Source organism: Amborella trichopoda, chromosome 4, assembly GCF_054954075.1.
Source record: "Amborella trichopoda isolate Santa Cruz 75 chromosome 4, AtrichopodaSantaCruz75HAP2 v2.0, whole genome shotgun sequence".
NCBI lineage: Eukaryota > Viridiplantae > Streptophyta > Magnoliopsida > Amborellales > Amborellaceae > Amborella > Amborella trichopoda.
The window spans coordinates 166,310-294,527 of NC_142339.1; the positions used below are offsets into that span (position 1 = coordinate 166,310).

At 37.9% G+C, this 128,218-nt stretch overlaps 8 protein-coding genes and 2 long non-coding RNA genes across 16 annotated transcripts; 6 read left to right on the forward strand and 4 right to left on the reverse strand.

Moving 5' to 3' along the window:
* Window positions 1-578: 578 nt before the first annotated feature.
* Window positions 579-4,594, forward strand: LOC18439545 (chloroplast thylakoid lumen protein). 2 transcript variants are annotated; one of them, XM_006849709.4, is made up of 4 exons: window positions 579-1,774; window positions 3,843-3,982; window positions 4,080-4,152; window positions 4,241-4,594. In XM_006849709.4, the coding sequence occupies exons 1-4, from the start codon at window positions 1,309-1,311 to the stop codon at window positions 4,348-4,350; spliced, it is 789 nt and encodes a 262-aa protein (XP_006849772.3). In that variant the 5' UTR covers window positions 579-1,308; the 3' UTR covers window positions 4,351-4,594. The 2 variants fall into 2 exon arrangements, 1 of the variants encoding a protein (XP_006849772.3); XR_016053682.1 differs by having other exon boundaries at window positions 588-1,774; window positions 4,085-4,152.
* Window positions 4,595-5,646: 1,052 nt separating this feature from the next.
* Window positions 5,647-6,207, reverse strand: LOC105421057 (uncharacterized). Its single transcript, XR_966850.3, has 2 exons — window positions 6,003-6,207; window positions 5,647-5,841 (listed from the first exon to the last, which is right to left on the reverse strand). It is a non-coding gene; the product is annotated as an uncharacterized LOC105421057 (long non-coding RNA).
* A 5,831-nt stretch (window positions 6,208-12,038) lies between these two features.
* LOC148782167 (uncharacterized) lies at window positions 12,039-21,210 on the forward strand. Its single transcript, XR_016053683.1, has 3 exons — window positions 12,039-12,321; window positions 12,420-12,691; window positions 20,807-21,210. It is a non-coding gene; the product is annotated as an uncharacterized LOC148782167 (long non-coding RNA).
* Window positions 14,650-30,805, reverse strand: PPC4 (phosphoenolpyruvate carboxylase 4). Its single transcript, XM_006849708.4, has 19 exons — window positions 30,031-30,805; window positions 29,799-29,913; window positions 29,566-29,643; window positions 28,852-28,920; window positions 28,335-28,413; window positions 28,181-28,257; window positions 28,006-28,101; window positions 27,571-27,712; window positions 26,439-26,573; window positions 23,422-23,495; window positions 22,963-23,283; window positions 22,636-22,761; window positions 22,449-22,550; window positions 22,229-22,375; window positions 17,128-17,226; window positions 16,875-16,963; window positions 16,533-16,659; window positions 16,220-16,426; window positions 14,650-15,702 (listed from the first exon to the last, which is right to left on the reverse strand). Exons 1-19 carry the CDS (start codon window positions 30,375-30,377, stop codon window positions 14,875-14,877), a joined length of 3,258 nt encoding a protein of 1,085 aa, XP_006849771.1. The 5' UTR covers window positions 30,378-30,805; the 3' UTR covers window positions 14,650-14,874.
* A 1,849-nt stretch (window positions 30,806-32,654) lies between these two features.
* Window positions 32,655-37,424, forward strand: LOC18439543 (Cyclophilin-like peptidyl-prolyl cis-trans isomerase family protein). Of its 2 annotated transcripts, XR_016053684.1 has the most exons (3): window positions 32,655-34,268; window positions 34,361-34,776; window positions 37,077-37,424. XR_016053684.1 is itself a non-coding variant. In XM_006849707.4 (2 exons), exons 1-2 carry the CDS (start codon window positions 33,274-33,276, stop codon window positions 34,461-34,463), a joined length of 1,098 nt encoding a protein of 365 aa, XP_006849770.3. In that variant the 5' UTR covers window positions 32,655-33,273; the 3' UTR covers window positions 34,464-34,920. The 2 variants fall into 2 exon arrangements, 1 of the variants encoding a protein (XP_006849770.3); XM_006849707.4 differs by lacking the exon at window positions 37,077-37,424 and having other exon boundaries at window positions 34,361-34,920.
* Window positions 37,425-41,873: 4,449 nt separating this feature from the next.
* On the forward strand, window positions 41,874-63,579 carry LINC3 (little nuclei3). Its single transcript, XM_006849706.4, has 8 exons — window positions 41,874-42,602; window positions 54,803-55,012; window positions 57,077-57,330; window positions 57,511-57,781; window positions 58,573-58,656; window positions 58,845-60,979; window positions 61,100-61,379; window positions 63,024-63,579. The coding sequence occupies exons 1-8, from the start codon at window positions 42,210-42,212 to the stop codon at window positions 63,267-63,269; spliced, it is 3,873 nt and encodes a 1,290-aa protein (XP_006849769.2). The 5' UTR covers window positions 41,874-42,209; the 3' UTR covers window positions 63,270-63,579.
* A 1,038-nt stretch (window positions 63,580-64,617) lies between these two features.
* LOC18439541 (transcription regulator/ zinc ion binding protein) lies at window positions 64,618-77,316 on the forward strand. 2 transcript variants are annotated; one of them, XM_006849705.4, is made up of 4 exons: window positions 64,618-65,063; window positions 75,585-76,226; window positions 76,434-76,532; window positions 76,789-77,316. In XM_006849705.4, exons 1-4 carry the CDS (start codon window positions 64,752-64,754, stop codon window positions 77,074-77,076), a joined length of 1,341 nt encoding a protein of 446 aa, XP_006849768.2. In that variant the 5' UTR covers window positions 64,618-64,751; the 3' UTR covers window positions 77,077-77,316. The 2 variants fall into 2 exon arrangements, with proteins under 2 accessions (XP_006849768.2, XP_088720289.1); XM_088864163.1 differs by lacking the exon at window positions 64,618-65,063 and adding an exon at window positions 66,606-66,820.
* Window positions 77,317-78,461: 1,145 nt separating this feature from the next.
* On the forward strand, window positions 78,462-81,265 carry LOC18439540 (RNI-like superfamily protein). Its single transcript, XM_006849704.4, has one exon. It carries the CDS (start codon window positions 79,413-79,415, stop codon window positions 81,015-81,017), a length of 1,605 nt encoding a protein of 534 aa, XP_006849767.4. The 5' UTR covers window positions 78,462-79,412; the 3' UTR covers window positions 81,018-81,265.
* Window positions 81,266-85,096: 3,831 nt separating this feature from the next.
* Window positions 85,097-87,541, reverse strand: LOC18439539 (pollen receptor-like kinase 3). Of its 2 annotated transcripts, none has more exons than XM_006849703.4 (2): window positions 86,227-87,541; window positions 85,097-86,072 (listed from the first exon to the last, which is right to left on the reverse strand). In XM_006849703.4, the coding sequence occupies exons 1-2, from the start codon at window positions 87,482-87,484 to the stop codon at window positions 85,396-85,398; spliced, it is 1,935 nt and encodes a 644-aa protein (XP_006849766.1). In that variant the 5' UTR covers window positions 87,485-87,541; the 3' UTR covers window positions 85,097-85,395. The 2 variants fall into 2 exon arrangements, with proteins under 2 accessions (XP_006849766.1, XP_088720291.1); XM_088864165.1 differs by having other exon boundaries at window positions 86,179-87,541.
* Window positions 87,542-89,113: 1,572 nt separating this feature from the next.
* LOC18439537 (histone acetyltransferase HAC1) lies at window positions 89,114-118,435 on the reverse strand. 3 transcript variants are annotated; one of them, XM_020670382.2, is made up of 18 exons: window positions 118,257-118,435; window positions 117,961-118,026; window positions 113,085-113,283; window positions 112,393-112,498; window positions 111,784-112,093; window positions 111,142-111,708; window positions 109,359-110,917; window positions 108,413-108,709; window positions 108,032-108,310; window positions 106,791-106,919; window positions 106,478-106,678; window positions 106,116-106,258; window positions 105,641-105,956; window positions 105,189-105,328; window positions 91,940-92,018; window positions 91,416-91,808; window positions 90,634-90,851; window positions 89,114-90,044 (listed from the first exon to the last, which is right to left on the reverse strand). In XM_020670382.2, the coding sequence occupies exons 3-18, from the start codon at window positions 113,279-113,281 to the stop codon at window positions 89,930-89,932; spliced, it is 5,049 nt and encodes a 1,682-aa protein (XP_020526041.1). In that variant the 5' UTR covers window positions 113,282-113,283; window positions 117,961-118,026; window positions 118,257-118,435; the 3' UTR covers window positions 89,114-89,929. The 3 variants fall into 3 exon arrangements, with proteins under 3 accessions (XP_020526041.1, XP_011625379.1, XP_088720290.1); XM_011627077.3 differs by having other exon boundaries at window positions 113,085-113,528; XM_088864164.1 differs by lacking the exon at window positions 106,478-106,678 and having other exon boundaries at window positions 113,085-113,528.
* Between the last annotated feature and the right edge of the window lie 9,783 nt (window positions 118,436-128,218).

Below are 128,218 nucleotides of genomic sequence, written 5' to 3' on the forward strand. Positions count from 1 at the left end.
TTAGGGATCTTGTCAAATTCTATCCCAAATGTGATCAAGTCTCTCTCTGATAGATCGTTGGTATCGCCAACTATAATCACTTCAAAGTCGGGAATAACTACATAAATACATGGTAACATGTTGAAAACACTATGAAACTGAAAAATAAAATAAAAATAAAGAACTTAAGAATCGATGGGGGGGCTTATGGCTCAGCGCCCCGAATAAGAGCTTGATCATAGCATTTTTCTGAATGAATGAATCCCCTGTTCTTTTGAAATGAATAACTGGCATTGATTTTAAATGAATTCAAGCTAAAGAAGCCCCTAAAAATCTAAGTTTAAAGCATTATAGGCTTGATAAATGAATGGCTTTTTTTATGAGATGGATTTGGGAGAAGCATTAAAGGGTTGATAAATGAATGCTTGTAGATGTAATTGTTCTAAATCATTTTTGGAGTTTTAAACTTTATAAATACATGAAGGTCGATATAAGAATTAATGACACTAAAATTATATTTTTGAATAGGCATGAAGATGCCTTACTTGGATTATTTAATATTGACACCTTATATGAAGTTCACCCTATGTAATAATATTTAGGAAAAAGTTTATATAAAGCCGAGGCTCTAAACAATCAAATTAGAGCCCATCTCAAAAATTTGACTAGAAGAGGCTGTTTTGATGCCCAAATATTCTCAAATTTTATCACCTTGACATCAAGACCCATGGACAGAAGAAAAAAAAAAGGATTTCAAGTTTTAGAAATAGTATATTTTGTAACGCATTTTTTTACCATCAATTTTCAAGATTTTCAAGTTTACATAGAATTTTTTAAGCTTGCACTTTTAGGGAAAAGTTTATATAGAGCTGAGGCTCTAAACAATCAAACTAGAGCCTGCTTTAAAAAATTTACTAAAAGATATTGTTTTAATGTCCAAATATCCTCAAAGTGATCATCTCAACATCAAGGTGCACTGACAGAAGAAAAAATGGATTTCAAGTTTTGAAAATAGTGTATTTTGTAATGCATTATTGGACAGTCAATTTTCAAGATTTTCAAGTTTTCATAGATTTGTCGATCTACACTATTTTTGAAGCTTTAAACTTTATAAATAAAAATAAAAATATATTTTAAAACTATCACAAAAATTTCCATTATTGAAACCACATTTCTCCTAATTTATTTGTTTAGAGCTTAGGGTCTATACAAACCGCATCCTTCCTATCACAATTGAAGCCGCACCCTAATAGTTAACATTGAGAGTGATAAAAATTGAGTGGAGTGTAGCTCTAGATGTCTTCCGAAGACTGAGGTCTTTTCCATGAGATGGGAATTGGGGGTGTGGAGTTGGATCATGCGGCAGCGAAGTGGGTCCATAATAACTGGGCTGAACGAGCTTGTCCTCGCCTTATCCCAATCGCCTTTTTGGAGGTGAGAGAGAGAACAGGGGAAAGTGCAGGAATAACAATGGCGTTGCTTCTCTCGCAATTTCTGCCAAATATAAATGCAACTTCTTCTTCTTCTCCAGAACGTGTAACCACCACGCTTCAAAGCACACCAACAAGAGGAAGAGGAGGAGGAGGATTGAATGTTGTTTGCAGCAACATGAACATAAGCAGGAGGTGGAGCATCATAGGATTGGGAGGAGGCCTCTTTCTCTCTCTGCCCCCAGTTTCCAAGTCTGTGATTCTTGAAGCGGAGGATGATGAAGAGCTTTTGGAGATGGTCAAAAGGGACAGGAAGAAGAGACTTGAGAGGCAAGGCGTCATTAATTCCTCCGCCAATGAAACTGGTCTCTCTCATACAATTACTTCCTTTTTCTTACTACTATCATATATATTATTATACCGGTCTCTACTCTTTTCATTCTGCATTTTATGCATAAGACTAGTGTTCGTAATATTGGCCGGTTCAAACGCAACCGAACCGTCTGGTTTGATCACATCTGGCCACTGGCGGGTTACTTTGGCCGGTTTTGGTGTTCTAATAATAGGGTGTTAAAAAAAAAACACAAAAGACAAGGGATTTGTTTGTAATGTATTTTTTAATGTTTTTATTCATTTCGGCAAAGATTGGAAAATGCAAAAAAGAAAAAAAAAAAAAAAAAAGTAAAAGAAAATAAAATAAAAAGAAAGAAATTTATTTGGAACGCATTTTTAATATTTTTTATCATTTTGGCATAAAGTGTTTTGCTTATAAATTCTCATGTTTCATTTAAAAAAAAAAAGTTCAAAAATATCCCCGGGGGACAAAATTGATTTATTAAAATCCATTATTTTCACTGAATTTTCAACTTCATTTGGATATGGATATGTTTTATTTAATTGTGCTTTAGATATATTTTACATGTTTTTTTAGATTTTTTTGTAATTTTTTAACAATTTTTTTTAGCGGCCGGTATTTGCTCGATTAGCTGGTTGAATTGCTAGTTTCCGAGGCCACGATTTGAGGCATCCTAGCACGACTCGCCCCAATGGATGTGGTGATTGTTGACCTTCTCCCCCTCTAGGAACATCCTCGGCTTGTGCTTTCAACCACTTGGTTCAGTATTTTATGGCTTTTCTCAAAATTGAAGACCTCTAATTGGCTCTAGAGCCCATCACAAACCAAGGAAAACACCACCTACCCCATAAATTTGACAGACACCATTCGATTCAATGAAGCTCTGATGAAAAAACCTGCAACATCCTCTTCAGTCAATGCCTGTTCCTACCGAACACTATGGCCACCTAAAGTTATCTGAATTGCTGGTGACATGAGTTATGTGCAATTTCAACCTACTCATTAGGACATAACATATTTTATCATTATTACCAAAAGAAGTGACATCCATCTTTGATCATGTATGATTAGAATTTTGAAGTTTGTAGAATTAGCTCAATGTGTTACAGGAAAAGATATGTACTTTTACATGCGCCAAAAGCAATTCTCTAATCACTGTATTGCTCAACGAGAACAGCTTACATGCATTTTTAAAGAATTATCTGAACGTACTCCAGGCAATCTTTGTTATTTGCTTGAATCACTTCTATAACGTTACTGGCTTCACAAAATATTCTAAATCAGCATTGCAAGTTACTCAGACCCGCCCTATGGGCGAGGTCAAAGAGGGCTGATTTCCACGGTAACTTGCCCCACCCTTATAAATGTAGTAGAAAGATATACAAATGTAGAAGATTTGGAAATACCATTGTATTTGTTAGAAATAAGTTTTTAGATGATCTTGGTAGTTTTTGATATGATTTGAGAACTTTATGATTTTTTAACTTTTTTTCTTAATTTTCTGCAATTATTCAAATTATAGATCTTGTCCATCTTTTTAGTCTTCTAATGCTTTCTATTACCTTTTTATTTTTTTATTTTTTTAACTTTTTTTTTTTTACCTATTCTTTTGATCATTTTTTGGTTGTACGTGTGTGGACTCGGATGAGTTCCTTGCCCGGCCAAGGGCAGAGTACCTTGGCTGAGATGAGTTTTCTGAACTTTGTTCTAAATGTTTGCTTCTAAAATATTAGTGATTGTGATGGAGAGCCCCATACCACTTAGGGTAAATAAATGGCACAAACCTTGCATGTACATGCATATAATGTTCATATACATGTTTTTGTGGATCTTTAATATTTGAAATACTATATCCTTCTGAGGGTTTCACCTGCTCTCACAATTTTTTCAAACAATGGACATGGTGAACTAATTCCAACAATGTCCCTGCTGGAATGAGGTTTCTCTGTTCGAATTGGGTTGGTGTCTAACAATAGGGGACAAAGAGAACCAGGTGTCGTTGTTTCCGTAGTTTATCATATTTAATATTATAGACAAAGTGATGAGGTTCTCGGCTTTTTTATGCATCCCTGTTGCAGCATATTTGCAGGATCTTGTGTACAAGCTAAGCAGAGTGGGAGAAGCCATAGACAAGAATGATTTGTTGACTGCTAGCTCTGTTCTTGGTCCAAGTCCAGATTCAGAGTGGGTCAAAAATATCAATATAGCCTTCATAAAGGTGTTCTTCAAACTCCTCTCATAATTTTTCCTCATTGTTTCTGATTATTGCGTTTGCCATCCAGCATTAATCACTCTAATGCATTATGCTTTCTCAGCTCAGCTCTAGTCCAGAGGAGAAGTCTGAGGTGGATGTATTTAATTCCTCCTTGGCATCCTTAATTTCATCAGGTGACCACTTGATTCCTTATCCATTCTTTCTCTTCCTACAATTTTCAAGATATCATTCTGGAACTTAAGGAAGTTATTTTGGCTGCAGTGTCCAAGAGAGACCTCGACTCGTCGAAGGGTGCTTTTGTGTCATCTGCCAGCGCTTTGGAGAAATGGACCTCCTTAACTGGATTGACAGGACAGTTGAAAGGCCTTTGAACTGCCATTTGAGATTTCACTCTCATTCTTTTTTTTGGGGGAAATAGTTTTGCTGTCTTATGTCATCCTTGGCTTCGTGAAATTGAAAGAATGCATGACATCAATGGCACCATGGATGCTATCCTCACTGGAATTCGTATATGGCATTACTGTGTACTAAATTTCGTGAAATTGAAAGAATGCCTGACATCACTGGCACCATGGCATTACTGTGTAATAAAGGGCTCGGAAAGTGTTTTCGTTATTCAACAGTTTTTTCTTTCTATATATAGCCTTTAATTAACAACGAAAATGGGACCATAGCATTATTGTAGAGATAAGTGCTATATATATTCTTGAAATATTAAAGCTTAGGTGTGCGCTATGTTGGGATGACCAAGGAATGATATAACCATAAGGGCAAGTCCCATTTTCTCTCCTAACCATCCATCGTGTCCACAGACGGTGATGATGATTATGGTTTTCCCTAGTTTCTTGTAATATACTTTTCCCATAAAAAAAGTGGGCATGTTCTTATTTCAAAGAAAAATAAAAATGATTGTCTACAAAGAGACTATTTATTTTTTGTACATAGTGGTCACAATCATTCTCACTAGTAAGATGTCAAATTGGATGGTTTGGGGTGAGTCAAGAAGTTCAAAAAAAAAAAAATTTGGAACTTTGTGTCTATTCAATGACACTCTTATAACCACCCATTTTGAAATTTAAAGAACAAGAATGATTGTGACTTCCATGTACAAAAGACAAATGATCTATTTGTAAACAATCCCAAAATAAAGAGCCTTTCCCTCTAAATATTATGCATAAAGGGAGTATGCTTATTAAAAATATCACCCAAGTATCGAGTTTCAATATCGTAGAATATGATACAAGACACTATTTGCAATGGTGATAGCTATCAAGCTGCACATCATGCTCTTTGATCGTGTTTATAATTTTAAGTTCATCCACGTGAGTCATATGTTTTAGGTTTTTGTGAACAAATCAAGCTGCAAATATCCCTGCATGCCTCATCGCTTTTTTCCCCGAAACTTCAAGAAAATTAGAATCCTTGAATTGATCAGTTTTTATCTTCTTCTTTTTTCTTTTCTTTTTTCAATTCTCAAAGAGCTCGATTCATGTCCGGCCATCATTTTTCATGTATGATTTCACATTTCTTGGGACTAAAGATGGTTGCTCTTTACAAGAGAGAAGATACAGAAGAAGGTTGGGAGGACAATGCAAGCGATGCATTCGTTGGGTATTACTGTCCCAAGATACTATATAATCTTGTCATACCTCGAGACATGGTCTCTCTTTCCTTTAAAACATATGGTTTATTATTTCATTAGCATAAGCACAGCACACACACTACATGGAAACTGAGTGATGAAGGACTGTAATATAAAATCCTTTAGATGATTGAAATGTGCCAAACTAATCCACTAAACACTGCATAGGGTCTTGCATGTTTGTTCGTCAGTTCTTTGCACCCGGCTTCCCACCTTTAGCCTGAAATGACAAACGAGATATGAGGAGTCCGAGCATTTCATGGAAAGGAGCACACTGTATTACTTTCAATAGTGTGTATGTGCATGAGAGAGAAAGAGTGGGAGGGAGGGAGCAAGAGAGAGAGAGAGAGATGGGGTGTGCATGCATTCGGTCCAGCTAACCTTCTTCTTAGGCTCTCGAGGCTTCTGTTCGGACTTCTTTGGGGCCGGCTTGGAGGGCTGGGCCTTTGCAGCAGTAACCTCAGAGGGTTTCTTAGGTTGACCAAACATAGTTGCTGCAGCAGCAGGTTTTTCGGCCTTCATCGATGCCATCCTCTCTTCTTCTTGGAACGGGCCAACCACCTAACAAGTTACTTGGTCCAGTCCTAGTTGGTGTGACTATACGCACTCATATTTATATGAGTGCATGCAAGTGACATTAGAATTTGAACATTAGGCATACAGCTAGCTTATTCGTGTTGATATTGGGAACCAAGAGAGAATACAAACATTTGAAGTGGGGGGCACTGGCACTTGCACCTGGATGGCATTAGATTCCCATTCAGCATTATTTTTCCCATTGATGCTATTAAGATAGATACTATTGATGAATAATCACCCATATGTGTGTTTCTACTTTCTACCCATTATTGAGGAACCATCCAACTTTACATTGTTCTCCTCCTGGTGCAAGAGAGAGAAAGGTTTCAAACAAAAAAAACTGAAATCCCAATAACCAAGCAAGAATCAATGCTCTCAGTGAACAAAAAAAACTGAAAAATCCCAATAATCAAGCAAGAATCGATGCTCCCAGTGTTTTCATATGCTCAAGTCTTCTCACTGGCAGATTTTGAGAGAAAAAAACGTGACATCAGTGGCCAACTTTTTGAACTACGTCAAATGGCATCCTATGCTTGGTGCTCAAATCACAACAAAAGCCATCTAAAATGAGTTCAAGCTGTATGTTTAGGATTGTAGGTTTACAAAGCATCAAATCCTGGAGGGAGGGCAGACCTGAAGTTTGAGTCCTACACTCACAAGCCAATGGCCTGTTTGGGTGGAGGATTAGTACTATAACTTTCATCCTAGTGTGCAGGTTTAGTACCACGAGGCACTTGTGCATGACGCTTTTAGGGCCTCACTTGTGTAGAAAATGCCGCAAAAGGTGCTATCTGATAATAGGCAAAGGAGCAAAGAACTTCTTTTTTCCGCTTATTGATAATAGTAAGATGAATATCCTTAATGGCGCCACACACAAACTCTGCACCAAGCATGAGATGTGGGTGACAATTATGCATAATGCCTATGATCGGTAGGATTGGGTGTATAAGAGTTGAGATATGGTTTTAGAAGATTGCATATGTTAAAATTTAGGACCCATTTGGATGTCCCGAGCCTTATCTTATTTGCCCTTAAGGCCAGGTGTGAATATAGGCACCCAATAATGGTTATGACCAGCTCCAGATTTCCCCCTTTTTGTTAAATTGTTTTTTTTATAAATTTAAATCATATAAAATTTGGACATTCACTTTTCTCATCAAGATGCACCTAATAGAAATATTAAAAAATAATTCTAAAAACAATTGACCAAAATACCTTTAAAATTTCAAGAGTATTTTGGTTTATTTTATTTTTGTGAATTAGTTTTTTGATATTTATATTAGATTCACCTATTTTTAATAATAGATGTTCCAAATTTCAAGTGATTTGAATTTGTAAAAAAAAAAATATTAAAATTCAAATACAGAATACAATCGTGGCCATTAGATCAAACTAGATTCATTGGAAGTTTATATATATATATATATATATATATATATATATATATATATATATATATATATATTGGAGTCTATCTAGTAAGGTGCTAAGTAGTGGTGTAGCATAAGATCTCAAAGATAGTAAGTCATTTATCATCGAGAAAGGTATTTTTCAAATACTCTATATGAATTTCTATACGAACAAATCATCATCGTCAGAGACTTTTTCCAACTATTTTGGGTCGACTACACGAATCCTAGTCCACCATTCTACTCTATCAAGGGCTATAACCTTAATGAGGTCAGAAAGTCCCCATATCTTTTCTTATTACTTTTAACCATATCGTTTTGGCCCTACCCCTTGCTCTTTTTAAGCTTTCTATTTGAACTAACTCGCACCTCCTAACAGATGTTATAATGGGTCTACGCTATACACGGTCTGCCCCACCTAAGTCTACTTTCTCTTATCTTATCATCTATTGAAGTCATACCTAAGTTCTCCAATATGTATTCATTTCAAATTATATCACGTATTGTCATGCCACTCATCCATCTCAACATCATCATCTTAGCTACACTCATCATATGGGTATGTTGTTTCTAGACCGCCTAATATTACACCCCATAGAGCAAAGCTGTTATTGCAATTATCTAATAGAACTTTCTCTTCAGCTTCATTTGTATATGTTGCGATCACATAAAACTATGTTTGCACATCTCCACTTCACCTACCCATCTCTAATTCTATGTGCGACAACTTCCTCAATTTCTCCATTTTTCTGACTTGCTGACCCAAGATATCGAAAGTGCGTTCTGTTTTAATTTCTTGGTCATCAGTCTTAACTATTTCCTTGCCTCTGCTCTTTTTCTCTTTTTTTTTTTTGGGTAGATTAGTGGGGAATCTAGGCCCCTACCCATTTTTAGAAATAATTAGCGATTTTCGAATGCGTCAATAGGAATCGAAACCTAGACCGGTAGTTGAGGCTCAAGTGGTACTACCACCATGACCTCAACCTCTACTCTTATTATTACTAACTTGCATTCCATATACTATGTCTTAGACTGGCTGATTTTAAAACCTTTATATTCTAAAACATCCGTCCAAAGTTCTAACTTTGTGTTGATGTCGTTTTAGGTCTCATTGATCAAACTATGTCGTCCGCGAACAACATACAACACTGGTACCTTATCGTGTAAATGCCTAATTAAGTTATCTATATAGCCACAATGCTAACCCCTGATGTAAACCTATCGCCTCTAAAAACTCACTAGTCTCTCTACTAGTTGCTCGTTCACTAGTGAATACTCCCTCATACATATCTCTCACTAAGTCGATATAATATCTAGAGACTCATTTCTTTTCTAACACCCACTAAATTAAATCTTGAGGTACTTCATCATAAGTTTTTTCTAGATCAATAAAGACCATGTGGAGGTATTTTCTCTTCGTCATAAACTTCCCAATCAATTGCTTAAGAAGGAAAATAGCCTCAATTGTTGACTTCCTTGGCATAAAATTGGATTGGTTTATTGATATACTCGTTTCATGCCATAGTTATTGCTCAATCACTCTCTCCAACATCTTCATAGTGTGACTCATAAGTTTGACCCCTCGATAGTTCGTACAAATCTATATATCTTTTTTGTTCTTGTAAATAAGTACCACAGTACTTTTCCTCCATTCATGAGCCGTTTTTTGTTCATATATATATATATATATATATAATGGTAATTATATATATATGAGTTATTTTTCACCATACTAATGGTAATTATAGAAAAGTCTACTCTCATATAGTAAATTGCCTTTAAAACAAGGGGAAAAGTTTCTATGATTTCCCTACAGCATAGAAGTTCTATCCTCCCCATACAGCCGCCCAATTTTGATCAAGAAAGTCCCTCACCGTTTAATCTTAGATCCGACATCTCAAAGTATTTTATTTTTAGTTTTTTTATACAAATTGTATGAATATGAAGTTTGGTATGTGACATCTTCTCATTGGGTCGCACCTATAAAAAATATTAAAAATAAATTTTTGATAAAATATAATGACCACAACACCCCTTAAAACTTTTAGGCGTATTTTGATTATTTTATTTTATTGAAAATAGTTTTTTTATATATTTTTCGCTAGTGCGAGTTTAATAGAGGAATGGACATCCAAAATTTGGTGTCAAAATAGTTTATAGAAAAAAAAATTAAAAATAAAATAGTGTAAAGATGTGACATTGTGATTGGGGCAATCTTAGCTCTCAATTCAGAATGGACGGTTGGATACGGGGGAAGATAGAACTTCTATGCTGTAGGGGAAGCATAGAAAGCTTGCCCTAAAACAATTACAATTACATGAATGTATTATTTATTATCAAATAAAACAAGGGAAAGGTTTCTATACTTCCCTTACATCGTAGAAGATCTATGCTTCCAGCCGTCCAGTTTTGATCAAGAGAGCCACTCACTGTTTGATCTTAGATCCGACGTTTCAAAGTATTTTATTTTTATTTATTTTTATACAAATTGTATGAATATGAATTTTGGACGTGCCATCTTCTCATTGAGGCACACCTATAAAAAATATTAAAAATAAATTTTCGATAAAATATAATAATCAAAATACCCCTTGAAACTTTCAGAGGTACTTTTGGTCATTTTATTTTATTGAAAATACTTTTTTAATATTTTTTTGCTAGTGCAAGTTTAATAGAGGATTGGACGTGCAAAATTTGATGTCAAATAGTTTATAGGAAAAAAAATTAAAAATAAAATATTGTAGAGATATGACATTGTGATTGGGACAATCATATCCTCGTACCCTTTATTTTTTGTTTTCATATCTCAACAGACTCAAAAATTCAAAATATATCTCATAACCCCTTGATTAACTTTACCTAATTTTAACTATTTTTTTAACCTTAACAAATATAAAAAAGATATGCTCATTCTAAATCCTTCATGATAAATTTCCCTCTTAAATTTTTCTCTCTAACATTCACCCTCTGTCTCTCGAATGGGGGAGAGAGAGATTGAAATATACAGGACAAGAGAGAGTGGGAAAATAGGTAGAGAGAGATTTATAGGAAAATCACGTGAAGAGAGAGAAATGATTGTGTTTAGAAATGATATATCTTCCTTATATTTGTTTGGAACAAAAAAAGAAAAATTTAAAATGAATAAAATTAGCTTAAGCATTAAAATATATAAAATTTAAAATTTTTACACCTCAAGACATGTTTTGAATTATTGAGACTCGTGATATATAAAACTAAAAAATGAGGAGTGTGGCCATAAGTTTTATAGAAGTATATGGGATGTAATTTTAAAATAAAAGACCTCTTCCCGTGGAGCCCGAGAGTCTCCCCCTCTCTCTCTCCACAGTGACGCCACTCAGACACACTCTCTCTACCCTTGTGAAGCGTCCAAAACTCTTTCTCTGTGTCTCTCCTTCCCAGCACAGAGCTGCAACAAGTAAAACATTTTGCTTTCCTTTCCAAATTAAAGACAAAAGAAAAGATAGAGAGAGAGCTCCATTAAACATTTGGATGCCTTTCTCAAGTAAAGAAACAAAAATAAGAGATAGAAAGAAGCAGGACTTCACTAGCAAGAGAGAGAGAGAAACAGGAAAAAGGCTTGTCTAAAAGGATGGCATGGCTGATTTCTCTCACATTTATCCTTGGGTTTCAATTCTACAAAGGAAGAAACTAAAAGAAGTTGCAGGACGATTGCATGGGTGATTGCTGGTTCTGAGCAATGGTGGTGGCCTGTGCTTGGCTTTAATGACTTAATGAGTGGTTGCTGGTTCTGAGCAATGGTGCTTTGCCTCAGCCATCTCTCTATACCCCCAAATCTCTCCGTGAGGCCCCCAAATCTCTCTCCATATATATCCCGTGAAGCCCCCAAATCTCTCTCTATATCCCATGAATCCCCAAGCCATCTCTCTACCCTACAATTACATTTTATGTTTTGTTTTAATGTGACAATGAAGAATATATTCATATAATTGTAATTTTTTTTTAGGGATGTTCAAAGTTTAGGAGTAGACTTTTCTAAAATCACTATTACTATGGTGAATTCTAGAATAACCCTCTATATATCAAATAAGAGATTGTGAATAAAGAGTTAGTAGGAACAAGTATACATTAAGTTACATTCCAAAGAGTACAAACAAACAGACCTATGTCAAAGGGGAGAGAAAAAAAAAAGAAGGGGAGGAAGGAATCAATTATTACCCCTCTCTTAAACCTATCTTCCACATCATTGGCTTTAAAATAGATATGTCAAGAAGATAATCCCTTAGATTCTGATGAACTAAGTAACATAAAATTGAGATAATCCTACTAAACAGTAGATTTAGTGAGACATCTGAATCAAACCAGAAATATCTGATTTGGATAACTGTGAACAAAGTTATTGCCTGACAAAGTTTCAGACTTCTAATTGCACCAAAAAAACTACTTCTGATGGGCTTATCATTTCCAAACTATGTCATAGAATGCCCCGCACATTGTCAACACCAGTCTTGAACAAGTCCCATCTTATGCACACCATGAAGCCATAATATTGCATTTAGCTCCCTTTGTAAGTTACCCAGGTGATGTAATGGAGTCCTTAAAGAAATTAAAGAAAGCAAAGACAAAAGTGTTCAGCACTTGGGTTTTTTCCATAGATTTACATATGTAAGCATCTCTTTGTGAAGACACTAGCGGATCCTACCCCCTAGCACTGAATGAGGGTAAATCGTTCGGTAAATTTCTTATGTTCTCATTTCTTGATTCTATGACTATTTCTTGAAATTATTGTTTTTGATTGTTGAGTCTCTACCTCCCCTACTGGCAATAGCAGAATCTGCAGTTTCCAGTTTGATCAAGATTGGTCTCCCACAAAGAGTGGAATGTATAATCATCATTTTTCTCGTCATAAAGGAGCTAAAAGTGGTGGAGGCTACATTTGTCCAAGGTGCAAAGCATGCATAATTGACTACCCAGATATGTGGGTTAAGACTCATGAAGCAAGGTCCTATCATCATCACCATTCAAAGAAAAGCCGACCAGACAAGGAGGTTACCAATGACTTGTTGTGGCTGCCAGTCAACCAGAAGATTCTCCCAAAACCAGGTAATTCATACATTATTGCTACCTAATAACACAACATTTGCATTCCATACCTCGATTTGATTAAACTATTTTTTAGATATTTAATATTTGCCTATTCGTCTATCGGTGCTGACTATAGAAGTGTTAATAACCACAGATGCAAATGCTAATCTTTGACAACTAAATGAAAACAATTTCTAGAAAATAATGGATATGCTCAAATGGAATTTATAGGTACTTTAGTTTTAGGTGCATGGAGGAATTGTTTATTCACCAAATAGTGCTTGTCTGTAGGACAGTGTTCCTTAATACGTCCCATAGCAATTTAATTTGACAGTGGAGAAAGTAGAGGCCTGCTATTTTGGGGTAAAGCGTTTTATTCAGTCAGTTTATATTAGCACACACTGTTACTACCTCTGACTTGGATCCGTATAAACACCTTTTTACCTAATCACACATATAATAGTGAGTGCGACTAATCACACATATAATAGTGAGTGCGACAGACTTGCCGGAACATGCAAACCAGCCCTTAGTTTCTTATGTCACTTCTATTAGGTTAACATCAGTTAGATAGTATATTGAAAACATGAATGAGCAAAATGTGCAGAGAATTCATCAAAGTCATAATGAGCCTAAAAGGCTTTTATACACAGTAACTTTGGGTAAAATGTTTGAAACTACGCAAGTAAAATATAACATTGTATACCAGAATTATAAAACAGTAAGTTATTTCTTTTTTATGTTCATAGTACTTTCTCGAGCATCAGTAAAAGTCAGTTCTCAAAATAAAAGAATTGATTTCTTCCCCTCTTCCAAATCTTTGAGGAACATGATTCAACCCACATTGCCCTGCTTCTCCCCTACAACTTTTCACATCCTCCACGTACCCCCTATGTTCCCTAGATTCCCCATGCCCCTATGCCAAATTTCTCATCTGCTGCTGTTGGTGCCTTTTGTGACCGCACATTTCAGCAAAACATTTTCATTTAATATACGTGTGCAATTTATTACTGTAGTTTCCAAAATTTCCTTGTTTCCATTTATTATTTTAGAAAAGGGAAGTAGTCCCTGTTTCCAATAATGTCATAGCTCAATTACCCATTTCCCTCAACTGTTTTTCAAACATTCATTCTCAAAACTATTCTATCCTTCTACAACCACAATTGATTTGAGTTTAGTTCAGTTTTGCCCCAGCTATCCTGTTTCAATTTTTTGGGCTTCAATGATCGTGCTTTATAGGCTTTCTTCAGATATGGACAGATTACTGATGTGTTTTTTGTCATCTTCCTTTTTAACATATTATTTTCCAAACTTTTACCAAGAGGAAGGAGTGCTACAAATATTTTTTCCTTCTTATTGCGGGTACTACTTTTTAACTGGTATTTTGGGTTCAATTTAGACCAACTGCCGCGTGCAATGAATGAACATTGATGGTCTAGAAAACTATTAAGAACCAATTTAATGAGGAGAATTGAAGTTATTACTTGAGTAAAAATCAATCAAATATTGAAAAGGATGTTAAATGTTGTATATCAATTAGTTGCGCCTATGGGTGTTGGAAAATCATCTTGGCTGATTTTAACAACTAAAAACTTAGGATTGTTCAGAATGAGTGAGAACCAGAGTGAGATTCCTCTTCTTCATCGAGAAACACTGCCCTGTATTTCATAGTTCCCAAAATTTTCATGACACAGAAATCCAGGAAGAACGGTCAAGGATGCTGGTCACCTCTAGAAAGCTTTCTTAGACAATAATATAAAGTCATCAATCAAGCCTTTGGCTTAAAGGTAAGACTCCCCGTTAGCAAATTGCAATGGGAAAGGTCTCGGCTATGAACCTCCTGAAAACCAAGCTCATCTAAGTCATTCACTTTAACCCAGGCAGCATATGACTTTTTTTAAGTTCTTTTGACAACTTTGGTATTTGAAACTTTATTTGGGAGTTGTTGGGCGTTATTAAGGAACCACAAGTAGAGGTTGCAAAGAAATATAGCTGTATATAATATACAGCATCTGACAAAGAAAAACACCGTCCTAATGATATTATATATATACAATAACAAATGATGGGGAGTATAAATGGCCATTATTGCCTTGAAATTCATCCCCATGCATTTAGCAAACTGCGCTCTTAAGAAGGGAGGAGGAACTAACTATGTTTTAGCACAGTCACTAGTTCAGGTAACTCTAGAGGCAAAGGATTCAACCAGTGTTCCTCATGCCAGCAGCTATTCCATTGATGGTGATGAGAAGTGCATCACGGAGCTTGTGGTTGTCATCATCCTGGCGTAAGCGGCGCAATATCTCGACCTGGATCATGTTGATAGGGTTAAGATAAGGGAGCCTGCTCTCGATCAAACGCCTCAGGCTCCTATTGTTCTCCGAGAGCCTTTCGTGCCCACTCACAATCAGCACATACTTCTCGGTCCTGCACAGCTCCACCCTCAGCTCCTCTCCAAGCTTCTGTCTAGATGGGGAGACCAGAACCTCCTCGTAGTGCTTGGATATGGGGACATCTGCCTTTGCCAGAACCATCTCTATCAGGTCGATGGTTGACTGGAAGAAGGGCCACTCCTTGTACATTGCCTGAAGCTCTTCTTTGTATCCTTTCTCACAAGCCCACCTTAGCCCTGTCCCAACCCCGAGCCAAGCAGGCAAAACGAGCCTGGTCTGTGTCCATGCAAAGACCCAAGGGATGGCTCGTAGTTGACCTATGCCTTTGCTGCCTTGACTCCTCCGAGTGGGCCTGCTGCCGATGTTGAGAAAACCCAGCTCGGATTGCGGAGTGGCTTCTTCAAAGTATTGGGGGAAGTCGTTATTCTCATAGACAGTGCTCCTGTAATGGTCACAGCTGATCCTTGATATCTCCTCCATCACATCTCTCCACTTGTGATCACGTGGTGGCTGAGGAGGCTGCAAAGTAGAGAGCAGCACGGCCGTGGTGTAAATCTCCAGCTGCCTCACCGCTGTCTGGGACAACCCAAATTTGGCCTGTACCATCTCTCCTTGCTCCGTTGACCGAAGCGTTCCCTAATCAGAATTTTATAACAAAATCCCCATTATTCTCTCATTACATAAACAGGAATTGATGTTAAAAACCCAGATTCTTATGATCACTGAATTTTTTTATTTTTTTCAAATAAAAAAGAATGAACAATGAAATAGAGAGAAGAACAGGTAACATGGGAAAGAAAAAGGTAAGAACGACATTCCCTAATGGAGATGACAAGGGGAAATCTACTAGGGGAAACATAACCGAAGGGAAAACTATCAATGAAGCCAAGCCTTCTCCAATTCATCAATGATAATTGCAGCGTAGTGAAAACAATCAGAAAGTTTGCAGGTTGGTTCATCATGTGCAGAAAAGCAGGGATGATGTCCTTGTTAGTTTGACGGAAAGAAAATAATGTACGGGCATATCTCTTTTATTTCCCCATACAGCGACCTGAAAACACAACTTTCCCAGCAAAGTGGCCCCTATGTTAAAATTTCTGAAAAAAGCTCATGCGTCGGACTTGAGGATGACTAGTATGTTCAATTTGATTACCATGACAGAACCAGGGGGCTGGGATTGTATAGCAAGATATGTGGGACCACCACCACGTCCAATACTTCCTCCACGTCCATGAAACAGTGTGACTTTGATGCCAAACTCATTGCAGGCAGCCACAACATCTTCCTGGGCTTTATACAGCTCCCAAGCTGCAGTAAAGCGACCTGCATCTTTTCCCGAGTCTGAGTATCCAACCATTACCTGCACACAGAAGCCACATTTTTTTTGGTTCTTTACAGTTTCTTGACCATTTATAGAGATCGTAGAGAATGTTGAACATAATCACCAACAACTTTTGTTGCTGTACCTCCTGGTGCCCATTGTGGCTTGTGATAATATGCTCCCGGTACCAGTCAATAGATAACAATTTCCGAATAACTGAGCCTGCTCCTCTCAAGTCTTTCACTGTTTCAAACAGAGGTACAACCCTCAACCTGCTTAACCATGAGGAAGCATTATGTCAAACCATTAATAGTCAAATGCTTAAACGATAATAATCATCATGGCAATGTCTATGGTATGTGTGCAGGAAACCTGTCTCCCAATTGCCATCAAAATGGAAAATGATTTGGCTTGCATATGCCTCTATGTGTGTGTGTGTGTGAGAGAGAGAGAGAGGGCAGGGGGAGGGAGAGAGAGAGATTCATACGTTCCCCCTGGACAGGGTCTCCCAAGCTCCCCACTTACAGCAAGACGTGCATCTTTTTGTAAGAGTTCCACTGCCAAAACATCACTAGCCTGCAATTCACAAGTGTCAGTCCCCCACGGTTGATGTCTCACGAAATATATGTTGCCAATAAGACAAGGGAGGTCATATTTTCTAGTCGCAACTTCTAATAAAAAGATCTTCTAGTTGCAACTTCTAATAACTGAGCTTGTGGTTGTGGCTCTGCCATACATACATTTGCAGCCATGGAAATTACATATGCTCCAAGAGACTCACTTCCCAGCTCGGCTGCTACACGAAAGGTGTCTAGGACCTCCCTCACATCAGCAACTACCTGAGAAGGCATGGAAGGTGGTGATATGCATATAAGCAGGATGAAAATTAAGAAGTTTCCACTGATTCAATGAAAAGCAAATAAACACCATTAATTCCCTGAATATTTCCACAGCAGAAATAACAACATAATGTACAAAACCTTTAGTCCCGAGGATGTCAAGGGATAAAAAGCTTCATTACTTGACTATATTGCCACATAAAGACTAACTAATTCTAACTACTTATTTTTTTTGTTTTTTGAAAATCATGCGAGTGAATTATGAGTCCTTATTGCTGCAAATTCATGTGTATACATGTAATTTGGTGTATGTACTCCAAATGTTAAATTGGATTACTCAATAATAAAATTTGAAAGTTTGCTTGATAAATTATGAATGTTGCGAAAATCACAGAGCCACACAGAAGAAAACAAATGTTTCAAGCATCAATTTACAACTCTAAAACCCCAGGAATATAAAATAGGAAAAGGAAATCATATATGCAACGCAAAATCTCTAAGTGTAGTTTTTCATCTAGAATAAATATGAAACTACAATAGATACAATTAAAGTTAAATGTGAAATATGATAAGTTTCCTGATGCTCAGTCAATGTGACAAGAGAAATTCATATGATATCCACACATGAATGGTCATCTAGACCTGAATTACTCTTGATACTTCTTTACAAAAATTTTACAAAAGAGAAAAGGTACACATACATACACCACAGGCTACAAATAGAGATAAACATCCCAAAGGTAAACCCAGGCTAGGTCTCCCCAAAGGCAGAAAGGCAATGGTGCACTAGAAGCACTGATGGCAGCTGAAGATGGGAGTCTAAAAATGTAACTTCTGCTAAAAAAAAATGCACAACATGAACCTCATTCTTTTTAATTACAATATTCTCTTGGTCTCTTAAATAAATAAAGATAAAGTTTAATACGCTTGTCCAAATATCCAAAAATAGACATCCCACCTCATGCACAAATCATGGGACACTATGGGAGTAGTAAAGAAGTGATTCCAATATCCTGGAGAAGAATTTGAAACCAATTATTTCCATAGCCATATTATCCATCAATTTGCAGTCAGCATTAGCACTCAACGAAGGCTTCTTAGTACCCCATAAAAGAACATCCTAATTAGGTAATGAGCATAGGATGTGAAACAAGAAGGGTGTGTTGATAGTGCAACCCAGCCTTTATGAAGGCTTTTAAAGATAAGAGACCATAGCATCTTCCAATACGAGTGAGTAGAATGGACACATTGAAAACTTGATTGACATCAGATAGCATATCAGGTCTGGAGATTGTCAAGTACTGAAGTTCCCCCAACCAAGTTGTGTGTATTTGGTGGGGTAAGGTAGAGTAACGGTGTAGATGTGCCCCCCCACACACACAAACCCCCGCCCAAAAAAAAAACATTCCCCTATTGGAGTTGTGGCCCTTCAAGGCCTTGACACCAAGAATTCTTGGTCACAGTGGGAGTTACTAGAGACGTGTGACTCGCAGAGTTGCAGGATCTGTGTTAACTAGGATCTGGAGTTGGTGTCCATAGAGTCACTAAACCCCGGTCATGAGGCTCGGTTTAGGTGCATTATACCCAGAAGTGTTTGAGGGTTTTCCCTTGGTCAAGGTTGGTGAGATAACCTCATGATCAATTGAGTCTGGGCATGATATTTAGAATTGATATGTATCTGCATGTTAAGGAAATGGTTAAATATGGATCAAGAATACATGTATGTGAGACTTTCTGAGATTTTTTGTGTTGAGCCTTGTGTAAAAAGGATCGGCTCTGAGAGGACATAAGCCAAATTCCTGACATTGATCTCACTCACAGTATGTGCATATGACAGTCCTAAACTGGGAAGCTGCTCTCATTCAGGTAGATCCACCGACAAGAGACATGTACATGTGCTAGAGAGATTTCCCCACATCCCAAGACTGTATCCTCGGGTGACTACCTGCAATCCACTTTACGTCTAGGACCTAGTCACCTATTGGGTTAGCTTTGAAGGGCCAAGCATGAAGTCCCAGCTTGAGAATGTGGGTCATGGGCTCGAGCTCGTTGGGCTAACTTCAAGAAAGCAACCAGAGGGTCTAGACCTAGCCGAGTGGAATACCCAAACAATTGAGAACGAACTCCTTAAGGATCCTAATTTTTCCAAAATAGAATTTTTTCCATGCCCTACTTTTAATGAAAAATATTGAAAAATGTCAGAAATAATTTTTGGAAATTTTTCTTGATTTTTTCTAGATCCCAAAACCCACCTATACCCTTCGTTCGGGGTAAATGACACAGGACACCACCCCATAGGCCCAAATGGCAAATAGGCCGTACAGAAGCTGCCATGTGGCCACTGATGTCAGCCACACGTTAGCTAAGTGGCTGAAAAGTGAGTTACGTCAGGCCTAGGTGTGGGATGCCCCCCTCTTTGTTCCTTGGACTGTTTTGGTATTTGTAAGTTTGTTCACTTACGAACCTTCAATATTTTCATGAGTATGAGAGACTTTTTCCTTAATTTTGGGACCTTTAAGCCAATGGAAAACCTAGATATAAAGTGACTTTTATGGTGTCTTCCTCTCATTGGTTACTTTTGCGACCATGACACCACATGTATGAGCGGGGGTGAGGTGTTGAAAGAGAACCTTTTTCAATTCAAATTGAATTTGAATTTAAAGAGAGAACAGTTTTTGTAGAGATTTTAGTGGTATGCCTTCCATAAGGTCTTCTTCTCACACTTTATTCATAAAGCAATTTCTTGAATTACGGGATTAATTTATTTGGAAAATTCAGAGTTGTTTTCACACATATGGGGATAATGGTGCAGAAATCACAACCTACATCTATGATAGCTATTTGTGGGTTGGACGGCTAGGATCAAGCCTCTCTCCAAGCCCTTGATATTCTAGTTGTGTGGTCTAGATTCAATCCAACTAAAAGTTAACTCAAAACCCTAGCTATTAGAGGGAGCTTAAATCACCCCAACAAAGCCCCTTTCATACTTGTTAGAGTGAGCTACAAGAGAGAGAGAGAGAGGCACGCCCCCCTTCGTCCTTACCATCTCTCATCCCCCCATTAAGGTGCAAACTAGGAGGCCCTTCCTTGGAGGTTAAAAATGACCCTTCCATGGTGTTTTTATCCCTTTCTCTTATTGTTCCTGAGACTTACAGCAAGGTAATCTTTTCCTCTATGCCTTGTTCTTTTAAGCTTTGGTTGCCCATGCATGCCCATTTAGTTACTAGGCATTTTGGCATGTACATGGTTTGATTTGTCCCATTTGAACTGATTTTCTTTGAGATATTCTGGCTGAAATTATACCTACATATCAGCAAGATATTTGGCCTATTTCTCATATACAAAACTTGATTTTAGAAAGGGATACCATGCCAAAGTTTCCCCATGCATTCTATTCAGTAAACCATGTTCCATAGGACCTAGATTGGGCTCCACGCAACTCATACTCATATCTTAAGGTCGCGTGCTAATTCTTTGATTCTAGTTTGATGATTATGGTGATGATTTGATTTAAGCCTTCATGATTTATGCTTTCTTTAAAATTTGGATTGAGATTAGACAATCTACATCTTGCTATCAGATTGAGTAATCAAAGGGATTGTGCTCAAGTTTTTAATCGACAATTTCGTTATGAAAAAAGCTTCTCATGGTCTAGTGACTGCGCGCACTACTTTGGTGTTGTTTATGTAATTGAGATTGAGTCAACTTCATGTATTTAATGATTATATGATTTATGTCATTGAAGTATTCGACTTGAGGACTGTTGGAGATGTATTTTTCTTTATGCAATGTTGTAATGTGGCCAATCTCTACGTTGTGGAACTAGTGAGGGACCAATCCAGAGTCTTGTAATTTTTCTTTTGGGGTGTTTTGATTATGTATTTGTGAGCCAAAGGGGCTCAATGCTTTCTGTAATCTCAATCAAGAGTTGTAATTTTTGAAGTTTTTAAGTGAAATTTTAAAGTTGTTGCATCTTGGACACAAGCTCATGACACCCCGACACCTCCCCCGCCCCCCTCTCTTTCTCTTAAACCTCCGACATGGAGATGATCTTGTACTCCTAAACATCAAAATTTCATGAGAAAATGCACAGCATAGTTGAGACAGATATTATAACAGTGGACGATCAATTTACTAAAATACTCTAGAAAGCACATATCTTGTCTTTTTGATAAAAAAGAAGTTGTGCTCATGACTGACGATCATGCATAATATATATGCGCACCTATATCAATGTCTAACCATCCTAAGCATAAAATGAGAAGCTATATGGGTAGTGTTAATAGCTCAACCCAGCCTTTATGGAGGCTTTTAAGGATAAGGGATTGATAGCAGCGTCCAATACGAGTGAGTAGCATGGCCACGTTGACAGCCTGATTGACAGCAGATTCCATATGAGGTCTGGAGAGTGTCAGGCCCCCAAACAAGTTGTGTGTACTTGGTTGGATAAGGTAGAGTACCAGGGACAGAAACTATAACATGGATAATGAATTTACCACAGTACCAAGAAAATATTATAGAAAGCATAAATCTTGATTTTTTAATTAAAAAAGAAGTTACAAGTTCAGGAGACAAACCTGCATGACTAATGATCATGCCTATCATTATACATGCATCGATATCAAGTATCCCTGTATATCCCCACTAGGGTGAGTTTTACTATGTTAAGGACTCTTCTTACTCAAGTTGGCACACTGTCATCCAAACAATAGCACATCCGAATTTCACATGTATTCACTGACAAGAAAACATGCTTCAAGTTGTCATGATATTGGAAGACACAAAATAGTTCAGACAGTAGATCAACATTGTTCACACACATACTCACAAATGAGATACCGTAAGAGCCAAAAACTGGAAAATTCTTATTAAACAGTCTCCTTGTAGCGCATGTTATAATATCTTCTATATCATTTCTTTCTAGTAATCAAAAAATTGTAAATAATTTAACATATAGCTGTAGCATAACATAAATTCATGCTAGACATAGAAATTAGGCTACCTCGATAGACGGGGGAACTAGTGGCCTTCTTCCCTTCAGCTCTCGTGTGAGGAATTCAAGCTTTTTCTCTTCATCCCAATCGCTGTATGTACCCATGTCTAGGTACTTTGTAATTGCATCTAGTGTTTCAGAATGCCTACCAGATTCCTGATACATCAAACCACTCAGGCAAAAGCATTAAAGCGAGCAAGATGAGATTTGCATCCATATTTGTACGCACCTGGCGTAAATCGAGCTTCATCAATACCATCCCAAAGGTAGCAACCCTTCTGATCAAGTCAGCAAGCCTCCCATCTGCCAGGATGACCGATCCACAGGATTGCTGCAAACACCAATAATTAGAAGCCAGCTGTTCATCATATAACTATAGAAATGAGGTGCAAGTTTGACAGGGGAAAGCAGGGTACCAGGGATGCATAACATAAGAGAAGAGGTTCTAGAAGCTGTTCAGATGTTTCGTAGTAATCAGAAGGATCATAATCACAAGGAAGACCTTCAAGAAGGAGCTCCAACCGCCTCCTTGTCTTAATAAGCTACAATCAGTTGCATCAAAAATATTATTACATAATACCAATAATAAACATAATATTATTGCAAAAGAGGAAAAGAAATGGGGCAAGCACTGATCCATGATACATAGATAAGTACAAAGGAGGATCCAACAAAAAATGGTTTAGCTGCGGCTTCTACACAAACCAAATGAAACACAACCAGAGTATTCCACAGGACACTACCTTTTCTCTTACATCTCCAAGAACCAGTCTGTATGGAGCAATTTCTGGCCATTGCGGTACTCTTGGCTCTAGAAGCTTTTGAAAGCTGGATCTACCAACATCAGACTCTGCAAATAGTTTCCTCCTCATAGCTTGAGTAGAATTCATAAAATTAGACCTAGGAGTACTTGGAGCTGATGAACATCCTAATCCAGCAGATTGCAGGGAGCTAGAAGAAGCTGAGCATTCATCCGCTGTCACATTACCATTTGCAAATGTTTTGGGGAAATTTTGAACAGAATCTTTTGTCAAAGAAACTGAAATTGCTGAGTTTTGATCATCCTACAATCAAAGGTATAAACCATTATTATATTCAAGAGTCAGTAGATACCTAAGTGATGGAATATGGTGGTTTAAATTAAGGAGAGAAGAAAATTCGCGAAATTCCCTCTGAACAATGTTCTATCTGATTTGCATTACCTCAATTTCACTTTTGGTGTAATCAGGGCGTGGAAATTCCAGAATGGGAAGTTGTGAATCTCCATCGTTGCATTCTAAAAGAGAATAATGAACTTATTAATTTAAAGGTTTCCTGGCGTATATCTTTAGTTCTTCATTTAGAAAAAAGACTATAGAACATAAAAATCCTGCCAGTAATGAACCCCTGACATCTTGTAAGCAGCTAAAAACATCCTTATATTGTGAGCAAAACATTTTTCTTTGAAAGAAAAAAACATTGGGTAACATGCTGATGGGAATGAGCAGCTTAGGGTGAAAAATACTTCAGGAAATTTTCCCTGCATAATTTGTAAATGCAACTCCTTTATTCAATACTAAGACTTGTAACATAAAACAGAATTCACTATTTGTATCCATTACTAGAGATTCGTTTGAACTATCTATATGCTGCCTCAATCATAACAAATATTCTGCACTCATAACTCAAGAGCTCTGACTCTTCTCAGGCACAAATTTGTCAGGCTAGGTTACATAGAATTTAAGCTTTCATGGCAATTGAGAAGACATAACGGCTCTCCAAAAAAATCAAGTTGCAGTAAGATTTCTAAGTTACTAACCAATAAAAGAAAATGAAGGCAGGCATCCAAACTACTGAAGTTGAAGAATTCAAAGGATGGATAAGGAACCATATAACAAGTATATCACTATATCCTATTTTGATTATAGAAGAACAAAAGAAAAATATGGAAAAAGTTAATGGGCCATTTGGGGCCTAGTATTTGCAAAACCTGGTCATGCATCAAATTTTGGGTATACATATTCCATTATTTGTAAACATGTTTTAAGGATCAATATCGTTTGGGTACCTTCCGGATTAACCTAGCTTATAACAAATCCCCTGTTTGGTTCACCTAAATGTAAAACACGGTTTTGGCAATATAAAATTATTATACTAAAATATAATAATACTAATATTAATAATAATAATAATGACAATAGTCCATAGAAAATAATTATTATTATAATAAGTATATAGTAATATAATATGATATTACTATCATAAGATAATAACATAATATTATCACAAAAATATTTAAATGATTATTATTTGAATAACAAATATTTAAAATAATAATTACCACAATAATACTTACAATAATGATAATAATAATAATAATAATAATAAAAATAATAATAAAAATAATAATACACATAAATACTATAATTATATTATAATATCATAATCATAATTATTATATAAATTGTATTTTATTTTATTAGTATCAATATAATATTATAATATTAATAAATTCTATAATAAAAATATATAATATTTTAATATTCACATAATACAATATCAATATATTATGATAATGACATAATATTTTATTAAAAATATTATCATATTATATTAGTATAATGATATTATATGCTATAATTACATTATAATATATTTATATCATAATATTATAATATTAATATTAATAATGTTAATGATAATTCACGATAAATATTTGGAATAATACCCCTCATCCTTGTTGGTGCGTTGGAAGCACGTCTAAATGATGTTCGAACTGTCCAAGGATCGAGGCGGTGGGAGAGAGAGAAAAAAGATAAATATTTGGAATAATAATAATCATAATAAATAGAGCATAATGGCGGACCAGGATTCGTATAGCTGATCCCAATTAATTGGAAAAAAGCTATGATGATGATGATGATGATGATGATGAATAAAAATCATAATAATAATAAGGCACATAAATATTATAACTATATAATAATATCCTAATATTAAACAAAAAAATATAATGATATTACAAGTTATGATTAAATATAAGGGAAAATTACATATCTATCCGTTATATTTTGCGTTATTACGGATGTACCAAATAGTTTCCGTTATTACATATATGTCCCTTTTTTACCTTTTATAACACAATTTTTTAAAAAAAATGACTTTACCCTTTTTGGGATGTTGAATAACCGAATTGGAGGGTTTTTTAGATGTTCAACATCCAAAAATTATCCGAAATTTTTAACGTTCACATTCCCATTTTCAGGTGTTGAACATCCGAATTGAAAGGTTTTTTGGATGTTGAACATCCGAAAATAGTTTCGGATGTTGGACATTCGAAAATGTCATATTTTCGGATGTTGAACATCCAAAAATATGACTTTGAATTTCCAGAAAGTCTCTGGAATATCGCAGTCATTTTAGGATGATGAACATCCGAAAATATGACATTTTTGAATGTCCAACATCCGAAACCATTTTCGGATGTTCAACATCCGAAAATGTGCTATTTTCGGACGTCCAACATCCGAAACTATTTTCACAAGGAATACAATGTATCGACATAACCCTTCAATTCAGATGTTCAACACCCAAAAATGGGAATGCGAACGTTAAACTTTTAACCTATTTTCGGATGTTGAACATCCGAAAAAACCCTCCAATTCGGTTGTTCAACATCCGAAAAATGGTAAAGTCATCTTTTTAAAAAAATTGCATTATAAAAGGTAAAACCCAGACATACATGTAATAACGAAAACTATTTGGTATATCCGTAACAACGCAAAGTATAATGGATATTTATGTAATTTTCTCTAAATATAATAATACAATATTAATCCTAATATTAATAATATTGATATTTTATGATAAATATTTGGAAAAATAACATTAATGTAACAAAATAATAATAATAAATATTAAACATAAAATATTATAACTATAGAATAATATCATTATTATGACGAGTGAGAAAGAAAAGGGGAGGAGACACGTGCCCCAATGCTAAAGATAGCTTTCCCAAAATCTTGCATTTGCTCATTCCAAGTTTTTTGGGAATGAGCAAATGCTGGATATGAGTGGTTTTGAGGATGTGGATATCCAGGGTATGATCTCGAAAACTACACCCAAACGACATTAGGCCATCAAAACCTGGATATACAAAACTGGATTTGCATATCCTAGGGTTACAAACGACCCATAAGTGAAAATAAATTTGAAAAGACATGAGAAATGAGCAAACCTGTGCATGAAGGCATATCTGCACCAACAGGAAGTTGAGATGGCAAGGGCGACATCTGTTGGTCAGGATTCTTTTGATGACTTCTATGCACCGACTGATCTCGACCTTCGTAATGGCGGTCCTCAAGTGAGGACTCTGTGAAGATATTTAAGAGTGATACTGCTTAAATGACTAAGATCAACCCCACCGCATGCATGCAAACTCCCATATCTTTCATGTCTTCTTTAAATTGGAAATATCCAACAGAGTTAAAAATTCCATCTAATGGTATAATCAAATTTCAATTGTAACAATGCTGCTGACTGCACAATTTACCATATAGAGTGCAAAATTATAGGACTCAAGAGATGATGATGGCTAACACATAATCCAATCAAACCTCAGAAACATTCTTAACTGAAAGGACAATCCTCTCAATTGCCGCAAACAAGACTGCATTAGCCAGAATTTCCAGACATATTTGTCCTCTCTCTAAGAAAGAGGATCTTTTTCTTGTTGTCTGTAAGCTGTATACATGAGAGCATGGAAAATCCTTCTAGTTGGTATTAATCATCAAGGAGAAATGGTAAGTTCAAATGTGCTTAACAAGGGTATCTTTATCAGTCAGGTGTTTTTATCAATGACTGACTTGTATTATTCTTACTTCTAACTAAATAAGCCACATAATTATTGAAATCTAATTGTATCAGAGGAGGAAAAATTTAAAAATATATTTGGATTCCACATAGTAGGAGTTTCAAGACATTGATTTGACACACTGAGAAAAGAAGTAACCTCAGCAACGCGACCAAAGCATGCTAAAAGACATATGAACCATTTCACGGATTCAATAAGGTTTTAGGTTCCCTTTTCCAAGGCTTTACGATGTTATGTGCCATTTTCTTGAGCCCCCGGACATGAATGTTTTACAAATGTGAGTTCAAGGTTTCCCATATGAAAGGCTAGTACAAACTGTGATGAGTACATTTGAAATAGAACACGACAATTTGCACATTGTTGCCTTATGGCTACATGGCAAGAGAAACTTCATTACTTCAAACAAAAATATGACTGAAGACTGAACTTTCTTTTCAATGCATGATTGTCCATGGTCTTACTGGAACACACTTGAAGCATATTGAAGATGTCAAACCTTTTTGTAGACTTTCGTAAGCAAGTTTGGCTAACTCCTCACTACAACGGTTCATTGAAAGTTCAAATCTAAGACTGTCTATTTCACGAATGTATAAATCGGCTGCCATCCATCGTGAGAGAAAGGAAACATCCCTTGTAACCTGGAAGAGAAAAATGTTATATATCTAGAAAATTAAGGGATTAGGGAGGGAAAACAATCCCATGGGCTCATAACAAGCACCTCTGGCTATGGCTCAATAACCAACCACAAAGTATATGGACCCCAATTGAAATTATATTGCATGGAGAGTATAGAGAGAGGAGAAAATTGAGAGACAACCAACCACAAAATGCAGCCTAGGTTTGGAATAAATTCATCCTCACCAGAACTTTCTATCCAGAGGACACTAGTTTCTGAAGTACAAGTCTCATAACTATCAAACCAACATCTCACCTTCGAAGTTACATTAGGATTTCCATCCCTATCACCACCCATCCAAGAACCAAACCTAATTGGGGTGCAAGTCAAAGGAAGCGGTCGGCCAGTGTGCTGCACAAGAACCATATAAATGTGAAATGCCATAAGAATGTGACAAGCTTGCGTCCTTTACACAAGACACAAAAGACACCTTTTTCAAAGCAGCGCTGACACGGCGAAGATATTGAGGCACAGCCTTCCAAAGGGATTGTTCCACAATGTGGAGACCTGGAAAGAACATGATGGTCTTGAGCAAGAATGATAGCAATATGAAAGGTCAGGAGTCCATGAGAAACGCATAGTACCAGCCCTTGCTTCATCTACCGGAGACGGTCTATGACGTCTCAGCTCATCTGTTTGCCACAAGGATGTTATTTCTCTTACCTAAAAAAGCCAAAAGAAATAGGAAGATCACATAAATAATTCAAAAAAAGGAGAAGGTTTGGATAAGGGATCTTGTGCAAGGCTTGGGAATGTGCTTAGTGACATCGGTGACTTGGGTCGGAGTCTAGGAGTTTCAATCCCTTTCACAGGGAAGATAATGGTTTTGCCAACAGAGAGACTAGCTTACCCTGAACATACAAGTGGTATGAGCTATGGGCTCCAAAGTCTGGATTTTTCTTGAATTGTAGTTTTCAGACTTTCTTAACATGCAAGTGATTATTTGAAAATGCAAGATTGCTGCTATGGTTATAAATTACCATAAAAGTAAGATCCGAAAGGGGAAGTTAAGTTTAGTATATAGAAAAAGGGAAAAGGGATTTACCATTAATTTATCAAAAAACAAAAAGGGAAAAATGAATTATCGAGGAAGAAGGATACCAGATCTTCAATCAACATCTCTCTATCTTCATGGCTCAAGTCAGGCCGGTCATTAAATTCTAATAAATGCTGCAAAGAAAATATAAAAAAAATGGTAACTACACAATAGAATCTATTCTAGTAACTTTCTGAATAACCTACTCGTGTAGTGGCCAATAATAAAAAAAACTTGAATGCGTGTATCAAAGTAAAGTAATCACAAAATTCTAGAAGTAATGCAATTAACTTTTCAGGGAAACTCAGGTGTACAGTAGAAGGAACAGCGATGCTGATAGCATATTAATTTGAACATGGAGGTTCCAATGGCTGATTTTTATTAGAAGTCAATAGCTTCCGAGGCAACATTGCAAACTAGGCCATTGACTAAGCAAGTTTTCTTAGAGTTGCCAATGTGGATAATGCGGGTTTATGCGGGCCACTTTCTTGCGGAAGCCATTACTTCTATGGAAGAAGATAGCTATTTAATTACAAATGAAGAATGGACAGGTTATATCCTCCATTTCCGTCTCCATGTCTCCTGTACTACACAAAATGATTGTATCATAGCCTCTCTTTTACATATAGTGAGATCCCTATGAAAATAACCTGACTGATTTTTTAACTCGGATATAACTTCCTGATATTTTAGCTAGCATGAAGCCAAAGAGCCATATGAACATGAAACAGGACATTTCACCACAAATAATAGAGGGATAGTCTGTCGTGAAATATTACAGCAATTCTGATGTGCTTGTATTGCAAAGTCCGCCTGTTTATTTGTGTTGGATGAGCAGTGAGAACGATCTCCACCTCCTGTGGCATGGCATCATTGGAATGAACATAACTTCATCAAAAGTTTCCTATTATGCAAAAGAGCACAGAGCCAACAGTAATGAAGGAGGGCGCGGCAAGTAGAGACTGACAAACCAGTTTGTTCATTTATGCTAAAAACACCCAACATAACCAACCTGTTTACAAACAGTGTTGTAAAGGTCATCGGGAGGAACTCCGGTTTGGATGATTCTGTTGAATATGTCGTCACATGATTTTGATAAATGAACAGTGTTTCGAGCCTTGCGCACCCTGGTTGTGATGATGACACAAAAACAGTATAGAAATCGAGAGTTACTCAGAATAAGGCATGGTTGAGGAATTGAACGCTCATCATCGTCAATATCTATACATGGGGGGAGAGGATACCTATGATGGGTTTCGGCGATGCTCATGAGGTTGAGGTAATGGCTGAACGCTCGGGCGACGGTGACAGCATCCTGGAGGGTCATCTGAGAGATCTGAAAGGAGAGCTGTTGGTCTATAAGGTCCGGGAGGCGGCAGCCATCCTCACCTTCGACGCCAATTCCGATGCCGGCGGAGCGCATGTTGCAGGAGCAGAGGGAGAGGACCCTCTTCCTCTCAATCTTGTCGACGAAGGCCTGCCCCACTTCCCTCTGCAGCACGTCGTTCAAGAGGCTCCCCAGCAAGCGGCAGTCGTCCTCGAACGACTGAAACGATATCTCCTCTGCGATGTCATCCGTTGTGTCCGTCATCTTTCTATCGAGGAAGAAGAGAATTGAGTGAGTGTACAAGTTATTCGTCGAGAACTCGGTCTGAGCTCTGGAGACCCTGTTGTTGTTTTGTTGCCTGTTCAACTGTCATAAATACACAGAACCAACAATGAGGGAGGTGCTGGCAGGGGAGAGAGACAGAGACATCTGTTTTGTACGCTTGTATTGTTGCGCGATGCAGGGTAACTGTGGGGGAGATAGAGACGACTGAGTTAACCCCCCCCCTTCCGGTAACTGTGATTTATTACATTTATTCCCTCTCTCGCAAATATTTTTTTCCCTTGGAATTCATTGAGAAGGCAATCGCAAATCAAATTTTCTCGACTCAATTCAATTTTTTAAGTGGCTGGCCTGACCGCCGCATAACAAATAGGGGTCGCAATGGACCAGGTCCCAACCAGAAACCCGACGGTAGACCGATGTGGGTCGAAAAATTCCACCTCATAGCTCTGCTTCGGGTCCAAAAATACTATTTGGGTTGGGATTCAGATTTGGATCCAGTTTCAGTAATATTTTTCGAGTCTCAATATATAAAATATATTTAAATATAATTAAATACATAAATATTTTAATTTGGTTCGATCTCGGTCAGGGTCCCGACCGGTTGCTACCCCTCCCGCGAACAGGAATACGAAAGAGTCAGTATCAAAGTCTAAGGGCAACCAAGGAAGGAGAAGAAATATGATCCACCTCTAGTGCCGCATCACACGTGGTACATGAACTCCCCCAACACATTTATTAAACACCTTCACAGATTTTTATTTTACCATATGTAGTGGACATACGTAATGGTCCTTTCCCTACCGATGGGTACATTAACAATCATATATGGGTGTGGTTTCTATGAGGTCGCACCATCAAATTTGATGTAAAATATTCTTAAGATTATCTCAAAACCTATTTTTATATTTAATTATAAATTTTTAAACTTTATAAATAGTTAAAATCAAATAGATCTATAAACATATAAAAATTTTAAAAATGGATGGTCTAGATGATGTGTTGTAAGATGCATTATTTTTCAGACTCAAAATCTTTTTTTCTTTCATAATCATACATCTTGATGTTGAAATGCTCAATTAGTAGTGGGTTTTTCAATATTAAAATAATATTTTTCTCATGGATTTTTTAGGTGCATATGTAATTCTACGTTTTAAGGTTACAGCCTTATATAAACTTTTTTATCATATACTTTATCATAGAGGTTACAAGTTAGTTTTTATTAATTTTTAAAAGCCCGTAAAAACTATACTGTGCGGTGATGTCCTAGAAATGACATGATAAATAAGTGCAATATTAAATAGTTGATATTGCAGTCAAGACCGTACGATTTTGTTTGTTTCCTTATCGTAAATGACAAAAAAGCGAGGAGCCCACCCACGGGCACCAGTGAATTTGCGTCGGTTTAGGAGCAAATGGCCTTTTGGCTGCTCCATGAGATACAACCTCAGACCTTCCATAGTTTTTATGGTTGGCAAAGGGTCGGGTACGATCCCCTCCAGACCCGACACGGACCAGAACCAAAAAAAAGTAATAGGATCTTAACCCGATTGGACTCGAATAGATTTGGACCTGGACCTGAATAATGTTTGGGTCCAAATATTGGACCCAAATCCAACTCGTCGGGTTCAATTTTCGAACCCATACCTAGACCCTTGTTGAGTCCTGGTTGCCACCCCTAACTTCCAAGAAAGCCTTCTAAGACTATTGGACACACAGTAGCTCATCCTCTTCTTCACTCCTCTTCTTCACTCCCTCACGTAAAACTCTCTATATTTAGTGACTAAACATAAAATAATTCTTGGCGATTTAAGTATGATATAATTCAAAATTTTCTTCTTCTTTCATATTTTCAAAAGTAGATTAAATCTGTTTAAAAATTCAAATAAAAAAGAGGCATATTGAGAATGGAAAACAACAAAAAAACAAAAATGGAAACCATCACTTTTTATGGTAATTAAACAATTTGATTAAGTTTATTTTGTAATCTTTTAAATCGATTAAAACAAACAAAAATCAAATACATGTTTAAATCAATTATTTAAATTTGATTTTTAAACAAAAAGTTTTCCATATGCCATTTTTAGGCTGATAATGATCCGGGACTTAGCCGATTCCACTCAAACTCTACCTCACCAGGTTGACGCCCATGTTAAAACTTCTAAAAAGTCATAAATTTGTTAATAAACATCCAATAAATGATGTAAATATAATTTTAAAATAATTTGCATAGTTTTATGATGGTTTGGGAACTTTTTTTTATCACATACTCCAATTTTTCATTTTTTTCCTTTTTCTTTTGCATTATGGGATATTTCAAGAATTTTGGATCCAGATCAGGATTGCTGCGTATCAATATGATTGTTTTCTAGTATTGACAATTAGAGTGACTCTCCCGGTTCTCGGTTTCCTCTTCAAAGAACCAGGCACATGGTCCCCACTTATTTTATTCTATGTTAATCTATTTATTTTAATTATTTTAAAATTAAAATATATTATTTTTGTTTTCCCGAATCCATTGCCAATTTCTGCATAAGAGAAGATTCAGCTTTGTTCTTCCCAGATCGACAATCCCAATTGTCCAGCCCGTTTGTCCACCGACTCATCCGGTTTCTAAAACTGGCGGAACTGGAAACTAAGAACAATAGATGGGGTCTTCCCACAAGTGGGTGAGGTGGGGACAAAGGAAATCAATTCAATACAAAGTAATTCCACATAAACTCATAAATGGATAACACACCAAACCTGAGCCAAAACCATCTTATCCACTACAGCCTTCTGTGCTCTTCTCCTTCCCCACACCATCTCAAAATAGCTTTCGGGCCTCATTTCACAAGGGGGTCTACAAACCATCTTGGGTCGGAATCCACTCAGCAGTATGGTACTTAACCGCATGGCAGGAGCCATGAACTTTGCAATGCGTCCTACACAAATGCCTCCTGCCCCCTCCAATAGAGGCATTCGACCTCCCACTGTCATTATTCCACAGCCCACAAACTCTAATAACAACAACAACATTGCCAGCAACACAACCAACCTCCATGGACGACGACGAGACCTGCTGGTGTCGACCCCTATTGCATTGATTCTCTCCACTGCTACCACTAGTGATGCCGCAAATGCGGATCCCGAATTGGAATTGGAGGGGAGAGAAGAGGCTACTGATACTACTGCTAGTACCACCAGTGCCACTGCTGAGGGGGAGGAGGAAGAGGTTGCGACGACGATGCAGCAACAGAGCGAGATTAGAAGGACGAGTTGCTCAGAGCTTGTCGTTACACAGAGGGTGTTCATGGAGGTCTCAATCAATGGGAAGCTGGCAGGACGCATTGTGATCGGGCTATTTGGTGAGGATGTCCCCTCTGGGGTCAACAGATTCTCTGACTTGGTAACGGGCAAGGCAGGCGCCAGCTATAGAAGGAAAGAATTTGTGAAAATCATGCCCAACTACATACAGAATGATGGGTTGCGCTCCTATGGGGTTGATGCCGAGATGCTGTCAAGCAGTAAGGGGGGTGATGTGGCAGGACTCTTGGAAGAAAGGGAGCACCTCAAGGAGAGATGTGCAGCAGAAGCAGACGCATCCGGTGATGGTATAAGGAACAGGCGTGGTTCAGTGGGCATTGTGATAAGGGACCCCTCAAAACCGCCTCCAGAGCTGAAGCTAGTGGCCAAACAGGGAAAGCTAGAGATCAAGGAAGAGGAAGCGAGAGGGAACCCCAATGGGACCATGTTCACTATCGCCACAAAAGATGCCCCTGAGCTCGACGACACCACCCTTTTGGTAGGTCGGGTTTTGGACGGTTGGGAGGTTGTGGACATCATCTCCAAGGTAGAGACAGTTCAGGACAACACAAGCTCCCCTTACTTCCGGTAAGTCCTGACTTTGACATTAAACTGAAATTTGGGTTTTCCCTACTATAACAGAGTGTATAAACTGAGTGTGGGAGGTGTAAACCGAACAGGGTGGCAAAGTTGATCGGGGACAAGAGAGCTGTAGTTGCAGAAAGAGGTTTCAATCGGCCTTACTCAAAGATTGTCATCACTAGATGCGGATTAATTGAGTAGCAGCACACCGCACGCACTGCATTTCTTCCGAGAGGAAACTCAAATAATTGGGAGATACACAGAGAGAAAACTCAACTCAACTAAACAGGACGGGACCAATCAACCAACCTCCCCCTACCCTGGACCGGTGTACTCGATTGTCGAGCGCTCGTCACATCAAATGTGAAATAAAAGCTTGACACATGCACAAAACCTGCTATTCCACAAAAGAGCACTCAATCCTCTATAAAATTATTGAACTGAAATGACTGAGCCAACCACCGATGCAAGTCATGGCCATCGTTCTTCACTGTTTAACTTTTGGGATCTGCAGGTGCCTCCTTATTCATAAACTTGTTTCTCCTAGAGAGGACGATACTGAATGACCAAATGAGCATGTCCATTGCATCACCTATCCTATTCTATTAGCCAACACATGGGGTTTATGTTAAGGTTATGTAAAAGAAAACAGTTATTTGATTCCTCGTGTCGCAAAGGAGAAGGCACTAACCACAAGCCAGATAGACCGTCATTTGGAGAGTCCCTGGTGCAAATATCCTTAGGACAAACTTCGTTCTTCATTTGATGCCTTCACATAGTATCTGAAATAGTAACTAGAGTGGATCATGGAGTGTAGGACCAACAGGAAGATGCTAGTCCATAAAGATGTGCCCTTTCGTCACGGACCTAATTGTACCTAACCATGATATTGACAAGGGATCTAACACATTAGGTTTAAAGTTTGGGATAAACTTCTTGTAACAATCCTAAAATTTCAAAAAAAAAAAAAAAAAAAAGAGAAAAGATGCTTTTAATAGGTGATGGTCTGATTGAGTATGATGGTCCTTGGGGACCATCACTATTTTCAAAACTTTTACTTGGTTTAAAACTTTTGCTGCTGCTTTTGTTTGCAGCCTTTGCAGTTGCTGCTTGCAGCTGGCAACGTCCTTTAGCGGACGTGGTTTTCGTATGTTGAAAGCAGACGCTTAACATGACACCTCGGGTATGAGGTAGAGCATAATAAAATATTATAATAATACGTTATAAGAATTTAAATAGGGGATGTGAGCACTCCCACCCTAGAAAATTTTGAGATCTCTCTCTCTGGTCGAAACACAATGAACTCCTCTGTCTAACTGAATTTTTATCGGAAGCTCCCTCTCAAACATTTGTGGGTAAGTGACATCGTCTTCCTGAAAAAATAGTCTATTTTTAATAAATAGTGATATTTCCGTCCAGGATCTTTATTTTATAAGTTTTGTGTGTAAGTGACATCGTCTTTCTGAAAAGACATTTGTGGGTAAGTGACATTGTCTTCCTGAAAAAATAGTCTATTTTTTATAAATAGTGATATTTCCGTCCAAGATCTTTATTTTATAAGTTTTGTGTGTAAGTGGCATTGTCTTTCTGAAAAGACATTTGTGGGTAAGTGACATCGTCTTCCTGAAAAAAATAGTCTATTTTCAATAAATAGTGATATTTCCGTCCAGGATCTTTATTTTATAACTTTTGTGTGTAAGTGACCCCATTGTCTCAAAAAATAATCTATTCTTTTTAAAAATGAAATGAAATAATTATTTCTGCTTATTATCATGAATTTTAAGCGCAATAAATTTTATGCGCACGTGACCTCATTATCTTGAAAAATAATCTTTTTAATAAAAATTGTGATATTTTATCTATGTTAGAAATTTTGAATGCTGTAAATTAGAAAAATAAATTTATTTATTTTTCTTGTTTATTGTTAGAAATAAATGTGATATTTCTGCTTTTAGTAAAATTGTGATATTTCTTTCTACTGTTTTGAATATTTAGACATTGTAAAATTCATGTGCAAATGACTGCCTTATTATTTAAAAAAATTGACATTTTTGCAATTGATTATAGTATTGTTGTGAAATGTTTATTTGTGAATTGATATCCCATAAATTGTGATAATTCCGTATTCTTGAATTTCTATAAGAGTTTTTCTATATATATTAAATTGGCAATTATGCTAGAACGTCTTTACGAACTGCTACCTTTCTAAATTTGAGCCCAAAATATTTGATTGGTTATTTTAGAAATGTTATTGAAAGTGACTGTCATTAATGGTTTCAGTGAAATTCATATTAATGATTTCAGTGATATATTGAGTACATGATATTGCTGCTTTTCGAATGTTTAAAGAGATTTAGAAATAATTTAAGTATGCAAGTGGACTCATCCGGTTCGCCGGTGAGGTATAAGTGGACCTATCTGGGACGCCGGTAGGGATTAAGTGGACTCATCCGGTACGCCGGTGAGATATAAGTGGACCTGCAGGGATTAAGTGGACCTATCTGGGATGCCGATAGGGATTAAGTGGACCCATCAGGACGCTGATGGGGTATATAGGTGACCTACTTGGGGCGCCAGTAGGGTATTTTGTGAAACCCTTTGAATTATGTACTGCCGTTAAAAGTGTTATAAGCATTTCAATTACTCGGATTATACTTAATTATGCATTTATTGAAAGCGAAACTGTTGATACATTTCTGTTAATAGATCTCATTTTGGAAAGTATTGATATCTTTCAATCATGATTATTTTTAGGATTATGATGATCACTTACTGAGCAGCCAAACTCATCAAACTATAGTAAACATTTTTCAGGATAACTGCGGATTCATTTTGAGTGCTAGTCAAGATCAACCTTGGAAGATACTGTTGTTGTGCTAGCTTTCTTTATTTACTTTGTAAGACCTCGCCACTGTAAATTTGTCATATCAATAGATGTATATATGTTTTGTCTGTCACATCTCATGAATAACAGTATTGTAAATTCTTGGGGTGTGACACTTCTTCTCCACCAGTTCATTCCATGGAAGTATGTGAGTGCGTGGTAGAGAGAAGTTGTTTGATCAAGTTTGATTAAAAGAAAATAATCCATCAATCTCCAGTAGGAGTCTTGGACTGTTGGAAATAGTTTTCTATTGAATAAGTTTTAATTCCTCAAGGTTACCTGGATTTGACTTAAGTAGAATTGATTTGTATCAAGATCCTTATTCCTTTTTAGTTAATCTTTTAAGGATGAAATGTCTCACGACCTTTTATAATGCGTGTGGTCTGCATAAGGTATCAATCTTAAACAATTAAAGTAAATTAAAGTGAGGCGCACCTCTAAACTACGCCAAAACATGCAGTTTCAGTGTTGGAAACCTTTTTGATGGCCTGAAAACATATTTATGCCTCTAATTATGAAACTTAAAAGTCAACAAAGAATGCATATTGAGCCAACCTACAAGTAATTGAAAATCTTGAAAATGGGCAGTATAGATAATGCGTCACAAGATGCATTATTCTTGTGGCCTATTTTTTATTTTTTATTAAAAAAAATCCATACATATTGAAGTGGATATGATCTATTGGCGGGTTTTCCAGTCTCAAAACAATCTTTTATGGTAGATTTTTTAGGTGCACTTATTTGAATAGTATAAGGTTGACACCCTATATAAATTTTCTACTTTTTTTAAATTAGGATAATTCTAGCAGCATTTCGATGTCAATTGGGACTTCCAGTGTGTTTCGTAGTCTAGCAGATGCAATTATAAGCCTCTAACCATCCCAAAGCAACATACGGTTCCCCTACAATTTCCATCTCAATACACCATTAAGATTATGACATCCACTTGGTTCCCTAAACCAGCAATGGTCATAAAAGATCCAAGCACAATTTATTGTGCTCATCTTAAAATTGCCACATAACTGCGAGCTTAGGCTTATAGAATGCCTACAATAACAAAGTTTTAATTGTAAATCCAATCAACAACTTGTCCTACAAGGGACACTTTAGTCCCTTGTGTCCAAGAAACCACTCATTGTAAATTAACCAGTGGCTGATGTTCGTTAATCACCAAATGGAGAAAAAAATAAAATACAGTACCTGGTGCATTTTAGAAGGCCTCCAATAAATAAACGTATCGGGCACCTGGCATTTCCAATAAGAAAACAACTAAACAGAGTAAGTGATGAATCTCAAATTCAAAAGTCAGGTTAGATTTACATCAAGAAGATGTTTTAAATGTTTTATAGACGGTGGTGATTTATCGTAGATGTTAAGGAGAAGATGGTTATGGTGAGTTTGTTGTCAACAACAACCCATTCTAATGGCAGTTTTTATCTTGATGGCCTCTTAAAAAAAAAAAAAAAATTGATATTCACTCCTTTTAAAAAAAGAAGAAGAAGGTTTTATGCCCTTTTTTGAGTTTTTCCTGGTTTAATCGTTTTTTTTTTTTACTTTATCTTTTCTAGTATTTTGCATTTTTTATTATAGCACGAGATTACTGTTACATAATGACATGACATTCTTTTAATTTTCCATAGCATTCAAGAAACCAAACATTGAGTAGTACCAATGTTCAATTTTTCCCTTTTTTCCTCAACATTATGGCTTTTCAATTGCAACATATTACTGTTACATGAGAACATTCCCTAGATCTGTCAAAAGTCCTGTGATTAGGAAACCAGGGCTCAAGCATTACCAGTGCAGGCTTAAGGAATATTGAAATCTTAATTAGGACTTTAATGAAGTTTAGATGAATAATAATGAGACCGAAAGGTTTGTTAAGAACTGTACCCTGTTTTTCATCTTTTATAAGCACTTGAAAGATGAAATATGGTGCTTCATCAAATATAAAGGAATTGTACTTCTATTTATTAGATGCTTTAAGAAAATGCCGTGCACATATTTATTAAGAATTTAACTAGGTTACTGCAAGTATAAATGGAACCGATGGGAAAATAAACAACTCATGAAGTGTTTAATCTCGAGTGACTTGTATGTGTACCAATTGAATGAATTCTCAGCAGGTATTTAAGTGCAGTTTAATCTCGAGTGACTTGTATGTATACCAATTGAATGAATTCTCAGCATGTATTTAAAGTGCATTAAACATGAAACTAGAACTACAATTTTTTTAAGGGCAAGCTTTTTATGCTTTTCCTAAACATAAAACTTATATACTTCCCCTTTTCCAACCTTCCATTCTGAATGGAGGGCTAAGATTGCCCAATCACAATGTCACGTTTCTACACTATTTTATTTTTAATGTTTTTTCTACGAACTATTTTAACACCAAATTTTGTGTGTCTAATCCTCTATTAAACTCGCACTAGCAAAATATATAAAAAACATATTCTCAATAAAATAAAATGACCAAAATACCCCCTAAAAGTTTCAAAGGGTATTTTGGTTATTATATTTTATCGAAATATTATTTTTAATATTTTTTATAGGTGTGGCGCATACCAAATTTTATATTCATACAATTTGTATAAAAACAACTAAAAATAAAATACTTCGAAACGTCGGATCTAAGATCAAATGGCAAGTGGCTCTCTTGATCAAAATTGGACGGTTGGATGGTGGGGAAGCATAAATCTTCTATGCAGTATGAGAAGTATAGAAACCATTCATTTTTCTTAATTTTTAAATATACGAAACAAGCAAAGAAATATTGACTAGTTAATTATCATTAGTTGGTATAGATAAATAGACTTCCTTTTTGGAGGAGAGAAGCGGGATTCCTAAATTGTCCGGTTTAGGGGGAATATTTGGCGCCCTATTGAGTTTGGTTATTTAAAATTTATATATTTATAGGCTTAATCAAAGCGGACACTTTTTCACATAAAATTCCTTAAATATGATTAGGGAAATATGCCCACAAATTTTTCTTCTGGATCTCTTTCATTCTCTCTCTGTGGTTTTAGGAAGTATTTAGTTTTCTATTGATGTATTATTCGACTAACGCTCGGGAACTATTTCTTTTAGCTGTCGGATGTGAACTTGGACAAATAGACTCATACAAATTATGAGAAATTTTATCCCAAATTTCACCACAACTAATATTACACACTCAATGACCCAAATTCACATTTATGGGCTAGGATTATTGGGTGCAATTTATATAGGCACACACCTTAAACAATAAAATAGAAAGTGCACCTCCAACTTTTGTCGTAAGATATAGTTTCCATGTTGAAATGGCCTGAAAATCCATTTCCACTCTCAACTAGGATATTAAAAATTTTCAAAATGGAGTAAACTTAGCAGGAACTTTTGAAAATAGAAAACCCATAAAAATGTACTAAAAGACGTAGTATTTTTAAGATATGACATTTTTCTTCATATCCAACATCTCGAAGTCAAGATGATCAATTGAAACCAACATTTTTCCGATAAAAATATATATTTCGAAATGCACCTCACTTTTATAATATTAAAATGAGTTAACAATTTATACAAAGTTCTTCAAAATAAGTAACACGATGCCTTTTCCAACATGTTCAAACTTCAAAATGGTGCAAAAGTTGTTCATTAAAATTTTTAACGCAAAAGTAGGCAGCTCTGAGAAAGGGGAGTGGGGACCACAAGCCAACCATCTATTCACAGCCCCTGCACAGAGAAGGAACCAATGGGAAGACGAGAAAGGAATAATGACACCTGACGTTCTCCTATGTTAATATTTTTAAAAGTATTATTCCTTCCTCCAATTGTACACTATACTTTAAAATAACGGAAAATAGTAATGATAGGGCTGCAGCCCTATCCAAATAAGTAAAGCCTCGTCTCGTAACTCATCGAAATTTACGATTCAAGCGTTAGAAAACCTTTACAGCCATATTGAATGTTATGGTTGTGAATAAGAATTAGGATTTTAAGCTCTAAAAATAATGTATATTATAACAAATTATCTAGACCGTCTATTTCACCCTAAAAATAAAAGATATAGTTTCTATAAAGTTGCAACATTAAACAATCCAATTAAGGCGCATTTCCAAAGTTTATCATAACATGTAATTTTTGAGTAAATATCTTTTAGAATTATCTGAAAAAATCTATTTTCATAACTAATTATAAAATTTTTAAACTCCAAAAATCAAGTAGATCTATAAACATATGAAAAACTTGAACATGGACGGTCTAGATAATATGTTGTTGTAAGATGCACTATTTTTGGGACTAAATTTTTTATTTATATTCACATATCTCGATGATAAATCAAAGAGTTTTTAACATTAAAACAAAATATTTTGACAGATTGTTGAGGTGCATATGTACTTTTACATTTTAAGGTTGCACACGACCTTATATAAACTTTTTTTAGAAATAAATATTCATAGATTTGCAATATCTAGATTATTTATTGAATTTCAAATTTGATTGGTGGTATTGAAAATTGATTTTATATACACCGTGGAGATTTCCATCGCGGTGATGCTTTATTTTGATTTCATAAAGCCTGCTCTGTAGAAACTTCAACTTTAAATAATTATTATATAATAAACTAAAAGCTCGTGGAAACGGCAGGGGTAACCGCCCTCCGTCGCATACATTTGCGTTTCATTTGGGGTAAATTTGGAATAGGAGGAATTTCATTTAAGGAGCACCTCCGTCGCGCCCCGTCATTCATTCTGGAGAGAGAGAGAGAGAGAGAGAGAGAGGGAGGATGCCACGGCGCAGGCCCGCCCACCCCAGGAGAGGGAAGGCTCCCACAACCAAAAGAAGGATTTTGTTGCTTCTTCTTCTTCCTCCCGTTTAGAGAGATAGAGAGAGAGAGAGAGAGAGAGAGAGGGTCCCTCCAGATCTGTTATAATTTCCTCTCCTTAACTGAATAACAACGCCCCGAATTCAGATAATTTAGGGTTTAGTGCCATTGCTATTCTGCTTTTTGCGGTTTTATGAAAGGGCTTAGGAGGAAGAGGAGGAGGAGGAGAGATCTGTGACCATATTATTGAGAGAGAGCCATGTTCACTCCTCAGCAGCAACAACCGACGAGGAAGGCTGGGGGTATATGGCCTTTCTCTCCCAACAGTAATAAAGGGGGCCCTGTAACAAGGCTTGCTTCTCCTGACCCACCCAACATAACGGGGATTCTTCTTCATGGTGGCGATAAAGGAAGGGCAAAAGGAAAGGGGGTCTCTTCTTCATTTCCATTGCAAGAGGAGGAGCAGGCAACACCTCCTCCTCCACCTCGTGCTTCTCTTTTGAGTGATGAGAATGGTCGTCCCAGGCCCTACTCTTCGTCCGCTTCTGAAGTCTGGAGGCATTTCAGGGAAGCTGGGAGCCTGGACCTAGACTCTCTTCAAAAGAAGGAAAAGGATGCTTTACTCTCTCACCTTGCCAAGCTCGAGGACGAGGTTTCTTTTTCTTTTCCCTTCTCTTTCTTTTCTTCTTTGAATAGAACCCCATTTTATCGTGTTCTCACAAATGCCTTCAGAGATTTAATGTAGGATTTAGTGTTTATTTGTTTATCAACATGCTTAGGTTTCTATGGAGATTTTATGGATAGGGCTTAGGTTTGCATTGTTCTCTTTTCACAATGGGGCGCCTTATTCTGTGTGCTCAGGGCCAAAACACACGACACATACAAATCTTTTTGTGAGAAGCAATCACCATTCCACTTCCCTCAACAAGCAGTTTGTAAGAACTAATCAACCCAAAGAAGTAGATGAAAGGATTCTGGTAGACTCATCCTTTTTATGCCCCAACTTACTATAAATAGAAAGTCTCTCCGATACACTACACAAGCGTTGAGCTCCTCTAACCCCCATCGAAATCACCTACCAAATCTTGATTAGTATGGACATTAATGATTATGTAATGACACCTAAATTCTTTGCATCCGTTGGTATTTTTCAAGTAGTCTGTCCCGTCCACAACTGACCCATTATCTGGCCCCACCACATATTCCTGTTGATTCCTTACTCTTCTGCAACTTCACCTTTGGCATTAGTCAACTTAAGACCGCTTTGAGATGAGCCCCTACTTGTTCCATGGAGATGTCATTGTATTGAAAATACGGATTGTACTGTGTGAACCTTTGATTCGTTGTCAACAATCAAACAGTCCTACAAGTTTGGAACTAGGTTGAGTAGGAAAAGGGGGTTAAAGGTTGCCTTTGCCTCAATTTCTCAAGTCAGCCCAAAAAAAATGGAGTTGTAACCTACTAGGAAACTTTAATTCCATTGAGGAGTCACTCTTTACCCAGATTGACAATCTAGACCTCCTAGAAGAATCTGAGGAGCTTTCTCGGACGACTCATCAGGACGTAGGACATGAAGTCTAGATACTTTACTGTCCTTCAAAGCATGAAACCTTATGGTACTAACCGTCCAGGATAAAATCGCTGAAGTGGAGATAGGAATAGTTCCTTCTTCCAGAAAATTGCAAACAGCTGACGTTGATCCAACTCCATCACCCACATCAAGATGGGCAACTGCACATTTGAAGGACCCCTCACATTTCTAGTACCATTGTCTCATTTTCCCACAACCTCTTCATAACAATCTCCACTCTCGCCGACTTATCCTTCCTCACTGTCCCAACTGAACATGCTCGCATGCTTGAAAGACAATTCTCTTAGGAGGAGATTGTACAGGTTATCTCCAACATGGGCTAGGACAAAGTTTCTTTTATATAGAAAACACACACATATTTACAGGATGAGCGTAGCTGAGATGAGGATGTTGAGATGGATGAGTGGCAAGATAAGAAAGGATAGAATTTAGAATGAATACATGAGGGAACCTAGGTGTGGCTTCAATAGGCGATAAGGTGAGTGAACGTAGATTTAGGTGGGTTATCCATGTGCAGCGTAGTCCTAATACTCCACCAGTTAGGAGGTACGATTTGGTTCAAGTGGAGGGCTCTAAAAGAGCAAGGGGAAAGCCCAAAAGGATGAACAGAAGTAGTGAGTAGGATATGGCGACTTTTGATCTTACTGAGGGTATTGCCCATTAATAGAGAATAATGGAGGAAAATGATTCATGTAGCCCACCCTAAATAATTGGGACAAGGCTTGGATGATGATGATGATGACACAAATATTATCTTATGTATGTTGAAAATTAGATTACAGTTTTCGTATACCAAGGGCCATGACACTGCTACTCTACGGTCGTGGGTGGCGACGCCTAGCATTGTCAGGACCCTATCTCTCCGCTAACTTGTGCCTTCCCTTCATTCTCTCCTCTTCTCACTTGATTGAGGTTTGACCTAGCCTAGCACCGCCATATCTGCCTCGGTTTTTGAGTAGTCTTGCTACCGTACTGGTCCTGAGTACCATGCCCGTCTTGCTACCACTCCGAGTCGGTCACTGTCCGGCTATCGTTGAAAATGTAACTTTATTTGTGTCTTTATGATGTTCTATGTCGTAACTAAATCGATCCCAAATCTCATTCCTAGTTAAAAAAATAGGCTCCATGTTCCAGTGCTAGTAGAAAAGCAAGTTGTGTAAGAATCCCTAATTTTGTTTTAAAATGTTTTACGTACTTGATGTCTACTTTGTACGTGTTTTTCTGTGCATATGGAAGTAAGTATATTTAATGAGAGAATAAAATAACTTTTTTTGTTGACATTTAAAGTATGCAGTAGCTTCAGTGGAACAATGTGCTTTAAAGTCTAAACATTACAATAATTCACTCATGGAATGAGATTCTATAAAGGTGGAAGCGAGTTTCCATGTTGATCAAATTGTGGTTTCTTGTCTTTATGAATCACAATATTTGATTTTGTTAATTGAATCGAGATTCAATAAATGTGGAATTGAGATTTCTAACTACACTAAAGCGAGTTCCATGAAGATCCCTTTAAGGAATCACCGAACCGGGATTATGAGGCGGCATCGCCACCTGGGGTGAGAGATTCCAATAGCTATTCTATGACCATGTGGACTGGTCCTTGTTGGATGAAGTCGTCTTGTTGGATGAAGTTGTAGGGAAGCTGGGGTTTTGCGCCAAATGGAGGTTATGGATAAAGAGTGGCATCTCTTCGACCTTTTTTTGAGTTCTTATAAATGGCATTCCCAACCCTCCATAGGACTTTGCCAAGGTGATCTTCTTTCACCCTTCCTCTTTGATATTGTGGTTGCGGTTTTTGGCATATCCATCACCCAAAGAGCCTTCTCACTAGCTGTCCATCCTCAACAGATGGCCTCGAAAATCTTCAATCTACAATACATAGATGACACCCAAGTCTTTGTGATGCAACCAATATAGAGGCTGATCACTTGTGGTTATACCTTGGGTGCTTCGGAGTATTCACTAGAATGAAGGTTAAGATATAGATGTCCAAAATCCATCACCCGAAGAGCCTTCTCACTAGCTATCCATCCTCAAGAGTAGCCTCGAAATCTTCAATCTACAATACATGGATGACACCCAGGTCTTTTGTGACGCAACCAATATAGAGGTTGATCACTTGTGGTTATTCCTTAGGTGTTTCAGAGTATTCATCAGAATGAAGGTTAAGATGTAGATTTCCAAAATCCCACTTGATGGGTATTGTTGTCATCCGATAATCCTTGGAAGGAATTGTTGCATCTTGGATGCGGAACCAAGAAGCTCCCATAGAAATACATAGCTGCCCGACTCCTTTGCCTTGGTAAACCCTAGAATTCTATTTGGAACCCTATATTAGGAATTTTTTAAGACGACTTGCTACTTGGACATTTCTTTAGGTGGTTGAATTACTCTCATGAAGGCCACCTTAGCAAACATCCTTTTTTTCTTTATCTTTGCAAATGCTAGCAAGCATCTTCACTAATTTGGATCTCTTGATGAAACAATTCCTATGGTCTATTTCAAGTACCACTAAGAAAATACACTTAATAGCTTGTGAAAAAGGTTTGTGCCTTTGATAGCTTGTGAAAAAGGTTTGTGCCTTTGATAGCTTGTGAAAAAGGTTTGTGCCTTTAATAGCTTGTGAAAAAGGTTTGTGCCTTTAATAGCTTGTGAAAAAGGTTTGTGCCTTTGATAGTGGGATAGTTACAAAGTGGTGGAGACTAGCAACTCAAACAGGCCATCTTTGGCACAATGTTATATTCAACATATATGGCTCTAAGATCCCTGGTTGGCATTGGGAAGGAATTCATTGCTCCAGTGCCTTCCAAGCTTGGAAGAGCGTCCTTAGAAGTCACACCAATTCTAACAGAGTCATTTTCAAAATTAACAAGACTACCGAATTGTGCTTTTGCTAAGATACTTGGTTAGGTGGCGAACCCCTTTGGGAGCGATGGCCTAGCCTTTTTAATATCACTGCATACATCGATGCTTTAGTCGCTCATGTCCTTCAGAACACCAGCAATAGACCCCTTTGGAACCCCATATTAGAAAATTGTTCAATGACGAAGAAACCCCTGACCGTCTTGACCTCTTACATAGCCTTTGGACCTTCTTCCTTGGAATTGGACAAGGCAAAGTCATTTGGGACCCTAGTCACTTAGGCATCTTCTCTTTGTCATCTTTTTGCCGTCCCAAACAAATGCGCAAGATGCAAGAAGGCTGAGGAAAACCATGCTACCTCTTCATCCATTGCACTGTCTCTACATTGTTATGGGCACATTTCGTTCATACCTTCAATGGTGTTGGGGCACATCCAATTCAACTTACCAACTATTATGGGCCTATTTGTCCATGGTCTACTTTGTCATTGGCCTTTTTTTGTGGCGGGCCTCAGTCTTGGCAACCATTTGGCAATTTGGTGAGAGATGTAGGAGAATATTCGAAGGGAAGGAAAGAACCAGTCTACATAAGGCACCACCATTTTTTGGGCAAAAACTTACTAAGGACTTACCTCTATGCGAGAAGATTTTGAATCCAATTGGGTGGATATCGTCATGTGCAAACTAAACAAAGTCCCAAGTTCCAGTCTTTGGAGACCCCTTGAGCCCAACTCCATCAAACTTGAGACTTAGTGGTTTCGATGATGTCTTGAGAAACTACCAAGGCAATACCATCCACTCCTTCTCAGGGTCCATAGGCTTTGCAAACTCAATGATGGTGGGCCTCGAAAGCCTTAAAGGATACTAATAATCCTAGAGGGATTACCTGATCGTGGAAGGAGACGTTAAGAAGGCGAATTCTTGGGCGTCTTGATCTACACCTCACGGTGGAGACTTTTGTCCATTTTTTATCACGCCACCTTTGCAAGACTATCCAAGTCTCCTTCAAACACACGAAGTGAAGCCAACAAAGTGGCTGCTTCACTTGGAAGAGTTGGTGCAGCTAGGGGGACCTCAGGTGACGATCCAACAACTTGAAGACAAACTTGTCACCGACCTTTTTTGTTCTCACATACTACTAGCTGTTTCTGCTCATCCCCCCATTAAAGTCCCCTCTGTTTTTTGGATTTCGTGGGATCACCTAACCTCACGTTTTTATTCTACTCTGTGTGTTTGTGTTTATGTTCGCATTGTTCTGAGAAGTCTCAACTTGAGGGTTATTGTCTTTTAAACCTACCACTTTTGGGCATTTTGTACTTTTATTTATGATTATAATAATATATACTCGGTGCCTATTTACAATAAAAAAAATAGTGGCTCTACCTGTCACGACCTCATCCCCTGACCCCTGCCGTCCCAAACCGGTGGGCGACAGAGTGTGGGATTGTGACCGGAGGTCGCGTACGTCACTTAGGTGGGAGTGGAATCAACACGTTTTAAAAGTGCGGAATCAAAGCAAACCACGAGAAATAAAATAAATATAAAACTAAAAAAAAAAAAAAAAAAGTGGGGCAGGAGGTGGGGTCGTGACACTACCTCAATTTTTTAAGGAATCTGCTTGGCACCCATTAATCAAAACTAAGATAGGTGGTATGGGAAAAACTCACATGGATATCCAACCCTTGGAACGAGCAACAAACTGGGGAGTTTAATTTCCTATCATGCAAGAATCCTTAAAAAATGACAAAGTCAACCACTGCTATCTTTTGACTTGACTTACAAGAGCACTATGATTCGAAGCATGAAATATGATAACTCCTCATTTTTTCTGATGAAGCTATCAATTCATCCCTCCCTTAAAAAGCTATCAGATGTCCAACACACTTGATGGCTGTACCTTTCTAGACATTTCTCGTCCAATCTTCCATGTCATGCAATGGGGGCCCAATTTATAGCTTACAACCAAGGGACAAGCCCCTCTCTTTTCCATGATGTTCCCTTGATTGTAGGGGCATACCGCAAAAGACCTTGTCATATGTATTATAAAGTTGGGAAAGTTCTTGTATGTTTTGTAGTAATTTTTCTTGTATTATTCTTGCATGACTTATGTCTCCCATACCAAATGTTAGAGTGGATTGCCTCATGCGATGATTAAGAAATTGCTCATTTGGGACTCACCCTTGTCACTCGGACCTCCAAATGTACATGATCCGGATGTCTAACCATAAAAATCCGGCTTGTCTGACCCAAGGCTTAAAATTTTATGTATTCTAATTGAGACTCAACTGAGTCATACATTCTGGCTCGGCCTTTGAATTGGCTAAGACCTTGGCAAGTCTGAGCCCAAGCCTGGGTTTAGACACTGGCCTCATATGCCACCATTATCTTATGGGAAACCAATATACCTAATGTAGACAAGGAGCTTCACGATTCAATGGTCCTAGTGAGAACATTTGGCAATTATATGATAATTTAGCTCACCAGTATGGCTCATAACAACATAGCTTGCAAAGCTAACATGAAGTATAACTAGGTGAGCCATTGAGTCAATTTGGTTTAGGACAACCTAAAAGTTAACTAATAACATCATACAAGGCATCCCATGGAAATAGAAATATTGTTTCATGATGCTATCATCGGATCCAATGGTCTCTCTAGATTTAGGTGACTTAGAGGACTCCACTTGAAACATCATTGGCACAAAAAGACTAGCTTGAGGTTCTGACATCTTTGTTCGTGTGCTTAGTTGTCCCTGCCACCCTGAGTAAATTGTGCCACATGTTAGACTATAAACTGGAGAAACTAGTTTCGACATGTAAGGGATTGATACTGATGCCAGATACTTCTAAAATCCTTATAATATCAAAATAGACTGAACAAAGCATGTAACTTTGCATGTCAGTAGTGACACCCAAAATCATGATATGCTAACAATTAAAATAGATGGTATAATCATATGGTATATCTCAATGCTCCAAAAAATGTCGAGCGGGCCCTAGGTGACCAGGAGGGTCCTGGCTGCCCAGCGCCTAGGTTTTTTCCAAGTTTTTCAAGCTTTTTTAGAGAAATATAGTTTTATCAAGTTTTTCTCACTCTAAAAGGTCACAAAAGGGGTTTAGGTCACATAAGAACATAAAATCCCCCCCTTATTTAGGGGGAAAAGGATGAAAATGGCCCTCCACCAGGGGGGGGGGGGGGGCATGTTCGCCCCTGGCAGGCGCAATCCCTGGGCTTCCGCCCTTGACTAGCACTGGCCTAGGCTTGGGCGATGGGTGTGCTACTTTTTGAAACAGTGGTATAGCTAAAGTATAATGTGAATATTCTGAACACGTATCTAGAACATATAATATGGTGTAGCTCAAAATATAATATATTGTAGGGGTCATATGGTTTTGAGTAGTTGAACATTCTTTTATATATTTTGGGTGCTTGGTTCATATTGCATAAACCTGATGAATTGACTCAGGATTCGTTTGATGGACCAGATCTAGTCACTCCTAGTTCAGATTTTGTGTGAAAGTTGACCAACTATCCCTACTCAACTCCAGATCCAATCAACTTGCTGGTCAAACTGAATTGAATGACTCTACTCGTGTACCATTTTATTGTTAAGACTTAAGAGCATTCATGTGATAAACTTTGAACTTAGTTTTTTGTTATCTATTATGAAATAAGAGGCAGCTAACTTATGATTTAACTTTGTAACTTCAGGTTTTCTTTAAATAAAGCCAGTGAAATGTTTCTGCCAAACATAAACGTAAAGCCTTAGGGTCTGTTTGGATGAAAATAAAAGCTACCATATGAGTAACTTAGTGAATCAACAGATATCTATTAGTTGTTGGGTTGACACAGTTATGTATGTAAGCTTAATATTATGTGCTGTTTGGCTAGGGCCATCATGAACTGTGTTAAAGATATAGGGGAATGTATAGGAACTAACAAGAATAAGAAAGCCCGATATGGAGTAACTCTAATAAGAAAAATAAATTGTAGAAATCAGCAATACTTCTAGAGAGTAATTAGATAAAGTTGGATGTCGACAAAGTTATTTGGAGAAAGTTACGACCACGTTGATGGGTCAATTATTGATGAGATTCAGGTAGGGATTGGCTTTGGCATCATATGGAGAAATTGAGTTAAAGAATGTGTGTTCCAAACCCAAGTTTCTCCATCATCATAAATGGCTCACCGGAGTACAATACAGTTTAACACTTCCAAAAAAATAAGTGGCTCACGGGAAGTATACTTCACAGCATCCAGGGGTTTACCTCAAGGGGACCCTCTCTCCCTCTTCCTTTTGGCAACCATAGTGAAATTGTTCTCTAGATCCATTTCCTTACTCTACGATCAAGGTAGTATCCGTGGGTATAGTACCTTGAGAAAGGGCCTAGAGATCTCTCACCTATTGTATGCCTTTGACACCATCATCTTTTGTGATGCCTGCCCAACACAGTTGGATAACCTCTGGTTATTCCTTAAATGTTTCGAGATCTCTATAGGGATGAGGTCAACATGTCCAAAACTAAATTATTGGGCATTATAACAGAGGAGGAAGTGCGGAGATACGGCATTGAAACACTACCATCGAAATACCCAGGATTAGCTGGAAAGGGAGACTCCTCTAGGGGGGCAGAATAACTCTCATAAAAGCAAGCCTAACAAATGTCCCAATTTACTCTACCCTTGTTCCAAATCCCTTCCGATTTGCATCCAATCTTGAAACCCTTATGAGGAATTTCCTTTGGTCAAGCACTAGCGAAGGACTTAAATTCTACCTTATTGCTTGTGAAAGTGTCATCATCATCATCATCTAAGCCTTATCTCAGCTATTTGGGCACGGCCACATTAATAATGTTTTGCCATTCTGCTCATAGGTTCAGGATTTATGACAAGATTTGGCAAGTTTTACGCTGGCTGCCCTACCTAACACAATCCTCTTCTTGTGTCGACCTAAAAAAGCAGGTGGTCTCGGAGTTAGAAGGCCTATAGTGACCAACTTGGCTTTCTTAGGGAAGTGGTGGTGGAACTATGCAGTAAATGATACACATTTGTGTGGGAAGGTCATAACAGGTAATTATGATACAGAAAATGGTGGCCGGTTCCCCAAATACCCACATCGTCATGCCTCAAGTGCTTGGATCAGTATAGCCATGAGCAGGCACCATTTTAAAGAAACCGTCAGCTTTAAGTTCGGGCAAGGAGACAATGTTAGGTTCTCGAAAAGACTCATGGCTGGGGGATCAGACCCTGGTGAATCGATGGCCATCACTTTTGTCCATTGTCGTTAATGGGAACACTAGTGTTCTGGAATCAGCTGATGTCAGAGGCATGTGCCTTGTTTGGAACCCTATCTTTGAAAGTGCAAAGCTTATCCCCTTGTTAAGAGTTGCTTCACGGACCGTCTCCTCTGAGGCCCATTGCTGAATGTAGTTTTCATAGTGGCCTCTTCCTATTCATCCCTGCTGCTCAATCCTACTTCAATCATTTCAGCTCTAGCTCCCCACAAGGTTCAGGCACTCACTTGGATCCTTGCCATGGTTGCGCTTTGACAGGTGATCAACCATAAAAGAGAGGCCTTTAATTGTCAAATTGATATGTTATGTGTATGCAGGAAGAGGAGAAAACTGACCATTGTTTCTCCACTACCAGGCCACATCACCTTTGTGGCCCCAACTCCTCCAATCTTTTGGTTTCTTTTTGGTGACTTCGCAACCCATTCAGCAGCTTCTTGTTGCCTTCCTCTCTCTACCTTTACCGAAAACTGGCCACATCCTTGTATGTCCTTGGTTTTCCCTTTGTTATGGTGGTTTGGAATGAAAGAAACACATGTACCTTTTCGGCACTTACATATCCCACTCTTCTCAAGCGCATCAAAGATATTACAATGTTTAGGCTTAGAGATGGTTGTGCTGCAACTTAAGCTCCTCTAGTTTCCTCTCTAATTGGAAAATTTCTTGCACCTCAAAACTAGACCTCGGAGCTCTCGGATCCTTTGGGTTCCCCCATCTCGGGGAACTCTTAAGCTAAACTTTCACGTCTGCTTCCTCAGAAACCTGGACCCTTGGGGTTTCGGGGGAAGCCTCTCAAACCACAACTTCGAGATTTTGTCCTTCTCAGGGTTCATAGGACAGAGACGCTACCACAATTGAAACTGAAGTTATCCTAGAAGATGGATCCATCAGCAGAATTGAATACCCTATAGTGGAGGGAGGTTCGAGGAACACGATCTCATGGGCAGCAAAAAAGGCTCAACCTCCCCTTAGAGACTTTGACCGCATATTTATGTTTTGCAGGATAACCCAGGTCACCTTCAAGCACATTCCAAGGGAAGCAAATGCCTTCATTGATAGGTTAAGCCATGGAGGGAGCTGCGGTAGTCTTGATATCTACTCACTCATTGGCTTGAAAATCCTTCTTCTCTCCTCTCTACTCACTTTCTCCTCTAAATTTCTCACTTCCTTTCCTTTGCTCCTTTCTCTCTAATGTCTCTTGTCTCTCCACCCACCAATCTCTATCTCTTGTATACTCTTCTCTCTCTCTCTCTCTCTGTTGCTACATCTCTCATTTTCTATTCTTCTCACCAATCTTTTCTCTCCTATCTTTCTACCACCTTTCTTTCTCTCTCTTCCTCTTTTTGTTTCTCCCCATATTTCCTTATCTGTCCCAGATTTTCTCCTTTTTGCTTCTAGTGTACCGCTTACAGCTTATAGGCTGCTCATATAGACTTTCTCGGTTTTGTGGGTAGCCATATTGGAGATTTTATAAGTAAGCTTTATATTTAGAAATGTAGTCGACCGCTTCTCAAAAAAATATAGACTTCGATGATGATGATGATGAGTTAACCCCTTCTGCAAAAAAGAAAAAAAGAAAAAAAAGTGGACTATTAGTGGCTTTGGGTGCATCCAAACAGAATAGAAAAGCTAAAAGAAAAAGAAATGACTTGCTGTTCTCTCTTGGTCCCTCATATTGATAGTAATGATAAGGAGGAGCAACACGGAGACATTGATGAGTTAGGGTGTCTAAATGATGGGGTGGTAGTGTTGATAATTTAGTAAATGATTGATTAGCACATTGGTTCATTAGTTCATCAATATATGGATTTCTTTCTAAAATTGGTTCTTCAAAAACTTTTGATCTCCGGACATGGGATTTTAAGCTGATGAGCAAAATGCCGAGATGTAAAATCATATGGTTGTCTGGCCTTGGCTCTTAAGGTCTCAATGTCAAAGTCACTGAGTCAACCTAATGAACCCCCAAGTCTGAATTCAAGTTTGTGGAAGCTACTATTTGGTTTTCATGATTAAAAATCGTGAGGAGGGCATCTGCTTTAAACTTGGTGTAATTCCATTGTCAATTTTCTTCTTCCTATTATTAATAGCATATCTTTCCGTTAGCTAGCTGGTTTCTTTGGAACAAAATAATTGACTATCTTTTTCATCAAATGTGATAAGCATCTGTTTAGGTGAGGGAAGATACCTAGTGTGGCAATTTACTGGGCAATATTTGGAGGGACAGGTGATGTAAAGAGATCTTTGTCCGAGGCTTTTGATTTTGCCATCAGTTTCTTGTAACGCAGGATGAGATAACGCAGTGTGAATGTATGGGTTAACAGAATGGGTGGTGACAAGGGTTTGGGCTGCTACTAGTATTTATGGCCTTACACAAATCCATATTTATAGTTGACCAAGTTGGAAGAGTTGCTTGGTAAACTGGTTGGTTTGTCTTGGGGAAAGTTTTCATGTTAACATTGCATATCTCGAAGCAGTTAAATTTTTTCAGGAGCCTTGAACCTTCACATATGTTAGTAATTTTATGGTCTTATTTACCATTAAAAGGAAATCCATGGTCTTGTAAATTGTAATGGTTCTTTATGGCCTTGTGTGCAACATAATCTGATTGTTCTGGTGGTCATCTCAGAATTTATGCAACCTTAGTAATGTAGTATCATTTTCAGTATGTGTGCATGGGCTTTCACACACTTGCATGTTTATAGCTATTTATGTATGAATATATCCATCTGTGCTTCTATTTTTGTGCCTTGGGGATATTATGATGTACATGGACATCTTGAAATTATATGTTGTTTCTTAGTGACTCAGCTAACATCAAAAATTGAAAAAAGAAAATGGAGTGTTGAATATCTATGCGTTTTGTCATCAATGTGTATGTACACTAGTACACCCACACACAAACATTCATCTATTGACATGCACACATGGATAGATAGACAGATAAGACAGACAGGCAAACAGACAGAGAGAGATAGATAGATAGTATAGCTATGAGCTTATCTTTTGGCCTTGACAGGTGTTTTTATGTTTTCCCTTGCGCCTCAGATGTGTATTATGATATGTAGTGAACATATCTGGGTCTTTAACTTTCTGTTTTTCTGTGCAGCTATTTGATTACCAATACAACATGGGGCTTCTTTTGATTGAGAAGAAAGAGTGGACTTCTAAATATGATGATCTGAAGCAAGCTTTAGTGGAAGCTCAGGAGAGCCTCAAACGAGAACAGGCCTCACACCTAATAGCCTTGTCCGAGGTGGAGAAGCGAGAGGAAAATTTGAGAAAGGCCTTGGGTGTCGAGAAGCAATGTGTGGCTGATGTATGTAATTCTTACGTGGTTCTTTTCTTCCTCTTTTGTCAAAGATACGATTGCCGTGCCATTGTTGGTTATTTCAAAACTACTTTTTTGATATGTCATTTCAAAACTGTCATATTAATAGGATCTGTAAACAATGACAATCACTTCTGGTATGAAAAACTAAAACCATTTTAAGTTGTTGGTTTGAAATCTGCTATTCATCCACATGAAATTCAACAAAAATTTCTGACTTTGAGCATGTTCAATGATAAACCCTCCACAGGCCGATTGCACATCTGACGGCTTGTGGTCCTTTTTATCTTTTTGTAATTGTACCGAAGGTGGACAGTCCCATTGTATACTCTTCCATGTTAATATACCTTGTGCATCTTACATTTCTTTTGCCATTGCTTAGGTATAATGCTTTTTTCTTTTCTCATCTGGAAAAAATATACTTTATTAAACAATAGTATATGAACTTGAATTTGTGCTCAGTAATAGAACTTGGTTTGTTTTTAGCTGACCTACGTCTTTGATTTCTGCATATACTTTGTCAAATCTTCATGTGCTCATGACTCCATGCTTCCTGTTTTGGAATTATACTATTGTGGGCAAGGGCTCCTCATCAGAGGGGGCTACCCAAAAAGTCATAAATTGGGCCAAGAAGTCTAACGCCGTCCCTGGAGGCTCGACCGCATTTTTGACCAGATGTTTTAGATATGCAGCTCAATTCAAGCTACCTTCAAGCATTCATGCAGCTCGATACAGAACCAAACTTTTCTTTCATAGAATGGCTTCCTAAGGAGAAATTTTACTAAAAAAAAATGTATTAACCAGTACTTTTGCTGACAATCATGTGCATGTTGACAACTTCCAAATTGGCAATTTTGCCCATTTATGATTACAATCAGTCGGTATATATCAAAAATCAAGTATCATGGCTAGTTTTCTCCATTAATGCCAACTATTGGTGGACATGAGGAATCACTAACTTCAACACTATATTAAGGGGAAAGCTCTTATCAAAATTTCAGTAACATACAGCAGAAATTCTGTTTGTGCTTGATTGGAGAGAACAAGTGAGTCATATTAGAGAGTCCATTTATTGTTGGCTTCTTTGAGTTTTCCATTAGATGTGGTACTTCCATCTGTGCGAATCGGGATGTCAAATGCATTTTGTTTTTATTACAAATGGTTTTGGATCTACCGTCTGGTGGAGAATGGACTAGTTGATCAGAGTCGCATTGGAAGGCTAATAGGGGCTCCCAAGGTATTTGCATTGGGGTGTTGAGTGTATGTAGCTAACATTTTTCCAGTCCAGAGCATGAAATGTTGCTACCATGATGCCTATCTGGTGCTTCTCATTATCTTCTTCCACCTGGTGACTTGGACTTGTTTCTTTGACACTTTTCACAGATGATGAGCATCCTCATACCCTTTCAGTTGCTTGGAATTAGTCTCCTGTTCCTTTCTTCTTACGGATGCTTATTGTCTTGTCTGCTGATTGTTGGTCCATACGGAAAGTGCAGTACATTTCCAGAGTAGCTGCCAATTGTCTGATGTTGGTAGTGGGCACTCTTATTTATTTCTGGAGTTGCGCTATTTTATGATTGCATTCAATTAAATGCTATCTGTTTGTGAGTAAAACATTGGAATTGAAGTTATGCTTAATCATATGACCTGGGTAGGCATCAGTATTTGAAGTTTTTAATGAATGATACAGAGTTTTTGAAGTATTTGTCAAACAAACGCATTTGTGAGTAGGAAGCTCATTGCTCCTCTATCTTTTGAAAAGTTAAAAAAAAAAGGAAAAAAAAAAAGTTGAGTAGGAAATATGCTATTCTGAGAGTTAAGAATCTTCATTCTGCTTGATGTCATGGGGTTCAATGTCTGGGCCGTACTCTTTAATTACTACTAATGCGTTCTCAGTTGTCCGAAATTTTAGAATTGCATTCCAGAACATAAGGTTTTAGCTGATGTATATGGTTATCGTTTTTTCTTTTAATTAACTATCCACCGACATTGAATTATGTACTTTTGTTAAAGATCTGTTGGCCTTATATTTCTAGATGTTATTTTTTGTAGCTTGAAAATGCTTTGCATGAGATGCGTACGGAATTTGCGGAGATCAAGTTCACAGCTGATAAGAAGTTGGCTGAAGCTCGCAGTTTAGTTGCAAGTATTGAAGAAAAATCTCTAGAGGCTGAAGCTAAACTACGTTCAGCTGACGCACAATTGGCTGAGGCAAGTCGAAAGAGCTCAAACTTAGAAAGGCAATTACAGGAAATTGAGACGCGTGAAAGTGTACTTCGGAGGGAGCGCCAATCCTTGAAAGCAGAGTAAGTTGTGCTATTCTAGGCTTATTTATTGCCAGGGAATTGAGTCTAATGGTGGTCCTTTCATTCATATTACCACCTGTGGAATTTTATTCCTATAGTTTGTATTCTATTTGGAACTCACTATATTTTATTGAGTTTGAAAGTAGTACTGTGATCATAAATGAATATTATGGCATCCAGGCGGGAAGCTCATGAGACAACTTTTAATCGAGAAAGAGAAAATTTACGAAACTGGGAAAGGAAGCTCAAGGAAGGTCAAGAAAGGCTTGTAGAAAGTCAGGGACTTCTTAACCAAAGAGAGGAACTTGCAAACGAGAAAGAGATGTTTCTGACAAAAAAGGAGAAGGATCTTGAAGTGGCATGGGCAAAGTTTGAAAAGGGCAATTTGAATTTGAAGGACAAAGAAGTAGAAATGAACATGCGGCTACGTAGTTTGACGGCGCAAGAAGAGGTAAGTTTTAAATATCCTTCCATGTATTATTATTATTTTTTGAATTTGTTAACTACCTTCCATGTATTTTTTAAAAGGGAAATCTATCAAAATACCCATAAGAGATGAATTTTTATAAACATTCTACTTATTTGCAACTATTCCAGATCAACATCATGTGTTTTTTATGGGCATTTTAAAATTATATAAAAAATAACGGTTAGGTGTTCAAATGTTCATCTCTCATGGGTAATCTGATAAATTTCCCTATTTTAAAATTTTAACCATGAACAATTCCTTGTAGTTTTAATTTTTCTGTATTATGAGATATGTTGGAATCCTTGGTGTTCATGCTTTCCTTGAATATTTTCTTCTCAGGATTACAGATCCATGTTTTTCATACATTTTATTTCCACTGCTATGGGAAGGGCCTAAAATTTCCAGAAGTAGCTTTACAGTCCAATGATACCTAACTGTCTAATGCAAGTTCACAATTTCTTAATCTCTTTGCGGTTCCCTTAGATATATCCACGTGTAATATTACTCCTGTGACTATAACCTTCTACTTTCTTCTAATTACTGTAACCAATGCATCGCTTTAGAATGATAAAAATATATTTTCCCATATTTTACTTATACCCTTTCATGTTGCTGCAAATTTTTTATTTTGTCATTCCTTTTGATATTTGTTCATGCTATTTTTCATACCTCAACCTTTTCCTCTAGTGAGTTTTCCTTTGTGCCTTTTAGTGGAATAATTATTTTGATTAGATTTTTTGGAGGATGACTGATATGTTTTTTCTTGCGTATAGGAAGCCGCTGTTAGGAAAAGGAACTTGGATGAGGCGCAGCAGGAGTTACATTTACTGCAAGAAAAACTTAATGCTAGGGAAAAGGCAAGTATACATCTTCTAATCATTTTTTATTGTCGTTAAACATATTTTCGTAGTTTTAAAATTAGCCAGAAAGAAAGCGTCACCAAAATTCTTAGTGCAACTTTTGGTCTGAATTCCACGATTTATAAAAATGTGGAAGTATTGTTATGTCGTCTGATCATCCATTTCTGACTCTTTACATCTTTCAGGAGGGGATTCAGAAGCTTCTTGATGAACATAATGCTGTTCTTGAGTTGAGGAAACGTGAGTTTGATATAGAAATGGATCAGAAGAGGAAGTCCTTGGAAGAGGAATTCGAAAAAAAACAAGTTGTAGTGGAGCAGAAACTGGTTGAAGTTGATCTCAAGGAGGAAAAGATCAACAAAAAGGAGCAACTGTTAGAAAAGAGAACAGAGAAAACAAAAGAGAAAGAGAAGGACTTGGAGTTGAAAACTAAATCCTTGAAGGAGAAGGAGAAGTTCCTAAAAATTGAACAAAAAGATTTGGACACCGATAAAAAGAAAATGGTGATCGAGAAAGCAGATCTGCATTCACTGAAGCTTGAACTTGAGAGAATAAAAGCTGCTGTAGAAGAAGAGAAGGAGAAGATTGTGAAGGAGCAGGAAAATCTTAAAGTTACTGAAGATGACAAGAGAGAACTGCTTCGTTTGCAATCGGAACTGAAACAAGAAATCGATGAATTCAGACTCCAGAAATTAGCAGTTGAAAAGGAGAGAGAGGATTTAAAGCTGGACAAGGAGAAGTTTGAGAGGGAGTGGGAAGTCCTAGATGTGAAAAGAGATGAAGTTAATAAAGAGGTGGAACTCCATAATGTAGAGAAGGATGAGTTTTTAAAGAGGAAATGTGAAGAAGAACTCAAGTTAAAGAGAGAGGAACAAAAAACATCAGAAAAATTTCAGAGAGAATACGAAGCTCTTGAGTTGCAGAAAAATTCTTTCACTGAGAACATGAATCATGAGCGATCTGTCATTCTTCAAAATGCTCGAAGAGAACGAGATGATATGATTCGTGAGTTTGAGCTTCAAAAGAATGCTCTTGAGAGTTCCATACAGAATCGGAGGGAGGATATGGAGAAGCAGTTTTTGGAGAAAGAGAGAGATTTTCAAGAAGTGAGAGAAAGAATGTGGAAAGAAATAGAGGCCCAAAGGGAATTGGCTCAAAAGGAAATGGAAGAAATGAAGCTAGAAAGGACAAAACTTGGAAGGGAAAGGCAAGAAGTTGCCTTGAGCAAAAAGCATGTTGAAGGAGAGCGATTGGAGATACAGAAAGACGTAGAACAACTTCATATTCTGACCACAAAGTTGAAGGAGCAGAGAGAAGAACTTCGCAGGGAGAGAGATCGTATCCTTTCTCGTATCGAGCATCTGAAGCGTGGGCAGGGCGATAGCATTGATGTCACAGATGGGTTAGCACTTAGCGAACTGCAATCTTTCAAAGAATTTGAAAACAATGGTGGCAATTTGCTACCAAGGCTTCTTGATGGTTACATGAAGGAGAGTATGCAAGGGAGATCTAATGTTGGTCCTTCTAATCTGATGGAAGAGACGCCTCCTCTTGGAGCAGTTCTAAATTCCACAAGCCCCGCTCGTTTCTCGTGGCTTCAAAAATGCAAGTCAATATTCAAGTTGTCTCCTGGGAAAAGACTCGATGAACAAGTAACAAACCAAGAGAAGTCTCCTTCTGATGTGGAGGCCGATGCTGATCAGATATTGGAAAATGATTCTGGAGGTTTAGTTTCGGGTGGTGCCAACTACGACGAGCCAGAAATCTCTGTTGGAATACAAATAAGTCAGGCTGTTGACTTCCATAGAAGGGCAGCATCTCCTGAGAGCATTGGGAGAGGGGACGAAGAAGAAACGGTAGTGACACCTTCTGCTGCTGACGGCACACAGAGCGACATGCTCGAGATGCAGGAGGGGCCATCTGCTTCAGCTGAGATCTCCCATCCTTCAGCAGCAGCTGGCGGTAGAGCACGAAAGAAGCCGAGGAGAGGTGCGCCGAAACTCACAAGACGAACCCGATCTGTGAAGGATGTGGTTAAGGAGTCCAAGGCAATCCTTGGAGAGTCTTCTGAGGAGCTGAAAACGGAAGAAGAAGAGGAATCTGCACAGGCCAATGTGGATAGCAAGGGGCAGCCAATTGTTAAGAAGGGTGGGAGGAAAAGGCAGCACCCTACCACCTCCAGAACCATGAGTGAGCAGCAGCAGGATGCTGATTCTCAGTCAGAGAGTGTCACGAGGGGACGCTCAAAAAGGCGGCAGATAGAGCCTTCTCACATTCAACCTCCTGGAGGACGACGTTACAATCTAAGACATTCTACCTTGTAAGTTGTTCTTCCTTTTCTTGTTTGTTGGGAGTTTTCTTTCTGTAATATTTTATGTTTGTTGTAATGATCCGACAACTTTAGTTTTATTTTCTGAAACTGCATGTGCAATTTTGTCAGAGAAAAGCATGTTGAAAATCCGGTCGGCTCCCAAGCCTTGGCTTCTAAGGTGACTACTGATGCTGATGAGAATCACAGTCAACATGTGACTAAATCACCAGGGGAGGTGGTAGAAGGGCAAACCTCTAACCACATACATCCTGATGAACCGTCCATAGAATCCTTGGAGAATGCCCATGGAGGTGGGGAAGCTAAGACAGATGTGCGCATGCTGCAGCATACAAAATTCGAAAGCATTGTTGAAATTCATCGAGAGTTCTCGACACAAAAAGTCATCATGGTGAGTTGATGTTTATTTTACTTACAATTCTAATCTTCCCTTATCATGGATAATATAGAAAATTAGATATGCTGAAACTAGAAAAGGGCTTCCCTTTTTGTGAGGGAGGCAGGGAGGGTGGGAGAGAGGGATGTTGTTTCTGTTTCACAATTGTAACAACTGATATATTTGGAATATCAGTGTTAAATGAGAAAGGGGAAAGAGTAGTAATAAACAGAAAATTGGAAACTCTATGGAGAATTATGTGGAAATCATGTCATAAAATTAGAATTTATATATTTTTCACAAAGAGGCTGTTAATTTTTTTATGTTCATAATTAAGGGCCATTGTCTTCCTTTATCTTGCTTTCTATGTTTAAAAACTGAATCATGACTTCACAGCCTTTACACTGTTATGAAACGTGCACTTTTTTTAATGAAACATCTCTTTTTCTTGTAAAAAACTGTTTGTATTCCATCTGTCACCTTTTATATTGTAATGTTGGGATCTGTTGGCAATATTTCATTGGATGTTTCATGTTTTGGCCAATGTTTTAGGATTAAAAAAAACCTGCGCTCTCTATTTATTTTAATTTATTTAATAATTAACTAGTTTTCTTCAAGGATCAAGAGTACCTCTTGGCTATTTGATAATTTGATTGAAATTGTGGAACGGCCCTAAAATAAGTTTCTGTTGGAGGGGCACTGCATGTTGAGGGGCACTGCATGTTGTTCTGAGCCTCATGCAGATTCTCGTTTAATTATGGGCTCTATGTAGGGATATGTTCTGTTGTTTAGGACTCAGAAAAAGGGGCCTATTTATTAATTTCAACAGAGAAGGCTTTTCTCTTTGTTATTATTTTCGTTCTTTTTCTTTTCCCTGATTAGAAACACTAGCTTCTCTTATTTCTTTTTCAGAAGAAAAAGAAAAGTATCTCATTTTGCATCATGGCCTGGGTCCTGTTTGGATAAAATGGCATATAGTAGTATAACCATAACGACAATGTAATGGCCCTTCGAATCTAAAAAGTGGCACGTAAGGGAAATAGCTTCTGCACTGGTAAACTCATTCACGGAACACACTGGGTTTGCATGGGCAGGAATTAGAAAAAGCGGCTTGCATTCGGAATACAATCTGTGGGGCACATTTTGCAGATTGATGGTAATGGAGGGCCCACCCTGATTTTTGTTGCACACCCCCCCTTAGTGTATGTCCAGTATGCATTGGCATCTCTTACTGTTGTTGATTAGTGATGATCTTGATCATCATTAATCTTTTCTAGACAATTTGACTCTCCTGTGGACATCCCCTCTGGCTGGAAATTTATAGCTTTAACCATTTGCAGCGACCTATGCTTCTCTATATGGATGGCAGGCCTGGAAATGCGAAAGTTGCTCATCCTGCCTGCTTGCTTCTGCATTCTCGGCTTTGTTATTTGATTCAATTTCTGATTATGGAGGTTTCTGAAACCTTTCCATTTTTAACAACCTACGGAAAAGAGTTGACTTTTTTTTGGCTAGACAAAATTATAATAAGTAAATCCATTCTCATTTAATCAAGAGGGGTTCTCCCAGATCCAAACAGTCTTTAGCATATATTTGATATGCATTGTATCTGATGCAGAATTCTAGTGTTTAATGTGAATGTTGGTTATATGATCTCAGATTGAAACGGGTGGAGCCTTAGAAGAGAATGATGTCAATGATCCGGGTCCAAACTCGAGTGAACAAGAACCACAAGCAAATCAAGGAGCGAATGACCTATTAGAATATGATGAGGATGGTGGTGGCTCTGGGAGCAGAGGTGGTGAGGATGATGATGGTAATGATGATGATGATGATGGCTATGTGAATGATGAGAACCAGGAGGCATCCATTGGGAAGAAGCTGTGGACCTTCTTCACCACGTAAATGTGGATTTTCTTTTGTACCAGATAGAGAGGCAGGCGGCATCTTGACTGCATCTTTTTAAACTGCTGTTAAGAGCTCATTAAGTGGAATTATTGTTTATTGTTGTTTCGAAGATGTTTAAATCTAGTCTGGTTGATTAGGTAGGCCTTTTTTATTGTTTGTGAATTGTAGTAATATGTGTAATCCTCTCTTCATTGTATCAACTCAAATTCTCGCTGCATTTTGTCCCACATTGTGTTCGAGGTGTGGACATCCAATTGCCGTTAATTTCTCCTATGAATGCTGATGATTGACTTCTCTAGTTTTCCAATATTTTCTGTCTGAATGTTTGGAGAGATTGAGAATTTAGGAATACAACAGCTGTTCGCTTAACATGGGTGGGTTGGTTTTTAGATATTCTTGTGTTGACTAGTTTGTTATGGCCAAGTGCAGTTTGGGAGACAGATATTGGCTTTTAGCGAAGGAACTCTATATTTCAGTGCTGTAAAATTTCATGCCTGTTCCCAAACGTGAAGTAGTTGAGACCAGAGTTAAGCAAAATGCTCTCTCTCTCTCTCTCTCTCTCTCTCTCTCATGTGTGTGCCTGTACTTGCACAATGTGTACTCTGGAAATGTAGTATAGGTGTCGGTGATTTATTTTTATTTTTATTGTCTGTATTTGTCTATGATAAGTTTGTATATTTATATTAATTAATGGATACTTAATCTGTTTAGAGAAATTTAAGACTCTTCACAATATTGATCGTGACTTCAAGATGTATGGACATGAGAAAAAATGGATTTCAACTATTAAATATAGTGCATATTGTATTGCATTTTCAGATTATCAAATTTTAAGATTTTCAGATTATCAATTTTAGATGGGTGAAGTTTCTAAAGGGCGTAGGCATTATGAAAACATAATAAAGTCTCACCCCAAATCCTCTTTTGAAAAGCACTTTCAACAATAGAAATCTCCATGATAGATTTAAATCAATTTTCAATATCGACAATATTATTTGAAACTCTTTAAAACTCAAAAAATAGAACAGAACTATGAACACTTAATTTTAGGGTTAAATAGACGGTCTAGATAATTTGTTATAATATATACGATTTTTTAGAGCTTAACATCCTAATTGTTTTTTCGACTAATATGTTCAAGCCGAGATAATCACCGTAAAGGTTTTCGATGTTTGACTTGTAATTTTTGATAAATTATGAGATGAGATTTTATTTATTTTGATAGAGTTGCGGCCCTATCAATCATTTTCCTTTATAGATAGGCTCCACTTACGCTGCTTTTTATTTTTTTGATTTAATTTTAGAACATCCATAAAAAAAAAAACATATAATCATGACTGCGAATAACTGTAAATAGAGGGTTCAACTCTTATAACTATCAAACGATAAATTTCTCATAAAATTAAGAAAATCAATTAGTACCATTTCCGCTGAGTTCTTTTGCCTTTTCGATTAATTTGCCCTTTTGACGGTCTACATATGTTTTCGATTAATATTTTAACTCTTAAGGCGGTCTTTTATGTCTGCTTCAAAGGGACACCGAAGCCAGGGATTTTTGGCCTTCGACTTGAAACCCCCGCATACTACGTAGAGAGAGAGAGAGAGAGAGAGAGAGAGAGAGAGATGGGTTGTTCAGAAACGACGGGTTCATGGCTGGAGAGTGCGTTGCTTCAACTCAGGAGCTCTGGGAGTGGGAATGGGGCTGGGATTGAGATAGACGACGAGGTTATATCAGGCCTCGTTTCTTACTGTGAACGCGCTCCTCCCCAAGATGCCAAGGAGTTCCTCACTGTAATTCATACCTCTCTCTCTCTTCTTTCCTTGTTACCTGAAATTGAATGCTCCTTTGTTCTGTTTCTTTCACATTTTATTGTGTTTTCTTTTGGTTTATGTGTTTATCAAACGTGATCGGTTGTCGGGGTGATCTCGTATTTGCGTTTTCATCTTTTTTGGGTCGTGTGTTTACTTGATGTCAATGGTTATTTCTTTATTGGGATGATGTCGTTTTGGGGTTTTCTGGCGTTTTCCTTACCCTGCAGAAAAAAAAAACTTCAATTTAGAAATGGGGTTAGGGTGGAATCCTTGTTACTCATTTCCTCTATCTTTTCCCTATTGATTATGTCTTGCAATATAACCGAAGTAGTAATATGCAATGGCTTGGTCATCTTTGTCTTTCTTTGCGTCAGATCAAGAAGATCATCTGCACCCGAAATTTTCTTAATGGAAACCCTCTTACAGGCATTGGAGGCCATACAGTCCACTTAGAACTCTCTCTAGTTTTGGCCCCACCTCTGGGCTATCTCCCAGTTGCTTTCACCTTTTTTGCAATGGTATTTCAGCACCATATATTCGAAATATGGGACTCTTTTTGAATGGCCTTTTACAAAAAGAAATATTGATTTGGTTTGATGAATCATCTTTTCATCAGTGATATTGGTATGAACATCAAGATTGTTCCTTCTCTAGGAGTTTAGATTTATATATGCTCCTCGCCCATGGTGCTTCGACATTTGTAAATATGTAATCCTTCTATCTTCTTTCCTATTCTATAATTGCATCTCAAGTTTTATATACTTCTCTAATCACTTATAATTAATATATGTATCTAGAGATATCCCACCATCCGATCTTGACCAGATGGCTAGGAGTGAGGTGAAACCAGTTTTATAAGCTGACAAACATTGCTGGTGCCATCCTGACGTTGGTCTTAGCTCACTTCCTGCCATCTGATCTGTGGGACTTCAAAGACACATACTTATTGAGTGTACACAAGTGGAAAGGTTTCCCTATTATTAATGCCTCTGTATTTTATGTACAGACCGTGTTCTTCATCTACCTTGACCCTATTATGACTGGATATTCTGTAGACACCTCATTGATACCCTTATTGGATACTGTCAAATATTTTTTTGAAGTATCTTGCGGCAGCCACAATTATTCAAACCATTTGCTAGTATCCATGTGTCGCAGCCAGGAGTTCCATTGCTCATGTTATTGACATAATAAGAGATGAACTATTTGTACTAGTTCCTCATCATGAATGTTGGGAGTTTCTTGAGGCATATTGAATTCTAATCATTCAGTACAAATGGAGAAATGAAACTCCCTAAACAGTCCTTTGACTATTAAATAGAAAAAGACCTTTTTTAATTTCTTAATCACTAAAATGCAATATGAAATATGGCATATTACACTTAATTCGATTAGATTCTGCAAAATTTAAGGCAATTTTTGTTATCAATCTTTCTATTGTTAATTGAGGAGGGCTTATGAATGGAAAATTGGAGATGTACATGAATTGTATTGTATGCTAACCACTAAAGGAAAGCATAGGAAGGAGCGTGATTTGCCAGATACCGTTTTGCTCAAGAGATAAGAAGAAGAGTCTTTTCCTTATCAAACTAAGGTGGAGTTTACAGTTGGGGTGCCAGAATCCAGCAAGTCACACTGGAAGGCAAACAAGCAGAGGTCTTATGTGAAAAGTTATTCAGGCTTTGTACATGATGCTTTCATGTGATCGAAGTCATTTCTAATAAATTTATCAGAAGGTAGTGTGAATTGTTAAGGTCATCCTTTTTAGATGGATTTTGAGAGTCTCTAGAATTAAGATTATTCATTATTGGGGTTGGTTTAGAGTCTGGAATCTTGAGTCGGAGGTAAATTCTTTTTAATATATGATAGTTTTGATATAATTTTTTCTTTTGAATGTTTTAGGAAGGCATTAAGAGATGTAGTTTTACTCTGTATAATGTTGTGCTTCATAAATTGGACTCTCAACTTGGACCTTTTTCTATTTATTGGTAAATGACTCTCAATAATAGCCTTGATGGAATCGTTAATATGTGGTGCATTATATGCTAGTTTCGTGATATTAACTTATATGGTATCACAACTTTGCATGATATTCTACTCTAGAATCGAACAAGCATGATTATGTAGCAAAATTTTTGTCATATCATTTGTTCAGAGTTCAGGCCACCATTGTTAGGACTCTGGTCTTTCATTGCTGGATAGTTCTACATCTATGATTGAGAAATAGGAATAAGTTATGGAACAGCCGCTAACTTTGAAGATATTGGTTCATGGGGATATCCTCCTTACTCAACTTTTGAATGCCCTTGATATACACTCTTTAGATAGACAAATAACCTTATATTTCTTTATGATTGGTACATTGAATACTACTACTTCATAGGAAATTTGGGGCAACTTTGGTTATCTTTCGTTTTGTTGATTATTAAGGAGTGTTTATATCAGAAAAATACGAGATGTTTGTGAATTGTATTGTATGCTAATCTTTTGGTCTAATAAGGATGAAGACCTTAAAATTTCGCTTAAATCTTCCCAAGCCCGGGTAAAGGAGGTGGGTTGCATTAGGTAGACAGCCAACGTAAACTTTGCTCTATCTTATCATGAATTCTGGACCTATGTTAGTATGTTATGTTTTATTGTTGGTGTGACCCTTGATAAAGAAGAATGGAGGAACAAGATTCATGTAACCGATCCCAAATAATTGGGATAAGACTTGGATGATGATGTATTGAATGCCAATCTTTAAAGGAAAGCACACGAAGCAACATGATTTATGTGGATACAATTTTACTCGAGATAAAAAGGGGAAAATTTTACTTGTCAAGCTAAAGTGGAGTTTTCAGTTGTGAGTGCTGGAATCTTGCAAGCACATTGGAAATCAATCAAGCGGAATTGTGAGAAATGTTATTTGTTATTTGTTTTTTGTACATGATGTTTTTTTTTAAGTAAAATTGATTGTATTAATAAGTACTGTATAATTTGCAAAAGGCTGTACCTAAACAAAATGGAGACTAATTGTACAAAAACCAAAAGCGAAAGAAGAAAACCAAGTGGAAAATCCCCCATGACATTACAAGAGAGGGCTGAAGGCCAGTAATCTTGCCCTTACCATGATGGGAATCCAATTGCGTGTGATTGTTGTATACAATTGAAGCCTGGTTTTCGGGAGCGGGAGCTGGTGCAAGAGCTCGGGTAGACCCATGGTTGAAGCTTCTTGCCCTTACCGGATTGTTTTTGAGTGAAGTTGACAATATATATACATATTATGCATATATGGAATCAAACAAGCATGATTTTGGAGCCGGAATTTTTTGAGTGAAGTTGACAATATTATTTATTTATTTATAAATTCTTTGATTGGTCTGACCTGTGAACTGGTCCTGACTGGTGCCTTCACTGGTTTAATCACCGGTCCGGTCTTAAGTTCCTTACAATATGTGGTTCTTTTCAAGATTGGACTCTCTATTCTGACCTTTGGCAAATGTCTCAATTCGTACATAGATGGAATTGCTATGCTGATGTGCTAGTCTATGATACCAAATTGAATGTTGTCACAGCTCTATGCATGACATTCTACTTTGGTTTCAAAGAAGTATGATTATGGAGCCAGATTGTTTATTAGTAAATTTAACTGAATATATATATATATATATATATACCAATAACACGCCAAGATCTAACTTTACTTTTATCTTAATAACATTGAAAATACTGTTACTTTTATCTTAATAACATTGAAAATACTGTAGTATAGTCTAGTAGAGAACGTAAAAGTGTAGTATAGTATAAAAAGCAGCACAGAATGATGATAAGAGAAATTACAGAGATGTCTACTATAATCCAAGTAGTATGAATACTGTTTCGAATTTTTATGCTAAAAATTAATTTAAATTGCATATAAACAAGCTTTATTTCACAGAGTTCAAATAGGTACAGGAACAAAGATGACTTATAACAAATCACTTACAATTTACAAATGCAGTAACTTGAAAAGAGTGCCCATTCGTCCGGACAGAACGAAGGTACTTTATGCAAATTACAATCACACATCTGTGTACATCGTATAAACAAAAGAAGTATGAAAAGATCTTACTCGATAAAGGCTTGCCTCAGAGAAGAGAAGTCGGCAGAGCTTTCAGGAGAATGCTTTGAGTAAGTAGGGAAGAGAGAGGAGATTGCAGAGAAGAGATCGCAGAGATGGAGATTTCGACCTGTTTTTGAATGAAGGTTTTGAGGGATTTTTATAGAGGAGTGGAGGAGCTGAGGTGGAAGATTCGATGAAGCTGAAAGAGAAAGGGAGGAGACATAAAGTCGAGATAAACGCGGAGAAGCTGAGGTGGAAGATTCGATGAAGATAAGAGAGGTGACGTAAAGTCGAGATAAAAGGATAAAAAGAAGGGATGTGACGTAAAGTAGGAAAGATGCGATAGAAAAAGAAGAGAAGACGTAAAACCAAAAGCTGGACTTGACATAAAGTAAAAAAGCAAAGGTATCTTGCGCAGTGTCTTTTGTCGGTCATTGATAGCTTTTTTGTCGTTTTCTTGTACGGCGGCATTTCTTTTGCGGTGGTCGGAGCTTCTTTTGTGGTGAGCTTTCTGACAACATCTCTTGAGGTGGCAGGAGCATCTTACTTTTGAAAATCTTTATACAGTAAGTCGAAAATCTTTGTACAGGAAATCTTTGTACAAGATATGGACAAGCTTTTGTACAGAAACTTAGTGGCTTTATTCGGGCCTTTGGCTGAACTCATCTTCTATTTGTTCGGGTTGAGAGGTAGCATCTGAAGCTTCTTCTTCAATTATTTTTAACAGTTGGGTTTCAAGTTCTTCTTTTGTAGCTCTTGGGTTTTGCTTACGCATTTGTCTGATATATTCGGCGAATTTATTTGGGTCAAATTCAGGAGTATTATTAGTCTGATACTCAGTAGGAGAAGGAGGTATTCGTTTCAGTCTAATTGAGTTTGGATCCATACTGAATACATCCCACCATTTGACAAATATTCGTTTTCCCAATCGAGGGATATACTCATAATTATTGCTGGTATTTTCAGAGAGGCCATATTCCCATTTGAGAATCCAAGGTATTTGGTGTATTGCCATAACGTACATTTGGATTCTCAAATGGGAATATGATCTCTGTGAAAATACCAGCAATAATTATGAGTATATCTCTCGATTGGAAAAACGAATATTTGTCAAATGGTGAGATGTATTCAGTATGCATCCAAACTCAATTAGACTGAAACGAATACCTCCTTCTCCTACTGAGTATCAGACTAATAATACTCCTGAATTTGACCCAAATAAATTCGCCGAATATATCAGACAAATGCGTAAACAAAACCCAAGAGCTACGAAAGAAGAACTTGAAACCCAACTGTTAAGAATAATTGAAGAAGAAGCTTCAGATGCTACCTCTCAGCCCGAACAGATAGAAGATGAGTTCAGCCAAAGGCCCGAATAAAGCCACTAAGTTTCTATACAAAAGCTTGTCCATATCTTGTACAAAGATTTTCGACTTCCTGTATAAAGATTTTCAAAAGTAAGATGCTCCTGCCACCTCAAGAGATGCTGTCACCTAAAAGAAAGCTCACAGCAAAAGAAGCTCCGGCCACCGCAAAAGAAATGCCGCCATACAAGAAAACTACAAAAAAGCTATCAATGATCGACAAAAGACACTGCGCAAGATACCTTTGCTTTTTTACTTTATGTCAAGTCCAGCTTTTGGTTTTACGTCTTCTCTTCTTTTTCTATCGCATCTTTCCTACTTTACGTCACATCCCTTCTTTTTATCCTTTTATCTCGACTTTCCGTCACCTCTCTTATCTTCATCGCATCTTCCACCTCAGCTTCTCCGCGTTTATCTCGACTTTATGTCACCTCCCTTTCTCTTTCAGCTTCATCGAATCTTCCACCTCAGCTCCTCCACTCCTCTATAAAAACCCCTCAAAACCTTCATTCAAAAACAGGTCGAAATCTCCATCTTTGCGATCTCTTCTCTGCAATCTCCTCTCTCTTCCCTACTTACTCAAAGCATTCTCCTGAAAGCTCTGCCGACTTCTCTTCTCTGAGGCAAGCCTTTATCCAGTAAGATCTTTTCATACTTTTTTTGTTTATACGATGTACACAGATGTGTGATTGTAATTTGCATAAAGTACCTTCGTTCTGTCCGGACGAATGGGCACTCTTTTCAAGTTACTGCATTTGTAAATTGTAAGTGATTTGTTATAAGTCATCTTTGTTCCTGTACCTATTTGAACTTTGTGAAATAAAGCTTGTTTATATGCAGTTTAAATTAATTTTTAGCATAAAAATTTGAAACAGTATTCATACTACTTGGATTATAGTAGATATCTCTGTAATTTCTCTTATCATCATTCTGTGCTGCTTTTTATACTGTACTACGCGTTTACGTTCTCTACTAGACTATACTACAGTATTTTCAATGTTATTAAGATAAAAGTAACAGTATTTTCAATGTTATTAAGATAAAAGTAAAGTTAGATCTTGGCGTGTTATTGGTATCATAGATATATATATATATATATATATATATATATATAGGGTAGCGATTTCATGCAACGGTTGTATGGTAATATAATGAAACAACCTCAAAAAGTTAGACCCATTTGTTTGATCCAAATTTTAAAATATACACTCTTTTCATTCTAATGAACAATCACAAAAAAGAAAATTTTGAAAACGCAACCTGGAAAGTATGTTTTTAGCCCAATTGATATAGTTCGTCCATTCTGGTGAGTTGCTTAGATCTAGGCCTTAGAATGATCTTTTTTCTTTCCAAAATTTTTAGATAGTTTTATTATCATTAGATTAACAATATTAAAAAAAAAGGATGTTGAATTCATAAAGGCCTAGATCTTGAAATTCATCAAATGGACGGTCTAGATTCATTGTTGTAGGGGACTCATTTTGACCATATATAGGGTGCAAATTAGTTTTTCTTTTTTAGATTTGATTATTGAGATGTAGAGAGTGTGTGTGCAAAATTTTGGATCATACAAATACCACAAATCTGGTTTTCTAGAAGTGTGGTTGCATTATACTATGATACAACCATTGCATGAAATCATTGCCCATATATATATATATATATATATATATATATATATATATATATATATATATATATATATATATATATATATATATATATATATATATATATATATATATATATATATATATATATATATCACGAACATACTAGTTATGTAGCGGTCGAAAAGCGCACGGCGTCCAATTTTTTAGGACAGTGATGAGCCTATGGGCGAAACGCTATTCATTTTCTTCCATAGGCGTTGCGTAGTCTCCTCCTATATATATATATATAGGAAAAGAAGGGATTAGCCCACTAGCTCATATGAACATATGAGCCCAACGGCCCAAATTGAATCTGGGCCGATTTGACGATCACGGATGTTTGATAGTGCTTGAATTTTATTTATTTTTCTACAGATCCAAATCAGTTGAAATTTTAAGTGTGTTCTTCTCATCAAGGCGCACTTAATAAAAATATAAAAAAAATTATTCATGAAAACAAAAAGAACAAAATACCCCCAAAATGTTTTGGGGGTATTTTGGTCAATTTATATCATGTAAAATATGTTTTTGATATTTTTTGAAGATTCACCTATTTTTGATGAACATATGTCTAAAATTTCAAGTATTTGGATTTGTAGAAAAAAAACTAAAATTTAAACACTACCGGACATCCGTGATCGTCAGATCGGTTCAGATTCAATCTGGGACGTTGGGCTCATATGTTCATATGAGCTAGTGGGATAATCCCATCTTTTCCCTATATATATATATATATATATATATATATATATATATATATATATATATATATGGAATTAAAGAAGCATGATTATGGAGCCGAATTGTTTTTTGAGTAAGGTTGACAACACACACACACACCCACATGCACACTGTGTAACAATTGTAAGACATGCTATATAGATATATAACATTTTTGAGTGTACTAGTAATGGGAAAAGGCTCTACAACAAAATGTACTGGCCCATGGCCAAGCTTGAGATTATACATTATTTTACATTCATGTGGGCTTGTGTGAAAGAAAGAGCCAGGGTGGGAGGGGGAAAAGGGTGAGATGAGGGAGAGAGGGGAAGGAGGGGGTTCAGGGATGGTGGGAAGAATGACGATGAAGGAAGGGGTTCAGGGATGGTGGGACGAGTGACGATGAAGGGGGAGGGGGTGGTAGAGAGAGAGCGGTTTTTGGCTACCGTTGGCGCGTGGGCATCACTACTCAATTTTGTTTCATTGCTCCTTTTTTTGCTAATGAGTCTGCTTCCAAATTGGAGCAGGGCTGTTGTCAGGTTCTTTATACATAAGTCATGCAATCACTAGCTTTTGAGGAGATGGGAATAAGTCATGCAATGTTTGGAGTCTGGACATCGCTGGATAGTTCCTCCATTTGCAATTTAGGAATGGGAATAAGTTATGGAACAATCACTAGCTTTTGAGGAGATGTTTTCATGGGATACCTTCACTGCTTGATTTTTGAATGGCCTTGCTATGTACTCTCGATGGGGAACTTTTGTGAATATTGTTCAAACTTATTTGAAAAATGCCTGCATTTAATCTTTCCATCCTAGCTTTGGAATGTCGATATGATTCCTGCGAGAGGTCGACCTTCCATTTCGATTGGGTAATGATGATTCTTGGATTGACCAACTGGGGTTAGAATCAGCCCAAAGATGCCCAATGCCAATGAGCTTTGAATGGTGAGGCTTAATACTCAAAATCAGCCTATATTCTTGGTTGTCCTCTCAGATAACTTTTAGCTTGAGAGGATAGGAGTTCAAAGGACACACCTTCTAGGTAAAATCCTCTAGAAATTTTATTTAGTGGCTAAAAGTTCCTGTGAGGATAAATCACGTGTTATAAATTTTTGAGTTTTCCAGACAATTTTTCATGCCATCTAATAACCTTTTCTGACCTGAGGGCTTTGTAATTTGTTTTAGGTTTTAGAACATTAAAGGCTCTTTGCATTTTCCATGACATTTTTCTCTTACTATAGGCTTCTGTCTTGCCTGATGTGATTTGAAGTTTATGGGCTGAGACAAACCAGGTGAAGGAGGTCGATAATAGATATGCATATGTAGGAGTGAGAAAGTGCCAACGTTTATGGTGACTTTCTCATAAGGGAGCCTCATGCTATTGAGGGATGGGCTTTCTAGGATACGATCCTTTCATTCTACAATTCAAAGTTCATAAAACAATGGACCGTGGATGGCTGAAATGAATTTTGATGGGTTCAGAAATAATATATATTGAAGTGAGGATTGGATATTTTTTATTGCAGAAGTCGCTCTTGTCATTGATATCATGTTCTCTGTTTGAGATTTGATATTTGTTGTCATTGATATCATGTTCTCTGTTTGAGATTTGATATTTATCGCACCCCCCACCCCAACCCCACCCCGTACATGGTAGGGGACCCTTAATGTGAGATAGAAAATAGCTATCCTGATACTCTGGAGACATAAGGAAAGACATGAAGTCTTTCTTTCGGAAGCTAAAACTGCTCAAGAACAGTTCATTTCCTGTTTAGAACATTGGCATGAACATCAACCAAGACCCCTGAGTTTCTTCAGAAAATATAAATAAATGGGTAGTGCATCAAAACGCATCTAACACTCAACTATTTAACATTTTACCCATTTTCAACTATTCCAACTCATGATCATGTGTATTTTGATGGTCTTTCTGAAATTAAATCAAAAGATATGCGTAAAATGTTAAACACTGCATCTCTTGGTTGCATTTTGATAGATTTCCCTGAATAAATAAAAACTTTATTGTATTATGCACACACCAAACAATATATGTTGAACAGAAAATTACATTCTGTGAATAGTTCTTTTTGGGTACTACTTTAGATTTCTATTATCTCTTTTTTGTATATGACTGTAATGGGCAGATCTTATGAGTCCCAACTTTCTTTTGTATAGGGACCCTTTTTAGGGTAGCCTAATTGTTTGAGAGGGACCTGGCCTGTGGGTCGCCCCCTCGATTTTTTGCCGAGGAACCAGGCTTGTGGGTTCCCCGATTGACTCTTGTGCTCCTCCCCTCTCCCCTTTCTATACAGCAGTTAACGTTATAAAAAAAAAAGTTTTTTTTTTGGTAATTCAGTGGGGAAGACATGCCCCTACCCGTTTTTTCAAGTAGATTAGGAGTTAGCTTTTTTGAAGGTATTAGTGGGGTGGTGTTAGTGGTGGGAATGGAAACCACAATGTGGTAACTAGGGTGTGGGGTGCTACCACCACAACCCAAGCCCCTTTCCCATTCCGTGAATAGTTGGTTTGGTAAAAAGGCAGCATCCCTGAAATGCTTTATTCTATATGCGAACTTTCGAGAAATTTTAGGAAGCATCACTAAAATGATTTATTCTATAGTGTATTACATCTGGATTCATTTGTTAATTCTGAGTTAGGAAAATTTTTTCATGTTGCAGAATATTATCACGCAGAAAGCTGGTCAATATGTAATAAATGAATATTTGCAAAGGAGGGGTTACGTGGATGTTGATGAAGGTTCCCCTCATGCTTCCAGTTCCAATTTTCATACCTATGTGAAGCCTCCTGTGGATGAACATTCTATATCTGGAACCCGAAGACCTGTGAAACATCCAAAGGAGGGAACTCCACCCACCCAGCCCAATGCAAAAAATCATAGTGCAGCTGCCCCAGTCATGAACACTCAGATCCCCAACATTCCCAAAAAGAAGAAAGGTGGTAAGGTGATTTCACTGGCAGAGGCAGCAAAGGGCTCCATTGTTTTCCAGCAAGGGAAGCCTTGTTCATGCCAAGCTCGTCGACACAATCTTGTTGGCAACTGCTTGTCTTGTGGAAAGATCGTTTGTGAGCAAGAAGGTGAAGGTCCATGCAGCTTTTGTGGTGCACTTGTGCTTCGGGAAGGAAGCACGTATGCTGGTCTAGATGATGCTCCAGTTCCTCTTTCTGAGGCTGAAGTGTTAGCGGAGGCCTTCACGAAAAGGCTTGTGGACTATGACCGTAATTCTGCTGCTCGTACGGCAGTCATTGATGACCAAAGTGACTATTATGAAATTGAAGGGAATAGTTGGCTCTCCGCAGAGGTGTGTGCATGTGTGTGTGGGATTTTTTTTTTTTTGGTGGGGGGGGGGGGAGGAGGGGGAGGGGAGGGGGTGAGAGAATTCATAGTTTCCATTCTTCGTTTTCCAATTGAAAACCTTGCCTAGATGGCTCGGCCCTTCAAACTGATTGGCAGCTGCTACTGTAATTGTGCAATTTCGACTCATTTCTGCAACCCTGGTTTGTCGTAGGACAAGGCACTTTTGCAAAAGAAACAACGAGAGACTGAAGATGCAGAACGTGCACGCCGTAATAAATTAGTGGTGACGTTCGACTTGGTCGGCCGCAAGGTTAGTGATCTTTATATTCCTTCCCCCTGTCCTTCACCGCTTGGCCACTTGATTTCCTTGACTTGATTGTTTCCATTTGTTGGGCTGTATTCTTTCTACTTGGTTGTTACTACTGGCAAACCTGTTTTTTAAGAAATGATTTATAGCTTTATATTACGAATTGTGAGTAAATTTATTGGTAGCTTTTTATATTGCAAATATCGCAATTTGGTTGATTTTATTGGCCTCTGCAATACTGTTGGTTAATCATTTCCAGGTGGTGATGAATGAGAATGAGGCATCAGAATTAGAATCGCAACATTTTATATTACGTCCTGCAATAACACCGGAGGAAAGAGAAGCGAACCGCATAATGCCAAACCCAAGTATAAGGGTTTGCCCAGAATATGTAGACCCCGGGCCTTCTGCTAGAGTAAAACCGAGCACAACGCAGAGGGGCACTCTTTGTTTGGACATAAGTGGGAGGGTGCAGTATGATTATTCCATTAAGTTGCCATCAAGTGATTCATACTCTGCCACAAGCGATGGAGACAACGGCCTGTGACAGAGGCCTGAATAGCATTGACCTTGGCAAAGGAGATAATTGTGAGTGATTGAGTAATTTCATGATTGTCTAGTGGTATTTGGAAATTCCTTTTGACACCGCCACAAAATGTTTGGTACTGCTGCCTTGGGATTTTTCTAGGTCTGAGGATCGAGCGGACAAATGTAATAGAAAATTAGAGGATGTTATCAATGGCACATTTTAGGAAATATGCAAATAAATGAAATCCTCCATTTTGTATCTGTTAGCAACAGTTGGCCATGGCCTTACACATTGGTAAGGCATTAGGAATGAGGAACAATGCAGGGCACAAAGACCGGCATATGGCAAGCTCAGTTTTGGCGAGAGACATTTGAGAGAACTTTCATAGTATCATGAAGAAAATTAAGGGAATGGTAGTGTACATATGCATACACGTGTGTTTGCACAACTAAATAATTTTGGATTTTGCGCGCGCGTGTGCGTGCAGCTTATAGCTATTTGTGTTTATATTGGTCCATGTAAGTCCAAAATATAAAAGAAAAAGTTTATATAAGGATGCAGGTTTAAAAAAGGCATGCCTCAACAATTCCATCAAAAAAGGTGGTTTTGATGGTGAAAAACTACCCAATTGATCGTTTCAACGTCGAGTCGAGATATACACGTCGAGTCGAGATATACAGATGTGAAAAGAAAAAAAAAAAAATTTAAAGTATTAAGAAATGAAAGTATAAATTATCTAGACTGTCTATTCTCATGATTGATTTTTATGTGTTTGTAGCTGTGCCTTAATTGATTAAGGTTCACACCTATATACAAATTACGCCCAAATATAAAATGAAAATATTATGGGTGTGGTTTTTATAAAGTTGCAACCTCAAACAATCTAAGGTGCACCTCCAAATTTGATCATAATATGTAATTTTGGTGTAATTTTTTTTTAGGATTATCTTAAAATCTATTTTAATCTTTAATTATAAAATTTAAAACTCTAAAAATGGATAAAATCAAGTAGATCTATAAATAAATGAAAATATTGAAAATGAAAGGTTTAAAAACAGCCTTTTCGATAGATTTTTGAGGTGCATTTGTAATTTTATATTTTAAGGTTGCAACTTTATATAAATTTTTCTATATATATATATATAATTTAAACTTCACATCTTTTCAAATAACAAAAGTTCAAGATAGTCTATTTTTTTAAAAAAGTTATTTTTGTGGGATAATTTTGTAAATATCCATCAGGGGTAATGATATTTTTGTCATCTCCATCAGGGGTAAAGTTGAAATTTTAATTGAAAGACAAAAGTATTTTACAAATAAAGTTTTAAGATGTTAATTTTTAAAATATCATTGTATTTTTTAAAAATTTTCAATAATAATAATTTTTTTAATAAAAATAATAATTATTTTGATAAATACCTACTAACTTGACTCGAGGGTTTGTATTTGGGAGGGGTCGGTAACTCACAAACTAAGCAATAATGGTGTGCATGGCAGTATTAAAGGCCCCCGGTGTCCATTGATTCAAAAGGTTGGTTTAAGTAGTAAGTGGAATCATCCGAAATGCCTGGCTTACTTTATGTGCAAGGGTGATACATGCTAAACATAGCAGTAGCAGTGGCAGTGGCAGGTGTATGATTATATGTGCGTCTATCTAGCTCAGGGAGGTACCAAGGCTTACTGCTCCGCCGTATCCTATACTCCTGAATCATATTTGATGCGTTTACAGAGACAGAGAGGGGAATCAAATTAAATTGAATGTAATGTTTTTGTGGTGGATTATCAAAGCGAAGCGGAGGATGGGGTAGTAAATGTCAAAGGCTAAAGCCTAAAGGGTGAGAAGGACCCGTCGGACCCTTTGTATTTCCCATTTCGAGGCTGCAGGTCTGTGGTCCAGCACTGATAATCCCAACACCCTTTGTCTCATGTTTTTGGTCCTCCCCTCCCCGTACACTCACCCAATCAATTATTATCAAGACGCCCTCTCTAGATTAGAGTGTGGACCACCAAACCCTCTCCTTTCTTTTTCCTTTTCCTTTAACTGTTTAAAATAAATCAATAAAACTAATCTTTAGCTTAACTAATAACTAGCATTAATGTCCAATAGATCAACCCCAACTCCTATCTATCAATTAATTGTAACCCATTTGTAATGATGTTCTCTTCCATAGATTGTGAGTATGGGCCCTATATGTGTATATATATACGTAGAGAGAGAGAGAGAGATGGAGTGGAGTAAAGACAAATGGATTGGATAGGAGAGAGGTAGCAGGAACATATTCTTGTCATATCTTCCTCTTCTTCCTCTTCTTTGCCATGAAAGGCAAGTAAAGCAGGCAGGCAGGCAGGCACAAATGGCTGCTCTGCTGCTGCATTGCCTCTATAAAGTAAGACAAGGAACGGTCCACTCTCCTCTCCTCATGCGGTGCAAATCCAGTATCCTCATAATCAGTGTGCTCTTCTTCCATGGGGTGGTGGTGGTTTGGGGGCAGGCACAAGCTCAAGCTCAAGCTCAAGCTCCCATGGATTGGACAGAGAAAGAGGCTCTCTACTCACTTATACAGGGACTGTTGGGTGAGGAGTGGAACGGCTCCCACCTTTACCCTGACCCTTGTGGCTGGACTCCCATCCAAGGTGTCTCTTGTGACCTCCTCACCACTCAGCAGCAGCAGCAGCAGCAGCTTTGGTATGTGACCTCCCTCAGCATTGGACCCATCCATGAAAACTCCCTTCGATGCCACCCCACGGCCCCCCACCTGCGTACCCGTGCTCTCTCCCGCCTTGCCCATCTCCGCTCCCTCTCCATCTTCTCTTGCTTCTTCTCTCTCAAACAAAGCTCGCCTCCTCTCGTGCTCCCCACTTCTGCTGCCGACTGGCCACCCAACCTCGAGTTCCTCCAATTCCGTCACAACCCCAGCCTCAATGGCCCCATTCCCGCGGTCCTCGGCTCACTCACGAAGCTCCGGTCTCTTGTTCTCGAGGACAACTACCTCACTGGCCCCATTCCTGCTGGCCTTGGGGACCATCTACCCGCTCTGCAGAGGCTGGTCCTCTCAGGCAATGCACTCACCGGAGCCATCCCCACCTCTCTGTCTCAGTGCAAACAGCTCCTCATCCTTGACCTCAGCTTCAACAACCTGTCTCTCTTAGGGGATCCAACCTCCCTCCCTGGGTCCCTGCTTAAGCTTGATCTGAGCCACAATCTCCTCGACACACCATTGCTGGAATTCAACCTCGGTGTCCTGTCGAGCCTCACCCTGCTTGACATGCGTGGAAACCGCATCACTGGAGGCCTTCCCGCATCGCTCTCTGGGATGCAGTCGGTGAGGGAGATGATGCTGGGCAACAACCCCATTGGGGGCTTGCTCGACATGGTTCCATGGGGGGAGTTTCAGGAGCTCGAGACTCTCGACCTCTCAAATTCAGGCTATACAGGCGACATCCCAGAATCGCTTTTCCGGCTAAAGAAGCTCAGGTTTCTGGGGCTACAGAACAACAGCCTCACTGGTGGAGTGCCAGGGAAGCTCCTAGTAGAGATGCCGAGCATGAGCAGGCTCTATCTCAATGGCAACAACCTCTCCGGGCCTCTTGAATTGCCTGTTGCTTTTTACAAGAGAATGGGTGGAAGCTTTGTGATTTGGGACAACCCCGGCCTCTGTTATTACCCTCCTCCTCTCCCTATTAACAATAACATCCAACTCATTATGCAGCCTCTTGGATTGAAGTGTTGCCCTGTTTCTCCTGCTCAAACATTACCAGATGCTTCTTCTTCTTCCTCCTCTTATGCCTATGGGTTGGGCAATGCTTCATCATCTTCTTCATATGATATGTCAAGTAGTTGTAGTGGTATTACAAGTTTGCTGCAGCAGCTTCAGCTTTTAATGGTGACATCTACTGCTCTGCTAATCTTGTTGGGTGGAACTATGGATATTGTGCGGGCAGGTTGTAGAATATTGTGATCTTTTCCTTTTTGTTTTGAGAGCTTAAACTGTCAGTTGAACCTGAACCCACCTCACCTCCTTCCATATTTTTCTTCTCTATTTTTGCTTAGCTGACATTTTGTGTAACACAACCACACTGCTCTCTGTGCTGGTTGGTTTAGGGGGTTGGAGGGCCAGAACCAGAAAGGAATAGGAAGGAATCTTTACTGTACACTCTACATATACATGCATGAGGAGGAATACACACACTCCCTACTATTAACCAAGGGAAAGAGAATCTACCATTTTGTTTTTGTGGGGTATCATCTATTTATTCTTGTGGTCGGATATTTATTTCTCTTGGTTGATATACTACTACTATATGCTATGTGTAAGGTGTAAGGTGGTCCCTTCACTTTTGCTTTTTATTTTTCTTGTATTCCGGGAATCCATTAAGATAAGATAACGATGAGAGCAGAAAGAGGAAAAGGGGTATGGTTGGTGGAGTGGGGTGGGCCGGCCGGCGATATCTTCAAGGAATGCTAAAAGACGCAGGTAAGGAATAAGGGAGGGAAGCTCGTGGATTGAGGTGAGGTGCCTTTTTAATTGGTTTGGTCTGCAACGCAATTGCATGCAGCACGCGGTTCTGTGGGTGGGGCAGCAGCTGGAGACTAAATTCACACCACCCAACCTCTCTTGCCTGCAATGCCTTTTGGACCACACCCGTCCTGCCCTGCCCAAAACTCAGGCCCTACTCGCCTTATTTGAATCTTCTTTCCTTATCTCTCTCTCTCTCTCTCTCTCTCTCTCTCTCTCTCTCTCTATATAAAAGAAGCCACTGTACAATTTCTATGAGCGCACATAGGCTCGGCACAGTCTGATATTTTCGGACTACATGGATTGAAAGACCGCAACGGATCTATTATGTCCGTTGCGGGCGGAAACCGTCATGGACAACGTGCTGTCTATTGCGGCTCCGTTTAATAAAATGGCATGTCTGTAGCGGGGTGATACACGGTCCAAAATTGCTTATAGGCATTTTTAAGAGTTTTTCATATAGGTCCTGAACAATCAAAATAAGGCTGAGGCCGTAAACAATCAAAATAAGGCGTGCCTTCAAATCATAATCATCATGGATTTTTTTCAATTAATTAGGGTTGGCCATATAGGATCAAAATTCATGATAAATTTTGGTAAAATTTTACGTTAGTTATCTACCTAACACAACTCAATTTCTTTATTTGAGAAGAGAATTAAGAGTTTTTTAACATCGAAACAACCTCTTTTAATGAAATTTTTAGATACGTCTTAATTTGCTTATTAAGGAATTTACGCTTATATATATATTTTTTCTTTTAAACACACACAAATGCTTGTAAATGAATTTTTATAATACTTTGCTCATAGTTTGTCGTTTTGTTTTTATCTTTAGATCTAGACGATCAATTAAAAGATATTTCGTTCGTTATATTTTTGAAGTGCACCTTACTTCTATAATATGAGGTGGCAATCTTACATAAAGCTTTTCTTATATATGTATAAACACGTCAGTCCAGACCCACACTTTTTTAGTTAGCAGTAACACCATATCGAGGCATCCTGACACACTCCCATACCCCTCCACCCACCTTACTTTATGCACAAAAAGGGCGTGGACCACTGGCCTCTATTTTTTACTCTACTTATGCTAAAGTCTAAGCAAGTAAGTCAAAGTCACCCTCCTCACACAAAGGGAGTGGACCACTGCCCTCTATTTTTTACTCTACTTTTGCTGAAGTCTAAACAAGTAAGTCAAAGTCACTTTTAACTTATGTTAAATTAGATTGCAATTAGATTTTTTTTAGTGTTCAACAAAATTCAAAATTTTTTATTTTTTTATATTTTGAGTCAAATCAACGGCAGTCTAATAACTACTCAATTTGAGATTGGAGATGAACAAGAGTGTTTGTGACGTCATTGTACCCAAAAAAAAAAAAAAATCTCCTTGTATGTTTTTTTATATAATATATATTATTATTTTAATGAGAAATGATCTAATACAACCATTTCTCTAGAAAATCATATTTTTGGCATTTGTATGGCCTTAAATTTTGTACACACATTCTCTTCATCCTCATAATCAATCCTACGAAGAAAAAAATTCAAGATCTAGTGAACTTCAAAGAATAAAAATTTATAATCAATCCTAAATAGGGTCAAAATTAGTACCCATCCAACAATGAATCTCGACCATCCATTTAGTGAACTTCAAGATCTAGGCCTTAACAAATTCAAAATCACTTTTTTTCTTTTTAACATTATTGATGATAACCCTATATAAAAATTTTGGGAATAAAAAGATTCCATCTAAGGCCTATATCTAACCACTTCAATAAAATGGACGGTTTATAGTAATTGGGCTAAATTGAAAATTTTCTAGAGCATTTTTTCAAAATTTTCCTCTTTTGTGATTGTTTTTCAAAATGAAAAGAGTATACATTTAAAATAATGTCTCAAGATTAAATAGAGACCATCTAATTTCTAGAGGGTGAGATCTAAAGGTTAGAAAAGTTAAAATTCAAAAAAAAAAAAAAATTTGAGAATAATCATCTAGTTAGGGGTTTTCAAATTTTAATATTGAAAAAATCCTCCCAAATCGATCTTTTAACCAATGGAGTGAATATACACTATGCTTATGTGGAAGTATGACATATACATTCAAATCAAAATGCATCCGTAGGATTATTATTTATAAATAAAACATCAGGAATACAAGCTTCATAACAAGTCATTGTGACATTGCATCCTATTCTTATCTAATTGAAAGGTTCCCTCTTTGCAAAAGAAATTGGAAATTTACTTCCACAGGCTTGTGACAACTTTGAAGGTTCTACGTCACATGGGACTATCTGCTGTACCACCAAATAGTGATGTGAATAAGAGAAACCATTTGTTTTTGCCAATTGCTCCACATACAAGTATAATGGTCAATAAAATTTATTATTTCTCAATACTTAGGTGAATATGGATAAAAGAATGAAAACAGAGTGAAACTAAAATAACAGAAAAGTAGAAATTCTATGGTTGCTTAATTCTATTTTAATTGAATCCTAATAAGCACCTTGGCAATGAATACCATTTCCACTAAATGGGAGTAAATGTGTTTCACTGATTTACGTATGGACCCGAAAACTTTACTTAAAATATAAAATGCTTTGTTTATAGGTGAAAATCACAAGGGAGTTCGGTCAAACTATATTTTTTATTTTTGTCAAAATTACCTTTTGGTTTGAGGATGCCGTATTTTGACTCTTTTTTTTTTTAAATATTATTATAGTAGCGCAGTGCCCCAAGCTTTAGGGGCAGTGCCTAGGTGGTCCGAGGTTAGACCGCTCTCTGGACTCAACATAACTCAGTTCCGGGACGGTCCGATGTCCCTATCCTCAGACCGCTCTTTATTTCTTATTTTTTAAGATAAGCAGCAGTCTAAAGACGGAGATCTCGGACCGCTCAGCATCGGTCTGAGGATTCTAACCTCAGACCGCCTGGGCACTACCCTTAAAGCTTAGCGCACTGCACTACTATAAAAAAATACTAAAAAAAAATGAAGTCAAAATGCTGATCCTTAGATCGAGAGGCAATTTTGAAAAAATAAAAAACATGAGGTCCGACCTTTCTTGTAATTTCTCCTTATAAATAGAGCATTTCCTATTTTAGATAAGATTTTTGGGTCCATACGTAAAACACTCTATGGGCCGGAATATTGGGCGAACAAAAAAATAGCATACCCATGGAATTAGTGTATTGAAGATGAGGATGTTGAGATGGAAGAGTGGCATGACAAGAAGGGATATGATTCGAAAGAATTTAGATGTAGTACCAATAAGCGATAAAATAAGATAGAGTAGATTTAGGTGGGCTGGCCATATGAGGCCCCAACCAAGTATAACACCTGTTAGGAGGTACGAGGGGAAAGATTGGAAAAAGTAAGAAAGTAAACTAAAAAAAGACGTGGTTAGGAGTAGTCCTAAATGATACAGAGACTTATGGCATCATTGAGTATATGACTTTTAATAGAGCAGAATGTTCATGTAACCGATCCCAATAAATTGGAAAAATACTAAAATGAAGATGATAACGAGAGTAGAAAACACTTTTTAAATCAATCTCAATAATGACAATAAACAATCGGACGATGAATTTACCACGAGAGAGATCCTAAGTATGTAAGATGAATGAATGCTTGGGTGTTCCTGAGTGTGGCAGGTGACAAGCCTGCTATGTTACAATGTCTCGTGGCCCTTCCTGTCTGTGTACACGGTTGCATACGCCCCCTAACTCACTCACATGAGCTTGCAAGGAAGGAAAATTTGCCATCCACCACGAACTTCATCAAAGAAAGAAAGAATGAATGAATGGAAAGAAAGAATCGTGAAATTTAGGAGATGCCAAAGCCAGCATTTTCTTGTTGGCGCCACTCGTTATGGTTGCGGCGCGCAGAGATCTGGCGGCGCGAGTGGCCACTGCCACTAGACTCACCATCCTCCCTTATCTCCTCTATCCTCCGCTCCACCTCCCACATGTCCGGCCTATCCTCCGGGTTGGGCTCTGTGCATGCCAAACCAATGTGTAAGACCCTCACCATCTCTCTCGATGACCCCCTCGAACTACTACTGAGGATATCAGGATCAATGACCTCCATAGCCTTGTTCTCAGACACAGCGGAGCTCACCCACCAGGGGAGGTCGGTTCCCCCCTTCCCAGAATTCAAATACTGCGAGGGGAACTTCCCCGTTAGGACCTCCAGAATCACGATGCCAAAGGCCCAGATGTCTGATTTGGGTGATACTTGCCGGAGTTCGATGAATTCTGGGGACCTGTATGCGGCAAGGGCCTGAACTGCGAGATTAGGGTCCGCGAGCGGTGCAAACCCAAAGTCCGTGAGGAGTGGCTCAGCCTCTGAGTCGATGAGGATGTTGGAGGACTTGAGGTGGCCATGGGGGACATCAGAGGAAATGAGCTCTCTGTGGAGGTAAGACATTCCTCGAGCGATCCCTCGGATGATTTTCAGGCGTGTCGGCCAATCCAACGAAGCCTTGCCGGGCCCTCGATCTCCTGTAGCAAAGATTTTCATGGAATCAGCCATTAAGTAGAAAGATTTTTAACAAAGAAAACATTAATTAAGGAAATCATAAGAGGTTTTTTGGAGGACCAGAATTGCCTTTGGTTTTTCAATTCGATGATTCCCATACTAATGATGCTTATTTACCGTGGAGAATGTATAGCAAGCTCCCGTTGCCCACATAGTCGTACACCAAGAGCTTCTCCTCCATCCTGTAGTGATACGCCAGGGGCGCCATGATATTCCGGTGGCGCAGCCGGCCGAGCCGCCGCATCTCTGCCTCAAACCCATCCTGCCCTGCTCCCTCCATCTCCCTCAGCCTCTTCACCACCACCACTTTCCCTGTTCCCATCACGGCCTTGTACGACGATCCGAAACTCCCAGTTCCTAGGATTTCGGCCGCCGCCTTCATCAAATCTGTCATCCTGAATGCCTCCTTCTCTCCGTTGACAAACACGAGAGACGCTCCCCCTCCTGGTGGCGCGGCAGCCCTCGGCTCCGCCTTCCTCTCCTTTCCACCCAATGACTCCATTCCTCTGGGTATATGTCCTGGCTGTCCTTTAGACACCCTTCGAAGAGCTATCACCCCCACCATCACTATCAGCAATGCCAATCCTACGACTACCATCATCGTGCGCTGGTGACCTAAATCACTCGATTCTGCTGCCTCCGACTCCATCTCTGCACAGACTTCATCGAGAGGGCCACCGCACAACTTTACATTTCCGGCAAAGGCTCCCATCCCAAATTTGGCTAGATTGGCAGGTACTTGCCCCTGGAGGAGGTTCTCCGAGACGTTGAAGGACTTGAGGCCCGTCTGGTTCATCGTCGGAATCGTACCGGAAAACTGATTGCCTTCAAGGTGGAGCTCGAGCAAGTGGTTTAGAGATCCAAGAGATGTCGGGATCTCGCCAGAGAACTCGTTCCCGTCGAGCCATACCTTCTTCAGGGAATTCATATTGGAGAAGAAAGCCGTACGAATTTCTCCTGTGAACTGATTCCTCGACAAGTAGAGGGATTTCAAGGCCCCCAGCTTGTCAAAGGCCGGCATAGGCCCCGAGAGCAGGTTCCTCACCAAACTCACACTTCGAAGGCCATGGAGACCGGCAAGGGCAGAAACATCAATTTCCCCAGCAAGGCTAAGGTTACCGAGGCGAATGCCACTGACGATCCCACTGTAGCAGACAACCCCAACCCATGTACCGTTTCGAGAGCAAGGATCGCTGCTATTCGGGGCCCAAGAGCTCAAGGCCCCAAGAGGATCCTCGATAGACTTTTTAAATTTGAGGAGAGCTTCGGCTTCCGACAATGAAAGAGCACCGGAAAACAGTAGGGAGAGGAAAAATAAGCTGGAAATATGTCGGAAAATGCCGTTTTTCTGCCGAAAAAGAAGAGCAGCGGCCATGGTGAAGTGGGGAATAGGGAGGAGAGGGGCCGCTGCTCTTGGTAGAGTTTTTTCTGCATGATTTTGGTGATGGGGTGGTTGAGATGACAAAGAAAAACGGGAAAGAAGGTCAGAATTTCGGTTGACCGGTTCATTAGAATGAGCGGTCACCCGGATAATCAGTGCGATTAAAGTTTTGTAATTCAAATTAGGTGATTATTAAGCTTTTTTTTTTTTTTTTTTTTTTTACTGTTGTCAAATTAGTTTAGCTTGGCTCTAAGCCTTCGGAAGCACGTTGGGGTAAATTAGGGGGGAGTTGAAACAGCTCGACACTTGGCTTCTCCTTCTTCTTCTCTTTCTCTTTCTCCTTCTCCTCCTCCCTTTCTTCTCCTCCTATTTCTTCTCCCTCCTCCTCCTTCTAAAGTACACCCACCAAAATAATATATGAGCGGTGTAAAAATAAAAATCCAAAAATTTTATTTTTTAAAATTTTATTTCAGTTTTTTATATCCAAAATCATCTTCGCCTAAATCATTAATTTTTAAAAAATTGAGCAAAAATTTGGGGGAACAAGTGCTCATATGAATCAGCTGACTTACAGAAAACCCATCTGAGATAAAATTGGTTGGCATCCATTTCTCTCAAGTTCAAGATGATAAACTAGAGAGTTTTCTAGCGTCAAAACTTCCATTTTCAATAGATTTCTTTTGTAACATCCATTTTCAATAGATTTCTTATGTGTATCTTATTGTATGAAGTTGATGCCTTCGATTTTTTTTTTCCATCAATATTTATTTTAAAGTGGGATCTTGAAATAGAGATCAACTTTTTCCTTTAACATTAAGGGTGCAATTTGTTCACGGATGCATCCGTAGGTGTAGAGGTAAGATACAACTTCAAATTTTATCATGATGTAAAATGTTATTAGGATTATCTCAAAATCTATTTTTATATTTAATTATAAAAATGATTAAAATGAAGTAGATCTATAAACATATGAAAATCTTAAAAATGGACGGTATAGATAATATGTTGTAAAATATACTATTTATAAGATTTAAAATCTTTTTATTTTTCATAGTCATACATGTCGATGTAGAGATGATCAATCATTAAAACCACCTTTTCCAATGGATTTTTGAAGGGCATTTGTAGTTCTTCATTATAAGGTAGCATCCTCGTATAAAGTTTTTCCTTACTTTAAAGTGGCAACCAAATGCAAGTTCAGGATTCTTTTGTCCAAGGTAGAAGTGTACAGTGTGCTTATGTGAAAACACGCCCATTGTTTTTTATTTTGATTTTAGGGACCATTACCTACCCACATACACTGCAAGGCATCAAATGGAAAATCGGATGCTTGGTTGTATCATGTCCCCCAACAAAGCCTAGTAAAATCTCCTTGGACCTCGAGCACAATCAATAATACACCTTGATCCACCCATGGCTAGGGCCGATCATGACCTTGCATCAAAGGTAAAAGGTAGCGTACACTTAATACTCAAATCTGCTGAGGGACGAGAGAGAGAGAGAGAGAGAGATGGTTTGAGACTGCATGCCAAAGGTCATAAATAAAAACCGCCAAAATCCATAAAATGCAAAGCATGGCTCTTACCGCGGCCAAGACATTGGAAACTGTATATAGCGAAACTCTAACCCAAACCATCTGCTCACAATGTAGTATATCTCAGTGATTCTTGTTTACAACATATTCCATCTTATTGTTTCTTTGCAGAAAAGAGCTGGGTCCAAAAGGCCAAGGCCCCCAAACACTCAAATGAAATCTCTCAGAAGACTAGACTAACAAATTAAGGGATATATGTTACACTCCTTCAACAGAGAAAGAAACAAGAACTGGGGTACAAAGACAAAATTCAAAGAATCACCTCAATCGACATTAGGGGTGAGACCCTTCAAAAACTTCTAACCAATGTTTAGAAAGTCAGTTTTGAGTCGAGGTATACCGACTTGCGTCGGTCAGTTCAGTCAAGAGTTAACGAAAAAGCCTTTTGACCTTTTCAGTTTTCTGATAATAATTGGGGACTAAGCTTTCCTGAGATTTGTGGTATTGTTTCAAGTCAGACACCCCCAAAACCTACTCGAGTTGGGGCACTCGAGTTGAGCGGGCCTGACTTTTGAAACCCTGATCTTATGAGAATACAGATAGTCTCAGCAGAATGATACCTTGTCCAAAACTTTCACCAAACAATCAAAGAAGAGGTCGGCCCTTGCAGGCACAAGTTATTCATCCTTGCTCCACTGCATCAGGGTTTTGCTGGCAAAACTGAAGCTTTCATTGAGAACTGCAACTGGCAACTTGTGCTCATCTTTGAATAATCCAATGGACCGGTGAGCTAATGGCAGCTTTCTGGCGATTGTTTTCTGACAATTCTCCAAGCAAAACGGACATGAAAGCAGCCTTGTTCTTCTTCTATTATTTTTAATGACACAATATATGCACAAAAAAATTTAACCCATGCCCCTAGCAACCTCAGAGGTTCGTTGTCTCATCATCTCCATAACTGCAGCTCTTCGCCGAGACTCAGACTGCTGCTGCAACCTTCTAAGATGCTCCTTCAAATCCCTGAGCAAAGTTTAAACAAGTTTACACTCTTTCTCAAAGCCACTAGCACGTAAAAGAGCACCTGGAGCTAATGTTTTACTACTCGGGCGAGTCGACTAGGACTGACCTGCATAACTCAGGCTTGGCAGGTTGCCTTGCCCAAGTCCCCCCCAAACTCAGGGGCACCTTATAGTGTAAATTTTATACTAAATGACCTAAATAAATTACAAGTGACTTATATTTAGATTTGATTATACTCTTTAGGGATCTATACTTTAAAATGCCTATTTCTACTTTTTTATCTTTTCTCATTTCCTGAGAAAATAACATTTAAATAGTTTTTTTCTTTTTTTTTTTCCTTTTTGAAAAAAAATCTCATCTTTATATACATTTTTTATTGTTATCCTGGGCTTGGTTTTTTTCTTTTTTAAGATTTTTCTTATTCTACAATTTTTGTAGCAATTTTCAAGCTCTGCAGACTCGGTGGATAACTCAACCAGTTTGTTGGCCTAGTTCCGTGACATATCTAAGTAAAAAACCTTCCATGGAGCTAAACAAGAATTTCTTCCTTCTTCTTTTATTTTAAGAGAAGAATAGAGGTTTGATTGACCTGCAACGAGGAACATGGCACTGGGACTCTTTGCAAGCACGAGCATGCAATTGAAGGAGATACCACATTTTCTTGCACAGTGGACAACCACCTGAGGCACGGACCTTGCACTGGATCCCGTGACGGAACAGGCCCTTAACCTTGCGACAATTTGGATATTGGCATTGGGGAGAACGGCACTGAGCGGCATGCACCAGAAGGTCCAGCATTCTCCGAAGCTGCAATAGCCACATCACGTGAGAAATGGAGCATGTGCGAACAGCCAAAACTAACAAAATCAGTATGTATAAAACCACCGCTTTATTTCTTTTTGAAGTCTTAATATTTTTTAAAGTTAAAGTGGTGATTTTAAATTCTCCCACATATCAAATCAGTACTTACAAATATTGGGAAATCATGATGCTTTGAACCCTTAGGGTCCTTGTTTGCCACATCAAAATTTATGTGTCATGATTATGATTTGACAAAAGATTACACTCGGCAAAAAATGAATGGCACAATCATGAATTGCAAAGGATGAAACAGTCCTGAGAAGCATGTTAGGTGTATGAAGCAGATGAGAAATAAGTCAAATAACTAATAATATTTCGACCCACCCAATACCCAAGGTTTGAATCCCACTGACCTACCCAAAAGAATAAAAATGTGCAGCCCCAGCCGCAGGCCTCTACACTAAGTCTTCTTTTATTTTTTGGAAAAAACTTCTACACTAAGCCTTCTTAGTTTCTACAATTCAATGACAAGCCAAAAAAAAAAAGACACCAGCTTAAAATAATTGCTACCTGTAAAACACGTTCCTGTCGAGCCTCCTTATTCTGTGCATCACGGTCTGCCGAGGAGGGATGGGCAGTCAACTTATGAGGATGATTTGCACCACCCCCCTTTTCATAACAAGCATTGCATATGTCATAATCAGGACAGACCTCACAACGCCATCCCTGACCAGCCTCAATGTCATGCTGGCAGTTGTTGCACGTTGAAACAAATGCAGGTTCAGTTGGATTATGAAGATGATAGAGGACCATCATCGAGGAATGCTTCGCTCGGCGCAGGGTGTCATGTTGATAATGGTTTCCTTGACAAAGGCTCAAAAATGCTTGCCTGGTGTCAAAGAACTCACTTTCAAGGATCTCATCTTTATCCTTGGTATCTGTAGGTACATCGGTTATCAGAACCTGCATAGGGTTTTTGGTTATCAGAAAATATAGCACAGAAAGATATTCAGGTATACAGACAAACCAGTAAATAATCATTTTGAATATATGACGCATGCACAAAAATGGAAGAATACAATCCAGACACTCACAGGATAAAGAACATGCTTTTCCCTAGTACTGATGGGGTGTCGATACTTATCATCAAGTTTTTCCTCTGCCTCAAAACAGCTGCAACAAAATAAATATCAGAAGTTAAGGACCCATGCAACTGTTACAAAGCAGCAACCCAATCCAAAGCAGTCATCCCACCAGTAGCCCGCATTCAAAAGATGAAAAAACAGATTATACTGATATATGAATTTACTTAAATTACTAAAATGAGACACCTTGAAGTTATAAGTCACCAGTTTACCATCAAAGTAACCAAGTTAACTGTGCAACAGCCACATGAAATTAAGCAATTATTGGATTATGTAGAAAAAGTATTGTGGTACCTATTTACAAGAACAAATGAGACCATACAGAATTGTGCGAACTATCGAGAGATCAAAATTATGAGCCATACTATAACGTTGTGGGAGAGAGTGGTTAAGCAACGACTAAGGCATGAAACGAGTGTATTTGAAAACCAATTCAATTTTATACCAGGGAGGTCAACAACTGAGGCTATTTTCCTACTTAAACAACTTATGAAAAAATTTAGGGCAAAGGAAAAAGACCTCCACATGATCTTTATTGATCTAGAGGAAACTTATAATAGAGTACCTCAATATTTGATTTGGTGGGTGTTGGAAAAGAAAAGAGTCTCCAAAAATCACATCGACTTGGTGAGAGATGTGTACAAGGGAGCGTTATCTAGCGTACAAACAACTAGTGGATAAACGAGTGAGTTTTCAATGACAGCAAGTCTACATCAGGGGTCCACATAAGCCCATACCTCTTTGTCTTAGTTATGGACAACTTAACTAGGCACTTACAATATGAGGTACCGTGGTGCATGTTATTAGCGGACGACATAGTTTTGATCAGTGAAACCCAAAATGGCATCAATACAAAATTAGAACTTTGGAGGAACGCTCTAGAATCTAAAAGTTTTAAAATTAGCCGGACTAAGATAGAGTATATGAAATACAAGTTTAGTAATAATAGGAGTACAGATGAGCAAGTACTTAAGATTGACATCCAAGAAATACCAAAAAGAACGCATTTTCGATATCTTGGGTCAACAATCCAGGAAAATGGATAGATTGAGGAAGCTGTCGTACATAGAATTAGAGTTAGGTGGTTGAAGTGGAGATATGCAACCGGAGTTTTATGTGATTGACACGTACCAATGAAGCTGAAAGTCAAGTTTTGTAGGACAGCCATGAGACCAACTTTGCTTTATGGGGGAAATGTTGGATGGTCAAGAAACAACATGCCCATAAAATGAGTGTAGTTGAGATGAGAATGTTGAGACAAATAAGTGGCAAGACAAGAAGGGATAGATTTCGAAATGACCCATGTAACTGTTACAAAGCAGCAACCCATTCCAAGCAGTCATCCCACCAGCAGCCCGCATTCAAAAGATGAAAAGACAGATTATACAGATATATGTATTTACTTTAGATTACTACAATGAGACGCCTTGAAGTTATCTGTCGCCAGTTTACCACCAAAGTAACCAAATTAACTGTGCAACAGCCACATGAAACTAAGCAATTATTGGATTATGTAGAGATAGCATTGGCAGAAGGAAAATAGTCCAAAGTGCATGCAAGCATTTTCTGTGCACAAATCAAAAGCACACCTTAGCCCCTGAATCAAACCAGACAGATCCCCACAAAAACCCTAATCTGAGAGGAGAAAGGGGAGAGGGAGGGCGGGGGAGAAAAGAAAAGAATCAAACCACCCATGAAAACCATCAAGAATCAAGACTTACCACTGTACTTGAAAGTAGACACGTATACAGTCCAAGTAACCTCACGGAGCCTTGAGAAATAGAAAAACTCAAGAACCAGGGCAAAAAAAAAAAAGAGGGCCAAGATCATGGTCGAGGTGGCAACTGAATGCATTACCAAGATTAACAAGAAAAATAATCTTCACAGGAAGAAGTTCTAGAAAGAGAATGAAAGGCTAAGAGAGAGAGCCTTTATGAAATGGAATTTTTACTGAATTTTTCTGAGTAGGAGATATGGTGGAAGGGGTTTTGAAGTAATGTGAAGAATGATGCATTTTGGAAGAAGAATGATACATTTAAATAGAAAAAAATTCCTTGATATCAATGTTTTTATTATTTATCCTCGTTCTGAGCGATTATCTCCTTCATTAGAGGGGGAAGAAGGACGCGAAGTTTGAAGTGCGAGAAGTAGATAATAAGTTAGTTTTGGAGTGTTCCAAAATTTCAGTGAGTTTCAATAGGGGCTAACCACTAAGGTAGAGAGGCACCCAAACTACCCTCAACCAAAGGTCAATTTGAATGTGGAAGACTAATTTGAATGTCGATTTGCGAGATGGCCATCTACATTTTGAAAAAAGAATGTAAATTCATTTTCTTTTCAAGCCAAAATAAGGGAATTTGCGAAGATTGATAGATGATATCAAGTGCCTTAAGGCTGTGGGGGTAAAGGATTCTAGTCAGGTGGATGTCAATGGGATTCTAGTCAGGTGGAAGTCACAACATTGACAGCATATCTATAGTTGTACCAAGAATTTTCTTTTCCCCAAGTCATTGACAGGGACTCTTGGACATAGCAAAATGGAGATGCAAGATTGCTCCAACTAGGAGTAACTGGACCACATCCTAAATAGTTTGGAGGAGAAGGAATCAGGATCATTAAGCATCCTGGAGGTAAATCAATTGGCAACGAGAACATTGAAAAGGAGATGGTATAGGTGGTTTGAGCACATATATTATGATTAGTAGTTCAAGTTTTGTTTGGACTAAATTTCTGGTTATTTTTTACAAGGCAAACCATGACTTAACAAGCAAGGTAGAGCACAACAAACCAAAAATGATGCCACATTATGACACATGTACTGAAAATTATTTCCACGTGACAATTGAATCAATGAAAAACACAGGTGGAACTTAAAAAAAAACGCTTTCTACTGTAGAAAAGAAAACTATCGCACAGGGAGAACTCTAAGTCCATTAAGAGACCACATCCACAAGAAAAATATAAAAAGGGAAAATGACCAAGTTCCTCCCTGCAAGTTGAGATCCATGCAGACCCAAGCCCCTCAAAATTTAACAGAAAGGACAGACACCCACATCCCTGCCTTTACACATAACCTACTTTCAAAATATCCATTCTCTTCTAAAATTACTAATCAATCCAAATTAAAAACAAAAAGATTCAAACATACTCTCTCCCTCTGTGCCTTCCCATGGCTCTCTCTCTCTAACATCCCCAAACTGTCTCTCTCAATCCCTTCATCCACGTGCTCTCTCTTCCTCATTGAACATTGAATATTGACCCTTTTGTAGAGCAAGAGAGAGAGTTTTGAGGAAGGAGCAGAAGAGAAAAACAATTTGGGAGATTCCAGAGAGAGAGTCATGGCAAGGGTACAGAGAGAGAGAGATTGGGTCTTTCTCTTATTGAATTTGGACTTGGCATTTTTTTTAAAGAAAATGGATATTTAGGGATGAGGCCAAGGTCTTCGGTTCCATTCCTACAAACCATATAACTGCCAACATGGAAAAAAAGAGGGAAGGATATTTAGGTGAATAGGTTATGCCAAAGGAGCGGAACTTCTGAAGTCCGCCATCTCTCTCTCTCTCTCTCTCTCTCTCTCTCTCTCTCTCTCTCCAACCCCCCAACAATGTTATAGAATGTTACAGGATTAAAGGTAAAGATCAAGGTACTACAGAGGTCTATAGTGTGGACAGACACCTACCTCCCTGCCTTTACACAATACCTATTTTCGAAATATCCATTCTCCTTTAAAATTACAAACCAATCCAAATTAGAAAACAAAAGACTAAAACATACTCTCTCTCTCTCTCTCTCTCTCTCTCTCTCTCTCTCTCTAACATCCCCAAACTGTCTTTCTCTTTCTATCCCTTCCTCCACGTGCTCTCTCTTACTCATTGAACATTGACCCTTTTGTAGAGAAAGAGAGAGCGCGTTGAGCAGGGGATAGAGACAAAAACAATTTGGGGAGGTTAGAGAGAGAGAGATTCATGGGAAGGGTATAGAGAGAGAGATGGGGGAAGGACAAAGAGTGTTAGAGAGAGCTATGGGAAGGGCTGAGAGCCGGGTGGGGGGTGGGGGGGCGAGAGAGAGAAATTGGGTCTTTCTCTTATTGAATTTGGACTTTGTATTTTTTTTAAAACAAAATAGATATTTAGGGGATGATGCCAAGGCCTTGGGTTCCATTCCTACAAACTATACAACTGCCAACGTGAAAATAAAAAAGGGGTAGGATATTTTGGTAAATAGGTTATGGGGTCGTCCCCACACCTAGTCACCATGTTGTGTTTTCCATTCCCTAACACGACCCCACTCTATTACTTGGTCGAATCAAATTTCAAGTCCCACTATAATCAAACTTGCCAGATGCCTTCCTGGAGCCCATTTCAGAATATTACTGCAGTCCACTTCAGACCATACACCTAGTATGCTGGATACAGGGTTTATCCAAGAGAGGAAGAGGGAGCTATAGGCCAATGCGAACCTCAGTATGATCCTTATGCAAGAAGAATTCTAATGGTTTCAGAGATCCAGGGTCAAGTGGTTGAAAGGAGACAGGAACAAGGTGTTTTTTACAAGATAACAAATTGTTCTAGGGGATCTAATTCCATCCTACAACTTGTCAATGAGGCTCGCACCATCAAAAAAAGGTCCTTCCAGCACCTAGGAGGCCGCCTAGGCACCCAAGAAGCCATAGGCTGCCTCACCTAGGCCTGGGTAGGCTAGGTGGATGCCCAGGAACTTACATAAAAATGATGAATATTTTTTATTTTATTTTTTGGGTGGGGCCATTTTGGATCAATTTGACCCATAAAGAGGAGTATTCTAGCCCCTTAAAAGTAAAAAAAAGAAAAAAAAGAAGAAAAAAAAAATCTTCCTTTGCCCTAGAAATACCTGAAATTGATCAATTCTGCGATTTTTTTAGAAACAAGAAAATTTTGAGAAGTTCTTAGTATTGCATCAATTTTAGGGTCTGAAGGAGGTTCTTAGAAGACTTTTGGGGTGATTTTGAGCTTGTTAGACAACCAAGACATTGAAGAAAAAACATCCATACATTGAAAAATTAAAGATCTCCTTTTTCTTTCTCATTTGTATAGCATCTGTTGTACATCATCATTTTGCATTGGTCATTGGGTCTCAATGGAGATTTGGAGTCTATGAGTATGACCATGAATCAGGACTATAGAGTATGGTGTATGAATACTATATCATTAGTTATTCAAAGAAGTAAAATTTCAGTGAATTGAACGTGTTCAACATTCAAAATGAATATAATGAGTTAATGAATATGTATAAAGAACTAAGGATATATATAAATGCATAAATGTACATATTTAACACATATCTAGGCATATATCTGTGTTTGGACAGCACATATATGCCTATATGTGTATATTTCACACCTCTAGGTGCATGAAGTTCTAGGCAACCGCCGAGGTGGCCGCCTAGGCATTGCGCGCCTTAGACCCCCCCCCCCTGCCCCCCCCTGGCACCTAGGGGCCCGCCCAGTGCTTTTTTAAAACCTCAATCATAAGGTAGTCATGCAGTTCTTTCAGAAGTTATTTACTGCCCAGACCCAAGCTCGGCCAAGGCTCAGTAATATCCACTTCAGGACTCTCTTGGCATAGCACTCTGCATGGCTAGAGCGCTCTTTCTCTAAGACTGCACTCCTTAGAGGAATCACCAAACTGGGACAAGACAAGGGCCCGGATGGTTCCCAGTGGCATTAACCATAAATTCTAGGATACCATACCCCAGTTTCCACCTATCTAACCCAGGTGCCTAAATGGAAAATGCAACAAAGTTAAAAGAATTTCAAACCCATAAGTCTCCTTAATAGATCCTACAAAATTTTGTGAAAATCCTGGCCTGGCCTCTAGGCTCCGAGAAGTACTCAACAGTGTCATCTCCCCTAATCAAGGTGCCTCTGTTAAGGATTACCAAATCCTTGATGGGGCCCTGATCACCCATGTATGGATACACACAAGGCATAGGCGCATGATCACTGGTTTGGTCCTAAAACTGGATTGGGATATAGCTCATGACCATGTCGACTGGGATTTACTAGACTGGACTCTAGACCCTATGGAATTCAGATAAAAATGAAGATCGGGGATCTCCCGGTGCATTTCAGCATATCAGAGTATTTTGCAGTGTAGATCATCAGGAGCCCCAAACGATTCTTCCCAGCTTCTAGGGGGTGACCTTCCATACCCTTTTTGTTTGCAATCATCACCGAATTGTTTACCAAGTCCATCTCAAACATGTAGGGGCATATCTTGGCCCAAGGTTTCCTCTCTTTTAGAAGGGGCCTGTCAATCTCACATATTCAGTATGTCAATGATACCCATGTGTTCTACAATGCCAACCCCAGCAAGTAGACAATATATGGTTGTTTAACGCTGCTTTGAACTAACCACAAGTTTGAAGGTTAACATGGCCAAGACCAAACTCATAGGGGTCAGGGTTGACACAGAGTTACCAAGTTAGCTAAAAGCCTAAAAGTCTAGACTGTGGGGTCGACTCTTTACCAAGAAAGCACCGGGGCTTTACCCTATGCTTGGGTAAACCAAGGAAGTATCTGAGGGTTGGGTGTAGTGGTGAAGAGGTTCAACCATGGGTTGGCATTATGGAAGGGTGCTTACTCTCCATGGGAGGAAGGGTCACTCTACTTAAAGCAATCGTCTCGAATTGTCTTTTTGACAAAAGTTAACTGTTATGTATATAGAGAGGAGTGAGTATAGAGAGAAAGAGGAAAGTGGTATTCCACAGACGAAAAGCAAACAGAACCCTTATGCCAAGGGGGATGAGAGAGAGTAGAATCCAAAAACATCTTTTTATTAGTTACAATGCGAAGAACAGAGCAACCGACAAAAAGATGTCTATCCCAAAAAATTAGGCGCCTCCTAAAGCCGCTCCATCTTTAGCTAAAGTGTCCGCTGCGTGATTTCCCTCTCTCCAAATATGCCTCCATGAGACGTGAATATCCCTGCAAATGTAGTGAATCTCATAAAAAATGTGTGCCAGGTTCCATGGAGGGGGTGAAAGTTTAGAAGCCTAAGCTATAACATTTTTGGAGTCTCCTTCAATAATGAGGGGTTCCAAGCAATAAGGTGAACAAAGTTTGAGGCCTTGAAGAAGGGCAGTTGCTTCCGCCTCCATGGAGTCAGGATGACCTATGGATTTAGATAAGGAAGCTAAAGTGGATGCTAAACTGTCCCTTACGAGTGCCCCTATTCCGGCTGGACCCGGGTTTCTTAAGGAGCACCCATCGAAGTTCAGTTTGAGGAAACCCAGCTCAGGACGTCTCCAACATGAACTTCGTGATATACCTTTGCCGTGACGTTGTAGAATGGCTGTCCGATCGTTGAAGAAAACAGCATGGGGGATGCCTGTAAAGTCCTTATGGTTAGTTGCTCAGAAGACCATAGAAGATTTGAGCTTAGCGAAACAAGTTGGGTAAGTGGATGAGATTCCCCTGAAAATTATGTTGTTTCTCTCTCGATCCAAATAGCCCAAATTGTTGCTCCCACCACTGTTTTCCAAAGAAGGATCCCCGGTTTAGGCCATGGATAAGGTTGGATACTAGGAAGAATTTTAGGTACTGTAGCCTGGAGTACCCACTTTAAGCGAAACAATTCTAGTACCTTACCCCAAATAGCAAAGGCATAACGGGAATGTAGGAACAAGTGGTCATTGGTTTCCTCTTGTTCCATACAGAGAGCGCATCGGTTAGGCAGGGGCAGTCCTTTTCTTTGCAGCCAGTCAGTAGTAAGGACCCTTTGCCAAAGGGCGACCCACGCGAAGATTTTGAGTTTTGGGGGTGACAAAGATACCCAAGCCGATGCTACAATGGAAGTGGGTGAATGAGGAAATGTTCGGGGGCAAGTGAGATAAGAGTAAAAGGATGAAACCGAGAAGGCATCAGATGAAGTCGGTGTCCAAATCAGCTGGTCCTCACCTATAGGAGATACGAAGCAACCATGAAGGGCTACCGATAGATCAAGAAAAGGAGGGACTTCGAGATCATTCAGAGCTCTTCTGAAACTTGGGTTCCAGAAGCGAGAAGCTCTCGAAGAAGACATCTCCATAGCCACTGAAGAGTCTTGGATGCGAACTAGCGAGAACAGGCTTGGGTAGCTATCCTTGAGAGGGGTAGGACCAAGCCATACATCGAGCCAGAACCGTACTCGGTTGCCCCTCCGAGGGTGAATGGGAGTGCACTTCCAGAAAGAATGGTATGAGGATCGCAGAGATCGCCAAAAACCAGAGGCTCTACAGTGATTTCGAATTTTGGGGATCCAAAGAGAAGCTGGGATATGGTATTTGTGTTTGATGATTTCAATTCAAAGCTGATCAGATTGAGTTGCTAGGTGCCACCACCACTTTCCTAGTAGAGCTTGATTCTGTTTATTGAGTATTCTAATACCTAATCCCCCTTGCCTTTTAGGTTGGCACAGTTTGTCCCATGATATCAAATGGATTTGTGATTGTTCCCAACTCCACACCAGAAGAACCTGCGAATGAGTTGTTCAATTCTAGCTGCAACGGTAGCCGGCATGTGGAAAATAGACATCTGGTAAATAAGGATATTGGCAAGGGTTGCTTTGATCAGGGTCGCCCTTCCGGCCGAGGAAAGGAACCGACCCTTCCATCCTGCCAATTTCCTATTGACTTTGTCTATAATGTGGGACCAGGAGCTATGCTTCGGTTTACCTAAACACAGAGGCGGTCCAAGGTAATTGGACAATAATTCTTGAGCCTCACAGCCCCAACTGTCATCTAAGGCTTTAAGAGAATGGAAATCAATGGAAACCCCATCATTTTCATCTACTTGAAGTTGACTTTGAAGCCCGTTGCGAACTCAAACCATCTTGAAAACAAGAAGAGGTTATCAGCCTCATCGGGATCAGCATTGCAGAAGACCAGGGTGCCATCTGCGTATTGCAAGTGCGAGACAACAGGGCCCTGGTTTCCACAAGAGAACCCATGTAGCATACCAGCTTCGTAGAGGAGGAAGATTGATTGACTAAAGACCTCCGCCACAATAGCAAAGAGGAAAGGAAACAGAGGGTCTCCCTGTCTCAGACCCCTAGAGGATGGGAAGTAGGCCTTGGGCCATTGATGAGGATAGAGAAGTAGGGGTTGGAGTAGCAGGCTTTCATCCACGACCTCCATTTCACCCCAAAACCCATACTGGTTTGGGTTTCCTCAAGGATGGCCCAATTAACATGATCGTAAGCCTTTTCCCAGTCGAGTTAGCAATTAAGCCTGAGAGTTTACTTAGATGTCTAGAGTGCACACACTCATGGGCTACTACGGCCCTATCCAAGATTTGCCTATCTTTGACAAAAGCACTCTGAGTGGTGGGTATAACAAAAGGTATGACCTCTTTAAGACGAGATGCTAGGACTTTTGAAATAATTTTATAGGTCGAGTTGACTAAACTGATTGGTCTGAAATCTTTGATTTGTTCTGCCCCTTCAATCTTTGGGACAAGGATGATAGCCCATGAATGGAACTCTGTAAACAAGGCCATGAAATTACTATGGAAGCAGTCCCAAAAGGTTTTGAAAGGGGCAACAGGGAATCCGTCAGGGCCGGGGGCCCTGTCAGCAGCCAAGTCTGAGATTGCTGCAAGTATTTCTTCTTCAAGGAAAGGTCTTTCCAGCCATGAGGCTTTGTCCGGTGATAGGAAGCGAAAGGAGAGGTTGCCCATAACTGGCCTAGGTCCTTGAGGAGCAGAGAAGAGATTAGAGAAGTAAGGATAGGATGGCGTCTTCGATCTGGTTGGGTTAGTCCAACAGAGAGTCCCCATCCTTAAGGTGAGAAATGGAATTATCCCTACGTCTGCAGTTTGCAGTTTTATGGAAAAAACCAGTATTAAGGTCTCCCGACTTGAGCCATTTGATTCTTGATCTCTGGAACCAAAATATCTCCTCTTTCTTGAGAATATTTTAGTAGTCCAATTTGAGTTGTGATCTACATTGTCCAGTTTTGCAAATATCTCTCTTCAGGATGTCGATGTCTATATTCAATAGACTTGAGCGCCTAATGAGAGATTTCTTATGGTTGAAGGCAGTGGAGATCACCAAGTTTTATTTGGTGAGAAAAGACTCAATTTGTAAGTTCAAAAGAGGGATATTCAAGCATTAGGCTCTTAAAAGGAAATGAATACAGAAATATTGGGAAAGAGGAGGTGGTGCCCTGCCAAAGATGATAGTTAGTAATCCGGCAAAAATATTGAAGTGACAACTCCGGCTGGCTGGTCAAGGACTGAGCTGATGCAATGGCATTCAGAGCCTGGAAAAGTATTCCTTCTGCTTATTTTCCCTTTTCCACCCGGATCCGAATATCAGCAAAAACAAAGGATAGCACTGGACTATGGAAAGACAGGTGGCCAGGAGAGAGCAAATTAGAGGTTCGATTCCGAACCTTTACATGGTGGTGACCGGCCAGGATGTATAGTTTCCGATTCATATGATGTCCTGGGTGGCCAATTGGTTTTCTCACCAAGGTTTAGGAGGGCTCTCTTGATTGCGAGTTCCAGGAATTAGAGGCTTTGTTGGCCCTAATTACAGTCCCAGTTCCTCTTGTGCCAATGTACGGACAAAAAGGTATAAACCAGATACATCAGGGATCTTCTTAGTAGTGTCCTTTAACTCTTACGAAGAAATTTGACCAAGTACTTTGATCAGCCATAGCCAAAGGGCCTTGCACATCCCTGTGCTACCTATGATGTTACACAAAAAGGTCATTAGTGAACGATATTCAGCAATACCCTCAATAACTTATGTGTGTAAAGACAGTGAAGAATCACCCATCTATTCCTTCACTGCCAGACTACAAAGAGAGATCCGATCCTCCAGTCTACAATTCTTTGGGATTGTGTGCGCCGCCCGTGAGTAAAACCACCAACTGTTCATAGTCCTTCTATTTACTCCCTCGTCCCACATTTGGCCTGCTCTTGTGGGAGGGCTTCCATCAGTCCTTGGTATGGGCAGTTTAGTTGGAATGGAACAGGCGAGCCTTTGAAGGTAGAGAGCCCCCAGTCCAGGCCATAAATGATAGAATTATATCCACTGAAATAGAAAGGAGTTCAGTGCCTATAAAACCCTGGACTTCTAACAAAACTGGCTCCAAATTACAAGGTCCAGTCCAATGTTATTACAAGATCTTCTTACCTGTTCGCCCCGAACCAGGTAATATCAAATTAAACTTTGACAGGCGCTCCTATTCCTGTTTGCCCCAAACCAGGTAATATCAAATTAAACTTTGACAGGCGCTCCTATTTTGACGATGGGAAGGGCAGGCATTGGAGTCTTCAGACAGTACAGAACCCACATTACTGTCCTAATAAAAAGCAATAGGCATCAGAAAGTCGACTGAGACTGAGGCACAACCTCTCCACGAAGGCCCTAAACTGTTCAACCAGTGTTGGGGCTCCAGCTGGTGATTGAAGGAGATTCTAAGAACATCATGAACTGGGACACAAGATTGTCGATCCGCCCAAGGAGACTGAAGCATGTCTTTGAACAAATTTTTTTAGTTTAATAGACAACCTGAAGTGCTATTTCAGCACATATGGCTTGAGGCCTACGCAGCAGCAGCCACCCTAACCAAACAGGGAAGTACCACCCAAATTTTGTAATACCCCTCCCCAGCCCCAAAAGGTTTGGCATTTGTATTTTTGTGACATTTTTGCCCCCATTTCTTGGTCAGTAAACTGTACAAGAAGTCTATTTGTAATTTTTACATTACTAATATAAAGGTAAACCATTTCTCAAAACAAAATATATATACATATATAGATATATTATAGAGAAGGGATTCTTATGCATTACTTTGTTCCCTCTCTCTAACCTACTTCTGGCCTAACCACAAACATATACACGAGGTTTAAGGGTTGAAACACAACCAATTCAGGTTGTATCAGTGTTTTAAGGCCGCATCGCCACATATGCGGCTGCATCATGCGGTATGCGGTGGGCACCGCATTTGCACAGACCGCATATGCGGTTTTGAGTTATGCGGCCGCATATGCGCCGCATCAGACCGCATCAGAGCCGCATCTGGCCACATCAGACCCGCATCTAGCCGCATTGTTTACTGCAAAAAAAAAATTCAATTGTGCCCCTCGAGGAGGGGCAAAATGGTCTTTTTGACCATCAAAAAATTGGGGGAAACAGTTTGGGAGGGTATTCAACCCCCTAGACGATCATTTATAGCCACTTTCGTGGCTTTTTTGGGATCAAATCGAGCAAAAAAAAAATTTAGGCGGAATTTCTTTTTCATTTAAATCTTGGATTTGAGGATTGTTTGATACTTGGTTATTGATTAGAACCTTTTGATTGTTGATTTGGGGAAGTTTAGGTGAATTTGTGACAAAAAATCGGGGGTTTCAGAGGTCATGAAGAAATTTAGCACTAAAATTAAGGATAGTGGACACAGAATCTCCGGCAGCTAATAATTTTGGAGTTAACCATTAAACTAAAATACCTACTATCACATATATCACCTCCATATTTTTTTCTATGCATTAACCTATTTTTTGAGATTTTTTAGAATTTTTTTACATATATTGACCGCATCGAGCCGCATCGCCCCCCCCCCCCCCCCAACGCTTTTGGCTGCATCCCGCATTTTAAAACACTGGCTTGCATAAAGACCCAATATAGTTAAAGGATGCTATGGTGATCGACAGATTTGCTAAGGTCTTTCGCAATTGAGAGCGGAAGGAAAATGTCAATCTTAGCCCACATTTTACAATAGAAAAGCAAAGCCTCCATAAGGTTTTTTCTTTTCCATTGCATTTTGCGATGAGTGTTGTGCTCATTGTGTAAATAGGGGAGGCTTGTAAACAAATCATCAAGAGATATTATAGGGAAAGATAAAACTTGAACAAAACCAGAGTTTTTCATTAATAAAACCCCCTCACTGGAGGAGTCAAGTTGACTATGGTTTCAAACCAAGCCAAAACCCAAGTTCACAGTTCTGGAAAGACATGCTCTTTAGGCCCAGTCTCAAACCTATATGCAAGACACGAAAAATAAAAATCAATTGTAATGCATCGAATCAAACATTCTTGACTACATAGGCAAGCATTTGAAGCATCAATTTGCATGAAGCATTGGAATAGACTGAAAAAGACAACAAAAGCAAACAGAGTGAAAATGCTTCACACAAATAATCTCCATAAAAAGCTTAAAAAAAAACACCTCACCTTTCACAAAGCTGAAAATTTTCACACTGCTTGCAAACCCAACGTTTTCCAGACACCATGAGATGGCAACAATGAATGCATGCATGCTGCAGGTGGACCATGATGAAATCTTCCTTCATTGGTCGGATGATATCACCAAGCTGTAGAAGGAAGAGACTTGTAAGGGAAAAAACAAAATAGAACCTCGGAAAAGATTGAAAAGAAAAGAAAATGAAAATCATACATTTGGAAATCTGACCTTTCACTAACTAAATGATTGTATTCAATTGACTACTAACAACACCATAGCACACACTCATAGGGGCTTCCAGAACTAAGACCAGATTTTCAGCATAAACTATACAATTTAATTTTCTTTCTGTAATAGTCTTAAAGGTATCATGTTGCACAAAAAACAAAAGTTTGTGAGCCAATAAAACAAAATCAAGATAAAATGTAAAGATGCACTTTACTTTATGCATTAGTAATGCATCCTTTGATGCATTGCTAGAAAGATCACCCAGGGCACCAGCAGCCCTTAAAGTCCTTTTTGTAATAATCTTTTTTGTTTTCCCTTTCTTTTGGTGCTTCCTTCCTTCTTCTTCTTGTAGAAATTGACTGATCATATCCTCTGCAGCACCTGGCCAGTAGTCACCATCAAAATATGGCAAGCGAGCTGCAGTTACCTTCGCCTTACATCCACCAGTACACTCAAAGAAGTGGTCATGCAAATTAGTCTGACCCACGATAATGTTTTCTTTGGCTGCTTTCCGTAGCATTAAAAGGTACCTGAATAAGAAGAAATATTAAACAAATCACAACCTTCACTATGGCATACCATAAAATGTAAAACGCCAATCCTAGAGCATGTCAAATACGTCGGGGCTCGCAGCTGGCTACAGCCAGCGTACATGTGGGGAGAGAGAGCGAGAGAGAGAGAGAGATCACCATTCCCGGAGCTTTTCAGACTTGGGCGTCTTCTGTATCTCAGGATGGCAATATAAAATATAGTCTTCACCTTTTGGTGGGGGACAAGCCCAAATGTAACAACTAGTGAATCCCCGTTTCTTGCAATACTCAAGGTACCCAATCTGAGAACAGATGATCATATACTCAATACTTTATCATCCACGTTCACTATTCTTCTATAAACAGGAAAAGCACTCCAAAAAAGTAATCAACTTCAAGTTGACTTAATGACTATGAAAATATAAACAATTTAAGGAGTTTGCACTCATATAAAAGATCAACCCACACGAGAATGTCTGAAAATGTAATTGGTAGGAAATTAAACACCAGTAATTTCCTACCAGTATTTCATGATAAACAAAGGTGCGGAGAGCTTCTCCTGTCACCGTCTTTATCTCAGGCCGAAAGTATTTCACTGAATCAAGATATGAAAGATATATACGGCGCTGATTTGGCAACTGACATTCTGAGCCAAATTCCTGAATGTACATACCAAAAAGGCAAACCTCTACACCCTCAATCTTTTGGAACAACAAAATGACCTGGAATAGATCATACAGGCAATCATCAGGAAAGCCCTTTATAAACAGGTTTAGTGCTACAGAACTTAAATATAAGTCTTCATTTTAAACGTGAAGTGAAAGCAAACTGCACCTTGGATTTGTAGGGGAATTCTGATGGGTAATTTTCTTCTTGAAATATATCTAGAAATCGTTGTTTCACTTCCAGTTTCTTGTCAACAGATGACACAACTCGTATAACAAGAGCTTCTGCTCCTGGTACCTGTTAAGATGATGATATGCAGAATTAGTATAGAATTCACACTTCAAGATAGAAATTTAATATTTGCCTGTTAGTTTTGTTTTTGTGCATCTAACTTCACTTCTAGTATCTTTTTCATATCTAACGAAAGCACTTGTCTCCTCACAAGACCACATTGCTTACAATGGTCAAGCACGATACTACATACTACGCATGACACCCACAGTTAAACTGAATCCTACCATTAAGTTGTTTTTTGTTACCACTTAAAGAGCCATAGGCTCATTAGGCTTGGTTCACTGGCGGTGGCTTAACCTCCCCACCCCAGTTCACATAATTGGAGGGGTTCATAATTCTTCTATACACAAACAACTCAAGAACCAATGTATACCATCTCCAGTATATAAGAATCAGGAATGTGTTTTTTCCCTGTCAAACACATCCAAATATATAATAATCCTAAACTCTATTCTCCCTTAAAGTAGATTGTCCTGCACAGTTTTCTTTGTCGAGCACTATTTCCCACCAAAGCTCTGTTGTCTGCCAACCACTCTGCTTCCTCAGCAGAATAGAAACAGAACCAAACTAAAAAGGTTTGAATGCCAAAATGACCTGGACAAATAGGAAATCCCAATTCCTTATGCCCTTCATAACAACCAATTAGGTTGGCATAAAAAAGGATCCCATGATCCCAATTAGAACGAAGAAATAGAAGTAAACATAAAGAGAAGCCGATCTCAAAAAGATACAAATCAAGACAAAAAAAGAAAATCGCTAAGGGACAAGCAGATAACCAAGTCAACAAAGAAAATGGTTTATCCATCCAACCTCAAAAAGATAAAATCAACTGTAAAAAGAAAATATGAGGAACAAAAATTCGATCAACACGAAAACCATAGAATTTCACAGAGAGCTCTATCTCCTAAAAGTATTCATAATCAAACAGGCCAAAACGAGACCAATATTACAAAAACATATGTAACAACATTTGACATGTAGCTGAAACTTCAGAAGGCAAGGCAAACCGATGATATTTCACAACAGTAACAACTTTGTCAACTAGCATCATTAAATAATTTCACTAAAACTTCCAAATCAAAAACTCATGCTTCTATGCTACCACACCAAATTACCTCATCATAACTCTTCCCCAGAACTTTTGCCCTTTCCTGTCTCTCTTGCTTCAGTTTCCTGAAAAGCCTCTGTTCCATATGGTCGCTGAGGTTCGTTCTTGGCAAATCTTTAGCACCCAGAACAGCGCTTTGAGGTAAGGGCTTCCGTTCTCCCCTTTCAATCACTTGAATATAGCAGTTCGGGCACATGTATTCAGCTTGCCCACCTTCATTCCTTCTACTATTGAAAAGGGCACATATCTGATGCTGCCAAGCTTCACATTTATCACATTGAACCCACTGCATACAAAGGAGATGTAACCATGAAGAAAAGATCCTTCCAGTAAATAAATTTAAGACAATAGATAGACAAAGATATATATAGAGAAAGAATGTTCTTACTGCTTCTTCAGTTTCTTCATCATTACGTTTCTTTTCCAGCTTTGCCTTGGAAACAATAAATCCATCAACCTCGAGGTTCTCCCCACGTCCCTCGTTATAACATGGAATACAGAAACAGTGTCGGGTATCACCCGTTCCCATGGTATAATAGATAGCATTTCTCTTAATACGAATACCACATGGTGTGCAATATATAGGAGGCGGTTCAAATGAAAGTTTATCAACAGCACACAGCTGGCATGAATTCTCACCCATTAATTGTTCCATAGCCTGGTTCTTTTCTGCTTTGCTTTTGCTCTGTGAAATGCAAAGCACCATATGAAGAAAACAATTGTCGCTCCTCAAATAATTATAGTCTACAAAAGGAAAAAAAACAAAAAAAACAAAAAAAAGGGCACGGTGAGGCCCCAACTAACACAAAGCACGGACTTTTGTGTGTCATTTCTGAAGATCTGTCTATTAGGGAATCAGGTCATTAATGTTGTTTTGATGCATGCAGAGAGGCTCATGAGGCGAGCATCTTTTGAGAAATAATTCCATGCTGTAAATTGCAGAAGGCAATTGGCTATTTGGAAATCAGGGTCTTTGGGGATAGCTTGAGATATACTAGAAAGTCTCTTTAAGCAGAAACTTTAAGCCTATTAATAGAACCTTGAGTCAATTATGTCGTGAATGCACGTGGGGAGGTAAATGAGGTCATTGATAGAATAGCAAAAGTGAATTTTAATGGAGAATGGTCAGGACTATGGAATTTTATACAAACTTAGAAATAGCAATACTTGCATGTTGCAATTTACTTTCCTTTGAAAAGAAATTAAACCCAATATAAAATTTGAATTATACATAAGGAAATTAATAATACAAAAAGTACCACTTAAGAGCCCATCTAAGACTAGAAAAGAATCCTGGAAGCTTTTATTTAGACAAAGGAATTTAAGGTACTGACCTGACCAACCCACTGCCTGAGACCTGTGATATGCTCCCTAATTTGCTCTGGAGTAAAAAGTTCGGTTAGTGAGACACCCTTGATCTTTGGCTTCCCCAATTTAGCTGATGCCACATGCTCAGCTGGTTTTATAATAGTCTCTCGTTTGGGTTCACACTTAATTGGCCCAGTCTCTGTCTTAGCAGGAATCTGTTCTTGCTTAGCTTGCAGGACAACTTGACACGACATACCATACCCTTCCTCAGTTTTCAGATCATCCTTGTGCTTTCTGTCAGCTTGTTTATCCACATTAGGTTCATCAGGACGTTCTCGAACAGCACTTGTGGATGATTGCAACTTCACTGACCCACACTCAAAGTTAAGAGGCTTAGACACTTCGGCTTGATGACTCACTGGTGGTGGTCTATCCAATTGATCCCCGGGTTGATTAACAGAAGGAATAGAAACTATTGGTGTATCACTCTTCGGCAAAAGAGAAGTAGGCGATGGATGCTCCAGTTTCACTCTTTTCAATGGAGGTTGTGTATCTTCTGAAGCTTCAAGAGTAGAACTAGACGTTGATGTCATAATGATGGGAGCTGTGGTGCTCAAAGGCTCGCACGTGCTATTCTTCACATTTGGTGGTCCAGATTGAGAGAGAGGATGACTCAGAGCCTTCTGTTGTGATAACCTGTGCTTGACAGGGGCACAAACTGGACAATTTGCAGCACGACAACTATGATGATGCCGTAATAGACCCCTGGTAGAGACGCAACGAGGATAACCACACTGAGCTTCCCGACACTTTTCAATATGTGCTAACAATTCTTGAACATTTAGGCAATGAGATTCTCGGCATTTCCCTTTTGGGGCCAAACATTTTCTAGCATGGTGCAAAAATAGAAGCCACCATTGTTGCCTAATAATTTGCTGTTTGCGTGATTCCATGTTTGTATTGGGAGGCCCACGGCTTGCCCCAGCAGGTACCTCAAGCGCTGGTTCATTTTTCGAAGAAGAGGCAGTTCTTTCCTCAACGGACCCTTCAAGTGGGAGATTTGGCCTTTGAGCTTCATCTCCGGCTATCCGTTGGTGATGTCCCTCTTGGATACGCTTTTCAAGTGATGGCAGGTCAGAAGCATGTTCTGCCTGTGATCCATCAAGAAGGTTGTGGTAGTTATTTTGTGAGTGGGTCATTTTTTGTGGTGGTTGCAACACAGGCAAATCCATTCCCTGATCTGCCACAACCTGACCACTATTATCTGATGCAACTTGAATTTCCGTCAATGCATCAGTCACTGAGATTGACTCTTGGCGATGCTGATTTTGTGGCCTCTGTTGATGCTGATGCACAATCTGTACGTTTGCCTGAGAAGGTGGCTGGTGAAACTGCGATGGCTGGGTTTTTTGCTGCATTTTTTGGGACTGAAGCAAATGATCTTGTGGTGACTGAAGATTCTCCAGAGGCTGCAACTGCAAAGGTCTCATACTCTGATTCCCCACAGCAGATGCCATACGTGTAGCAGGAGTACAAAGATTTCCAGACCCAGAAAGAACAGCAGCACTCAGCATGGGCCCTTCACCTGCCAAAGTAGTTATTGGAGACAACATTGTATTTTGAAAGAAAACAGAATGAAATATATCATTAAAACAGATAAAATATTACCAAAATCTGATATAGAACAGAGACTGCAAAGTTATTTGCAAAAAGGAATCTATGTCAAAAAAAAAAGCAGTACATAATAGTGGCAATTAGAGAAACCTCTTCACCAAGGAAATATTAGAAAAGGAAATAGAAGCAACTCACTCTGTATCAATTGATGTTGATGATGCAGATCAAAATGCTGTTGCTGAGGTCTTCGATAATTTCCATAAATAGAAGCCTTCATATAGCTCTCAGATGGCCCAGTCCCATTGTTCATCAAATGCATGTTGCTCCCAATCAATGGCAGCCCACCAGTCACAGCACCATTTGGGAACTCAGAAGTAGAAGGCCTTTGCTGCATGCTGGACACCATGCCTCCTCTAATTTGTCCACTAGCACCATTTGGGAACTCAGGAGTAGAAGGCCTTTGCTGCATGCTGGACACCATGCCTCCTCTAATTTGCCCACTGAGATTATGCAAGCGGCAATTTTGAGTTCCAACATAATGATTTGGCTGCTGTTGATCTGATGCCGATGTAGAATCAACATTGGAAAAACTCCCCCCACTAGAAAAACATGCAGAATCAGCAGACACAGATTGCTGATTATTCAATCCAGGAGTGGGGATCATCCGACTGGCAATTGTTGGCATACCAATTGATGAACCCAAAATGTTTCTAGAACCAACAAAAACATCGTGCGCTTGCCGATATCCAGTACGTAGAGGTCCTAAAAAAGTAGTACATGTCAGTACAGCGTATGGTAAGGACAAAAACCAAGCAAAGCTCACTATGATAGAATTACCATTAGATGCATTCAGAGAATTTCCATAAGCCAAGACAGCGGGTATATTCGTAACAGGTGACGAGCTTTCCATGCTAACAGCGTTTGGAACCATCTTATTACAGCCAATGCCAACATTTCCCGAGTTATCAAAAGCAGAACGGACCACTGGTTGTTCCTTGCCATGAGGCATACCTGGGCTTGGTATCATTGCACCAATGGAAGAGGAAGAAGAAGCTGGGCGAGCTAATGGTTGATTGCGATTAGCACCCTTAGATTTAACAAAAGCATGCAACCTGAGCTCCAAAGTATGCAAGTCCACATACTCCTCCTGATATTGACCGAAAACGGACAACATTCAGATAATTCAGGAAACATATAGACCACCAATTAATCATTTAAAAACCTTCCAAAATATGCCAAAGATATAGTATTGCAAAAAAAACTAAAAAAAGAGAATCTTTTTGTTGGTAAACAAATCACATGTTTGAAAAATTAAACAGTAATTAGCTACACTTTGTACTTGTACTGCTTTTCTTAGTCATTGTGGGATATTCACAAGAATGCAATCACTTGACTGAAAGAAGATCAAAATGCAAACAAAAATAAAAAATATAAGGCTGGGAAGACCTTAGATGCGGCAGCCTTGAATAGGCCTTCCTCCAAGCACCTCGCAAGATCAGGAAGCTTCGCCTGCCTTTCAAGAGCTGCTCGCTGCCTTTGGAGTAGTTGCAAGCTGCAAAAGCAAGTAAGCATAAACATGCCTCTTTCCAGTAGGCTGAAATCCAAAGATAGTCAATTCCACATCTCCAATCGACCACTCTTTTGAAAATATACCCAGAATTCCTGAATGGGTTCAAGATTTTACTCAGGGAATGGCACTCAGATCACGAAGAATACTGACAATTTTGTGGTATACAAAAAATCATTTTTTGCAAGACCATTCATAGATTTTAAATTAGAAAATGCAAAATTTTGCCTAATTTTATTTTGTAAAAGCATAAGAAAACACAAGAATAGAAGGGTCACCTAATATTTATCAGTTCAAATAGAGCCCGACACTCAACCATTAAGAGCCTGACACTCAACCATTCATAGATTTTAAATTAGAAAATGCAAAAGATGCCTAATTTTCTTTTGTAAAAGCATAAGAAAACACAAGTATAGAAGGGTCCCCAAATATTTCTCAGTTACAAAAAGAGACAAACACTAACCAATGCATTATAATTCTCAAGTTTTGGATAGTTTTGAACTCATAAAGATAGATGTCAAGTAAAAGGTTTTCCTGGGCAAACAATCATTTGTATACAGTAAGGACTTACATTCTGCTTCTTATACAATTGCGTGCTAGGACAACGTCAGAATCCTTTTGCCATGTGCCATGGAAACTTCCCGAGACTTGGCTTTGGGAAGGTAGGTTACTACCGTTATGCTGTGGCAGCCCAGATAACTGGGGAACAGTTTGATTAGGAAGCTGCCCTGACATATGCGCCTGCACATGAATTTCTCCTCTTTGCATTTCTAAATACCAACAACACCAAGACTTAGAGTTGTATTTCCCAACCACCTCCACCTCCAATGCCTACTGAAGCTTGAATATAACCAAAATAGTAATGTCGAAAATTAAATGAACGCCTAGACCAAACTGGTTCAACTGTGAAGTCCATTTTCCAATCAGCAACAAGTCTATTTTATCATTCCCATCACAGCAATAAGATAATTTCTACAATTGAAACTATGGGAATGGAAACCCTGATCAACAAAACCTACAGAAAACCAGATACAATCACTTAACCATTAGAAAATTTTTGAACTGAATAAGCGAATATTCTTATAGTCCAGAAGCACATAATCTTTAAACTATCTGCAAGAGAAGCTCAAATGAGGACCGTAGTAAAGCAATTGACCCATGAGATTGAACAACAAGGAACAAGCCAACATTCGTTCAACTCCAATTGGCAGTGCATATCTACTTATTAATTATCATAGGTCAGAAAATAAGGAAGGGTTAGACCATTTCACAATTGGGCGTGTGTTATGTTGCCTTCTGCCTTTTCTATCTTCAGCACAGTCTATCAGTAAGTTAAACAATAATGGATTTCCAAAAGCAAAAGCACATGAAGAGAAACATGGTTACCCAAAATGAACAAAGAAAATTCATAGTGATTATAAATCATCATCATCATCATCCGAGCCTTATCCTAACTATTTGGGGTTGGCTACACGAATCATGTTCTAACATTTCACTCCATCAAGGATCATACTCTCAATCAAACTATAATTCACCATAGACCTTCTCACTACTTCCATACATGTCTTTCTGGGCCTTCCCCTTGCCCTTTTAGAGCCTTCTCACTATTTCCCCTTGCAATGTTAAAAATTCAGCCTCCTGGCCCCCTAGACGGCAAGGGTTTAAAAACACCCAGGTGTGCTTTAGGCGGGCGTGCTCCTAGATGGTGCCTAGATGCAACTTGGCCAAGGCAAGAAAAATCTCCTTGGCCAAGGTCAAAAACAGTACTTCCCCCTATCTTCTCCCCCCAGAAAAAGGGGAAAAGGGTTTTGGGGGGCATTCTAGCTACGCCTAATGACATCCCTTTTTTGTTGAAAGGGGGTTGGGGGGGGGGGGGGGCATAAGTCCCCTTAAACAATAGAAAGATAGTTAAGGCCTATACAAATGATGCTTAAGGCCGAAGATGGCCTTCAAGTGTTTGATGCAAGGCCTTTCTCTCTCTCTCTCTCTCCCCCCATATAATAGAAAATAAAAGAAGAAGATGACTTCAAAGTATTCGATATGAGGCCCCCCTCTCTCAAGAACTCAGATTCTCATATTTTCTCTCTCTCTCTCTCTCTCTCTCTCTCTCTCTCTCTCTCTCTCTCTCTCTCTCCATATAAGAACAAGAAAAAGATGAAAATGTCCTCCAAATGTTCAATGTGAGACCTCACACACACACACACATGGACCCATATGTTCTCTCTTACACTCTATATATGAGATAAGAAAAAGATAAGAAAAAAAGAAAATGAACTTTAAGTATTTAATGTGAGGCCTCGCACACACGTGTATATATATAATATATATAGGGTTATGTTAGGGTGCTCACACTATAAAGCATTTTATAATTGTACTAAACAATTTTTGGACATTTACATACCCTTATTTTGTGATATAATATTTTTTTAGTAAAGGTATTTTTTATCATTAGGAGGGGTATGACATCATTCACATGGGTATGACATCACCCACATGGAGCATTAAATGACACTATTGTACTTTATGTGGGTGATGTCATAGCCCTCCTAATGACAAAAAATATCCCTACTAAAAAAATACTCTATGTACAAAATAAGGGTATACAAAATTTGTAGAGTACAATTATAAAATACTCTATAGTGTGAGCCCCCAAGCATAACCCACACACACACACACAACTTTAAGTATTTAATGTGAGGCCTTGCGCGCACACACACAGTCTACAGTCGACTCACTAGCTTGCATATGGGCTGATCCAATGGTCACGATTGCATTTCATATTTGAATTTTTTTTTTATGAAATCCAATTTACTTGAAATTTTGAGCGTCTAATTTTGAAAAATAGGTGAACCTAATAGAAATTATTAAAAAAATAATTATTTACAAAAACTAAATTGACCAAAATACTCTTGAAAGTTACAAGGTTATTTTGGTCAATTTATTTTTTGAGAATAATATTTTAAAATTTTTATTAGGTGCGTCTTGATGAGAAGAGTGAACGCTCCAAATTTCAAGTAATTTGAATTTGTAGAAAAAAGAATCAAATAAGAAATACAATTATGACCATCAAATCGACCTAGATTCAATCTGGGCCGTTGGGCTTACTATATTCCATCAGCTAGTGAGCTGATGGGGTCTTTTCCATATATATATATATATATATATATAGGTCGCCTAGGTATCTGAGTGCCTGCCTAGGCAGTCAGGCTGGTGATGTTCTAAGTTGACACTACACCTGGCCAGATCAAATGCTCTGATGAAGTGGGAAGAGCCTACAAGTAGACAAATATAGAAGGTCAAATACAAGGTCAAGGGAGATAAAGAGAGCTATATTCAGTAGGTGGCAGTGGTTGGTTCAAAGATGACCTAGAATGCCAATATAAGAAGGAACTCATAAGGAAATAAAAGAGGGGTACAGCAGGAGATTGGGGCTGGCAGGCTGGCTAATGGGTATGGTATGTGAAGGACCATTGTCGAAGGTTGGACATCAGTGAGGATTAGGTTAAGCGTGGGGAATGGAATAGCGTGCATATGTAACATAAGGTGCCAGCACCTTGGTTATGGAAACAATCTTATAATACAAATCATACATTACACCCTCAAAGTTATGTTATGTCTTTCTCCTCATCTACTCCAATATTTAGCTCCACCACTCCAGCCCAAAGGATTTGTTATCTAATTATATTAGATGTAGTTTCTTAAAAGGCCATTTTCATCATTCTGAAGTGGTGAAGCACCTGATAATCTTTACCCTGAGGCTTGCAAACTTCCTGTTACCGGAATAGCTGTCCTCTCTCTCATTGTTTTCCTTCTCCACAAGAGCTCATGCTGAGTCCTCTCCAATTTTCACCATAGTCTATAAAGCATGTATCATAGACCAGCATAGCATGCTAGAGAGTGGATTTGACGTGTTAGCCCCTCATACTAGAGTGATGAACTGGCTCATCCCAAATTTCTACGAGATTCATGGCGCCACTTCACACAAATTTCTGGAGGATTCAAACAATTACAATGGAGATAACCCATGATATCAAAATCCCCTCACCATTTCAGTTGATTTCCATGTCTTATGCTTGCTTGTTGATTGCCCTCATTTCTCTAAATAGCCTCTTTGTTTTGCGTGCTCTGCAACTCCTATGCCAGCTTGTTGTTTAATTTTACAATTAATATTTCTAGCTCAATTTCAACAGTCCAACAAAATCAAGTGTTATTCAAATCGCTGGATTGAAACCAGACATCTAATCTTCATTTGTCTCTTTCTTTTTTTTCACCAGACTGAACCCTTCTTTCTACATTGCAATTCTCATGTTCATTTTATTATGTGCATGTCTTAAGTTATTGACTAGATTCTTTTGAACCTCTACTATATTACAAGTTGTAGTATGTGTGTGTCGTCATGTACATACACACCAGACTTGAATAACTGCTTTATACTGTACTAATTAGTTCTCACATAATCACCAACCCAAAATAATGCCTCATCGAGTCCTAATAGACATCGATAAGGCCTTCAATAAATGCCTCATATAGTCAATAAAGTCCTATAGATAATGTCAAACTAGGGCAGCAATTGAAATCAAATTTCCTCCTATTAGGATATTCAATAGGACACTGTCTGCCCAGAAATTGTAGAAGAGTAGCTTCACTAAACACAAATATGAATTAGAATTGTTTGGTCATGAAAACTATTCAAATACATCTACATATTTTTCGTAACAAATCTACTCTTTAAGAAGTTTTGAGATTAAAAAGTTATTTGTTTTAACGTTCCTAAATGCTTACCCATGCTTCACGCAGGCTGATGTCTTTCTTAAAAAAAATTGTTAAGTGTATTATGTATAGAGTAAAGATGTTACAAGAAGTAGAAAGATACAAAAACTAGGCTACCCTGAAATTGGGTGCCCGATACAAATACCCACAAGGGGCCCAAAAAATCCAAACAGTCTATACAGGCTGATGTCCAGTTTATGTATAATTTCCTCTTGGCTTTTGACTGGTCCGGACCAAACAATATTAAGATGTAATATCTAAATTTGTTGACTGCATTTACATTTAGCCAGGTTGTTTACATATAAACAAAAATTAAAGATTAAGTGGCATTATCACAACAATGCCATGTAGTATTCAATTTCATTATAAAAAGAAATTATCTTCTCATAGTAACCTAATTTTGTAAGACGAAAACAATGGGTTCAACTCAAATCTAGGCAATATTTAACTCCAAAAATAAGAACCAACCATTATTCGTTATCAACGTGGTTTTACAAGAACAATATGCAATACAAATCAACGAATTTTAAACACAGAACAAGATCCAATGCATCATTCCTGATCAAAAGGAGGTATGAATCTCAGTGTAATTTCAAATCACCCAAATAAAAAATAAAAATAAAATTCAAATAATCATGAAAAACCTAAACAAGTGTTAAAAAGGCCCTGGGGTTTACCTGAGCCTCAAATGAAATTATGGTGCGCCCCTATCTTCTCTGCAATGTCCAATACACTCGCTAAACCTACACAATTATGGAGAGAGAGAGAGAGAGAGAGAGAGAGAGAGAGAGAGAGAGATTGATAAGGGTTTTAATTGAAAAGGGATAAAATTTTGGCAGAAGACCGGAAATCCCTAATTGCAAAAATAAGTGAATAATAATAATAATAAGCTTCGGACCCATATTTATTATTTCTTATAATGAAAAATAAAGTTGGGACCTGCGCATCATAGATAGATAAATGTGAGACGAACCTAAATGATAAAGGATAATAGATTTTGAGAGGCTCCTTCCCTCTGATAAATAATTGGCCAATAAGTCCCGCGAACCTCTCTGTTTCTCTAAAATCCAGAAAAAGAATGCCCGCCTGAGCGGAGCACAAGTTTTATAAGTTGCCCATCAGCTATTTATCGTTAGATTTTCTTTCTTTTGCCTGCCCAAAAAAAGAAATGATTTGAATATGTTAAGCTAGTCCAAAAAATAAATAAATGATTTGAATACGTTAAGCTAGTTGAAAATTGACACAAGTAGAGTGACAAACCATAACTAATTTCACAAATATATTGTCATTTTAGATAAGGATGAAGTTTATACAAGGCATAGTCTCTATGAACACAAAATAAATCGTCACCTAAAATCCAAGTCCATAAAGTACTTTCGGCAACAGAAATCTCAATAACCGCTTTAAAATCAATTTCTAACCAAATTTGAAACTCAAAAAATGGTATTGATCTTGCTGATCTATAAATACTTATTTTTAAGACGAAATTGACAGTCTAGATAATTTGTTACAATGCACACGATTTTTAAAACTGAAAATCCTACTTTGATTTAACAACCATAATGTTCAAGCTGAGATAATCGATATAAAGGTTTTTCAATACTCAAATTGTAAATTTTGACGAGTTATAAGGGCTTCACTTATTTTGATAGTGTTGCGGCCCTATAAAACCATTTTCCTTTGGCCAGTTTGGTTCCTTGAATTCAGATTTTTAAGAGTCACTTTTTCTGGAAAAGCTAGATCAATCGTGTTTGGTTCACTTAGAATTGACATTTCTATTGGAATTGAGATTTTTCGTGGGATTCCTAAATGCTTATTTTAAGCCTAAATTTTGGAAATCTCGATTCCACTAAAATGAGTGGAATTGACATTTCATGAAGATAACCTATTTTGTTGTTGAAGAACAAAAAAAATAGTAAAATTTTAGAAAGGGAAACTATATCAAATGTTAGAGAGAAAAAGTAGATTAAAATTTTAGAGAGGGAAACTATATCAAATTTTAGAGAGAAAAAGCATACAAAAAAATTTTACATAGCTAAAATATACGAATTTTTTTAGAGAGATAAACTATCTCAAATTTTTAGAAAGAAAAACTATCTCAAATTTAAAATTTTAGAGATACCAAATTAAAATTTTAAAGAGACAAACTATCTCAAATATTAAGTTTTAGAGAGAGAGAGAGAGTTATCTTACAATTTTAGAGAGAGAAACTACTTAAATTTTTTAGAGAAGTATTTTAAAACATTTAGAGATTAGAAATTATATCGAATTTTAAGTTTTAGAGAGAGCAAATATTGAAATTTTAAAGATTAAAAATTATATCAAATTTTAGATAGAGAAACTACTGGAAAATTTTTCTAGAGAGAAACTATCTCAAATTTAAAGTTTTAGAGAGAAAATATCTTAAAAGTTTAGAGAGATAAACTGATATCAAATTTTAGATAGATAAAGTACTTAAATTTTTTAGAGAGAGAAACTACTTAAAATTTAGATTGAGAAACTATTTCAAATTCTAAGTTTTAGAGAGAGAGTATATTAAAATTTTAGAGAAAGAAACTACTTTAAAATTTTAGAAAGATAAACCATCTCAAATTTTAAGTTATAGAGAAAGAAAATACCTTAAAATTTCAAGGCGCTTTTGATTTTTTGAAAGATATCTTTTGAAAAGTTTAATGTTTTGTCCTTGAATGTTTAAATAAGTTATGGATATTGCGTTTGATAACCTGTTGGAACGTTCATAAAGTTTTGGGTACTGTGTTTGATAATTTATACATATTAACCAAATAAATATAAATATATAACATAATATAATATATTGTATATATTTTATTAATGTATATTTGTATCATATATAACATATAATATCATATAAGATATTTATATATTATATAATATATGGTATAATATAAGATATTTGTATATTATGTATATAATATTTATAATGTATTTATTATATTATATATAATATTTATTTAACATATATATATATATATATGTAATATAATATTATATAAGATTTTTATATAATATAATAATATAAATATTACATGAAATATATATTTAGAGTAATGATCTTATGAGATCCGGTCACACTCATGTGTGTAGGACTCCCAAAATATCACCATTAAATTTGACATAGATCTTTAGAAAATAGTCGCACACCCAGATGAAAAAAATTTTAGAGATCTGTGCCAAATTTAATGGTGATCCTTTGGGATCCTACACACATGGGTGTGGGAGGGACACATATGATCATTAATCTATTAATAAAGGAATAGGAATTTTTGTTGAAAGATTAGTTTATGAACTTTTCATTGAAAGTGTGAATCAAACGTGGAACTTTTTCAAAATCTGAAAGAATACTTTCAGAAAAATAAATACGCCCTTAGAGAGAGCTACTATATCATATTTTAGGTAGAGAAAGTAACTTAAATTTTTAGATATAAAAACTATTTTAAAAAAAGTAGATAAAGAAATTATCTCAAATTTTAAGTTTAGAGAGATAAATTACCTAAAATATTAAGAGAGAGAAACAATCACAAAAGTTTAAGTTTTACAGAGAGAAAGCATCTTAAAATTTTAGAGATAGAGACCATATTAAAATTTTTAGAAAAAAACTATCTCCAATTTTAAGGTTTAGATAGAGAAAGTACCTTAAAATTTTAGAGAGAGAAACTCTATCATATTTTAGAGCAAGAAACTATCTGAAATTGTTTAGAGAGAGAAACTATTTCAAAATTTTATAGAGAGAAACTATCCCCAATTTTAGGTTTTCGAGAGAAAAAGTATCTCAAAATTTTAGAGAGAGAAACTATATCAAATTGTAGAGAAATAAAACATATAAATTTTTTAGAGAGAGAAACAATATCAAAAGTTTTAAAGAGAGTCTATTTCAAATTTTAAGTTTTGAAAGAACATGCATTAAAATTTTAGATAGAGAAACTATCTCAAAAATTTTAGAGAGAAATGATTTGTATTTTCAATAAAAAGATATTTCAGTCAATCCAAACGAAGAATTTGCATTTTTTTTATTTTGACTAGATACGATCCAAACAGCATACACTAGATTTCAAGAAATGTCAATTCCAATAAATCTCAATTCCAAGATTGACTTTTCCTAAGATTGAAAAATCTAGGGATCCAAACAAACCCTTAGATAACTTCCGTAAGAACGATGATATTCACCTTGAAAGATCAGGGGACTTTATCTAGGAGAAATTTACACTAACATCTCTCTTTTTATCATGATTAGAAATATATTCCATGCAATTTACACTTGTTTCATATATATATTTTTTTCTCTCTAAAATTTCGGTGGTTCGGACTTTCAAATCCAAATGGAAACTAATGACAAAATGGTTCTGAAAATTGAAATTTCGAATGATTACGAAAGTCTAAAAAAGTTTATTCTCCTCAATTGCTTAAACGGACCCCCTCTTCCAAAATTTAAATAGACAAGTTTACATTTTGAAAATCCAAACTGATCCGATCACGAAAAAAATGGTTCATAATTTCAATTTCCAGACCAATTTGTTAACAGTTTGGTTTGAGAACCGACGGCATTTTGAAAAAAAAAAAAGAAAGAGAAAAGAAAGAAGAAGAACAAGACATGAATGTGTATCACAGTACATGAAGGGTGATATTTTATTTAAAAAAATTGGAAATTGGCGTAATTTTCCTTTCATACTGATTGCTCTCATATGATAGGGCATGTGATTGGAGTCTTGGTATCCCTCGTCCATCCAAGGCCCTATTGGGAAACTGAAAAAATAGACCAAAACAACTAATTTCTCGGTTACCATGTTTTTCCCCATTTGGAAATGGAGAAAAATGTGTTTTTCCCAATTTTAGGGAAAACCATTGTGCACCCCGAGCCGATTTATTAGGGAAAGGGGGAAAAGACGATACCCCTTTTTTATTTTCCCTAACTTCACTATCTCTCTCATTTCTCATCTCTCTTAGTTCAAGCTCTAGCCCAAGCTTTCCTAGTTTTCATAGTCAGGTTACCAAACAAGGGTTATCAACTTCCAGCCATAAGTTTCCTATTTCTACTTTTTTTTGCAGTCTTACAGTTTCTCGGAGATTCTCTAGAAAAATAGCTTTTTTTTGACGAAAATCATATTAAAATCTGAAGATATGTCATATGAATGAAGGACAAAGAAAAAGGAAAACCAGCGTCCTCTTGACATGTTACATCAAATTCATAAGATTTTTTATTTTTTATTGTTACTTTGGTTCCCCACATGCGTAACATACAAGATGTAAAACGCTACCATGTTTATATAAGTAATTTCTTAAAGCAAATATCTATATATATATATATATATATATATATATATATATATATATATATTGGACGGCTGGATGGGAGAGAAAGCATATATCTTTTATGCTGCAGAGGAATTATAGAAACCATTCTCTAGTTTTTGTATGAAAAATATTGGGGAGTTGGATGTCTACAGAGTACGTTCTAAAGAGTATTCATGATTTTTTCTTTATTTTATAAATATACAACTATTTAATAAGGAGAAGATAAATACATGTTTATTATAGTGATGTGAAAAAAAAAAAAATTGGGTTGGACTCTTTGGCACCCTTAAGAGAGGATATATCATGTCAACCTTAATTTTCATCATTTGCTTTTCTGATTTCTTTCTTTTATGCGTCCTTTTTCCTATACAATTGGTATCCAATATTAGAAGAATCATCAATCACAAGAGTTCCAAAACCCACTCTTATGATCGATAACATATTGTTACAAATCATGGAGGCTGTAAAGCAACAAATTGAAAGAACATACAAATGAAACTATATAAGGTATTCGAGGTGAGATCAACAAACTTTGATGAGAGATTGGTGAAGTTAATCAATGTTGCAACTGATAGAAATTATTAATCGTCGATAAGTGGGTACTCATAATCACGTTAATCCAGTAGCGAATCTCACCAGAGCTACCCAATTAACTCATGATGCGGATTCAATACGCAATGAGCAAATTTTGAGGCATAAGGAATATTCACATGATCTCGATATCAAGTTAATCTTCTAGAGTTTTATGAGGAGCTCAAAAGAGAAATCAAAATTATATTCAGCGTCCTAAAGTTCTATTACAAGTTGCACCTAAAGTGTTTGGTTAATTAGTTCATCAAAGAAGATAATGTATTGCCAGATATTCAACTAACTCTTGAAAGATGTGATAAACAGAGGTCGAGTTTATCTGAACCCATGGAGAGTGATACAAGTAGGTTTTATAGTTTTTGTTTTACAGTTTTTTAATGTTTGAAATTTTGGTTTGGAGTTATTTTGGTTTGTAGTATTCTTTTAGATATGGACGTGGTTAGCATGCAGCCAAGTCTACACATGTAGAATTGCGGGCTTGACAATAAATATATTTTTTAAATATAATTTGATCATAATTTTTAGAGGATATATAATTTTTAACAAGGAGATCATGAATATGAAAAAAAAAAAAGAGTAAAATTTGAGAACTATAAATAATAATTATATTAAGAAAACAATTGAACTGTTAGTTACAATTGTTTTCAGATGGACCACCTATTTGCATCCATCTTTAATGTTTTATACCTCTAGCCCGCATATTGTAGAAATATGGTCCAGCCTACAGGAAACAATTGTTCTTTAGATATATATATATATATATATATATATATATATATATATATATATATAGAGAAATGAGGAGTAGAATTAAAAGTTTAATTTTTAAAAGATAAAGAGCTAGGATTTGATATTGATCAGGATTTTTTAGTGAGCAAGTTAGGCTTGAGGATTTTTCTTTTAAAAACATTTTATTATTTAATAAAAATACCGGAAAGAGAATGAATAATTGGTTTTAAGTATTGTGAAAGGATCTTTTTGGATACAAACTCTAAGAAGGGTATAATCTCTCATCCCTTTATATTTACTTCTTGACGCCAAACGTATTTATTTTATTTCCCATCTTCCCTACATCATAAATAATACTAATCTAATGCATTTGTATTGACAATAATATAAATTTGTATATAAGTAATAAAATTGTTATATTTGCATATTATTATTATCCATTAGATAATAATTACATATCGCTATAATAAATTATTATAGACACCCCTACCAAAATTGGTGCTAATTCTGAGGCCCCGAACCCTGAAGCACATCAACCCAATAAACCATAAGACATATCGAAATGTAACCTATACCTTAACCATAGTCCAACTATAAGATATTCCCTAACTATTCTAGAAAACACATTATAGTGACTGATGCCCAAAATAGGCAAGTCCCAAATGTGAAAGAGAAAATTGCAAATCAATAAATTAGAGTCTATACAAGCCATGTCCTTACACAAAAAGCTTGGAAACAAGAAACCGGATTACGTAGTGAAATCTGAAGGCTAAAGGGCTTTAGGAACTGAGGCCCATGTCACGCATCGTGTCCGCTAAAGCCACCGACGGTCTAGATTTAATCTGGAGTATCAATTACGCGATTTCAAGCTATTTTCTCTAAAAATATATCATTTTGTGCTGCCAGAAAGGAGTCTTCTAGTACAAAATCCCAACCTCAGCAGCTCAATCAAGTCATCTCTAAACCTAGCAATAATTAGGAAGGCAAAATACTAATTTCTTTGAAAACTTTAGAAACCCTGGGAGAAGAACATCCCTCCTAACATTGGTAAAAAAAAGAACATCCCTCATAGACAAAGCTAAAAACTTAGAAGTAGATTCCTCGAGAAAAATCTCCCAAAAATTAAAGACAGCTTCTGGATTGGCTCAAAGATTAAAGAGCAAGACTCAACATCTTGTCTTATATTTGATCTGGGCTCAAACTTTGAGTGTCAGGCGGTCTCCAAGTAGTCTTTTTCTATTATATTTACCTTCCTTTTCGTATTTCTCATTATTATCTACTCTTTGTTTCTAGAAGTCTTTAAAATCCCTTCTCCCTGTTCCTCTGAGTTTCTTTTTTTTTGTTTTATGCAGATCTAAGACAGCCTTGTCAACGACTTGTGAAGATACGGTATTTTATGATTGATTCTCTATAAGTCGTAATTTAGCAGAACCTCTTTCTCTTCTAATTTTAAATTAGCTAAGTTTTGACACGAATTGGAGATGGGATAGAACTTTTCAACAATTTACCCCATTTTTCAACTATTCCAACTCATGCTCATATATATTTTGATGGGTATTATTAAAATAAATCAAAAGATATGGGTAAAATGTTAAACACTTTATCTCTTGGGTATATTTTGATAAAGTAAAGTACCTCTAAAATAATATATATCTCGATAATGTTTTTAGAAATAGTACTAGGCATAATATACATTTTCCAAGTGCAATATATATTAGAAAAAAAAAACAATTTACTTTTGATACAAGGAGGTATCATTAGATTTGAATTCCAGTGGTTGAGTTTATGTCATAATTTAAGCACAAAATTTATAATAAAATTGGTTGAATATTATGACATACTTTCAATTATGAGGTTGGCTACTCGAAATCTTGTTCCACCATTCTGCATTCAAGATTCATGAAAAGATATAGCACTAGCTGCCCTACCTAACACAATCTTTCTAGGCATGACCAACTTAGCTATACAATCCCATATAATTTTTTTTTTTTGACAAGATTACTTAACTTTTATTGATACTAAAGAGGAAAAGATACATTGGTCAAAATAAATTATCTGCTAACTTATCTGCAACCTCATTTGCTTCCTTGAAAAAAGATAATTAGCGAAGAAATCGCATCCATCACTTGAAGCCACAAAGATCTCAGATGCCATGGGGGTTTAGCAATGCAAGTGCACAAATTTATGACATTCAAAGAATCTCCTTCTACTATGAGTGCATTTTCAAACCCCTTCCCTCTCCAAATGAAGAGTCCTTGTAAATGGCTTTTAACTCTGCATAATTTGCAGTAGCCACACCACACAGTCCAACATAACAAAAAAGAATATTCCCACTATGATCTCTGCGTACTCCACCAAAACCTGCTACCCTAGGGTTTCCAAGGGAAGAACCATTAAAATTAGTTTTCAGAACTCCAATTGCCGGTGGTACCCATCTTAATTTTGGTCTAGTTCAAAAAACGATAGGCGATGAGATTACCCTTATTTGAAAATACATCTACTTTAGAAATCCCAAAGCCTTCTTTGGTAACTTTGAGCCAACTCCAAACAGAATTCAAAATTTTATATTGCAGCTCCTGAGTCCCTAAAGATATGTCATCAAATGTTCTTCTATTCCTCTCTAGCCACAACTCCCAAATGACTGCACCTCTAAAAATATCCCAAATCCACTAGTTTTTGGAAGACTGATCAATTTAAGCTACTGCATCCATTATACCAATGATCCCGGCATGACCATATTTACCCCAATATGGTACATAGCCCATTGCCATATGTGGTAAGAGATATGTGGTAAGAGAAAGGACATAAAATGAAAAGATGAAAGCAGTTTTCTTCATCACCTTTACAAAATAAGCAAACATTTACTATCAACTTTCCCCTCTTCCTTAGGTTGTCCATAGTTAAAGTTTTTCCTTGCATCATAACCCAAATGAAAGTTTTAACTTTAAGTGGGATCCTCCATTTCCAAATATCTCTAAGGTATGTCTGGGTCCATTTAATACGATCATGGAAAAGTATGAAATAAGCAGATCTTACTAAAAAATTCCCATCCTTTTTGAAGAACCCACACTGCCTCATCGTTAGCCTCGAAAAAAAAAGGTGAATGTTAGCCAAACGCTACAACAACTCAGTAAATTGGTTAAAACCACATTGATGATACAATTATAATGACAATTAATATTCCATATGACATCACGACCATTTATCACTCCAATGTCACTCACCTTAGCCATCTTATTTGAACATCTGTGAAACAAATAAGGATATTTAAATTTAAGAGCCTCCTCTGTTGCCCATCTCTAATGCCAAAACAACACATTGTCACTTCTTCGTATATTCCACCTAATTTGGCTGAGTATAAAATTTCTCATGGAATTTATTGACTTCCACACATGAGATTGCCTCATACCACTAGAGTTTCCTCTTGCAATAAACTTCTTTAAAGGATCTACCCCACATTTAACAATGATAACCTGCTTCTACAATTGATCCACTTGATCTAAAGATTTCCACCACCACTTAAACAAAGTTTGATTCTATGAATACCTAAACCACCTTCCCCTTTTGGTGTGCAAATCCTTTCCCAACTTACTAAGGGATACTTCTTTTAATCTCTATTCGAGCCCCACAAAAAATTCCTCATCATCTGCTCAATTCTTTTGCTAACCAAATAAACATTTGGTATATGGGTAAGTTGGAAAGGGAGGATTTAATTAAAGTCAGTATTCCGCCCAAAGAAATATTTTCAACCTTCTATAAGTCCGACTAAACATTTGCTCTCTTAAGTATCGGATCCTAAACCTCCTTAGGTAACTTAGAATATGAAATCGGCATTCCCAAATAAGTGACAGGCAACTCATTAGCCATCTGATCAACAATTGCTCCATCACAGCCTGCCCCAATCACTGAGGTCTTTCAAAATTCACTTTAATACCAAGTGTCACTAAACAACATCTCAGAAATCTCCTAATATAAAACATTTGATTTGCTTGAGTACCACAAAAAATAATATTGTCATATGTATATTGTAAATGCGATATGATTGGAGATTCATCTGAAACACTAAACCATTGCTTTCTAACCACATTATTCAACATCAAGCTAAAAGTTTCACCCACAAGACTGCACAAAAAAGAAGATAATATGTCACCTTGCCTTGGTCCTATAGATGCACTAAAAAAACGTTTCGAGCATCCATTTATCAAAAAAGAAAAGTGTTCTAATGGCAAGCGCCCACTAATCCATTGTCTCCACCTTACCCCAAAACCCATGTGCCTCAAAATTTCAGCCAACACCTTCCACTATACC

Coding starts and splice junctions, on each gene's coding strand:
- LOC18439543 (XM_006849707.4), top strand. CDS start 33,274: ATGGTACTTAACCGCATGGCAGGAGCCATGAACTTTGCAATGCGTCCT. Junction 34,269..34,360: donor ACAAGCTCCCCTTACTTCCG/GTAAGTCCTGAC, acceptor TAAACCGAACAG/GGTGGCAAAGTTGATCGGGG.
- LOC18439539 (XM_006849703.4), bottom strand. CDS start 87,484: ATGGCCGCTGCTCTTCTTTTTCGGCAGAAAAACGGCATTTTCCGACAT. Junction 86,073..86,226: donor CTTGCTATACATTCTCCACG/GTAAATAAGCAT, acceptor TCTTTGCTACAG/GAGATCGAGGGCCCGGCAAG.
- LOC18439537 (XM_020670382.2), bottom strand. CDS start 113,281: ATGCAAAGAGGAGAAATTCATGTGCAGGCGCATATGTCAGGGCAGCTT. Junction 111,709..111,783: donor TTCTCTGAATGCATCTAATG/GTAATTCTATCA, acceptor CTACTTTTTTAG/GACCTCTACGTACTGGATAT. Junction 108,311..108,412: donor ATGAAGAAACTGAAGAAGCA/GTAAGAACATTC, acceptor CTTTGTATGCAG/TGGGTTCAATGTGATAAATG.
- LOC18439545 (XM_006849709.4), top strand. CDS start 1,309: ATGGGAATTGGGGGTGTGGAGTTGGATCATGCGGCAGCGAAGTGGGTC. Junction 1,775..3,842: donor TTCCTCCGCCAATGAAACTG/GTCTCTCTCATA, acceptor TCCCTGTTGCAG/CATATTTGCAGGATCTTGTG. Junction 3,983..4,079: donor TCAATATAGCCTTCATAAAG/GTGTTCTTCAAA, acceptor ATGCTTTCTCAG/CTCAGCTCTAGTCCAGAGGA.
- LOC18439540 (XM_006849704.4), top strand. CDS start 79,413: ATGGCTGCTCTGCTGCTGCATTGCCTCTATAAAGTAAGACAAGGAACG.
- LOC18439541 (XM_006849705.4), top strand. CDS start 64,752: ATGTTTTCGATTAATATTTTAACTCTTAAGGCGGTCTTTTATGTCTGC. Junction 76,227..76,433: donor ATAGTTGGCTCTCCGCAGAG/GTGTGTGCATGT, acceptor GGTTTGTCGTAG/GACAAGGCACTTTTGCAAAA. Junction 76,533..76,788: donor TCGACTTGGTCGGCCGCAAG/GTTAGTGATCTT, acceptor AATCATTTCCAG/GTGGTGATGAATGAGAATGA.
- PPC4 (XM_006849708.4), bottom strand. CDS start 30,377: ATGACGGACACAACGGATGACATCGCAGAGGAGATATCGTTTCAGTCG. Junction 28,414..28,851: donor AGATGTTGATTGAAGATCTG/GTATCCTTCTTC, acceptor TGGCTTTTTTAG/GTAAGAGAAATAACATCCTT. Junction 26,574..27,570: donor TTACGAAAGTCTACAAAAAG/GTTTGACATCTT, acceptor ATATCTTCACAG/AGTCCTCACTTGAGGACCGC.
- LINC3 (XM_006849706.4), top strand. CDS start 42,210: ATGTTCACTCCTCAGCAGCAACAACCGACGAGGAAGGCTGGGGGTATA. Junction 42,603..54,802: donor TTGCCAAGCTCGAGGACGAG/GTTTCTTTTTCT, acceptor TTTTCTGTGCAG/CTATTTGATTACCAATACAA. Junction 57,331..57,510: donor CGCCAATCCTTGAAAGCAGA/GTAAGTTGTGCT, acceptor TATGGCATCCAG/GCGGGAAGCTCATGAGACAA.